The sequence below is a fragment of the Siniperca chuatsi genome, linkage group LG4 (genome assembly GCF_020085105.1).
Source record: "Siniperca chuatsi isolate FFG_IHB_CAS linkage group LG4, ASM2008510v1, whole genome shotgun sequence".
Lineage (NCBI taxonomy): Eukaryota > Metazoa > Chordata > Actinopteri > Centrarchiformes > Sinipercidae > Siniperca > Siniperca chuatsi.
Window position 1 is genome coordinate 24,834,824 of NC_058045.1, and position 104,561 is coordinate 24,939,384.

A 104,561-nucleotide genomic window follows, 5' to 3' on the forward strand; every position below is an offset into this window, starting at 1 on the left:
ATATAGATGTCCCAAATATAGGCAGGTTGAGATCAGTGATTGAAGCAAATAAAAGCCTGTGCTATTAATTGAAGTTTTAAGAGGAATAATTTTGTATATGCAAATTTAGAATTATATACAATTTTATTCAGTATATTAAGTACATACAGGCTGTTAACAAGATTATAAAGCATATTGTTGTGAGAACATTGTATCCACATCAATATTTAGTTTTCTCTGCAGGATTTAGTTTTAATTGCAGATTCTTTTTGAGGGCCATGGCGACGCACTCTTTTGAGAGCCTGCCTGTCACACTGCTCCACTTTTTTGCTTGAACACAATACGTTCACAATGTAACCTCAACAGTGTACACTGCAGTGAAAAAAGGTGGCAGATGGAGTGTGCCAGTGGAACATAGGGCTTCAGGTACACTGAGCCTCCTCTCCTTTTGTGTTTTTAAACGCTCCTTTTCATAGAAAGGGAGAGCAGACCAGCCTCCTTTTGAATTTTTGACATTTATTTGACGCATGCATAGAGAGAGCCATGCAGACATGAAAGATAGTGGTACACGACTGAGGTTTCAATTTCCATGATCGGCATTGATCACACTGCTCAGAGAGTGAGAAAGAATGAATGAACTAGTCAAAAGAGGTCACAAGCACCTTCAATGTTCTGCTGCCTCTCGGAGTAGGGAGTCCTGATCTGATACAGTTTTACCTTTTGTGTCATTATATGCATCACAAGTGATCAGGGACTACACTTGGAACAGGGATCAGACTGTCCTGCTCCCAAGTACTACAACTGCAGGACATACACTATGTTCCAGGAATGAACTACAGAGCACAAGACGTATGAGTGGCTTAAACATATTCAAAGTGATTTTGAACTTGGTGTGATCTCTGCTGACACATGAACCAGTTCTAGCATCTCATCCAAATGACCCCACTGACAAGATGTAATTCAATGAACAAACACATCCACGGCAGCCAAGACTTGAGTTGTTGAAGCTGACAAGGATTTAAGGGAATATATTTTTATTTTATTTTTTTTAAATATACTTACTCGCTTTTTTTCCAGGAAGTTAGATGAGAAGATTAGCTGAGGTAAGATTTCATCATATCATGGTTTCTGGAACCTGGGTAAGCCATTATCCTGGTTTTGAAAAATCTAACTATGCTAGCTGGAGTGGAGAGAAACCTGGGTACTGTGGTATGTAAACACCCTATCTAGGTTTTCACCTACGCTAGGGATGCCAATGTTGGTTTCTCTGTTGGACCAGACTGACATATCTCAACAACTATTGATGATGGATTGCCATGAAATTTTGTCAGACATTCATGGTCCCCAGAGGACAAATCCCACTGACTGTTCCTCTAGTGCCACCATGAGGTTGACATTTGTGGTTAACATTTGTGGTTTAGTATTGGATGTATTGCCATTAAATTTATTATAGACATTCATGTTCCCCACAGGATAAATTGTAATCTCTTAGGTGATCCCTTAATTTTTAATCCAGCACTATCATCAGCTCTAAATTTTAATCTGTCAATACCTTGGTTTCTGACCAAATTCCTGCAAAACTAATGACATTCCCTTCAGCCTCTGCTGTTTTGTGTTTAGTGCTGATTAGCAAATGATAGCATACTAACACTCTTAACTAAGATGGTTAACATATTAACTATTACCTGCTAAACATCAGCATGTCAGCATTGTCACTGTGAACATGCTAGCATGCTGACATGAGCATTTAGCTCAAAGCACTGCTGTGCCGAAGTACAGCCTCACAGAGCTGCTGGCATGGCTGTAGACTCTTAGCTTTATCCCTGTCTGCCACGCTCACAGGTGCAATTCAACTGAAGTTATGTAGTGGTCAGGAAGACAAAAAATGGAATTTTTAAAAGGATATAAATGATCTATACGCCGAGATGAAAGTGACAGTCTCACACTGATGATTTGGAGGATAAACTGTACTGTCAAATGGTGATCAGATGGACAAGCCAAATCTAGTGGTAAATGCAGACCAGACTAAACTGGGTTCGTCCTCAACTACTGAGGTAACTAAATGACAGAGAGTGACTGAGATGTGAGGCCTGCATGCAGACAATTACGAACCTGAACACTGTTCAGAATAGTGCAATAATGTTAGAATAATGTACATATGGGGTTGAATAACCAGGTTTCTGTATGTTCTATGTAAATGTCATTTCCTGAATATGATCAAATCCAGTACAAGACTCAAAAGCTGGATACTAGAGGTATTTCCATTTTCTGCTACTTTATACCTGTACTCCACTACAGTTCAGAGGCAAACATGTTACTTTTATTTCCACTACATTTATTTGAAAGCTTAAGTTACTCTTTACTTTGCAGATTCAGATTGTTAATAGAAAATATAAATCAACTAATCAATTGTGATATATTGCTATAGAATAAGCTACCCGGCAGAATATAAAGTAGCTGAAATTAGCCCCACCTTTACCAGGTGCAACATTAGTGATGCTTACACATTAATGTATCAATAATTATAATCCAGTAATATAATATATATTTTTCTGAAATGAGTGCAGTAATATTTGAATACTTCTTCCGCCACTGCTGTGTGTGAACTTCAGTTGGATCCTTCATATACATTTTTCATCTACAGTAACAAGCTTTTGTATCTATGGGCCCTTATCGTCACAATGAGCTGTGAGAGTACTTCACACTAGTAATAGGGAGAGCACATACACACATGGACACAAAGTGGGATATACTGCATGAGTCTCATCTGATAATACCTCCTCCCTGTCTCTGTTTCTGTTGCTCCCTCGGTCTCTTCTCAGAATGGCAAACAGATATTGTCAAACAGTTTCTGCTGAGATATTTATCCTAAACACTGCAGGAGAGCTTTGAAGAAATAACGGGAAAGGGAGACATGTCAGCGCATAAACATATAACATCAATACACTTATGACTGATGAAGCAATCCTGCTCTACTTTGTAACATTACCTAAGTGGAGTGCCAGCAAAACATTATTGGGCTATATGGCCGAGCCTTTTATCTAATGCCACGTAATATAATAATGTGATACTTTATTGATCCTCACAAGGAAAACAGTCTTTTCTCTTTTCTCCCTGGTTCATAAAGAGGTAAGAGGTCAGTGCCAGCTGCAGAGGAGCACTCCAGGACCTGCTGGAGGTTCTGTGTTGTGATAAAGTTAGCATTGTTGCCTCATGGGAGAATCACCCATCAAACTGCCAGACTGCCTTTCTTCTTTCTCAGACTTCAGCTAGCTGTAGTTGTTACTGCTAAAAGCTATATATTCTAGAAGCTATAAAGCCCTGATCCAGACTCAGATCAGATAAAGTCAGTCAATCAATCAGCTGTAGTAGTGGTTTTGCTGTGGACAAATTAAGCCTTAAGCTGTTAAAAGTGATTGAATTACCTTACTGGGGGAAGCGTGCTACTCCAATAGATCATGTTAGCGATTACAAATTTGGTTAATCTGTAAACTGTGATGTAAAGAATTGGGAAGACAACTCTGAAGATTTTATCTTGGCTAAATATTGATTGGCTAGATATTGATAAAACTACTATGCGTTTCTCCTTTTCTAATGTTTTACTTCATAAAGGAGTTGGACACAAAGTGGTTAAGGTACTTTCTGTAAAACACACTGCTGTCTGAACATTATGACAGAACAAGGAATGATGTAAAGTGAAACAGTCATTATTGCAAAACCTGGCTTTATAACAGTATTAATGGATGCTAAATTACCCATCCAACAGACACAGAGCAACATTAGCATTCATATGGAGTTGTTGTTTCTGTCCACCTGGTGAATTTAAGTAAATAAATCCACTGTACTTTTAGCTCTGTTTTTGTCCCCACCAACCCATGAGAGAAATATCTGGCATTTAGCAGCTAAATGCTCCACTATGTTCACCAGCTAGTCGCTAACTTTGTCTGCTGGGCAGGTAGTGTATAGTGGGTTTATCAGAGTTTTATTGCTGAAAACAGCTACCTGCAACTGATAGAAATTATGTTTATGAGAACAATGAGAGTGAACTAAACAAGAAAAGTTGCAGGCCATAAAACCAAAACAATGAGCTAAAAGACACTAAAATGCTGCGTAGAGCTGAGAGGAACTGCAGTCGGGTGATGACTGTCAGTTTGTCACTACGAGTGACCCCTTTCACATTGTCATTTGACACATTTGTCATATAACAGTATTTATTAGTGCAGCTTTAAAGGATTAGTTTGACATTTTGGGAAAACTCTTTCACTTTCTAGCCACGAGTTAGATGAGAATATCAATAAATCTTGCTAAAAGGAGCAATAAGCGCAGACAGCTTAGAAGCTAAGATTGGCCAATTAAGCTACTTCTGCTAAGAAATTACATAATAATAGGCTGTAGTTACATTTACTCTCCCGCTTTTTTGACCGATGAAACTGTTCAAACCAACATTCCCATCCGTTTCGCAGCACTCCATCTCTCCATTACTGTGGTGTCTTCAATCAGAGGAATGCGGCTCTGTGTCCCCATGTGACCCACGCACAGAGCGACAATGTAACAATAATGCAATAACAATAATGTAACAAGGTAATAACTAGAGCAGCTGAATTGTTCCCTGGGCGAGGGAGCAGAGAGGAAATGATCATAACATGGTTTCAGATCCCTCAGGATCTGTTGCAACTGACATGAGAGCATCTGAGAGGGCAATCATCACCGGATACTGCTACTCGTACCAAATATTACACTGCGCTCCAGGCATTTAGTTGACACACACATACTGTATATGTGCTTATAGGTCTTTTCACATACCAAAATGTGGAGGTTTCGAGTGCTTCTTGAAGGTGAAATGTATTGCTCCCTAAAGGAACGCTGCTGCTTAGGCCTACATCGGAGACACTTTCTTACAAACTCTTGGTTGAAGATTAAATTAAAACATTAACAATGTTCTGACCTTGAAATGTTACAGTCCAAAAGGATTACTCACTTTACAATGTACGGACCCATTCTTCATATGTTAGAGACTACACACACACACGTTTTCTGAGTTCACAAAATAGACTGACAACGAAATTAATGGAAAAGCAACTTGGAATCAAAAACATCTTGATCTGAGTGTCTTTTCAGTGTGCGTGGTTATCTGTAGAGAATACTGCAATACCACTGTAAAATTAATAATACATCAACACACACACATTCAGTATATACACACCCATTTCCCACCGCTTTCTTTTCAAAAGCTATTGTGGAATGTGTGAGGAAAAACGAACCTTTTCATCCATTCGGTAACTGTCCTATCTATTTTGGTCTGTGTTGGGGTCAGCTCCAATTCAGAAAGCTTTTACACAGCTATCTCTATTTAGCTAAAAGAAAATTGTTGTGGAGGTTCACTTGTCTTTCTGTGTTGGCAAAATTGGAACCAATCTGACCCCAACATTTGTTTTGTTGGAAAAGCATTCCGCTTTGCTTTCTTTGAGGGGCAAAAAAATGCACCCGCATTCAGGGACTGAACGATTTATTGAATGTAATGCATTAAAACATAAAGAGATACATGATAGCGAATGTGTTGGCAGCTTGAACCACAGACCGTTATTGCATTTGTTGTTTGAAGAAGTGAAATTGCCTTGAAAGTAAAACAATATACAATTTGTCGCCTAAAACATTTAATATATTCAGTCAAATTTGTCTTGCAGAAAGGAGTGAAATCGAATGTGTATTAAAAATATAATGTAGAAAACTGTATTAAACCACAAACAGAGTGATTATAAAATGTCGATGTACGCCAATAAAAAATAAGATACATGTTACAATATAAAATACAAGAAAGCGAGTGGCTGCAGAGTAAAGCCTTTATACGTTTTAAAGTGTGAATACAACAGAGCTTTGGTCAAATATTTAAAATGTTCCTCCGCACATGCAAAGGAAATGTGGAGTGTTAAGACAACTGAGGAGCACATGCATCCCAACATTAAGTATTGGGAGCTGACAGTGTTCACGTTTTAATAAAAGCACTTATGAATGACATTAACAAGAGCAGAGACATGTGTATCCAAAATGTACAATAAATACAGTTAAACATTTTCTTTTCTGCATTAAAAGATACAAGTGTTGTTCATCTAAAATCTCCCCTTCATGATATCAATGCAGGGTGACAAAGATCATTACAGAGTTAATTAATGACTTAACCAAGCATTAATAGTGGCTATCTTATTTAGTTCATAGTTTTCTGTAGGACTGTATAGTAATGCCCAATTTACAATTAAAAAGTCAAACATTTTGTGGCACATAAGCCAAAAGTCTGCAGGAATAAAAAAAACAAAAAAAAACAGAGTGTGTGGTACATTATCCAACAGGGACAACATGTGATGCATGCATTCAGATAAAAAGAGATTTTACAACAAATAGAAGGAAAACACACTGTTAAGCTGTAGCATGTGGTCCATGGAATAAAGTGTTTCCTCTTGCTACGCGTGGTGCTCAGTCGACGCTCCTGTATCTGGTGAAGAGGTTGTAGAGGACACGCAGTGTCGATTTGAGGTCGCAGTTCACTATATCTGGGGGGATAGAAGAGTTCAGATCATGTGTGTAGAATAAAGTCCACTACATAAGCTGCTGTACTATGGCTGCCACATCTTTGCAGCTTAATGGCCTGTATCCACCAGGCAAATCTTTCCTTTAGCAAACAAGGTTCAGTAGACGGCTGCGAGATGCTTTGGTTGTACTATGGATGTTGAAACGCGATTACTGGAAATCCATTTGAGACACAACACAACGCAAATATTTCAGAACCTTTTAGCTTATTCAACAAAACCATGTTGGATCTACATTTTGAGTTGTATTAGACTCTATTTCTATTCTTAAGTCTTTCTATTCTAAAGCCGTCTGAGGGGAAATCCATAAAAATCCCTGGAGCTTTAATACATTTTTAAAATAAGTTGGTGAATGTAAACTGTCAATCAAGAGCATCCTAGTGTCAAACACACAGTTGGGCTCAGCTTATTTAGAAAGGCTGTGAAATATGTTAATAATTTTCCTTCCATAATTATTGTCTTCATATTTATTAAATGTGTAGAGGCACATGGTTTCCATTGTTACATATTTCCCTCATCTAATTCTTAAAGCTGGATTAATTGACTTTTTTGGGCCACCTGGGAGCAGTGGAACAAGCTGTAAACACAGCATTGACATACTGTATTGTCAACAGTGTTGTGGCAAACGTGTTTGGTCTCCACCAACTCGTGAGCAATATATCTGGTTCTTCAGCAGCTAAATGCTCCACTATGTTCAACAGCTAGTTGCTAACATTGTCTGTCTGCAGTTTGATGCTGAACAGGCAGTGCACAGTGGGATTCATCAGAGCTTTTTCGAAATCAACTGCCTGCTGCAGCCGACCTCTACAGTGCGAGCATTCACTGCAAATGAGACTGAAAATTAGAGTGCGTGAATGTGAAAAATGATTTGGTTGCGCCGGCGATCGACTTTGTTCTGACACGGCTTAACATGGACGGTAACAAATCCCTTATCTCTCCTGTCTCCCTCTCATTTGCAAAGATCAGTGTACAAAATGTTCAGCAAGCAGCTTCTCATTTTTAGCCAGCGCCTGCTGTCACTTTCACTGGTTAAAATGAAACGTCGGCTGCGGCAGGTCTTTAGCTGTCGCTAATGAAAGTTAATTCTGTGAGTTAGTTGATGGCAGAACAAAATAAAACTTGGCTGCTGTTCGTGGTTTGTGCGCGCTCTGCAGGCCGGTGTCTGTACCAAAGATTGTTTATAAGGCCAAAGAAGCGTCACTCTGTAACAACGCTGTACAATCGCGAGTGGACTGAGTGTCCCAACTCCAACAGAATGATACGTCTTCCCTCTTAAAAAAACTTGATTAGGGCATCCCTAGTTAAAAGTGCTTCCTACCCTCTGGCCGGGGCTTTGGTCTCTCCAGACCTCCGTCCTGCATCAGTTCAAAGGAGAAGGACACGTTGTGGACCTGCAAAGAGAGTGAGGAGGCTGTTAGGACACAACAAAGCACTACAGGAAGCACGTTCACTACTGTGTGTACATGCAAACATCACACACACCCAACCTAAACTTTACACATACAGGCAGAGGTTGGCAAGTACAAATCATAAAACTCCACGCACAGCTCCTCGCTGATAAGGGAACATAGACACTGGTTGCTAAATCCCACAATACACTCTGGGTCGATTCAATCGTGCTACCACAGCTTCCTGTGTCGGCAAACACAACACAGCTCTGTTCTGTCAGACCATAAGCCTTCAGCAGCTGCACAAACACTCTGCTCCCTCATTTATCAATAGATACATATCAGCAATGTCACTCAAAAACCTCCCAACTCCAAGAAAGTGACACTGTCATTATAAGTGTACAAATAACAATGTGATCCCATGTGGAAAAAGAATGAATAGAACTGAGCAGAGAGCATTTATTACACTATTATATTTTATGCCGCTGGAATGGGGAGAAACACACATGCTGGAGATATTGGTTATAAGGTTTTTCCTGGAAATGGACAATTATGGTGGATGTGATGAATGATACCAAAATGCAGGGCTGATGTTTATTTAAAACACATAGCCCGAATCTTTTTCAGGCGGACCATTTAAAGATGGAATTATTTAGATTTTCAATCCTACTGCATTTGGATGAGCATAGCTACAGTCCTGTGGAGGAAACCAGGAAAGACATCAATGCCGATCATACTTGTGAGTAATTAAAAAAAAAAAAAAAAAATATTGTGAGAGAGGAGGAAAATCAATGAGAGAAGAGACAGTAAGAGTTGAAAGATGTTTTCTATACTCTGCCCATTGCATCTCTGTGCGTGTGTGTGTGTGTGCGCTCGCCCTGCTGTGATGTATTAAAAGCTTTGCCCAACAAGGGCTTATTGTGTGAAAAGCGTGACCTTAGCCATCTAATACACTCAAAAAGAAAGGAAGAGAATGAGTCTTAAGTAGAGATCTACTGAGCAGAAGCAGGAGTGCTTTCTTGATGAGTCGTGCTACTTTTCACAGCCCACCCTTGGTGTACCGTCGATAGGCCTCTAGGCCCTCACACACACACACAGTAATAGAGCTGAGCCCCTAAGCCACTCCAATGTTTCCCTGTGCAAAAAGAGATTACAGATGCTGTAGGGCTGATGCCTGTTCTTCCGGGCCAGGAGTGGCTGTGTGTGTGTGTGTGTGTGTGTGTGTGTGTGTGTGCGCGCACAGTTGTGTACATTGTAGCACTGATGCCCATTCTGCTTCGCAGCTTGGCAGGGACCGCTGGCCAAGACCCAAACAAAAGGCTACTGTGGTGTCTCCACAGATTGCCTGTTCAGAATACCGTAGTACCACAGAGGCCAATGGAGAGGAGAGATGGCTCTGCACTGAATGGGCTCTGGGGAAAACGGATGGCATTTATCAAGCTATTGAGAGGAGAGCCCTGGCTCCGAGTGCATGAGGCTCCTCAGAAATGGAGTATTGATTTAAGAGTGTTTCTTAAACGGTAGGTCAGGACGAAATATGGGTCACGACCCTGTTTCTCATGGATCTCGAAGAGAAAAGATTGGAGACATCAATATGGTGGAGCATACCACTACAAGTCTAGATGCCTGCTCGTCCAAATACAGCAGAAAAATTGGTGCATTTGTACATTTTGTAAAATTCTTGCTGTGAACCAGGGCCACTTCACAGAAGTCATAGTTACTTTCTTTATTTGTTGGAATAATAATAGATGTAACTCAATCAATCAGCAATGAAGAGAAGGATATACAGTGCATTCAGATACTTGTTTTGGCTCTGTACTTAAGCACACAGGTTAGAAATGAAGCAATGAAAATGAGGTTAAAGTGCTGACTTTCAGCTTTAATTTGAAGGCACATATTGTGGCCTTTATATACATACCTACCAAGGATAAAAATGGCTATGATTCCTACACTGTTCACCCAATGGATACGAACACCACCAAAGACTATTAACCTGAAAATCACCACCTAAATCTGATTGTCATTGTTTAATTTTAAATCCAGTGAGCTGAATTAGACTCATATTTCTTCAGTTTCTCGCTAGCATGATTAGCTGTTTACGTTTGTCATTCCCCACCAAAGTAAGCAAAAGCAGTTTCTGTGGACATTTTGATACCCTTTTTTCCATCATGAAACAAGGTCGCTGGTTGAATCCTATGTAACACAAATTCAAGACTGCAGCTGCTGTCCTCCATGACGGCGCAAGCTACAAACTTGTCAGAATCTTTCAAGCCAACAGCCAGTGATTGTTCAATACTCAAAATATAGGTTTTTGGCATTCCTGTAATAGTCCAGCACACTGATAGATATAGGGAAAAAATTACACTTTACCTTTTGATCAAAATTCTCTGGTGTGAGGAAAAAGTTGTAGAGTGGCACAAAGTATCCCTCCAACAGCCCCATCAGCAATACCAGATAAACACCGTCTGCAAACTGAGACAGCAGCACAGTCAGGTAAACAGACTGACTGTATGCTGGTGAGTCCTCTATAACTGAATAGTGGTGACTTAAGAGAATTGTTCAAACAAGTTAAACTGATTTGGAAACAAGTGACATTACCTTGGGTATGTAGATTTTTTAACAACTGTTTCCTAAAAAGACTAAAATCTCAATGGCATGTTGTTCATTAACAAATACCTATTAATATGAATATTTAGGCCTACAAACATCAGTGAACAGTGGTGAAAGTATCTGCAAGATTAGATTCCACTGGAGGTAAATGTAATACACACACACACACATATATATATATGTAGTGAGTATGGTGAACTGCCTCTTCATAGGTTTGACTAGAAAAAGAATGCACAGTAAAAAGTAGTAACAAATCATATGTTAAAGGGCATATATTTTACAGTATTGTAAAATATTTTCACTTAAGCATCACTATATAGTATATACAGTACAGTATTGTGTAGGACCTTTGAACATTTGAAATGTATGTAGGTGTGTGAAGTACCTGTGTGTCCAATTCAGACACCTCTAGGTTGAGCTTATTCAGGTGTTTGTTCACAAATGTGATCAATGTCTGAGAAAACACAAAGGAAAAAGTCTGTCACACAAGCTGGCAACATCTCAAACGAGACAGGCAACGTACACTGAAAGATCTGCACACACACATCTAGTGGACATAGACAGATATATTCAAAAACAAACGTGTAAACAAAACAGGCCAGTTAGGTGACACAAAGCATTGTGGCCCCTGGCAGCCATATTGGAGGTCCTCACCACTGCGGCACAAATGGTTAAAAACAACATATGCTGTTAAACTCCAAACTGAACAGCGTCTGAACAGAAGTGAAAATGCATGCATGGTTTAATTTAATGTTAATGAGCGGCACAACTTCTGACAGAAAATAATTTAATTCAATTGCATTTAGCTTGTTAGCAAATGAACCTCAATATCTGGTTGGCTATCACTATTTTACATTATTTGTTCAATATCACTTATTGGCTTTTTTTGGGGGCTTTCAATCACATATCACCTTCTTCATCATCAGCGGAGTTGTCGAGCATTGCTCAGTTGTCGAACCAACTCCATGACAACTAAGCAAACGCCATCCACTGACCATTAGATGGGATTGAAAGGCCCGGGGGGAAAAGCTAGTAAGAGGACTTTGAGTTAAGATTGTTTTTTGTTGTTTGTTTTTTTTTAACGTCAAACTACTCCAAGGTCAAGCATGAACTTTCGCACTCAAGATCTTAATGTTAGTGTCTAGTAATTGCATATTGCTTTACTAGATAAGAAGGCAGGCTACTTGGCTGTTAACAAAGCCAAAAAATACTCTTCTCACGCTAAAATGCAGTCACTTTCCTTGACAACAATTACATCAAGTCCTAGACTTGTTCTGGAGTAGAGATTAAAGAGCAGAGATTTCTGAAGGCAAGACTGTTTACAAAATCACAGTAACCCAAATAAGGGAACAAATCTTATCGGATTATTTGCACTTAAAACAATGGTGTACTGATCTATACCCACACCACAACAATCTTTTCAGCTACTGTCTGTATTTTCTTGTCAAGGACCTGCCTCATTAATCAGGATCAATGAAGTCAGCTAGATAACTGTGCAGAGTAAAACCTGGACCATGGCCTGGACTAAAAAGCACTGTTTGGGGTTTTAAATGCACAAAGACTAGTACTACTAGATTTGTATTATTTAGATGTCATTTGCTATTTCTCTGTCAGATCTCCATGATGGTGACGATGGCTAATAAATTTGAGATTGCCACTGCAAAGCCTCAGTACCTTTTTGACAACATTCAGTTTATCCGGAGCGTGGTCAAACAGGGTGTCGAAAGCGTCGCGCTCTGTAAAGAGTAAACAAAATAAATTATTAACCAAAAAGGGGACAGTATGTCAACATTCCTGAAAAAAAATACTGTTCAGTACACTCTTCTTAATGAGAACATACCATGTCTGCCAGAGAAAGCCCTGAGAGAAAGAGCAAAGAAATTGGAAAAAGGAAGAAAAAAGAGAGATAAAATATGTCAGACACACAAATCAGAGGCAGTTTCTGCTTATTAACAATTTCACACTTGAATATTCATAGAAAACAAGAGAAAATGAAAGACAAGTACTTCCAGTTCAATCACAGAGGAATGTAGAGAATGGAGGGATTATGTCACAGAAATGACAATAATGTAGCTAGGGTAACATAATTTGATTAACAATAAACACAGGTACATCTCGGGTATTCAAATAACCTGGGTATCATCATTGGGACGTTCACATACTATAGCACAATGCAATAATCTCAACAGCAGAACAATACTGTTGGGTATTGATAGAAATGAATGAAGACGTGCCTTTCTGTACATGCAGGTTATCTATGGGAATGGAGGGCCTCTTGTCTATTATTACAATGTTAGCACTTTGGAGGATGTTGTTGTTGGACAGGGTCAGGTGGTTTTGGAGGCTAGGGAACATTGCAGTGTGAGTGTCCCAGAGGAAGAGATATCGCAGCGGGCAGGCCAGCAAGAAATGGCAGGATCTCTCTCACACACACACACACACACACACACACACACACACACACACACACACACACACACACACTCTCACATGGTCACAGTGGAAATACGGTTATTACCACACCACCAGGACCATTGCCCAGACCTGCCTGCCTTTGCCATCACAGATTACACCATGAACACATGTGAGAGTGCTTCTTTGTGTGTGTGTGTGTGTGTGTTATTAACAGTGTATCCATCTACCATGACAAAATGTGTGTGCTTGTGTGTGTTGGCCTGCTGTTATCTCCCTCGTTGCTGCCGTCAGGCTGCAGGACAGCCTCACAGGGAGAAAAAAAGTGTGTGTGAGAGTGCGTGTGTTTTAAATGATCTAATTCTTCAGCTAAGGGTGCCATCACATATCTTGTTGAAATACAATGGCTGTCTATTCACCATTGCACAATATTTCTTCCAAAAGTCCAAATAAATAAATAGTTTCTGATTTAAACTGTAATGTTGTTGTTTTTTAGACTATACTACATGGTTATATTTTTCAAAGTAAGGTATTGAAAAAAGTAGTTTTGGTATTAGTAGAGTATTGTGACTCGCATTACAAAAATGATACCCAGCCTTTGATGTGTCATTTGTCACAACGGGTCATAAAGGTTGTCCAGATCCAAAGGCTCCATTGAATGCAGCCGAGAAATAAAGTTTATTTTGCCAAACTAACACATCAGTTTTTCAGAATCAACTGAATTCTAGTCACTTGTTCAGTTTTGGTTTCTTTGAGGCTGTTGGTGGAAACTCGCAATAATGCTGAGGTAAATCCTCTGTAGAAGTCCCATTGGGGAGAACATGCATGTTCAGCTAGCTAGCTTTGTATCTGACATTCAGATGTTTTTATCCAAGTCATATTTAGACATTTGTGGTAAAGTGGAATTTAAACTCTATGATCGTCCTCTGGTTTTAACCATTAGAGTCCTTCCTTTTAGTTAAAAGAGTACTCCACAGATTCAGCATTGCACTCTTAAAACACTGAAGTTCCCCTGGAAATGCTGAAATGTAGGCATACACGTTTATTTTGGTGCTGCAGTTAGTGTGCATGACTATGAATGTCAAAATAAATGCCAATAATAAGAAAAGTGTTAGCAAAGCAATAAACACATCATCAGGTCATCACCATGAAACCCTTCTAACCATCTAATGGATGTAAGTGGCATCTTTTCACCTTGTTGGTTCCAACTGACAGAAAAAAAAGAAAATACATTCTTGTAGAAACTATTATAAATTTGAACTCTGATACCCAGATGTTTACATATTTAAGACAAGTAAAAAGATTTCTCCACTGTTCTTCAGTCTTAACTCTCAATGTGTCACTTCCTGTAGTTTATAGTGTCCATTCCCGATAGTTAGGCAAGTGAAGTAAATCTAGACCACCACATTTGTGGGAGTAGTACAGTAAATTCTTCTTAGAAAAATTCTCCAAAGATCTTTAATGTAAAAAATCTAAATCCAATGAGACGTTTTGTCAATGTAATAGAGAGCTATTAGCAGTAGTGTTATTTTGCACAAGCACTAATGTCTGTCAACACTGCATCTAAATGCTACACATCTGTTGTGAGGTGTAAAATGAGTCTGATAGCAGAGCGTACTTACTCTGTGTTGCCAGTGATTTCTTCTTGAATTTGTCTGGACTGAAGGATGCCCTCTCTTTTCTGAAAGGCATGAATGGAGGACAGTATGTAAATGTGCTATTCTTTTTATTCCACTGAATATGGCTGAGAAAAATGAACTGGCTGGTGAAAAATTAGGTGGGAAAAGCCAAAGATGAATTCACAGCAGTGGAGAGTGGTGTTATAAAACCAACATTCTCAATAAGGATGACGACTGTTATGCAGGTAAGTAGACACAAACTGTATATTCTAGAAAGCCTTCAAAAACAATGTTACACCCACCTGGACGACCACTACTTGAATTGAAACGTGGTCTGGCAATCTGATTGGTGCTCTGAAGTGTTGCGACAGCGCCACCAGCAGGTGCAGGATGGCAACTATACTCTTAGCATGAACCGCTAATGTGAGGAAAAGAAGAACAAATAACATGAATGACGCAAGTAGTTGACATACTGTACATGTGACATACATTAACATGTGACTCAGCATTAGTACAATCAACATTATTAACCTTTTCACTTACATTTACAACCATCAGTACACCAGCTTACTTATTTATTTATTACCTTTCTAAATTTGCTCATGCTGGTTCCATGCCTGTCAAGTGTTGTATATACATTATTTATATTCAGTATTGTATTATTGTAACAGCCTGTCTTGTCTTATTAAAAAAACTTTGACACGACTGCAGACTGTACAAAACTCAGCTGCTCGGCTGTTAACCAGGACCAAGAGGTACGACCACATCACACCTGTTTTAGCCTCTTTACATTGGCTCCCTGTTTGTTTTAGGATTGATTTTAAAATCTTATTGATTACTTTTAAGGCTCTTTATGGCCTGGCTCCACACTATATTTTAGACCTTGTAATCCCTTATGAACCTTCATGTAGTTTGAGATCTTCGGGCAGGGGTCTTCTGTCTGTTCCTGAGTCCGGGATGAAAACTAAGGGGGGCAGAGCTTTTGCTATCTGGGCCCCGAGGCTCTGGAACAACTTGCCCGAAGAAATTAGGTTCTCTGAGTCAGAGTCTTCGTTTAACTCTCTTCTCAAAACACATTTTTATCGGAAAGCATATCCTGATTTTACCTGAGCTGGCTGTTTATTTTATTGTGTTTGTGTATTTTATTTCTTTAGATTTCATCATTCACTGTGGTATTTTATTTATCTTGTTGTGAAGCACTTTGTACTTTGTTTTGATAAGTGCTCTATAAATAAAGTTTGATTATTATTATTAGTATTATTATTATTACTACTGATTCAGCCAAAAATATAATCTTAAATGTCCCAAGATGCCATCATCTGCAATTAAGAGGTAGAAAAACTAAAATTTTTTATAATCTTTAGTATTCTTTTAATGAAGTGTCTGTGTGAATAGCTCGCTGTAGGCATTAGTCCGCCAAATAACAAGCCACATATTTTCTATTATTTTTCATCCTTGCAGGAATTTAGAATTAAAAGTTTCATGCAGCGAGGTCGTGTACCTTCAACGGTAAATATAAACACAAGATGCCAACATTGCCTTGAAGTTCTTTTTTAAAAAGTTAAAAAATACAAAATTTTGTAAAGAAAAAAAAAGACAAAATAACTCTGTCTGCACCATAAAATCAACCATAAAGAGCCTGTTCAGTCAGACATACTGAGCGACATGTCTTTAGTCATCTGAACAAATAGGATTTACCTTTGAATACACAAAACAATCAGGATCAATTAAGTGTCTAAAGCAAGCCTTTGATTGTACCCCATGGCAATGGCAAATCACAGAGAGCAAGCTAAAAGCCTTCATAAAACCCATTAGATCCTCACTGCATAGGAGGATCCAAATAAGTTATTCAATGGCTTCAGAATGGGGGATGAAAGTAGGAACAAACAAAAGTGAATTGATTAAAAGAGAGCTCCTCAAATAAAAGGACTGCAAAATCAATTACATGCCATGTTATTCACTGTGCTATTTAACATTTTTGAAGACATTTCGCAAAAACAGCTTTCAAGGACAAACTTCTACCAGAGATGCATTTAAGAATCTCATTTTATTTGGTTTAAGATAAATTAATTTTATACGGCCTTTCACTAGTGCCCTAGAGAAGGATGTGGTCCTGGATGTGGTCCTAGATGTGGCCCTGCCTCCAAGGTTTAAAAACCTGGCTACACTGAGGAAGGCGGTTGTATATTTATAATTGATAATCAGTTGAATGCACAGGCTGCAAAGTGTTGCTATAGAAAAGGAATTTATTGTTGGTTTGGACATAAGGGCTTGGTGGTGCATTCACTCAGACTTTCACACCAGCGGGATGTTGTTCCACTAGCCTGTACACACGCTGACATGTTAATGCACTTAGCCTAAAGGTGTTCTTTAAGAGTCTTATCATATTATCATCATCCTATAGCCTACACCCACTCCTTTTACAATTGCAACGTTAACTCAGATTACATTTTAATTTACCTACATTTTACTTTTATTCGAGTACATTTTTACACAAGTAATTATACTTTTACTTGAGTAAAATTCATTTTAAGTAACAGTACTTGAGTAAAATATTCTAGTGCTCTTTCCATCCCTGGGTTTTATATTCCATTCTTTTACGTGCTTTTATGTTTCCCCCCTATATTGCATTTTTATCTTATCATGTGTTACTCAACAGCATATTGTGTTCCACAACAGTCTGTCAAAGTCTTTTGACTGGGGGCCCCCAGATGCTTCACCGACTTAGAAAGAGACCCACATTTCAATTTCATCAAATTTAAATAATGGATAGATTACGTTGTGTAGCAGTATATTGTTTCATTGACTTCAAACAATAAGTACTTCTATAAGTGCACAATGCAATGCACCTCGCTGTACTTTGTGCACTGTAATCACAAAGCCATTCAACTTTTCAGCACATAGACAGTACACAGTGGCTGGTGACAGTACCCTGCAACAGTACAAGACCAAAACTGAATGCTCCCTGTGGAGAGAATGGCTCATTGCAGCAGAAAACAGCAGCAGTATAAAGTTAACTAAAACAGGATTATATATACAGGCTATGTAAACATATAAAGCTGCTACCTTGAATTGAAAAATGCGTTAGGGAAAAACATGTGAATGTGAAATAATAAAAACAAGTATAAATTACAGCATTACAGTTGTATACAAAGTAATAACAAATATATTAGAAAATATCCTTACAGTCAACATTCCAGCGAATGTTCCTGGTGGAGAGTTTGAGAGAGTCATTGATGCGTTCTAAAACAGTCTGCAGCTTCTGTTTCTGGGCGATCTCCGACTGGGTCACCTCTGCCACGTTCAGTTTCTCACCTTCCAGCTTTTCTGAAGCACAAGACACAGGCAGAGACAAAGACAAATGAGTATTGATAAGCTTAATACTTACAAACATATATAATCTTTCAACCAGTACTGAAACATTTAATTCCACATGGATTAATGTCAAGACAGTTAAGGCAAAAGGCATCTTTGGATTATGATTACTCTTTGAGTAACTATAATGCTATAATGATACAACAACAGCACAAAATGCCAAGTTTCCTGTCTCAGTGGCATTTACTCCACACATATAGTTCAACTCCTTACCGAATAGTTTCTGCAGGACCTGTCCATCATACAAATCTTCAGCCAGATCCTTCACAATGATCCTCTCCCCCACCAGAACATCATTTATCCAGTCAATCAACACCTACATGGGGAGAATAAAAGACTAATTACTTTTAATTAGAATTTGCTAAATTATTTTTAAAGTTATCTTTGAATTTAACGAGGTTGTGACAAGAATTTCTTATAAAGTAATTCATCTGATGTCCCGAGTAAATACTGAAACCTAATACATTTTAGCAATTGTAGCAATAGATTTACTTATATGGTCTGTACTGTTCACCCGGTCCTTTCACAGATTTTCAATGGAATTTGAGTCTGAGCTTTAGCTTTTTTCAGACCAGTGTTGATTGGGCGATATGCTGAGGATACCTGTGGGACATAAATCGTTGCCCCAATCTGAGGCCTCTGGTAGCCTAACAAAAGTTCTCCTTAACAATGTGCCTGTTTGACTCTAGTGATTGCTCGCCAATCCTTACGTGTGCTGGTTTCTGCAGCTGATACTTGCTCCACGGCCCCATGCTGCCATCTCAAGTTTTAAAGTAGGGATGGTGTTACATGTGTGACGAGCTTTGCTTGAATACTCACAAACCTAACTCATACCTTTACACTTTTCACACTAATAATTAGCTTTTTATCTTTACTCACTTATGTCCTTTGCTGCAAGTCATTAAGAGATGCATCACTATCACTCTAAATGATCTATCCTAGATAAATGGAAGATTAAATCATTTAAACCTTACCTTCATGAGCTCCTGCAGTTTGCGGTCATTCTTGGAGTTGGGGTCCACCATAGTGCGCACTTCATTCTCCTCTAATGGATGAGCAGAAACAGGATGTGGCAGAGTGGCATAATGAGATTACTCAATGCCAAAAAAGGGTAACAAGCTCACCACATAATCTGTGCATTATAGGGAGACATTTTCTACACAGTAAGCAACATAAATAGACTTACAGTTTATTGAAAGGGGCATACTAGGTAAGGTAACCATTTGTACAGGACGTTCAGCCTGTACTTGTTTCTGTTTGTTAACCCTTTCCAGTTTTAATGGTTCAACACAGTCTAGCACCAGTCTGTGTCCTGACCCATGTGGAACACGAAAACAAAAATGTGTGTTCCCCACAGAAACCTTTGGCAGTGTGTCAGTTTGTTGACTGTTGGCTAAAAGGTGGTTGTCAGATTAGCCAAGCTCATATAGTGGTACAGCAGACACCATACTGCCAGAAGCTGTCAACCATTGTTGAGTACACAATGCTGTAGTCTCAACCTTGTGAGAGTTGCCATTGCACTCCAACACTGTAGTTGGCGCTGTGGACAAATCTGCAGCAAGCACACATTGCTTACATACATGTAAAAAGATCCTTTAGCCAACAATCAATGGCCAGTGTCTTTTGCTGAATAAGCACAGAATTGTTAAATAATATTTGAGTATCAAACACAAGAATGTGTTTTTGGACATTAACCATTAAGTTACTAAGCTCTCTAGGTTAAGGTCATTAATATATTTTATTGTCTTTTAATTTACTAAATGTTTGTCCCTGTATTTCCGAAGAGGGTATTTTTAATTATGGCCTCATAATAAATAAATTATTTATGGCCTAAACTTTGGGCATTTATAGTCTATAGAGAATAAATAAATGTTTCAAAATGTCAATGAAAAACTGAAAATGAAAACTTTCCCATTGTAAATAAAATCTAAACTATACCCCACATGGCCTTTAAGCAAACACCTTAAAGCAAATGTATCTGAATGTGTAACAGCGAATGCGAGTGTAGTCGTTTACCTAGCATGGTGTCCTCAGGGTCCAGCTCATAGTGGGAAGGGCTGAGAGGAAGGTTGATGGCATTGATCCCCTCTTCCTGAAGCTCAGACACTACGAGAAAGAGGCACAAACATTATATCAGATTAATTTAGATCAGACAAACGGGCACATCATGCGGACACACATCTTTTTATTTTATATCAATTTAATTAAATAACCAACATTTTAAAAAGGACAAGACTGGAATTATTCTAGTATACTTTTCTTATTGTCAAAATTTCCCATTAAAAGATCAAAACCAACAATGCATTAGCCCATCTCTCACTTCCCTACCCTGTCTGTGGCACTCAGCCCCAAACCCATTCTAATCTAATCTAATCTTTAAAAAAAACGGTCACTAATATATATTTCATTTTTTAATGACTAGGAAATTTACTAAAACAGCTGAGCACTGTAGTTTTTAGTAAATAAACAGGTGTACGTCGTGCATTTTGTTTGGGACTATTTTCAGCTGCGGATTACACATTTGGTGCTCTAGTGAGTATTTACTGCAACAGGACCATGTATGTGGGATTGACTCAAAATGAAATAATGCAGTGCCTGTTCGCCGTAATTAAGTAATTAATTAACTTACAATTATTTTCATCATCAATTTCATGTCAATTATATTTTTGATTACTCAAGTAATCATCGTCTATAAAAGCCCATCACGATTTCCCAGAGCCCAAAAGTATGTTATCAAATTGCTTATTTTACTTAAAAGGGTAATTCTGGTATTTTTAAATCTGGGCCCTATTTTTCCATATGTTGGGGTCTGACTGACTAATGACCATTGCAGCCTGTTTTAGCCGCGAAACAGGCTGCAATGGCTGCAACGTAATCCTTCTGGGCAATTGCGCCTGTCAAAGCCACCAAAGTTAACAAAGCAAACCTTGAGCTAAACTTGTAGCCAAACATAGCCAGAACAAGGCTGAATGACGTCTTTCTAAGCAAGCCACTTAAAACGACAACCAATCAGACAACTGCTACATAAAGAGCAGATCAGCTAAGACAAAGACTAAACACCTCCCTGAATAATAATCACTTGCAGTGTTCAGCAGTAGTTTGGACGGCTCCCTAAATGTTCCCTTGATTCCACAAACAACCATTTGACGTCAGACAAACACAGACCGGCAGTGTTGCTTCCTGCTTCACAGCAGGCTTTATAGAAACCCAGCATGTCATTCTTCTCAGTATGTCAGATACCTGAGGAGGCTTGATCACTGCTGATCTCTGTGTATCTGACTGTGTGTGTGTGTGTGCGTGCTGAAAGCATGGAGTGAACATCCTGTGCATTTCTCTGCCTTCACTGGAACAGCATCCTCTTAATCAACACCATCCATAAGTGATTGCAGTATGTCTGCATGAACACACACATATATCACATCACACAGGGATGTATGAGAATATTTCTACAGAGTGACACATCCCTCACTCTTTTCATTCTGTAAATTATCACCCAATCACCTGACATAACCACCACTACTACACCAACACAGTCAACTAGATACAATATTAGTTCTACTCAAGTACATGACAACTGTCTTTTTCCTGACACTAAAAAACATGCACCCTCAGTTCTTGAACTGCATGACACATAAAACTGAATGAAATCATTATGTGTGTTAGGCACTCTTGTTGTTTGTGTGGCAGAACTTTTTCACCCCACAAAAAAAAAAATCACAAAATGAAAGTATCAAGAAAGTATCAAATATCAATAAGAACAGTGGGTACAGTCAATCTGCAAGTGTCATTACTCTCCACTTATTTTACTATAGAAATCAATGAAAACCTGAGTAGGCAGAAAAGTCCACTAAACAGTGACCCCACAGTAGCTTAAATACAAATGCCATAGAGGAAAGTGAAATAGGTATTGCAGCAAAACATACTATGAACCCTTAAATCCCATTAAGATGTCTTGAGAGGATCTTGCACAAAAAGTATAAATAAGAACAATACTGAAAAGAGTTAATCCAAAGGTTTTAGTTAGCTGTTTTGAATTCATTAAGTGTGCATGAATGTTGTACTTATTTCAGTCTATCCCAATGAGGATCCCAGAGACACAGTTTTCAGAATGTTAAAAATGTTCATTTGGGCTTGCAAAAACCAAGGATCAGATTTAAAGTGAGACTGTGAGCTTTTTTATAGCTTTTGAGAGAAGAAATAACACATTCTTCCTATTATAAATGAAAATTTGAATTCATAAGCAATAAAACACCATTGCTCAATTCAATACAATCAGGGGTTTTTCTGCTACAGCAATAGCTTCTGGTGGCTAATGTTAGCTAGTGTTAGCAAACTTTAAATAGATATTGTTGTGAAACTGATTTTTCATTTGCTGGCTCCTGTTTGCTTGTGCTACTGTTACACTACGTTTTAGCATGTCATAGATAAATATTTCAATAAACACTTACTTCTTCATTACTTTTGTGATAAAACTATTTCAATGTTAAACTGTGAAATGTAAAGTGTGGCAGCAGACACACACAAAACACATTAAACAGCTGTAGCCTTCTAGATTTGACACGCCTTATTTTTCACGAGCTACCTAATCCAAATACTGAAGGTCCTGGCTCAAAACTATTAAGCTAATTATCTAAATTATTGATATGATATCAAGGAAAGTTTAACTAGAAGAACGTGACTTGTTGTTGGAACAAATGAAACACTTAGTCCACCCATTGTTGTACACACACTCAGATTTTGATCTAATTTTTAGCTGATACGATCCATTAAAATATGCCCAGATTGGCCAATGCCAATACTTAGGATCGGCTTGGGACATCTCTGTTTGTAAGAGGAAGATTATTCTCAAAGCTACATAGTCTAACTTAAAAACACTTCGTAGCTAAATAAATATAAAAGAGGAGAATGCCAACATTCTCTAATTTGAGAGACCATTTCTATGCAGCCCAGTTGAGATTTATTGCTTGTTGGTGGTGCCCAAGTTACCAGACAAGATAGAAAGATGTAGGCCTAGAAGTCATTTGGGTGATTGAACTTTCTCCTGGAATCCTGCTCGCCAGCAGACACCCACGTGAACTCTTTCCTCCTGGCTTTGCCGTGTAATCTGCTTGGAGCAGAAACATGCAGCAGAACCGAAGTCTCCTGATCTACCAAAGCGTTGCGAAAGGCCTCTTAGATCTCTGCAACAAAGTTTAGCGCAGGACTCCGTACTTAATGATCTACATGTACTGATGTGTTTTTCTGAGGTTTGTTGTTGTGACATGTTTATCTGTTAGGTTAATTTGGTAGCCACATGCTAAGTTGATGTTAGTTTATGTTATGCTCCACATAGTCATTACAACTAACTCCTTTTTAACTTGGCACCATTATCCTAAACAGATCATACACATACACCTCTAGTTTGGCCCTTAAAGACATCTATACCCAGCGGAGAGAAACTTTAAAGCTCCCGCTTCACATGTTCCTTTGTTTCTGACCACGTGGGTTCGTGCTTGTGCACGCGTGACATAACAACGGAGGCAGAAGAAAGAAACATACACACATTCGTTTTGGCACGCACCCAGACCTGTACACGCGCGCACACACATACACACCCTGTGTTCTGTAGTTTAGTATTTAGAGTTAGTCTTCACATTGTGTGTTTTTGCTTTGTTTATCTTTTAAATAAATGCTTGTGTATAATTATGCTGGTTTCTTTAATGTTGCACAAGAGTGAGTAATTTGCCAACCTCTTCTATGTAGAATTCCAAATCGTTCAACCTACTAGCTATCAATGGTAATTATGGTTATAGTTACTCATTTAATTATTAATCTGAGTTCCAAATTAATAGTTTAGTGTATTTTATGAGAATCAATTAACTGGCTATCATTTCTCTTCTTTAAGAAGAGTGGTGCCCCAGAGGACTTTATTAATTAAAGTTATTTATGATTATCTTTGATAATTCTGATAGCCACAATTAATTGATCGCACCTACACAAGTTGGTGCCCCCTCCCTTGAAACATTGTAAATCCGAACAAGTAAATTTCATTTAAAATTCAAGCTGTATTGGGCAACCAAGGAAATACATTTCCTCTAGAAGGGGGAAAAACAATAATTAAACACTCAAAATATGGTATGTAATTGTAAAAGGCTTTACAGATCCATAAAGACTATACTGTAGTTCTCTATATGTCAAAGTGAAATCAGAACTAAATGTAGAAATGTAGGATTGGCATTCTATGTATGCAACACAACATAAATCTACAAAATCCAGGAAATTGATGGAATTTGGCTAGAAGAATTTAATGTGTTTTTCCTCACACCTCACATTATAAAAATAAACAACCTAATACTGAATCACCAATGTTGCACATTGCGGGGGCACATAAACGCCAATCATTCCAACATATTCTGGTCATATGAAAACATTAACATATTTTGGGAGAATATACTGTATGTTTAACCTTAAGCGCCATTTTAGGTTATGAGATACCTAAGGACAGCAGGATATTGTTTGATGGACTGATAACAGAGTGTTGAACATTGGATCGCTGTTTCAGTAGAATATGTGCATTGAGGGGGGTTCAAAAACTTTTATAGCTACTGTCAGTGGCTGGCAATTTACAGACTCATATGGGGGTATAGCTGCTATACAAAAACACCATACCAATTAGCACAATCGATGTTACTGTAATTATCACTTGTGCTATTTAAGGCTGAGCAAGTATGCAGAAACCTGGGTTGCTTGTTAATAGAGGAAGTATGGTGGGTAGATTACTATGAAATATGAAGGTGAGATGACCAAGGTATACTTCAGCCATCTTACTTACCAGCTGTGCTTCCATACTGGTTAGCAAGTCAAGCAAGTCTATGATTTTTTTTTTTGCATCAGTTCCAGTGTTTAAAAAACATTTGCTCATCTCTATTAACACATTGTATATGTTCAGCGCAGATTTGATTTGTTGTCAGTATAAGCAGAGGCGTCCTCAGTGTCCTCACCGCACATCACTCCTCCCCCTCTGGGCCAGTGTCATAAAATCGGAATACAAATCTGTCCACTTGGTTAAATAAGGATAACAGTAAAAATAAAAAAAGCCATGTCAACTGATGCATCATTCAGGAACTGCTGTGGTGCCTACATGTAAGGAAAGAATTCATGCTGATGTTGTGTCCTACCTGGAGGGCAGAGCGCTCCACAGCCCATGTCTGTCTCCGTCCCCCAGTCTCAAGCATCCTCTCCTGGCTAGCAGGACCAGCTCTCTCCCCTGCAGCTTATCCTCCACAGGCTGAGCTCACAAGTCTCTAATATAACACCAGACCCCGATATAAATTCAATATTTGCTCTACTTTCACAGAGGATTAGAATTATATTACCTCTCCTGTTTTATGTGCTGTATTTTCTGTTTGCACTATATCCACACTGCACACAGTTGGTGTCTGTCTGTATGCCATGCGCAGCCCTCACTAATGCTCTCATACCTTCTGACCTTCTCCTCTCTTTTCATACCATCTCGTCCCCATCTTATAGCTCTCTTTCTCGTCCTTTACACCCTTCTCCTTTTTTCTTTTTCATTGTGTCGTTACTCCTGTTCAAGCCGGTGCCCCCTCTCTCCCCGGCATACGCAGTGACTGCCATAAACGTCACAAGGACTTAAATTTAATCAATGATCAACACAAGAGCGACCAGCCCGTGTTTTCCATCAAATCATCCTACACACAGCACTCAGTGTATTTCGCGCGCGCGTGTGTGTGTGTGTGTGTAGTGAACATGAGACAGCATGAATATAATGTGATTGCATGCATGTCTTGTAGACAAAGGCAACATAAAATGGGGCACAGCTGTGCAACAGTATCCTGAATGACACAAAGTAATCATCCAATTGAAAGAGACCTTTCTCATTCGATGATAAAACCTGGCCTTTAACAATGAATGTCAGGCTCTCTGAAAGCTACTGTATTTCCAAAGCGACACTGCATGGCTGTAAACTGAACTGGGCATTTAAAAAGAAGCTTTTGGAGTATTCTTATTTATAGCCCCTTTCTTGGTAGTTAAAGTCCAACATAGCAAGGTTTATAATTATTATTCGGGAAGGTGAGGCAAACTAAAGTGTCCATGAACAAGACAATGAATCCCTATGCTCCAGGGCTGCAGTTCTGTATCTGACCCTGACCTCTGACCGTGCTCTGGGAATCAACCTTGCAACCTGTCCCCAATGAGGAACAACATTACTACTTACTGTATGTCCCCACAGTATCTGTGAAAGCAGGGAGGGTGTTGGTGGAGCCTCCTGCCTCAGTCTGTGACGGGCCTGTGTTTACTCGTGCCTCATTCCTCACTTATTACAGTAGTAGCAGATTCAATACCTTACATGGATACAGACACAGCCCGCGGCCATGAAAACTCACACAAGCAACCACACGTTGTGTTTTATGGCGTCTTTGTGGTAAATGTATGTTCAACATTGAATTAAAAGTATAACTCAGTGTTAAACCTGTTAGCTCCCTGAGTGCGTATTAGTGTTGAATTTGTGGGAATTATTCCTTCACTGTAAAACTATCTACTGCTGTCGGTTATAACTCAATAATTGAATCTTCACTTCAGAAAACAATACAGTGCCGACAACGGTTCTGCTACTTCCTGGCTCGTTATTTTGCTAGCTTTTTTTTTTTTTTACCTTCTTTAGCCTTTTTCCTTCTCGCCAAAGTTCCACCAAGTTTTCCCAGGAAAGAGTCATCTTTCTTTCGGGAAGACGGTGATTTTGGCGTCGGAGATTTCGGAGAGGACGGGGACTTCTGAGGCGAAGAAGCCATCGTCGTAAAGATAATTTATTCCGGGACAGTTAACACAAAACTGTCCAAGTTGACGTGGAAATGAAAGTTTGTTGGGAAGTCAATAAAAAAAAAAAAATCACCGTCCACTCCCTAAAGCGGAAACGGAATTCCAGACATTTTCCCCCGAAGTTGGCTGGAGTGAGTGGCCCCTCCTCTCCGGAGGAGGAGGGCTGGGAGAGCAGGCAGGAGAGGCTGCTGGCCGCGGGAAGCGGGAGCTCCACGGTGCTCGGGTTCAAAAGGCACAGCTGCTGGCCGGGGGGTAGCAGGAGGAGCGGAGGGGTCCCAAGAAGTGAAAATAAAGATATATACCACGAGAGGGCGTGCTTCGCAACGGTTATGGATAGCTAAACGTTACATTGGTGACACCATTATGAAATTAAGCACTTATTTCTTTCTCTGTGGGACATTATTTTACTGCTCTTCAGGGTTTGTTTTTAAAAAAGTCAGAGATGCAAGCCCAATTTTATAAATTGTCCATCCTGACTGACCGATACTATATATATACACCGATATTTATGTTATAACACTTACAACATACAAGACATATGCTAAGGAGGCGCTCATGTTTCAATAGGTAGGAGTTACAACCCCAACCACTCTCACCAGAAAAAGATGTAACCATTATAGGTACTCAAAATTTTAAATACATTTTATTGAAGATTTTTTCAATTTAAAAGACTTAAATCAGCATATAAGCAAAACGTATAGAAACAACACAGTTTACAGTTTTTAAATCATGAAAACATAACTTATTCTGAATTTAGTGTTTGTTAATTTACAACATAAACAAACTTAACATTTAAAGCCCACGGACCAAATGAGAAGTGTGGTTCCTTAACCTGGGATTTTACACTCATGTAAACACATTAATCATCTTCTCATGAGGGAGGTAAGCCTGTTATTTTGACTCACAGCCCATACACACTAGGTTAACCAGCAAAATGAAACAATCACAGTTAAACTGACAGTAGTTAGTTATAGGGTAAATCCTCTCTGAATTAGAGAGGAGCAGAAAACTTTGAGGCATGTCACTTTACTGGCAATGAACCAATCTGTGATGTCAAAGCAGGTGGTTTGCTTTGACAGCTAATGGAAGACAAGGGCTGTGACATCACTGACTGGGGTCTGGCCAGATGTGCAACATGCATGAATGTTTCAATCTGTGCAGATGCAGTTTTCTGCACTGTGATTCAGTCTTGAATTAAAGAGTAAAAAGGTGAATTTTTCAGCCACCTGGCAGAGCTACATCTTACCAGCTGACTACAAATGTGAGGCAGTTAGGACTATTTCTCCTGTGCCCATTGGTGTCTGGGTGTAAATACAATCGAATTTTATTTGACAGTGTTCCAGCTCAAAGTGAAAAAATAACAACATTAAAATACACACAAGAGAGCTTACACTCACACACATAGCTACAAAGTGACAGTGAATTACATAAAGCACATCTCTGACATTTAATGACACAAATTTAAAACAAATCACGCTGTGCAAAACACTAAAATTTCAGGGAAGGTGTTGAGTCGTTCCGGGTGCTATCCAGTGAGGCTATACAGTGTTACAATAAGAACAAACTGTTACAACAATTCCACTCTTAAGGCAAGCAACCACATAAAGGAGTTGATTAGGTAGTCAGTATAGTTTATAAGGTGTGCCCAATTTTACAACGCAGTCAGTCACATAATTAGAAGTGGTTAAGCGTATAGTACATCCAGTTTTAGGTCAGTGTTAGCCTGGGCCATGACAGATTACACTTCTGAGCACAGAGGTCAAATAACCTTAATGGCAGAGACGTTATTACCCCTCATGGCTGTGAAAGGAGTAATTAGCTCTGGCTCCATTTCCATTCTTCCTCAGTTTCTGAGCTCAGCATACCAGCACAAAGTGAGACTAGATGAATCCTCACTGTCTTATTTAGGGTGAATAAACACCTAGACTTTCATGACATCTCCATCCGCCACATTTTCTAGATTTGTAGCTTCATGAGAATAAGCCAGACACAAATTATTATGATAAAATTTGACCCTGTTTTTCAACAGTGTCACATAGAGCCTTACAGTGCTTTTCTACCCTTTACTATTCATCCTGCCTCACCTTCACCACTGAGGTGCTCAACATTCAACCTTCACTCCAGCTTCTCCTGCCCCCAGCTGTCATCCGCCTGGGTCCAGTGAAACTCGTAGCCCTTGGACAGCACAAGGCTCTCCAGGTCCCTGTCCTCAGCCCTCTCCTTCAGCCTCTGCTCCTCCAGTATAGAGACCAACATGTCTCGTTTTTCCACCGTCCTCATGATCTCGAAAAGGAGTTCCTGCTCCTCCTGCAGCTCTGAGGCGCTCTTCTTTGTATCTGGAGTGAGGTGGAAGAGAGTAGAGGAAGGTGAGAAGAAGTTTATGTACTATTATGTCTGACTATCAGATTGTGTTTTTGTGCGTGTGTTCAACTCTTACCCTCTACTGCCATTCTGCATCGCAGATCTTGCTGCAGTCGGCTCTGTGTGTCTTCCAGTTCAAGCTCCTGAGCACTAAGAGAGAGGAGAAAATTGGGTGACCTCCACTAGTGAGAAATATGAATAGCAACAATATTAACATAGTTTATGTTTTCCCATACAAGTCTTTAATCCATGTGTGATCTGATGCAGTCACTTACAAGATCATGAGTTCAGACTCATAACGCGCCAGTCTGTTCTTCTCCAGAACGAGTTTAAACCAGGACTGATAGAGCTGGGCCTCGTCAATGTCATCTGTCTGAGATGATTCTGGGAGGGGAAGAGTGAGGAAGCAGAGAGGGAACAAAGGAAGGAAGGTGGGAGAGGAGAATGAAGGAAGGTAGGAAAGAGGGACAAGGGTTTGTAAGGATTTAAAGGAAGAAGACAAGGGGATAGATGGGGATGAATGTAGCAGGGTTGGGAGGGAAGGAAGGAGGCAGGATGGAGAAGAAAGAAAAACATTTCAGAATTTTACATCAATTATGTAAATCCATTACCAGGGGGAAATAATCATACTGGAATCAAACCTCAACCACACACACACACACACACACACAGGCCATGTGCTTTGCTTCAACCTCACAAGACCTCACTATTCACTGAAACACAGACAAAGCCCTATACTGTAAAAAGATGAAGAAACAATTAAGTCTCACTGTCTAGTGAGTGAATGAGTACAGCCATTAACTGTATGTAGAGGCTTTTAACCAGGCAATGTTTTTTTCTAAATGGCCTGAGAAGTATGGACACAGCAATTAAACGTAGTCACAGTCAATGTAGTCTTACATTGAACCAAGGTGTTATGGTTCAGAATTCTGTCATTAAAAGTAGCTTTGTAATGTCTTCTTCAGGCTAAAGGACCTTTGTAAGACACTGGTCTGTGTATGTGTGTGTGTGCATATTGTTCAGTACCTGTTTCTCCTCTTATCATCTTTTCTATAGCCACTCCTCTCTCCTCTTGGTCTCTCTGTTTCTCTGCGACCTCCTCCAGTTGTCTTTGGATGGCCTGGGCGATGCAAAAATGGGACATTATATGACACACGTGATCAAAGGAGATGATTTCCAGGTTTTGAGGTATCTTTCTCTGAGGTTTCTGCCTCCACCTCTACACCATGTAGGTGAAAGGAAATTAGTTTGTGGTGCTCACAAAAATTCTGCTGCAACATCTCTCTCCAGAAAGTGTCCCTGTTATTCTGGACAGTCCAGAGAACACATTCTCAACAGTTTTTGTAGGCACTATTACATTGGTAGAAAGTAGTTACAATGAATGAATTACACACAATATCCCATTCACCTTCACTATATTGGGGTCATGGCAGAAATCTCAGGTAAATGTTGAAAATGTAAAATGTATCATGATCACTGGTAGAAGGAAGCACTTCAGTCAGACATATAATGGGGATTTCATGTTTTTTGTCAGGTCAAACTAAGAGACGCAGTGTACTGAGGCCATGGACAGCTCTCTGAACCATTCAATTAAAAATTAGTGACTAGTACCTGAGCTCTGTGAAGCCTCTTCAGCTGTTCTCTTTTAGCCTGCTGGGCCACCGTCTTCTCCTGCCTCCTCCTCTGTTTCTCTGTACACAGCTGGGACAGGAAGTACGGAACATTTCAGAAAACGTACACACGCAGCATTTGTAACACTTCCCTGTATTGTGCTGCTGTCTTTCAGTACATAGATATGGTCTGTGCAAACCTGATTGGATGTCAAGTTATCATTTTCATCGTCACTAGAGGAAGGCTCTTCCAGATTCTGTTGACTAGAGGCTGGAAAAAGAAATTAAAAAAATGAGAATAGCCAAGACATTTGAAGTTTGCATGAAAGTACAAAACAACTGTTTTCACGTATAACTTGCAAAACTGATAATATTTCATGGTGTGAATCTATCCATGACACTTGTGGTGTAAATGCTTAATTAAAAAGCATGACAGACGCCATTGTCCTGTTTCACTCTTGCTTTTATATATCAGCTTCTAAGTAAATGTCATATAAGAGGACAATAAAAACAAACAAACAGCTGTTTTTTAGATTTGACCTCTATGACTTCTCACTTGAACCCACTAAACCACTGGTTCCCAGGAGGTTGAGACTCCCCAAGCAGTCGCAAGATATATCTGATAAACATTTCTGTTGCACAAATTATGTTTTGCAGACTTTTTTCTCTTTGGTTTTAGGGCCCACAACTTTACTGTTTTGATTGATTCTCACCGCTCTCATCAGTGTCGTTTTCGGATGCAGCAGGCAGCGGTTTTCAGCAAAAAAAAAGCTCTCATAAACCCACTGTGTATTACCTGCCCAGCACCAAACAGCAGACAGACACAGTTAGCGACTAGCTGGCGAACATAGCGGAGTATTTAGCTGCTGAAGAGTCAGATACTTCCCTCAGGAGTTGGTGGAGCCCAAGATAGAGCTAGAGTGAATATTGGACTTGCATTCATCAGGTGGACAGAAACACGACTAATGCTAATTTTGCTCTGTCTCTGCTGGATGTGTCAATAAGCAACTGTTTGCTATCATGTTATCCATAGCAACTTAATAAGATGAAATTATGTCATATTGTGCTTTGAGCTTGTTGCACTGCCCCCATGTGGCAAAAAAATAAAGTAATGCGAATATAAGGATGCAATTTAATTTAGCTTTGGCTTTAACAACACAAAGGCGGGAAGGGACAGGAAAAAGCAAGCAACCTTACAGTGGTTCATTCGGAAGGGGGTCTTTGAATGCTGGCAGCTGTTTTCAGCACAAAAGCTCAGGAAACCTTCTGTAAACTACCTGCTCAGACAGACAGTTAGCGACAAGCTGGTGAACATAGCTAAGCCTCTAACAGTTAAAGAGGCAGACATTTCCCTCAGTGCTTAGATTTATGTTCATCAGATTGCCTGAAACATGACTCCAAATAAATGCTTATGTTACTCGATGTCTGCTGGATGTGTTTATGTTGACTGCTAACACGTTCACCATAACTTTATAAGGTGTAATTGTGTCAGTGTTGTGTTTACAGTTTGTTGCACTGCCCCCAAGTGGCCCAAAAATCTATTCTTGCAGGTTTAAAGGATCATGTGCCAAAAAGGTTGTGACTAACCTTTGTTTCTGAGGTTGGTGAGTATCGTTCTGATTTCCTTTTGCATCTCCTGCTCCTCACTCTCTGAATCCTCCCTCTTCCTCAGCCTCAGGGATGAGAACAAGTTGACCCTCCTGCGGGGCAACGAGGCCATGTCATCAGAGAACACCCCTCCAGAGTCTCTACGGCCCTTTAGAGACACCTGCTGCAACAGAGAGGGCAGGTCCTGCCCGGCCCCCCATGGATCGGCCCCTACAGACGCCCACCGAGCTTCACACTTGCCGGCGTTCTTGTCATCTCTGGATGGCTCTGGACCCACGGTGCTGAAAAGGGAGCTAAAGCTGAACGCTCCTTCTGACATCGGCCTATGTTTGCGAGATCTGTCACGTTTTGTCCTCCTGGTAAAGCGAAAGACAAATCATGATATAAAACTAAATGTAGGTACATATTTGAATTCTATCCAGAAATTAAAAACAAAATAGGCAGTTTAGACTGATAAGATTCTTACAGAAAAATCTTGCCTACAGCAGCTTTAATGTGGTGCTTAAAATAAACTACGAACAGTAAGTATTTTATACAAACATTGTGACTGCAGTGTTGGAGCTACTGGAGGGATTGGTCACACTAAATGTCCTCCTAAAGGCGTTGGCTATAAGCTGTAAGGCTGAGGGGGAAGAGGCAGAGGTTTGGCTCTGGGATGGTTCCCCATCCTGGCCCAAATCTGTCTGAGGTTTATCTGCTTCTGTCTCTGCTTGTACCTGATAAAACATCAGAGGACAGGAAAAATGCGGTCAACATAATGTGGAATTAACCCCTCTTATCTTGCCCACATCTCAGTCTCTGGACCACTGCATTATACTGTAGAAGGAAGGAGTAGTGAGAGATAAAGAGCAGAAATAACTGTCATGTGCAGGCTTATTCTTCTCTAGAACAACTGATATTGCTGCCTTAATAAATAACTAACTCCACCTGGTCTTTATGTTGATGTGCGTTTTTAGTGTTTATGTTAATCAGAGTGTCCTCTGGTGCGACCAGCACGTCCCAGTTCAGAAGCTTCTCTTTCTCAGAAAGAGATAACATCAAGCGTTTCTTTGGGGTTGACGAGTTGCAGACTGTCTTTGTTGTAGCTGAGCGCTCTTCACTCTCCTCACTTTCTGGGGGACTCTGGGTACCTGCTGATGTCTTGGAACTGCTGTCGGAGTTCTGAGAGAACAGGAATCTTGTCAGTGCACAAAAAGTCTATTTTCTTACACAGGGTTATTAAAAATATCTATGCAATGTCAATGAATTACACAGAAGACATTACTCTTACTCTAGTTATATAATTCCCAATAACAAGACTGTTCTCAAAGTACATGTAGAGGTCATAAGGTGTGTCACTGTCTCCAATAAATCCAGAATACATTCCATGTAACATACAGTTTGTTTTTCTGCTGAAGTGATCTCCTCAAAGTCAGAGTCAGCTTCAGGGACGGTCTCTGGGCCCTCTTTGTCCACCGGCCAGCTTCTCTGGAAGTGCTTGATGAAGATCAGAGGGAAGGCTGTATGAGGGCAGAAAGCACACTTAGTTAGCTTAGTTGTTTGTTTGAGAGGGATGGCATCGAGCTCTCGTCCCTACCGAAGTTGAATGTACTTAGTGTAAGTGGCTTTCAACAAATACGACTGCCAAATTAATGTAATCTAATGTTATATAATGGATGTTACAACAAAATATTACACATTTTCATTTTGGAGATTTTGTGTCATTCAGCCTCTCAAACTCAGACATTAATATAATTATCAAAACTTCTTAGTTGTCTCTAAACACTTGTAAAATACCAATGGAGAGAGTGATTCATCACTACTGATTAACTTTCTTTAAGATATATGAGCACCCACGAAACATAGACCTTTTTCACAGCAGACATTCTGAAATAATAAGATAAATGATGGCTGAATTCCATTTAGATGCTTCAGTTTCAGGGTCCTGGTATCATATGCTGACTCACTGCCACACTGTCATACTGCAACTGCTATGTGACAAACCTACACTGTGTACACAAATGCCTTGTTAATAGACCAATCCAACCAGATCTGATACACCTGCAACATTTGAAAAAACAAAGAAGACTGCAGAGCAAAGCTGATAAAAAAGATTTGGATGAAAACCTAAAAAAGAAAGCAGTGGCTGCACAGTGTTTCAACTCTGCGGAAACCAGTCAACATCTCCAAGACCTCAAGAAAGTGCACCACACGCTTTCCATGTGTTTAAAAGAGAACAATACTGACCTCTAGTGTTATATATGCTGCATTACAACATTGTTCATATCTGTACTGACCTACCTCAGACAGTTAGACACCTCCCCACTTGATTTCCAACACCACATGCTTTATATGTGTACAAGTCACAGAAACAAACCCAAATCTGATTGGTGTTACAGCCCTCTGCTTAGCACTGTAACATTTCGATCAACTGTAGCTGTATGACAAATAAATCAATCAATCAAACTTGACTTTAGACAAAGCACAGCATGCAAAAGAAGTCTCAAGGATTATACTGCACAAAACCACAGGCTTCAGTTCTCACTCAAACCGAGATGAAGAAACAGTTAAAAACCAGGAAAATTTAGTTGAAGATGGAAGAAGCAATGACAAAATAAAAATCTGAGGTACTCACTCGCTCTGATCTTCCGTTTCCATCGATGATTCTGTTTGGTGTTACAGCGATCTACACAGATGGGAGACAGAGACCAAAACAAACTGAGACAGGCAGCCTTCATTTTTTTTGAAGACTGGTCAAATGACCTGTTACATGATAACAGCACAGAGACCAAATCCTCTACAGTGTGTTTACAGGAAAGCACACTGACTCTGGCTCTCCACACTTAAGCATACAACAGCATGTCACACATCAAGTGATTACAGGTGATCTCATCTCAAAGAATCTGACAAAATAAGAGTTATCATCTCTCTAAAACAAAACGTGACAAAATAATAATTTATAGCAGTTGTAAAGGTTAATAGTGAGTAAGGTGAAAGTATATAAAGCAAAGTCAGGTATATTTATATCAAGTTTTCAGTGAAAAAGAATTGTGGTCAAGTGTACAAAAACGAGACTAAGAGTCCACAGCCAAGCTACTGGCTCTGTGAGGCTGTACTTAGAGGTACAGGGGAGCTTGAAGCTAAATGCTAACGTCAGCATGCTAACATGCTCACAATGAAAATGTTAATATGCGAATACAGTGTCTGCATAAACACATGGAAGATGTCTATTGTCTCACAAGCTGAGGAACAAGCCAATCTATCAAAAAAAAGTGTATTAAAAATCTATCAAGCTTTTCTTCTTTATAAGCTCTATAAGAGACTCTGTTACAACTAAGTACACTAGTGAGAACATGGCAATGCAGCAGCTCTAAAAGCTAAGACTGTTGAGTTAGCATTGTTCCTGCATGTGCAGAAATGTGTGTGGATTGACTGTTCAGCCCAGAAAAACTCTGCTGCTGAGATGAAATAAACATTCAGCTAAGTGTGGGAGAAAACCTACAGTATGGGAGTTGCACCCTGATCTCCCTGATATCACCAGGGGGAGGGATTCCAACACAAACACTTACACAGTAGGGTCACTAGTTAAAGTTCGGCCAGTTTAAGATTCTCCCTCAGGGAATATCATGTTTTCAAGTAATAACAACCCATTTGTGCAGCACAGTATCTTTTTAATAGCTTTGAGAGACAGAGAATAACTTCCTTTAGGCCACTCCACCAGAAACAGTATTTACCCAGTGCTGCATATTTTGGGAGCCTGGAAATTAGTCTACATATAGTACTGTAAGAACCACACTTACCTTTGGTACTGTCCTGGCTTTGGCCCTTGGCCCCTGTAGTATCTTGTGCTGTAGGTTTGACTATACAGGAAGCATCCAGAGCTTCAACAGCCATCTCTGTGTCTTCAGGAACTCTTTTCTGACCTTTATCAAGCTGCTCTGAATGCAAGCTGGACGTCTCAACTGCAAATAAAAACAGTATGTGGGCATTAAATTTTAACTAGCTTTGAATTAATGCTAACCTAAGTGCCAGTAAAAAATTTACTAGCATGTAGCGCATTTCATGCATACTGTCTGACTGGGGGTCTACTTCAGAACAACAGGCTAGCAGTCACTGCACTGCTTGTGTACTAAGATATCTAAAACAATCAGTGTAGCATGTGAAAGAATGGTTGCCAGGTACCAAACTAATATATTCCCATTAGGCAGCATATATCCTAATATCCTTTTCATACAGTAAAAGCACTTACAGTAAAAATAATGAATATATTGTCTGCTTATGAAAGTGACACATGCTGTTTAAAAGTTCCCTCCACAGTAAAATATTCATTTCTATTTGCAACACAAGCATAAATGACATGTTCATAACAGTACTCACAGAGTAATGAAGTCAACATTGTACAGAGGTGATTCCACTTGGTCACAGCAAAGAAATGAAAATATCTTGATACAACCTTTGTATGCAGTGTGCTTATCAGCCATTAGAAAACCAGACCTTTTATTAATGTGACTGTGATTGATGTTCTCACTTGGGTTTGGCTTAATGTTTGTCAGAGGAGACCTAGAATAGCCACAGGAGAATACAACTTGACCAAATGATACATGGATACCAAACCCAGAGGAAAGGATAGAGCAGACCCAATAGTAGAACCCATGAGGAAGCTGACAGGAGGAACAAGTGATTCACTTCAATTCTGTTCAGGTCGACTGGAGTGTAGTTCAGTTAGGTTCAATTTAACTTCCAAAAGTATTTGATTATAGCTAAGCTTTTGCATATAGCCTATTTTTCATGTTACATTAAAATGATGATTGTCTTTTATTGCAGCAGAAGTTTTTCAAGCCATTTGATTAAGGGCAAGCTGTGTGCCTTCCTTTGAATCCGCTGCAAACCTAAAGGTTGTTCAGCTTTTCATCAGATGTTACAAAGCACATGTTATTTGTTGAGTTAACAAAAGCTGTGATTGTGAACATGATTTGTGTGGGTGATGTTACGTCAACTTAGCACAGAGGTGGGAAAAGGATTTGCTTTGATAGAGGCCTTTTGATGAAGTTGTTTTGTGGTTAAAAGACAGAAATATTTTCAAAATTGACCATTACAGATCTCCAACTGTTCATTCATGTCTAAGCTTTCTTAGTTTTTCTTAGGTTTCTTAATTATTCGAATAACGCAATTCAACTAATTGGCAACAAACCACGAAGCAAATTATTTATGTAACCAAATTGATTTATTTTTGAATATATTTACAGCTTATAAATATCATAAATTAAGCAATTTTACAGTAATTATTAATGTGGAAAACAAATAAGGCTTGCAGGCTGCCTCAAGATTTATTATAAACACAATTATGAAACATACAGAATACAGCCAACAAAATGTATCTGGCACTGTGCAAAAAGCTGCTATGGGGCTGCTGAGCTCCTGAGCAAAGTCTAGGAGGTGCATGAGAGAGATCTGGAGAGGGGCTCTGAGCAGGGGGGGGCTCCTTCTGAAACAGAGGGAACCACAGACAGACCACAGACATGTGGACACATTCGTTACTGTCAAATGGGCCTGACAAGAAAGCTGCTGCTGATGATACATCAGAGAGGAAAAATTAATTCAGGGGTATTCAGATGGATGTTTGGTGTTAGGGAGGAACACGGCACAACATGAGTGTTAGTGGAGTTAGCTCGGATGATATGACACCTCACTAACAGAATGACTAAGGTGATATGTGCGCATCAATGAACCATTACCACAAGCTTCCAACAACCTCTACACTAAATTTTTTGCTGTGTGCGATCAGGTCTGATTCAGAAATCTGCTTGCTATGATCTGTTTTATGGCACTGAGGGTGCTGATCTTTCATTGCAAGCTAAAACTTTTACACTTTGTCACAATATAGGCCTTAAAGCATAAGGCTAGCTATATTATATACCTACCTTACTGTCAACAAATCCTGTGAAAAGACCAAAAAGCCAACAATGAATCGATCCTACTAACAAGTATTGTTAGTAGCCAAAGCCTGAGCTTATAGCTTATTCCTCTGTGTCATAGAGCTCCACTGCACTTCTATACTTGCCGCAACTTCGCATCACAGCCAGGACCAGGAAGGACACTCGGCCAGAATTATTTTAAAAAACAAGATTATGAGACTACAGTCATGCTAGCGGCTCTGTGGGGCTGTACTGTTAACGTCAACATGCTAACATGCTCACAATGACAATGCTAAGATGCTGACGTTTTGAAGATATAATATTTACTAAGTTCACCATGTTAGTTTAGTGTGTTAGCATGCTAACATTTGCTAATTAGCACTAAACACAAACTACAGCTGAGGTTAATGGGAATGTCATTACTTTTGGAGGTATTTGGTGATAAACCAAAGTATTGGACAAACTGAAATTTTGAGCTGATGATGGAGCAAAAGAAAAAGAAAATCCTACTGACTTGAGAGATCATTTCACTCAAGTCATTAGGATTCATTATTTGAGGAGCATGAATGTTATGGCGTGGTTTCATGACAATCCATCCAACAGTTGTCGAGACATTTCACTCAAAACCTCAAATGTGAACCTCATGGTGGCGCTACAGGAAAAGTCAGGGGATCACATAAGTCATTAGGATTCATGCTCTGAGAACCAGGAATATCTGAACAAAAATTTGTGCCAATCCATCTAGTAGATGTTGAGATATTTCACTGAATAAGTGAAAAGTCTGACCTGCTGGTAGCGCTAGACAAAAAGTCAGGGGACAAACAAAGTCTGCAGGCTTAATCCTCGGGGGACCTTGAATGTCTGTACAACATTTCACGGCAATCCATCCAATAGTTGTTGAGATATTTCAGTGTGGACCAAAGTGGTGGACCAACTGACTGACATCATCCAGAGAGCCACACCGCTAGCGTAGCTTTAAATGAAACTAGATTTATATCTTCAGTAGGACCGAATAGTCAGTATTGGCTTTGGTCTTTTCATGGAATTTGTTCACGATAGCCAAGTTATAGAATAACACCAGCTACATCCTTTAAAGGGCATATGGTCCTATTTTTGAGAAACACTAGAACTAAACGTATAAGTGGCAGTAAGTAGAGGTAAACATGATGCAATTTGTTTATTTTAATTAAACCAAGGGATAATATTTAATTTGGAATTCCATTTGATATATCTCGATGCTACACATAACACCTTTACCGACTTCTGCATGCTGTACTTGGAATTTATGCTGGTTAGTGATTGGTTAATCTAGGTTAGGTGGAAGGGGGGCGGAGCAACAGAGGCAGCCAATGCAAAAGCAACACGACAAGATCTTATGACCAAAGCCGGCCAATCATCACCTTCCCCGCTGGCAGGAATCAGCCAATCAGAGGGTGCAGCATTGGAAACTTGAAACAGACTGAACAAAATGAAGTGAACAAAACAGAAAAAATTATAATTTGGGAAAAAAAAGAAAATTAATGAGATGTGGGGGAAAAAGGAAAATGGAAGATGGAAAGAAAACAGAGTGCTGAGAATTACAAGGAAACTTACTGTTCAAAATAAAGTTATTACAATAAGACATTACATTGAAATGTGAGAACTGCCAAAAAACAGGTCAGTGTTTCAACAGTGCATTTTAAGAATTGACCTCTAATTCTGCACAACTAAACCAAACAATCAGAACTAAATTCACCTTAGGCATCATTTACAACATAGAATATGCAACAAACAAAAATGATCAAAAATTACAAAAGAAAAGAATTGCAAAACTTTGAATTAAAAACAAAGTGAAATATTTTCACTGAGTCACAAATATATAGTCTTTTGTGGATTCTGCGTTTTTAAGCAAATATGTCCACCACTGAGGGAAAAAAAAAAACAGCCTGCAAGGATTATAGATAAGGCTCATTGTTTTTGGTTTGTACTGATTTTCCACAAGAAATATCCAGATTTTATTAAAAGGACTCGGATCGGTCTAAACTGAATTTCAAATTGATTTTACAACCCAATGCAAACAAAAGTTCTTGACTTTTCTGTCAACATATCCAGATTTCTTAAGAAAATACTGGTCCTCTTATGATGAGCAGAACTCAAAAAATCTTCACAAAGTGAGGACAAAAATGAGGAAAAACTCAAATGATGATTTTGCTGAGGCCAAGTCCCAAAGCGGACAAAACAAAGACTATAAATGGTTAAACATTTACTTTTGTAATCCATTTTTTAAATCGCTATTTTCAACCAAAGTTTTGTTTTGGTGTAATTTTTATAATTTTTGAATATTCAAAATAAATTGCCAGATATTGATTTTTTTTTTGGGAGGGGGGGGGACCATGAATAATGAGCCCTAAATATATCAAGTGAAATAAATCTTGAAATCTTTATCAAAATACATAACAAAGTGAAATGCTAACACCTACTACAAAAAATGGAATTTCAATGACAAAAGCATTTCCTGAAATAATATCGAAAAATAATACTGTTTTGGCATTTCCATTGCACATCTCTGTGGTGCAGAGTTAAGGTGCAACAGGCAATATGCAGAGTCAGTGTAACGTCAAAAACCATGTGGGTTACTTTGACATAATTCTAGTTCACTGAAACGAAACCACACTGTCCAGATGGCTTTCAAGGTTAGAGTCAGAGGGCATGTTCCAGGTTACTCTACTGCAATTAAATGTCTTTGGTTCATTATCAAAATGTACTATTTCAGCTACTTCAAAGCCTGTCTGGAGTGCAGGATGGGAAGGGTTTGACATTTTGTGACAATCCAATTGGTTGTTCTGACCCAGACAACATCACTGCATCACAGGGTCAAATGACTGTGGTGTGGTGAAAAAGGAACTTCACAAACACCAAGATATCAACCTCAAACTGACTGTTACATAACATCTGGAGACAGCTGTGTGATGTAAATGTAATTATTAGCACCTTTAGGTGATGCCTACAGTTTCAGCAGCCTGGAACAAGCCCATGTGAGTCAGAGATGCATTCAGCACGGTACAACACCAGGAGACCCTGGCAGTCAACAAACACACCAGGGGGTCTGAGCTAATTACCAACACAGCCATGTATGCACAAGGGCTGCAGCATTTTATTCATGCATCACCCCTGAAGTCAGCTCAGCATGGACCATTTAATACGGCAATACACAATATAGTCAGAGTACCTATATGACAATTTACTTAAGATGGCTTTTTGTTGTGCTGTTCACTGTAACTGCAGGCAAAATACACAACACACACTGAATACAAGCAGCAGAAGCTAATCAAGTGAAGCACTTTTATAGCAACTGTGTGCTGTTCAAAAGTTGCTTAATAAAACACTTTTGACTCCAAAAACACAAAACTAAAATGACCATGGACCAATGTAGGAAATACAGATATTATTTGGTTTCAAAATTATTACATTTATGAACCCCATATTCATTCATTTTGGGCAGTACAAGAGCACAAATTCAAATCCATCTGGGTTCCTATCAGGTCAACTGGCCCACACAAGCCCCTTGTTACTCCCCTTCCTATGTGAGCTGGTGGCCGATGAGCTGCTGCTGGGCCAGCTGGGGCTCCTGGTAGATCTGTCCCAGCACCTCGTGCATCATGCAGAGCAGAGGACAGCCCAGGCTCAGCAGCTCATACAGGAACACATAGTCATGCGAGTAGCTCCTGACGTGGGACCCCGCAGCTGTGAAAGACTCACACACACTTCCCAACAGCCGTCGAGGCAACACACACACAGCCCGGCTAGCACGCCTAGGCCAGCTCAGGCCTCGCCTAAGCAAGGAAACCAGGGTACCTGCGGGTTGGATCTGGACGCTGTCCGTCGCTGAGTAGCTCCCACTGTCCAGTGATGAGGGTGTGACAGAGCGTTGGTCTTCCTACACGAATCAAGAGACACAGAAGGTTATGTTGTATTTCATCATTTCCCTCCTATTACACATCAAATGACCAAGTGAATGAATTGATCCATAAGGATCATACAAAATGTGGACACCTTTCACGTCTAACATCTCAAATACTATACATGCTAAAGATATGTTACTTGGTACACAGGTTCCCTATAATTTTGCCCTCCACATATTCATAGGAGATACCAATAGCACCAACATATGGTTAGTTATTGGCTTAAAACTCAAAATGCTTTATTCCTAACTAAAAAATCTTTTATTTATGTTTGGATCAAAAGCTTCTCCCTTTTCCAGCATTTTTTAAAAACACTTTTTTCACTTCTTATACTTTCATCCAATCTTCATCCAATCTTTACATGCCATATTTGAAGAAATCCAAAAAACAACTTGGATATCTCATTTTTCTATAACTGGCTACCAAAGTCTTAGAGGTGTGGCCTATTGACCTAAAATGCCTTAACTCTGCAATGCAACATTGAATTGCAAACAATTTTACTAGACATGTTCAGATATGACATTAAACAATTATGTATGTTATTGTATTTCACCTATAGGTGGTGCTACAGTAAAAAAATGAAATGAAATGGTCATAAAAGACATCATACTTGGTACAGAGGTGCCCGTTGAGCATCTTCTCAACATATTCAAACAATAGCACCACCATGTGGCCAATGCGACCTGACTAGGCTCCGGCCATTTACACTCAAAACATGAATTTAAATAACTATAATTCTGTGGTCATTAAAGAAATCATACACGTGTACTCAGCACCACCATGTGGTGAGTTATACAGCATTTTCCATCTAACTTGTGAACCGTGGGGCACAGGAGAAATATTATTTTTCTGTTATGATTATGATAATGACAAATCCACAACTGAACAGCAGCACACCAGCTAATCATGTAGCAGGTAAACGACAGCAAGCGAGTAAAGGAGTGACGGCATGTTGTTTGGATGCAAAATGATTGGCGGGCTGCAAACACACTTAAAATGTCTTGAAATTTTAGGTGTGTTTTCTAGTTAGTTTTGCTGCTTTTTGTAACCACTGCAGTGTTCCTTACCATTCTCCTTCTGATCCTCCCCATGTGAGTGCTGGACTGGCGCTGGGCATAATGCATCTTGCAGTAGAACTTCGCTGTAAGAGAAATCGCAAACCCACTCAGCTTAGAGTCCAGTACAATAAAAGATCTCCTTAAAATGATACACTGACACAAAACAACATTTCCAAAATTGGAATTATTCATCAAACCTCTGAAAACTAAAAAGAGACAACATCCATAAAATATTTCTGAGTAACACCAGGGCTAACACAAGGCTGAAAAGGACAATAAGTCAGGTTTCTAGTGTTTCATTGGACAAACTGATCTAACTACATCTGCAGAACAAACACATCCATAGTACAGGGAATCAAACGTACCCTCCTGCGAGTCGAAGGTGTGCCCTCCCAGACGAAGGGTGCAGTTACAGACGTGACAGCGGAAACACTCGCGGTGGAAGAAGTAGCCCTCAGTGCTCAGTCTCTCCATCACGTACACCCGCTTGGTGCAGAAGTGGCAGGTGTCACTGCCGCCGAGCCCGGGAGGGAAGTCCTTACGCACTACACACTGAGAGGAAGAAGACCAGGACCAGTTTACATAGATGTTACATGCTGCCTTCAAGACAAGTTATTTAAGAGTTGTTGACTACTTCTGAGAGATGCCTGCAAAAAAGTACGCAAAACACACTAGTCACATGGTCCAGCAGTGAGATGGTAACTTTTAAAAGCACTTGCACCTATCATAGAAAATGTTGGCCATAATTGCCATAAAATCAGTGAGGAATGACAAGAAATTCTTTGTGAGTCGCAGTTTGTTCTATGAATAGGTGCAATGTGAAAAAAAGTGGTGTTGCCAAGTTGAATTACTGCAACAGGCTAGCAGCTACCATAAAACAATATGTGAATGTTTTTTTGAGACTGCAAGGGCTCAGTTTACCAAAAGCAAATGTCAATAACATTTATGTCCCAGTTACTCCTGATAATCCACAGACCTCACTGTGGAAACATTTTATTGTACCAGGATATCAAAACAGTAAATGCCAGTCTAGGGATTGCTCGAGGCCCAGGTCAGTCTCAAGTCTTAAAGCAATAGTCTGACATTTTGGGAATTACACTGTCTTGTCATCACCATCAGAGACTCCAGGAAGTCAATGCGCCCGGCCAAGAAATGAATCCAGCACATAAACCCCTGTTCAACCACAACCTGTCATTTTTACACTTCCATTTTTGTACGGATTAAACAATTACAGTAATTCAATGTGGGAGGCTGGTAGGTAGATTTTTTTCTTTGGTACAGAGCTAAGCTAGCCATTTCCCCCTGTTTCCAGTCTTTATGCTAAGCTAAGCAGTTGCAGGCTGCAGCTTCATATTTACCATACAGACATGCAAGTGGTATCAATCTTCTCATCTAACTCTGCAAGAAAGAAAATGAGCATAATTCTCAGAATGTCGAACTATTCCTTTAAGACATAAGTTTTGAGTCAACTCCCAAGTTCTAAATTAACAAGTACCAATCTCAAGTCAACTCTCAAGTAAAATGTAGAAAATCAAGCGATGCCAAGTCAGAAAATATAGTAACAATTTAGTAAGTGAAATAAAGCTCAATATCTCAAACATGGAACTTAATACCACTGAAGCTGCTGCCAGTTTACTTTTACTTAAATTAAGTCCAATGTCAAGTCTCATGTCACTAGAACCCAACACAAGTGTTAATTAATTCTCTTCATGTATCAAGGCAAATAAGTAGAACTGTGATTTGAGTTAGACTTGAGTTCAAATCATGTGACTTCAATCATCATCTCTTCTAGCTACACTGTAGCTACCAAGCTCTTTCAAACCAGTAGGCACTTTTAGGCCAAGCAGTGGTTAATAATGACTTAAAGTTACCGATAATTGCATGCAGATGTATATAAGCTGTTATATATATGTACATATATATGCAAATACAGCCAGTCCTCTGAAGCTTCATTTAATTTCTCTGTTGTGCAAAACCATCTAACACTGTTGCAAATACACTAGCTGCTCTGTTGCTTTGCCCTCATGAAGACAAAGCAGAACCCATTTACCCCTTCAGCCTTAGGAGCCCTCCGTGGCCAGGGAACTAGAGCCTAAAAAAAAAAAAGGCAGATTATCTGCTTTAAATCCAACCATCTAAATCTATAGGTTACAAAATAGACAAAAAACTTGAAATCACACTCAGCAATGACACCTCTTCCTAATGATGCTGCTGCTAATTCAACGTGGAAGCTGTATTGCACCTTCATTGAAAAATAAAAATAAATAAAATAAAGCCCATGAACTCTGGGTTAGATTTGTTTCTGAAACATCCACATGCATCTTACCGGTGTGGCATTGGGCCTGTGGTCTGTCTCATAGAGGACGGCCAGTATCTGAGCTTTAGCATCAATGGCTGATGATACTTTTCCGACTGTACGCTAACGTTAACACCAGGGAAACACAGGTGCAGAGGGTTGGAGGGAAAAAAAGGAAGGAAATGGAAACCACAGACAGGAGTTAGAAAGAAGACAGATGAAAAAGCAGAAAAGGCATGATTTACTTTGAATTTAGAGAACTGCATTTAGACGGAGGTATCGACTAGTACCTCTTTAATGTAACTAGGAGCTCCAGTAGGACAACTCTCAGAGCGAACAATTGACTTTTGAGTGATTCTTCTAGGGGTCTCAAGAGCGCAGCTCCCGTTGCACTAAACAAACACCAGAATGAACATCATTTGTGCAATAAGATGCAGTTCATATGTCATATGAAATCTGAGAGCCAAGAATTTCTAAGAATCCTGGTGTTCTTCCTACACCTCTATGAATTGACTGTGTTTGATCTAACACCACCCTTTCCTCAGGCGGGAAATCAGAAATACATGAATACAATAAAAAAAAATTAAATATGTAAGCTTGCTCCATGGATAATGAATGCTGTGTTGAAATTAATGAGCTATCAAGACATCAACTTGAGTTGTCACAGCCAAATGAAGCTTATATGCTAGAAACCCCACATACCAGATCTTTAACATGATTTTATATCCCAGTGATATCAGATATGCAGTTATTTCACCTGCTTGTAGCTTTGGGAGAGAGCAGTTCCAGTGTCTTAGGCTTTAAGAATAATACATTTAAATTGTAAAGATAAGTTCAAGGTTGGCTCTACAAAACTCTACAAAAATATTCTGGACCTGGTTTCACAAAGATATAGACTTTGACTCTCGTCAGACTTCAGATAGACGTCTTAATCCATCCACTGCACAAAGCTGTCTAGTTCTTGATTATGTTAAATAGGACCAATTTTAAATGAATTCTGGGTAAATTAAGACTTTTTTCAAACTAAAAAACATAGCTGACGGAGTAACCACGTCAAAACCGCTCAGCTCCTTTCACTCTGGCAGAAAATGTTTGGCTTCTGGAAGAATGCAACAGTTACAAGGACATTTTACAGGATAAATTCAGTGAAGAGAGTAACAACATTGTTAGCAAACCACACATTATGGGTTCAAAAGAGGTCCCTTTTAGTCATTTGGTGTCACTGGAATGATTATTTTGATGTCTTAAAGTTAGCTAACTATGTCTCAAAAGCTCGGGAAAAGAAGGGAAGATGGATTTTTAATTAGTCTTTATTTTAATTTCTCTTTTAGATTACAATTATATATGCTGCATAAGTAATTTATGAATCTTGCTGTAGACATGAAGGAAAGTTATTTGAATCCGAATACTTAGTAATTTTGTAGTTTTTGAAGTATCATTTGAAAATGCATGTGCTGCGATCTGGATTTGGTTTGTACTGTATTCATTTGCAGTGCCAGCCCATGTTGGGCCCCATTAAGATAGCTGATCTGGGAAACTAGTAGGATACTTAAGATACTGGAGATCTGCAGGTTATTAAGGACTAGCAGGCTGTCTTCAGGCAGGCTATTGATATGCATGAGGAAACGGTTACCTTCATGTGATCATTTTCAGCTAATTTCTTATCGCCAAATGTCTCCTGAGCAGTTTTGTGGACCTTCCCCTGCTCACTTTCCAGATTATTCAGAGAACTGTCATGCATCCTCTCATAGTTTTCCTTGTGCAGTAAAGAATCTGGATGGGAAGATGAGCTGCTGTGTCCATGTTCACAGTTAGTATCAGAGAGGGCAGATGAGATTTCCTGGCTCTCATCAAAGCAAGTCGGAGAGAGGGCAGTAGATGTTTTGTCGTTGCATGTGGCAGAATCGACAAGAAGAGAAGAGATTTGGTCTGTTTTTTCAGAGTTAGTGAAAGACGAGGGAGCAGAGGAGTCTTTCTGTGTTTTGTGTCCAGCAGTATACAGGGGGACAGAGGAGAAGCCGGCCTGGGCAGTGGGGTCAGGGACAGGGTGGACTACAGAATAGATGGTGGAGCTCTTACACACAGAGGCAGAAGGAGGAGGAGGTGGAGACAAGGAAGGAGAGGAAGAGGTAGATAGTTCCACCTACAGAAGAAGAGTCAAACAGAAATGAAAGACTGAGTAGAATAGAAGGATCAAACTGGAGAGAAAATAACTTGATCACATCAAATGAAAAGCTCAAACAAATCAGCACGCTTTTGTTTCAGAAGGGAACTTTTCTACAACGTAAATCAAAAAAAGAATGTCAAGTGTGTTAGTTAAAGCTGACCGATTACAAAATGGACAGAAACACAGTTAAAGGCCCTGAGAACCTTTTTTCTCAATCAGCTTCTTATTATGTCCACTGGAGTCCTGGAACAGTTTTGGTTATTTCAAATGAGAGATTTCTGTCTTTGCTGTTTGGTGTGTGCTCTTCTCACTGCTTTGACATGGGTGTGGCTCACTTGGAAAAAAGTGATGTCACGTATTTCTAAGTACCAATCGAGAAGTAGCCATATTTGAAACAAAATGTGATGAAAGTTGTGGGGTTAATTGCTTACGTTGCCCGGCCACTGTCAATCAAATGTCATCAAACCACACACACAAAGTCCTGGTAAAGCAGATTAAGTTACGTATTAATTACTAAGAGTTTAACACTTAAGAACTAAGGGTGTATTTTTCTCCAACATTTAACTGTTGCTTATTCAGCGATGAATAGTTACTGTGATAAGTCTTCTGGGGCTTTAATACACCACCATCACGTACAAGTGTCTATTAACAGATTATTCATTTGACAAACAACACTGTTAGTGTTAACTAGAGTTCTTAAACACACTTCAGCAATGTCAGCAAATGATACTGTAATAAGCTATACGAAGAGATTCTATAATGTGGAAGCAAATAATTGCCATAATGATCTGAATCTTAGCAGCAGCTAAATACCTCATTTTGAAATGTAATTACTACTTAATACTCAATAATGAAATTTAAATATTACTGAATTTGTAGCACTGAAAAGCATCTGAATTTATGAAGTCTGAATTCCACTCTTTGAAATTTTAATAGTCAGTTTCAAGTTGTGCAATTTCAAAAACTTTATTTCAGGTATACATTTTTTTTTTTTTTTAGGTTTCACAAATTCTGATTCAAAACCTATATTCAAATTGCTCAAATTCAATAAGCTAATAACAAAAATTCAAGATGTGAAGTTCAGATCTGAACATCCAGGATACCCAGGAGAGCTGCCAAGTGTAATACAAAGTATTTAATAAAACAATATAAATCTGTTCATTTTTAGAAGAAAACTTCTAAGGTCTCAGAGCCACCAAAGCAGCTCAGCAGCTGCCACATGCTTGAACATAGACTGAATGTAAATGGATCAATGTGCTGCACCTTTTACATATGGAACCATGATGCACGCTGTTATCATGAACATGCAGTAGTCGCAACTACGACATTAGTCAAGCATGAAAAAGTGGTTGATGCAATACACAACCTGTGATTCAGAAAGAGGAGAAAGAGGAGCAGCAGGAGGTCTGTTGGACCCAGGAAACATGGAGGAGAGGAGGACGGCTCTGTCCTTTATACTCCTCCTAGAAAATTCCCTAGTAGACAGGCTCTGGGCTTTTCTCTGCACGGACAGCACGTGGTGGTGAAAATCGGAAGAGAACACGTCAAAATGAGTTAGAACCAAATTTTTTGCGGTTGTGATAAAAAATATTGTACAGAACTGGCATGAAATTCACCTGCTGCATCGACTCCTCTGACCTCTCAGAGGAATGATCAATATCAGAAGCAGAGAAATGACTGGTCATCAGGGCAGGAGAGGTGCGTTCTGGGTAGTAATGTTCAGTAAAATTAGGGCTCTGTGAGCGGGGAGAACTTAATTGAATCTTAGAGCTTGAGGGTGAAGGAGAGCGACTGTAGCTGCTCTGAGGGTGAGAAGATTTGGAGGAATAGAGGACACTGGTTTGCTGAGCCACAGCAGTGGGATTCTCCAGTAAGCGAAGGTAAATGGAAGGCTGGAAACAGGAAGAAGAGACGAGGAGAAAGAGGAGTATGGGTTTATAGAAGCTATACAAATGTTACACATTTATGTACCTATTTGTAATGCTTAAATGAAACTCACAGCTCATTTAATAATGTGGAAGAAAAGAACATGTGAGGACACATATGATTCATCTTAAGCTTGTTAAATAAGAGAGCCACAAATGGCTGTTAATCAATAACAGAGCCCATCCAACCACATTCACAACAGAAGGAGCTGAGAAGAGTTCAGAGGGAAGCATACCTGCCACCTGGGGCGAGGGGGAGGCAGAGGAGGAGGAGGGGGGACGTCCTTAGGCTTTGCAAAACGGGGGTTTTCTCTCTCCTCTTCCGCCTCCTCCTCCTCCTCGTCCTCATCCTCGTCCTCCTCCTCTGAGAGAGGAAGTGGGGTGTTGGAAGGAGACAGAGGAGGAGAAAAGGATGGATCGGATGGGTCCTCATCAGACTGATGCAAGGAGGAAAGGAAAGGAAAAAGGAAAGGAAATTCAAAGGAAAGTGTCTTAAGAGAACCCAGATACAATAAAACACAGGTATTGAACAGGAGAAGTTGGCAACAGAATAGTAGATGACAGAGTGGCACATTATGGTTGAGGTGCCTCACCAATCTCAACGTACCAAGACTAGATTAAGATAAGAGACATTTTTTTTGTGCCAAATGTGCTCAGTGTAAATAGTAGAATAAAGTTAGTGTTGGATAAGCAGTCAAGCCTGAATAGAATCAATCAGACCTCTGTCCTATCAGCTTATGTTCTGTCAGTCATGTGATGCAAGCCCCTAATATCCCAAAAATACATGAGTGAGCAGTATTGTCAGTAGCCCGTATGTTCTAAATAAATCAATACTTATGTCCTCCAGGAAACCTAAAGAGGGGAACTCAAACATTGTACATTAGACAGATAAATAAAGTGGTTTTAAATGTAAACATTAGGTATTCAGTAATGATACATTTCACAATTTGGTATTCAGTTGCTTATTCAGATTAGATTCAAATTATTATGCCTTTCTTTGCTTCCATACTGAAGCCAGTTAGTCAGCTGCAATGACAGAGAATTCTTTCTCTGGTTGAAACAAATCAGTAAGGCCAAAAACAGAGAGCACAGTCAAAATTAAAACTGTTAACGTGTTATCAAGTAAAAAAATGAATCCAATTCGACTCTCTTGTGGATCTGAAAGTGAAATGGGTGTCACAGTCCCTTCTGATATGGGACAGTATTCAAACTGTCCGTCTCTCACCTTGCTGTGTGTCTTTGCGGTCGAGGAGTTCTCCTCAAACTTGGCCAGCAGCTGAGTTGCCATGGAGCGGACCTTGTTCTCCCGCAGCTCCCCATCCTCACCAGCAGGGGGCGCACTGTGACAAGACAACTGATGCCATGCCAGGGACACAGAGGGGATGATAGAGGTGGGAGAGGAGGTAAAAGTAGCAGGGATAGGGATCAATATGTACCAAATACTGTATCACACAGAGCGCAGGTTACTTGTGTTGTTCTGGACTGATAACAGAAAGATACTGTGGTCCTATTCTCACAAAACAAAGAAGGTACAAACTATGGTCGACTACTATCTTAACACAGGTTTTCAACATTGGAGCAGCCAATCAGAAAGTCTATTTAACATAAAATATAACTGAGCAGTTATACTTCTGAAGTTGTTTTACTATTTAGAAACTAACTAGAACATTTTAGATCTCCTGTTGAACTTACCTCTGTGAGGTAGTGGTTGCCCTTTCGCCGTCTCTTGTTAACAGAATCGTCTTCCTGTTTCTTGTCATCCTGTGACAGCAGACACCACAATAAAGATTAATTCAGAGAGACATTGAATCGTATACATCTGGATCATCCTCCTTGTTCAAATGAACAAAGAGCCACTAAGATTGTAATTAGTGTAAAAGTTGATACTGGAAGCTAATCATGTGATAGACTGCTCACGTGGGCAGACATCAAGAATCCCTCTAATCATCGTGCAGGTTGACAGCTAGTGTTCATGATTACATTACATGTTTATTACAAACGATGCCTCGATCTCTATGTTAGCTTTAGCTTATCTAATCAAGATTTCAATGACTGAATAGTGTACTGGTGATTGATGAAAAATAAATCAACTCTTAATCCTAAATGAAAGCATCAAATGTTTGTCAGTAGACAGTATTTGGCTTTACCCTGGGTATCCTCTTCCTGGGCTGGGGCTGGTTCAGCAGTTTGTGGTTGGTTTTAGGTGGATATTCTTTACTATTCTCATCTGGTTCTTTTGAACCTGGAATATAAAACACAGTCATATTAGGTTTACATTAAGCTTATTCATTCATTTTCAGAACAAACAAACAATTTAATCTCAGATGAAGATACTGAACACTTTAAAAGTTGTTCAGTAGGATCCATTTGAAATGAAAGTCCCTCTAGACAGGTTTCCCATTTCCAAACAATCGAGGACGTGCTTGCAGCAGGGAGGATGAAAACACGCTGCCACAATGTTATGATAGCTTAATTATGGACATTATCAGTATTAATAAGTGAAGCAACTTGCTGGAAACCAGTAACATTTTTAGAAGGTGAATCTTTATGTGGCACTTGTCCTCACATTTCCCAAACTTTCTATGGTGCTCACCTCACGTTGATAGAGATCTGTCGGTTCTGGCTAGCTAACATGACACGATAGTCCAGTCAGAAATGGTAGCTAGTAGCAGTGACAATGCTAACCACGACTACAATAAGTTTGCTCTTGCAGGTAGTGAGAAATGAACAGTGTGTATCCCAGACCATCACAAGTTCAGAGCACAGAAGCTCCCCTCACACGAGTAACATTAGCATAAAAAAGTTAGCATATATGAAATTCCTGCTGTTTACAATCAAAATATACCAGACAGAAGTGGATATATGCCTGGGTGACCTATTTATCAGTCTCACAGGATCATGACAAGATACTTGGCACTTTTTTTTTCTTTCTGGAATATTACAAGCGTAACCTGCATTTTCCATCCACAGCTATCGGTTTGCCACCTCTATCAGCTGTCACCAAGTCCCACGTTAAAACGCACGTCAAACTGATCACCAAAGCATTGATCATAGATCCTGACAAACATTTGCACAATTCATTAAATATTCATACATACACAGTAACAGTGTGAGCTGCTTTACCTTAAAACAGGCATTTCCTCCTCACCAGTTTCTATGCAAAATTATTCACCACTTTATTAAAACCTACGGGTCTCTGTCCAGATTGCTCGATGCTAATAGCTAATTATGCTCTCTGAGCAGAAAGGGAGGTTTCCTTTTCGAATGCTGAACATTTTCCACCCATTACTTTTGTTATTTTGGGTAGTTTAAAGCACAAAAACAACTTCTAATGTTGATCTACTCATAAGCTTTTATTGCAATTTTGCATAACAATTACCCAAGGCTATTATAGTTCAAGGGCGCACAGTGTAGACATCATTACTGGCTAAATATAACCAAACCATACACTTAAGCTCCTAAAATGTCCGCAAATTCCCCCCAAATGGACTGTGAAAATGGTTAGCTGAAAGTAACTTATTTTTCCAGCCTTTCAGAGGTGTGGATTGCTGCGTGGTGACAGCAGTGTGGGTGACACAGACGTCCGCAGGGCATACACATTAAAGCACTAGAAGTGAAACGTGGCGAAGCTGGAGCTTACAGTGGTGGTGTGACCAGAGCTGAGGGCCTCCAAAGTTACGCAGAGTGATTGGATATGGCTTGCACTGACATAGCACACATACCAGTCATGTCTCTAGCAGGGACTAACCTGACCACGGTTGTGTAACGTACAACTCTAGCTCAGGCAGTGGATAAAATAGTCCCTGAGCCTCAGTTATTTAAAAAAACAACTCGGTCTATTCTTTAGCAGAATGTACTGTATACTGACTTTAACAGACTTTGAAAATGTGTCCAAAGCAACACTACGTAGCACCAGAGATTTTTGAAGACCAGCCTGACTCTGACCTCTGTTAGCTTCTCTAAACTTAATGATTTATTTGGATATTTTGTAGTACTATTCCCTAACAGAAAGGGCAAAAGTACTATTTCCCTGTTAGGAATAAAAAAGGAATGAGATCCTATTTTCACAGCTTTTTGGTTAGGTATAGTATTACACATTTTTTGGCAGTCAGGGTGAAACTCTGCGTCCAACCGTGCACTGCATAGCTGGCCCAGGCACTTCCCCATCTGTTGGTTCTGTATGGCTGGATCCCTTTTTCATACGCTGGAGTGAATATGTAAACTAATCATTTCCTTTCGTCAAACTGGGGTTGGGAAGTCAGAGAGGCATCGACACTCTGACTATGGTAATGTTGGACGCAATAGTTGATAGTGGTGTTGTGTTAAGATTTTTTGTTTCCAGTCCTGTACAGTTAGATTCAAGGACTTTATGAAGACTGACCTGACATTTCAGAGTAAGGAGAACAAAAACTCCTAAATCAATCAACAAGTCTCTAGAGGTATTTTGCTTTTGTCCTTAGCATTCACAATGTTTAGTGACAGTAGGAGATTAGCATTACTTAGACTGACCTTTTAACAATAAAATATCATTCATGCCTTCTACTACTGAAAAATAATGAACTCAATCAACTATATAGCCACATCTAATTTTGGAATTATTTCATGTGAGAGACCACATGGTCATTCATGATTATTACTTCTCCCTATCAGGATTCACTGTCACTTCAACCAGAAAACATCAGTACTTTATGATTACTTGCCATTTAGCTTTAGAATTTAATCCCCCTTATTTTTCACGTTATAGCACTCACAAATATATGCTTAAGAGCTTCGCAGCAGTTAATGAAACAAGTTCATAGCCCCTGTTTTGATTCTCTGACAGAAGCAGGAATTAGCCTGACCATAGTTGTTTCCTGGGGAGTTCCTGAAGGCCTCGTAGAATTTGGAGAGGTAAAGAACCATCAGCAGCTTGTCTGGTTCAGCCTCCGCAGCCATCTCCTTTCCTCTCGTCACCGGCTGGATGCCAAACTCTCGCTCTGCCAAGTCAAAAGCCAACTGGTTGTTCCCCGCCACATCCTCCTCGTTAAGAGAGTCATAGTCACTGAGGAAGAACAAAAGTGAGGGGAGGTTAGTGTATGAGTGTATAATGTTTCTTGAAACATCCCCCATATTCCCAACGATGGCAGAAGAGAACGATGAGGTGAGATGACAAGAGGAAAAGAGAAGGTGGAAAGGGGATGCTGCTTTAGATGATTTTTGGGATCTAGCTGTTTCTGTTTGTCATTCACTAAGTGATGAAGAAGAGTTAAAGATAAAATAATGCCATGCTGAATTAAAGAATTATTTCTGTCTGTATGCACTGCACTGACATATCTGCTTCCTGATGTGATGATAACAAGACTAAAAATCTCTAGCCATGCCAGTGCACATATTCAATTTTTATTTATTTATTTTCAGTATATTGTGCCAATTCATAACAGAAGTTATCTCATTGCACTTTTCCTATAGAGCAGGTCTAGACCATACTCTTTATAATATTTACAGAGACCCAACAATTCCCACCATGAGCAAGCACTTGGCGACAGTGGCAAGAAAAAACCTTCCTTTAAGAGGCAGAAACCTTGGACAGAACCAGACTTAATAGTGGGATAAAAATGCATACAGATGGAGAGGGAGAGAAGGAGAGAGGAAAGAGGTGCATCATGGGAAGTCACCCAGCAGTCTAGGCCTATAGCAGCATAACTAAGGGATGGTTCAGGGCTCACCCAATCCAGCCCTAACTAAGTTTTATCAAAGAGGAAAGTCTTAAGCCTACTCTTAAATGTGGAGATGGTGTCTGCCTCCTGAACCCAAATATAATATAATATAATATAATATATAAGGCTGCTTAGAGTCTTATCACTATTGAGGCAGAAATGTAGAGTTTGGCCTGAGCATGGAACAACAGGAAAGATAATGTTAATATTAGCTCGGCTTTACAGCAAGTTTCAGCTCATTGTTTAGCTCTCCAGCTGTAATTTTACTGTTTTGGCTCACTCTCACTGCTCTCATAGGGTCGTTTTCGGCTGCAGCAGGCAGCTGTTTACAGAGAAAAAGCTCTAAAAACCCACTGTACACTACCTGTTCAGCACCAAACAGCAGGCAGACACAGTTGGCGACTAGCTACTGCGACTGCTCTATTTGACAGGTAAATGTTGGGACCATGGAAAAAAACACCAACCATTCAAAAATCATCTCTATATGAGTACAGATCATACAGTATGTGTGAAATCACAGCTACTTGCTATGACAAGGATTAAGATGTTTGAGATGTACAAAATGAGCACCCCTCAGAGAAATTATGTCACTCCAACCGATCTCTCTGACACTTTCATTTGCTTTCTCAGATGTGTGTGAGCAGACTGGATCAAGTAGGTCAGTGTGGACTATATGACAGCCTGTTTTGAATTAGATTAATCAGCGGTTAAGTTCACCATAATCACTTGGATGGAGTGTCAGCAAAATCACATGCAACTTAAAAGTGGAGCATTAAACAAGGAAATAAACTATTCTCTTACATTTGTCAAATAATGTGACAGAGGACAAGAGTCAATGTGAAAATAGAAACAGGTCTTACAATTCACAGAGGATTGCAATGCCTATTAGTAGTCAGCTGATTCAACTTTCAAGGTTCAATTAATCTTTCATGTTTAAGAATTACTTAGTAAAAGTGCAAAAATCAACTACAACTTTATGATAACTACAACATTATGAGCCTATTCAATGCTTGTACAAATGTTCCGTATACAACACTGTGCCACACTCTTTGTAGATCTGTCCAGGGATTTTGATACTGTTGATCACAACATTTTGTTAAACAAGCTGCTTTCTATGGGTTTCGATGATTTTGCTTACAGCTGGTTCAAGTTATACCTCTCTGGTAGAGTCCAAACTGTTGTTGCAGATGGTTTCAAATCAAGTCTCTAAATGGGTGATAAAGGTGTCCCTCAAGGATCAATATTAAGCCCACTGCTATATGCTCTGTACATAAATAATATTTATGTTCCAACTCTGTACTGTAATGCCCACTTCTATGCTGATGATGCCATCTTGTATGGCATCGGCCCCACCACAAACCAGGCCTTCTCCATATTACAGTGCGATTTTGATGCCTTCGACGCCTCCAGACCTCCCTGCTTAATTTAAAGCTTGTAAAAAAACAAAATGTGTGCATTTCACAAGAGCATGAACCAGTGATGTTCCCAATCCTATCTATGCACTAAATGGAGATCTGACACAGTACAGCATTATAAATACTTAAGAATTTGACTAAACAACAGATTGTCCTGCAAAACTCATGTTGAACATCTTGCTCTTAAATTAAAAATTCTAATTTGATTCTTATACTGAAACAGAGCTTGTTTCTCCTTTGAAAACAAGAAAAACATTATACAATCTACCATAATGTTTACATTGGATTATGGAGATATCCTGTATGCTCATGCTGCTGCCACTAAACTTAAACCACTGGATGCTGTCTACCACAGTACCATTCGATTCATTAGACAAGATAGCTCTTGCACTCACCACTGTGAGTTATGTGAAAAGGTTGGATGCTCATCACTAGCATTTAGAATGCATCAGCATACCTGTGTCTTCATTTATAAGGCCTTGCTATTTAAGCTGCCGAGATATTTAACATCCTTAGTTGAGTTCAGAGCTATAGCCATGACACCAGATCACAGGATAGGTACTATGCACCTTACTACTGGAATGAACTGCAACAAGGCTTGAAGTTAGAGACATTCATTCCTCTGAGAGACTTTAAAACTTCACTAGATTATATTTCTAATATTGTGTATCAAAGCCAAAGCGTTTATTGTCATATGCACAGTTATAAACAAGTTTCCCCGTACAATGAAATTCTTCCTTTGCCTTCCACTCTGAATGCCGTTTACAAGGAAACACGAGGTATAAAGAAATAAATCCAAGAAAATAAATAAAGAACACTATGTACAATATACAGAGTAGTATATGTAGTTTGTCCTGAATAAATAAATAAAGTTTAACTAACTACCTAACTAACTAGGTAATATTTCTGAGCTGAGAGCTGACTATTTGCACACTACTTCAATACAAAGATGAATTTCATCCCGCTGAGCTCAAAGAGAGCCAGTCTGGATAGGTGACGCTTCACAAGCCAACAGAAAACCGCCCAGGCCTGATAACTGTTAACATTTCCACATGTGTTTCCTGAAAGGACTGTGTGTGCTTTTGTGTGTGTTCTTACATGAGCTCAGGCCTCTGGCGGTGTATGAGAGCACAGAGGGCCAGGCCGTTCCTCCATGAAGATGTGAGGTTGGTGATGTCAACACCTCTGTAGCCCTGAGTCTGCTTCTGACACCAGGTCAGCAGTCGGCCAGGACGCACCTCAGACTCTGCAGGAGAGAAATAGTGTCAGAAAGGTACTGTCAAGCTGGTGAACCAGTGACTTGGGGGTTCACTTGAGCCTTGTGACTTGACAAACTTGAATGTCCTCCCAAGCCTAAAGCACTTTGGCAGCAAATACAGAGACAGAGCAGACATTCAGGCCAGTGCACAAATCGGCCAACTTTGAAGATATGCAGCACTCGCTTTGATGCGCTTTAAAATGCATATGACTGTAACTTCATGGCACTTCTTCTATTATTCAGGGTTGATCTGTCTACGAAAGTAATGGGGAAAAAGAGGTAGGTGGGTTACTGAAAGCTTGCATTGATACCTTTTATATTAAAAGACATTTTGTTTCATGGGAAATAAGGTGTTGATTTAACTTTATGGTCATTTAGGAGGCTGTGGTTTGCTGTGCTGTTTTGTGTTATACTGAGGGCTGTTTCTCATATTTAGTGGACAAAATATTAGAAACACCTCTCAGTGTACTGCAATAAAAGTCAACAGCACCACAAAGGCCTTGAATCCAAACATTGGATTTGATTTAGATCTTGAGTGTCAAGACTTAAAGCTCCAATAATCAATATTCTTATCTACAATGGGTGAGAGGTCAATCATAGTGATAAACCCACAGAGAATTATCACCAACTCTGCATTTCCCCTCAGCTCTACGAAGTCTTTTAGCTCAATGCTTTGTTTTTACAGCCTGCAACTTTAATGTTTTGGTTCTGTCTCACCATTCTTTATCAACCTAATTTCTAGCAGCAGGAGGCAGCTTTTTATAAAAACTCTGATAAACCCATTGTACACTACCTGCGCCCAGCACAAGGAGACAGACAAAGTTATCGACTAGCTGGAGCACTCACAGTAGCAGCTTAAGAGCCAAATACATTTTTCAGGAGTTGATAGAGACCAAAACAGCGCTAAAAGGATAGTGAATATTGGACTTTCATTCAACGAGTTGCCAGATACAGAACTCCAAATAAATGCTAATGTTGCTTTGGATGTGTAAATAAGCCACTGTTTGCTAACACGTTATAACATAAGGTGATAATATGTAAAGGTTGCTCTGCTGCCCCCAAGTGGACAAAAATATATATTAATACTGCTGTAACGTGACTAAACAAGGACTTTTTCCTCTCTGGGAGCAACCTCCATCATAGAGAAGACAACTCTATTGGCCCCATACAGTTAATTGGGCAACGTGCTGATTGGCCGGTCAGCTCAGGTGTAAAACAGGGTCAAAATTCGTGCTTGTAACTCGTTGCTTGTAACTTCAGTGTCGTATACACATAATAGGAAATTTGTGTGATCATGTCACATGCACAAATTTTAATTACACATACACCAAATATTTCTACAGCTACAAAAGTTTTTCCACATGTGCAAATTATATGTGTGCACAAACCTTTTTCACACATGCACTAAATATTTCTACAGCTGCAAAACATTATTACACCTTCACAAATTTGAATTAATTATTATTATTTTACATATTCACATTCAGATACGTGCATGCAATTTTTTTTCACATGCACACAAAAGGTTATATACAACTGCAGGCTGTGAAATTATTTGTGAACATCATTTCACAAGCTCAAAATATTAATGACCCTTATTTGCTTCCATACTAACCCTGCTGATGAGTCGAGGATGTTGGCACATTTCTGTAAAAGGCATCATGTTTGACCCTCATGTGGTTGTAATGTTATCCAGCTGTATTGTCTGTGACGAGGTGTGTCAGCCTGTGACTGAGATATGGCTAGTTTTCTCTGAGAAGGGGCTGGGGAAGCATTCATGATGTCAACCTTATCTCTCCAGTGAACTATATTGAGTTCACTCTGATTAGTTAAAATGTGTTCAAACAGCACGGCATTCATTAAAACTGTTTTGGTCATGCTATGTTGCTGAATCAGAGTTAAGACAAGTTTATGAACAGAGTGTCTAAATTTAACTTATAAAGGTATCAAGGAAAGATTTCATGCAGTGTTAATGGGGCTGTGGATGCATCTAATCTCAGTGGTGACTCATAGGATGATCAGATTACCATTATAACATGACAGGGAGCTTTGAAAGTAGAATACAGTCCCATCTGAGTAGTTGGCAGCAATCCTCACTGTCACTACATCATCTAAAGATATTTGATGCATCTACAGTCTGTCTTAATTAACACTCTATATACTCACTAATATATAAATATATATATAAATATATAAATAAATGAAAATATAACAATTTCCTCACGATATGCAAACATCAAACATACTCAGTGAGCATTGTTAAATCTAGGAACGGTTGAGGAAACCTTCAGTGCTATGTCATCACATCAGATCTTTTTTTTCCCATCACATCAATATTTTCATGCACAATGACATCAGGACATCATCAGGACTTAATCAGCAGTTTGTGTTTGGGGATTGGGAAAAGAGATTCTGCATCTCACCTCTTCTGGACAAGTTCACTGATCTACGTGTGGGTCCTCCTCTTTCCCGGTGACACGAGTCCTGTTGGCCATCAATGAACAGGTGACGTACCTGAAAAAAAGAAAAGAGGAGAAAGAGAGAAAGGCAGGAGAAGAGATGTAAGGAAATATTCTATTCAGTAAAATTGTATTAAAACTAGATCAGATTAGTTTTAACACAATCACATGGACACCAAGTCATTGCAAAGGCAAACAGTAGGATTTAAAGGATTTGCAGTTGACACAAATCTCCTGGGAGCCACAACAGACAACTGAAGGTGGACAAATAATGGCTTGAAAAGAGCAATCATGGCTATATACTTGATCAAAGTAGCTAGTGTAGTATTAGCTGCTAAAGGCTGCTAATTAGCAGAGCTAAAGGAATATACTCATTGTTGACTACTCTCAAATGTACAAAAGCAATCATAGTTCAGTAGTTTGCAGTATGTAGTATGTTTGTTTGCATGTTTGACACAAGCATTAACACTTGCCCCAGTCCAAACATTTCTAACACAATGGTTTGCATACTAGAAATATTAGCTATGCATAGCTACAATTGTTGTTCTATATGGGAGGTGTGGTTGGGTGGCATCACAGCATGGAAGGGGGGGGGTCGGATCTCACGATGCAGCATTTGTAGCAGAAAGAGTTCAACTTCCAAACAAGTTATTTGAGAAATATTTGGTCATTAAAAACATATAATATCCTGGATTCAACATGCACAATAATGGAAAAAAAGATTGAAACACTTTAAATCCAATGTCACTTAGAGCAGAAGCCCCATGATTAAAATGTCTCTTAATTCCTTTACTTCCTTTGATATCAGGCTTCATTCAAATGCATACTGTAACTACTAATTAATTTGCTTTTCTTCTTCTTTTTTTCTCTTTTCCTTAGAAAGCACTTTGTAACTTAATTAAGAAAACTGCTATACAGATAAAGTTTATTATCATTATGTAAGTGTTGGACTGACCTGGTGTGGGCGTACACAGCTGGAGTTGAGGTTGGGGTAGCGGGTGGCAGGATCAATGGCATACTGTTCAAAGTTTTTACTGATGTTCTCTGTAGTGGTCTGAGGCAGCAGCCGGTAGATACTCTCCCTGAGGAACAACAGGGCAGATATAACTGGCAGATTCAAGATACTGCAGCTTCAAAGATCTGAGAACACTGCAACCACTTGATCTCTCTAAAGACAGCAAACACTGAGGCAGGCTGAAAGCACAAAACATTGCTTTCAAAGCTATAAATAAAAGACCTTTAACATTAAATCTACATAATTTAAAGTGCATTTACGCTAGACATATCCAGACTGGTTTATTTGAACTCAAGCTATTCAGATTCATGCGACATGAAATACCCACAGAGAATTCATGGTCTCCTTCAAAGCTGGTATAGTTCATTAGAAGTAAGATCATAAACAGGACACCAACCCGTAAGCACAGTAAAATAAGTATAAAAAGTGTAAAGCTCCAATGGCTACCTGTAGAGGCACCTGTACAGAGTAAAAAGTGTAGTTTCAGCAACTTTATTGGTAGTTTTAGTGTTTAGGTAGCTTCTTTATATACAGTCACAAGGTATCCCCTGCAAGATATGAATGTGCTTAGCAAATTTGATACTAATCTGCACATTAGATTATGAGATATCCTGTGTGAAAAGTTTCCATTTTAGCCTGAGAGTGGTGCTAGGAAAATAGAAAGGGTCTATCCTCTGGGGAGCATGAATGTGGTCGGTTTATGGTAAGTCAATTTGCCTTTCACATGTTTATATTTCTTGTCTACAAGTGCAAAGTTTGGGCTGACAGTGGAGCCAGAGGAAAGATCATAGGGTCATTATAAACCTTAGCATTCATCCTGAGGAGCATGAACTACCACAAGACATTTCACAGCAAGCTGGTCATTATATTAAATTTCTTGTGAACAAAGTTGACAATTACAAGTGACGAACGAGATAGGGGAAACCGTGTGTATGGTTCATCCTTTGTGGAGCATGAATCTGCTCAGCACATTTCATAGTTATCTGCCCATTTGATAACTGATAATTGGATAATTATCTCCTACCTCTTATCTCTCTCATCCTCTGGGGAACATGTATACACATACTAATAAGTGGCTGGCCAATAGTTGCCAAGTTATCTTGTTTTGGACCAAAGTGCTGTACAGACAAACCAACTAACTGTCCTTGACTGTCTGGACTGATGCTTGTTTTCATCTGTATGAAATCCAGAGAAAATAAATTCGAGAGCACAGACAAGTCTATCTTGCTTAGCTTAAGTTACAAGAAGTGGAACACAAACCCACAAACCTCTCAGCCAGTATCTCTAGAGGGCTCCTGCCCTGTGCCCAGCCCCTAACCATCCAAGCACTGTCGAAGGCTGCCAGAAAACCCCGAGCACAACCTGTACCCATTGGCCAGAAGGGCTGCAAGCAGAGAACATGTCAGCGTGAGCACACACAATCTGAGGCCAGAATGTCAAGCAACTCTGACGACTCAAACGCAACACCCGCTGTCACTGCTACCTCGTACCTCAAGCAGACTATCTCCCACCAGTGCGACCAGTAGCTGATGTCCGTGTTTCTCCCTGATCAAGGCGGCATTCTCTGAGGCGTACATGCTGGTGAAGTCAAACATGGCTACATCCGGCTGCCCATAGTGGTTGATGGCGTAGTCCAGGGACGGCAGCTGGTAGTTTGTGCCGAAGTCAGCTGCCTCACGGGCGTAGGAGAGCAATGCTTCCTGGTTGACGTTGTCAGGGCTCAGCAGTCGCTCTGTTTCAACGTAGTCCTGCATTGAGATGAGGGAAGGAAGGTTTATGGCAGAGATCACGGAAAACATAAACTAAATGCTGCTGCACTAATCAATATTTTTATATAAACAATGGATCAAATGACTAAGTGTAACATTAAAGGGGTTGGATGTAGTGACAACCCCACAGAGAATTATCACCTGACTCTGCTGTTCCCTACTAAGGGATTCTCTAATGAGCTTTTTAGCCTCTTTTAGCTCATTATGTTGGTTTTCTAGCCCACAAACTCCACTCTTATCAACCTTGTTTCCAGCAGCAGCAGGCAGCTATTTTCAGTTAGAAGGCAGACAAGACAAAGTTAGCAACTAGCACATGGACATAGTGTACTATTTAGCTGCTAAGTAGCCAGATGTTTTTTCTCATGAGTTGGTAGAGACCAAAACAGAGCTAAAAGGAAAATATTGGACTTACAGTTGTCAGGTGGAAAAAAACATGACTCTAAATGAATGATAATGCTCCGTGTCTGCTAGATGTGTAAATAGGCAAATGTTTGCTAAAAAAAATTGCCTTAACAATGTTATTAGGTGATAATATGCCAGTGGTGTGTTCTGAGCTTATTTTGTGGTAACATTTTTTTATAAATTCAATGCAGCTTTAAGTCGACTTAATCAGGGGTTCAAGCCCCGAAGGGGCTGTAATTAAGGACCAAAAATGCAATTTTGAACAGGCCACGCCCCTCACAGCGTGAGTGTAAATGTGCTCTACAAAAAAGCCTCTTGGAGCACTAAAGTCCGCCTAACTAGATTTTCCGCCATTTTGAACTTTTTGAAAAACACATTTCTGACATCTCTTCCTAAACCGTAGGTCCAATCGTTACCAAATTTTTGGTGGATCATCACTGGATGAAGCTTATCAAAAAATGTATAAAACTCGTTGATATCTTATTTATTTTGCAAGATATTGACCAATGAACTTCAAAAGGGTGTGGATCAGCACATAAATAGACCAAAGTCAACAACCGTTGGACCAATCATCACAAAGCTTACAGGCGCTACAAATGCAAAAAACGGGGGCGTGGCATAACGCAAATCAGACTATAAATCAGGCATTGTTTGTCCAATAATCACAAAACTGCCAGGCTATGTCTACATAAGAACCTGAAACATGCCCTGAAAGTTTCCTTCAAATCGACCGCTAGGGGGCACTACAAATGTGCGTGGAATAACATGAATCAGACTATGAATCAAAAATTGTTTTCTTCATTCTATTTGTAAAAATGCAAAAAGGGGAGATTTCACTGCTTTTGGAGTGACTCTGGAGCCTCAAAATCTATTTAATTAATTTAAAAAATAATGGTTCTTTTCGCTGTTAGAAGTAACAGTTTTCTATCTCTATTATTTTGTTGAATCATTCTTTTTCCCCACAAATTTTTTTTAAATGTGTTAGCTTTGACATTTCAAGGTACATTTACAGTAAGTATTTTTGCTATTTGCTAAGTATTTTTCGCTAAAGATTAAACAGAAAATGAACTTTCTTGTTATATCTGTTCCTTTGGAGTCTATAAAAGTATCTAATTTAAGCTGGGCTTTGGGCATTTGAGCTCCCTGATTGGTTTTCTTTCATTTCAAGGAACTTAGGTAAAAAATAATTTGCCTTCAGCCAAACAACAATATTTAATGGTCAAGCTTGGAATCTTTAAAATCACCAGAGCAATCAGAGTCCAGTTTGCTGCTGCAGCTGATTATCATGTCAGCTTGTGGCTCATCGCAGGCCTGAGTGCGAACTCGACATTAGTGAGTGATCAGTCTAAACATGTTGCCCCCCATCAATGATGCCATCTCCCTTTGAGTCACTCAGGAATGTCATGTTGTTTTGACTCGTTACTCATTATCCCATGTTTTTATCAAAATAACATTTCCTGAGAACCAGCATGACGTGTTGGACAAAGAAACAAGATTGGGACTGATTCAGAAACAAGATTCACATTTCTCAAGAAATTAAATGAAAAATAAATTTAGACTGGCATGTTTCTCTGCAACAGGATCATGATGACATAACCAAGTTAGTCAGTTTGTTGAATCAGTGAGTTATTATGTGTGATGAGGCTGTCACACAGCTGACACAGTGAGATATCACTCTGCACTAATGGGCAATGTAAGATGAGATGGAGACCACTGAGGGCACAGCAAGGCAGGGCTTCAACACCTGTGTGCGTGCGTGTGTGTGTGTGCGCGTGTGTGTGTGTGTGTGTGTGTGTGTGTGTGTGTGTGTGTGTGTGTGTGTGTGTGTGTGTGTGTGTGTGTGTGTGAGAGAGAGAGAGAGAGAGAAAAAAAAAGACATTCTGCATTTGTGTGTCTGTATTTTCAGATAATTGTTAATTGGGAGGGTTAACAACACTTGTCCTAATATGATCCAGTCTGCACCCCAATGCCATAATAATATCCTCATTTATACTGCCTAATCTCTGTAGAGGACAACGACCCTCACAGAGAGAACACCTCTGTCCGTGTGTGGGTGTTTGTGAGTCTGTAGGGGAGATAGAAGAAAGGTGAGAGAGTGCGAGAATCTAATTAGAGCCCTATTTCATTATCATCCCCTATAGAGGCCCATCACTCACTGCCAAAGCTGGATGCTCACTGCTTGGTGAACACACATTCCTGTCTGCCCAAAAAAAACACTTGCAAATAAATATTGCAACCCGTATGTGTGTGTTTGTTTCTTGCCTATAAGTGTGTTTATCTCGTCAACGAAAACAATGAGGAAAAATATTAGTTGACAACTATGACAAGAAGTATTCCAATTTTCATCAACAAATAAAAATTAAACGATAATTTGTCCATTTGGTTGTCACATTAGGTATTAACTGTTTTAATGCAAAGTAAAGTCTTATTCACGACCTATATGCATCTGCAGTTACATACTATATAGTGTATGCTCCTGATTGACAAAACAGTATCCTCCGCCACCCAAATATACCTCTTGTTCAGATGTTGTTTAGCTGCTTAACCCCCATTTGTCTGGGGAACTCCCTCTCATTTGTTGTTTATTCTAAATAATTTAACTTGACTGTTATTTATTCTTAACATACATAGAGTTTATGAGTGAGTTTATTCTATGACACTTCATACTCTATTCAATAGCCTACATAAAAAGTTTTTGAAATTAGAGGTAGATTTAGATTCATAGTGATGAGACGATAGCAGCTTGAAAAATAATGATAGCTAATGATAGCTAATGATAAAGCTAGTTAGAGCCCGTTAAGTTTAGCTTAACTTTTTATTAACCTTCATTTTTTAAATCTTGTATGTATGTAAATAGTGGCGTAATGACATCATGTATATGCAAATTAGTATGTGACATCATCTAGCAACTTTTTGAGCAGGATTTAGATACTTTCCATTGAAAATAGTTGGCAACACTGGCTGCATGTTGTATTTGACTAATGTTATGTTACATAACATTATCAATGGCTAACGTTACCATTACTTTCAACTTGCCATCTTTCGCATTAATGTAGGCTGTTAACCATCTAAATCGTTCTCTATTTGTTAAAGGAAAATTACTGCATTAAAGGGGAACTCCATCCATTTTACACATCAGAGTCTTCTTACAGGACATGGGGAGTACTACTGCATATATGCAAAAGTTGTATAAAGCCTTTTGTGGCTCCAGAGGGAGCTACGCAAAGTCTGATAAATTGCCTCAAGTGATGTCACTTGAGTCAGCGTCGGCTGAAGACTAAAAGTCTGAAAATGAAAAAATCTGGGGGTGTAAGTGAGCTTACAAGACCTCTGTAGCCCGCTCCTCATTTCTGCTTGAGGCTATATTAGCATAACACACCCGAATCTCTGACCGAACATCGATTTTGATCCTTTTGTTTTTTAACTGTTCATTGTGAGTCCAACAATGTTAAAGGAATGCTATGCTAAAGCACCTTTAACCATGCTAACTGTACACGACAACGATGGTGTCAGCTGTAGCCTCAGAATCCTAAGACGACATAAGAATTGAAAATGCAGAAATTAGACTAAAACAAACAATAATAAAATGACTAAAATTTGACAAAAACAATATTTTTGTCTAAGACTAAATCAAAATCAGGTGTCAAAATGAATACGGCTGTGTGTACACATGCGTATGTGCGTGCCTGAGTAAACTCACATTTATGATGACCCCTTTGTCCAGCAGACTTGGCTTCTTGGCCGTCATGACAAAGTAGTGTGTGTTGTCTTTGTAATAAACTATGTTCTCCAAGTCAATTCCTGAAAACACGAGCAGAATTACTTTACAAAGGGTACTTAAAGTACTGTAAGAAGGAGCAATTAGAGTGTGAGAAGCAAACAGACAGCACATGGTATACAACTCAAACAGAGAAGTGTTTTTTCTTAAGAAAAGGAGGCTTTATAGTATGGGTTGCTGGTGCCACATTTTTTTCTAACTCACCTGTCTCCTCCTTGAGTTCCAGAAAGAACTTCTGGTTAAAGATGAAGGCCACCCCACTGATCTCCTCCACTTTGGCCTCTGCTGTGGTGTTCCTGTTGACAAAGTTTGCCGTGATGGCGATGGCCAACTTCCCTCGAAACTCTTTGCGACCAAAACCTGCCAAGAGAGGAATAAAAACCTTAGCAATGAACCATGCAGAGGGAAACCTATGGTGAAAAATATTTAATTAAAAGGCGCATTTTTAGGACTACTACGTCCCAGCAGTCACAGAGACACAAATGCTTCTGGAGTCGACCATTTACAGAGAAGAATGTTTACTACTTCATTAATCAGTTACTTTACGTGTCAGCAAACATATGCACAACGCATATACCACACAGACACTTACACAGATGAACACAAAACACACATACCATTAATTACACCCGGACAGAAAGCTAACATAGCTGTCAAACAGTTCATAAACGAGCACACACACACAGCTGACCCCACACTATTAAGCTTCCAGTTAAAACTGTGTCAACAGAAAATGCTTTATCCAGTGACTGAAAGCAGCTTTGCGACACCTCACCTCTTTTCCAGTAAAAATAACTGGGGCTTTGACTGCAGCGTATATTTGTCCTACAAATGTGGGTCAGGAACAAACTTTTTGAACCATATCAACCGCCATAGTTCACACCACAGCACCATTCCCGTTTGCGAGTCCTTCTTTCTCACCGTCTAATGTGTTTTTGCGTCCGTCAGCTCCAATCACCACATCAAAATCAAAGTCTGAGACAGGATGGCTGGAGGGCCGGACCTCTGCTCGCCACCCAGGACCTGTGGAAGAACACAACAAATCAGCTGGACCCACTTCGATTTGATTATTTTTATACCATAACATACATGTAATCTAAGGACAGTGTGAGTGAATAGTGAAAGGAAAGTCAGGTGACAGGAAGTTAGAGGTGATGCGTAGCGAAGGTCTTCGAAAACTGGAGGACAGTAATAACACATGCTAGGGACTTTACAGTGTTTCTTGTGGCCCCTGATTCACATATCATGTTAAAGTGTTGATTTGATTGGGAGACTGTTTCTTTTTTCTGACCACATCAGGTTCATGTGGTTATTTCTCAGCTGTCACACAGCAGCTACAGTATGTTGCTCAGTCCTCTAAGTCGACGACTGGTTGTATCGTGCTCCCTGGAGTGTTAAAGTGAGAAAGTCCCTGGGATCACGGCAGACAGATCTCTGCCTGATCCTCCTCACTCATCCACATTTAAAGGCCAACTTCACAGTCCCCATACATCATATTTAGGACAGTTGGCATATTTTGGGACCCTTAGAAAAGCAAACTCAAAGCAGAACTAAAATGTAACTGTCAGCAGACTATCAATAGAGTGCTATAAATGCTGCCACTGCAAATGCCTCCTGTCTAGGAAACTTTCTGATCACTTGTAATTTGTGAGCAGGGAGCGTTCCATATATAGCTGAGATATGCAGAGAGTCTCTCTGTGTGTCACTGCCACTCATGATCCTTTAACATATAGATAACAGCACACACACGCAGACTTACTGTCATCAGTCTGCTCCGCTGGTGGCTCCACAAGTTTGGCGAACTCCACGTTGACATGAATCTCCACTCCCAGAATCAGACTCACTTTCAGCAGCATCAGCTGGAGCTGGCGGATACCTGTAGTGGATTCACACATAACACACACATGCAGATGTTGTATATCCAAAAAGCACACAAAGCAAGGCTAGAGCTTCCTGTACAGGAATAAAAGCAAATGTGCATTTTAAGCTAGGGCTGACTTGAGGTGAGTTTACTAAGCATTCAGTTATGCAGTTATCTCTGCACCTGCCACCAGGAAATGTCAGTGTTCTGAATGGGCAGAAGCAGCGCACAACTGTGCTGCCGTGGCTGCCGGCTAGGTTGGGGGGAAGCTAAAGAAGCCATAGATTTGTTAGGTTATGGCCGATACCCAATCTACTTATAAAGAACAGTATTACTGCCAGTACTGATCCAGTGTATAAGGTCAATGCATCCCTACCCAACAGACTATAAAATGTCCTTGATCAACTACATTCTGGCAGTAGAGTAATGTACCATTACACTATTTAATAAAAAATAAAACACAAAATAAGCAATGTATTTTAGAGTGTGGCACACATTGGATTTCAGTTGAGTAAATATAGTTTATATATACTGCAATATAGTAATATAATACAGGTGCTTTCTCAGCAGCAGTTATGGGAGGAAGACCTGGTTGCACTTATGAGAGCAAGTTAGGGTTATGAGACGTACGCTCATCTTTGAGGGGAGATATTAATATATGACACCGTTACTAAAGCTGGAGAGGAAGAAGTGCCAATGGAAACATCCCACTAGGGAGAAAGAGACTGAAGAGGCAAACTGCAGCAAACATGGCTGCTGGAAAATCTCCTCTCACAGGTTACAGAGTCACACAGCCAGCAAATACAGCCCTCGTTGTGCCATACTGTTAAATATAGAGAGCCAAAATGAATGGCGCTTTGGTTTTGTGGCCACACAATGTCACATTTATCTGCATCATAGTGATTTGACACACACGATAGGCTTTTTTTTTTTTTACATGTATGGCTCCAAGGTGTTTTGCATGTTATCTCTTTTAAAACAGGAAGTTAAATAGCACAGAGAGAGAACTGCAAAATTGTAATATAGGGTTTCTCAATCTTTTGGTTGACAGGTCCTAAAATTTTAGTTTTAAGAAGAAATTATCAAATCAAGTTGTCACATGAATAACATATAAAAGTATCTGTTATTCAAGTGATTCTGATTATGTTTTCAAGATGATTGGATTATACGGAATTGATATACATTTCCATGCTCTTTATTTCCAATTACATAAGTAACAGTCATTTAAATCTCCCATGATCCTGTTGGCATGTCAAGTAACTTTAAAAAGGGGTCCTGACCCCAAAGTGGAGGAAGTTGTTTCTCTGAAACTATTTGACATAACCAAAAAAACTATTTCCCTTCCTTCCCAGAGCATTATAAGGAAACAATGTGGTAAAAAGAGGAAGAATGAAAGGTTTAGCTTCAGGCAACTTCCCCACTTTGTTCTCTCACTTCATGATAGACTTATAATAAATAATAAATAATAATAATAATAATAAAGCACCAAAATGAGAGGAGTTGAGAAATAAATGACACAGCTTTACACTCACTGATGTGGTCAATGGATCCGGCGCAGAACTTGCCGTAGAACTTCTTGGCTCCGAGGCCCCTGAGGTCGTGGATGGTGAAGGGCCAGAGGTGGAGCACGTTGTTCCTGGAGAAGGTGTCTCTCTTCTCGATCACCACCACCTTACAGCCCAACAGGGCCAGCTCAATAGCTGTCCGCAGACCACAAGGACCCCCGCCGATGATCAGACACTGAATGTAGTTAAAGAGGTAGAAGAAGGCAAAAGGACAAGGTGGTAGGGATGTTTAAAGAAGTTTTAAGTATTATTATTCTAGTACTCTTTCCATCACTGCATACTACACACTAATTCTAACTGGGGTTTGATTATGTCGTGTGCTCAGAGGAAAAGTGACAAAATGAAGTACTGCACACTAAAGATGTCAGTATACACATGATGATCCCATTGTCCCCAAATGCAACACACAAAGAAAATGAAGGAGCTATTTTCAGCTTTAATTTGTTTTGTTTTTTTAATGTAGACAGTGGAAGTATTAAAACTATTTTTCTTTGTTTCTTTGTTTACAACTTGTTGGCAGTTGTTCTCCAAAGATGCAGTTTGATTGACATTTGTGCATCTTGCAATATTTCCTGTTAATAATAACAGTAAAGAGCATGATTTTAGAGAGTGTATAGTTTATAGTATTATAATATGGTGTGGCATAGGGTGACAGCTTACAGTAGGCGGGACAGCAAATCCCAGCCTTATTTAAAATAACTGGCACTGATGTTTTATCTGCTTTCGGACTGAGAAGAAAAGATGAGACGAGAGAAAAGCAGCACACAGCATCATCATGTGGAAATGGGAACAGGAGAAGAAAAAGCTTGGAAAGTTTCAAAGGTCCTCTGTGATTACAGTCAACGTCTCATTTCCAGGTCAGCATGCGGTTTGCCGTTTTATAGTTATAGGGACAATTAAATGACAAAACAATTATCACAGCCATCTGGGGAAGGTTAGTTTAATCACTTTTGGGAGTATGATTTGTGGAATCTTCCATGTAACAGAACAAAATATGCAGAAAACTAAGTTTTTGATTTTGAGTTCCAAAAAAAAAAAAAAAAAAAAAAAAAGAGAGAGAGCGCCCACCCAGCTACAGGGCCACCATCTTTCTCCAAATAGCAGTTTCTCCTGAAAAAATGTCTGGGATAACAATTTAGCTGTTATTTTTGGCCAACCCTCAGCCCAACCCATCTCTGTTAATCGGCCCACTGCGAGTCTCTGGCCTCCTTTCCCTCCGGATGTCTTATCTTTTCCTTCAGATATGAAGTCATTCCAACACTATGCAAAATGTACTGCTCATAGTACTTAGACATATACGGTCAGTCAATAAGACAGATCAGCACATCACATCAAACCAAAGTTTGAGGGAGGAGACAGTCTCGCGCTTAACTGATTATTCATTACATGTGAATTTAACAATGCTAATGACAATAGAGTCATTTCTTCTTTTTTTTTTAGTAGTCTCTCTGTATTCAGCTCTCAGTACTTGTGTAGTTTGTAACTGAATCTCTGTGGTTTGGAGCTCACTTTTACTCCTACATTCCTGTTGGCACTGTCAGATATCAGCCTTATTTCACTGATATCTTTCCTACCGATCGGAGCTGCATTAAGTTACTGCTAATCCTGCTGGTTCACATTAAAAGCTTCTTCCACCAGCAAACTAGTGGAAGTCTTTTATTTTGAAGCACCTACAGGAAAACAATGTATTCGTTACAGAACTAGCAAAACTTTGTTAGCGGTGCTATTCTTCAGTAAAAATTAGTATACACAACAAGATATGGACATATTTCACACTCTTTAGTCAGTGGATAATCTTTAAATATTGAAGGAGGAATAGTACAAAAGGAAACAGCCACAGCGGGCTGTTAGATAAGGCCCAGTGACCCCAGCATTTACAACAGCATAATTTTGCTGCAAAATCATTTAACTCCAATGGAATTGCCGTGATTAGTGGATTCACTTCAGGGGGTGAAGTAAATCCATACAAATCTTTCGTGTCAAGTTGAAATTTGGTGAACTTTGACATGCAAATTTGCGCCGTTGACCAATATCAAACCATCTTGCTGACCTATTGTGGAACGGAGAACCAGAGAGTACAAAATGGAGGAAGCTATCGTAGCTTATTAGCTGTGTTGCACCATCCACTTTTATTTAACCTCCTCTAAAAAGGTAAAATAAACGGCAGTGACAAGACAGGAGTCAATGGTACAAAAATGACTTTGAATAAACTGTGTGAACTTACCGAGTTAACTAGCTTACTGACTAATAGTTAGCAAGCTTGCTAGCTCTGAGATTTTCAAGTTACTAAAGGGGGATAACTTCATTGAATGAAATTATGTACAATCCTGAGAACAAAATAACAGGTGGGAGTGGGGGTTTACAGCATAGTACAGAGAAAACAGAAAGAAGCTTGGAAAGCTATTGTGACTGACTAGCATGTTAGCAGTTAGCTTCCCAGCTACTAGCCCTGTGAGTAGTCACTACAGTATGTCACCATACCTCTAGAACCACATATTTCCTAAAGAATTTCATTGTGCCACTTTCTTGTGTGATCACGCCTTTACTGCTGTTTGTACGAACCAGCACACCTCCAACACTATCAAAACAAACAACGCCTCTTACCTGGCCATGCTACCTTGCGGAAAACCATTCATGCTGTGCCAGCACAGCTTAAATGGTTGTGGTTGCTCATGGCTCAGACTAGCATGAATACCCTCCCATTATTGGAAAACAGCATTAGACTGCTAAGATGTGGAACCAAACTAGTTTCATATTGCCTATTAGTAGCCTCAAACTCCCGTACAGGTCTCTCTTACCCTGGTGCCCTGGCAGGCTTTACTTTGGTTGTAGACCTTGTGCTGCGCCCTTTTGTCCAGTTTGGTCCACAGGGCCTTGACCTTCCAGGTGCTAACTGCAGCCTTCAGTGAGCTGTAGAAGTTGCTGTAGTCCAGAGGATCCAGCTCTAGCTGCCTGCAGAGGATGCTGAAGGCCTGCAGAGTCCCTTTACAGGTGGATGCCTGGACAAAGTTCTCAAAGAGCACGCTGGCCTGCGCCGTACGCTCATCCTCCGTCTCACCCATCTGCTCTGATGGCAAAAAGTGTCCAATCTCCTTTAACACTCTCTCTCTTCTTCCTTTTGTGCTTCCTTTTCCTATTCACTCCTTCCACACTGTCAGCACCGGGCTCCTATGATGTGATATGTGCCGCCATGCTCAGCTAGTTCTGAAAGAAACAAATAAAAGATTTTTAGAAAGAGAAACAAGAGACTAGAAATAAAATCAATCAAGAGCCAGGTCCTATACAAGTCCTATATCCTGTGCATATAATAGCAAGTTGTTGAGATGGTGATTACTAATAACTAAGACCTGCTTCTTGCACATTTTCCTCCTTATAACACTGCTGTTTCACATAGCTTATTTCTGTGTACATTCATGTCACTTACAGGAGATGTGCATGAACACCAGTAAACTATAATGCAGTCCAATGCAAAGCTCTGTAATAAATACTGCATTCATGAAGCTTATTATGTTCAAGGTTTGTTGAGACCATTTTGTTCACCTGGTGGCCAAAATAACATATTACAACCGTACATTAGATTGCACTACATTTTCAGGTGTGTCTGTAGTTTCTAAGTATGGTATCTCAAACTTGGTGTTGAGACACCACTTGGAATTGATGGATAAGTAGACATTTCTAATAGAAAGAATACATACATTTTTTTTGAAAATATATCAACATTTTCATCATAATCCATAATCCATTTGAAGAACCTTCCAAGCTCTTGAAAATAGCGCCACATGACAGCTGTAATTGTACTAATAATACGGGGAAAAGGTTCAGAGCTCTATGAACAGAACTGTAACCATAGAACATCTGGACAAATACTGTTAAGTTTCTGGAAAGATACTTAATATACTTTTGGATACTTTATGAATAAATTAACCAGACAGGACCGGTCTGTTTTCTTGCTAATTCTGCAAATTAAATACCTAACAAATTAGGGCATTTCATTCCATTGATGCAAAACTAAAATAAAAATCTAATATTGCCATGAAACAGTTCTGTTCATTGGCTTGCAAGCCCAATACTTACAAAACTGCTTTGATTTAGTCTCATTACTCTCATCAACGTCATTTCCAACCACAGAAGGCAGCTGTTCTTAGTGAAAAAGCTCTGATAAACTCACTGTACGCTACCAGCTCGGCACCAAACAGCAGACAGACAAAGTTAGCAACTAGCTGGTGAATACATTTTTACTTTTACATCAGATTGAATCACCTTCATCTGGCCTGCAATAATGAGGACAATCACACTGTGGTGGAAAATTCTAAAATCATATAAAGAAGAGGTCAGAGTGTAATATCCTGCATTCTCCCCTGTACACACACTGCTTTGACCATAGATCCCTGTACAGTACTACACCTCGAGCCAGCAAGCCAGTCATTAATTAAGCTGCACATATTTTTTTCTCTACAACAAAGATATTTTCCTCCTCCAGCTCCACTGAATGCCTGATAGGATAATGACCAAGAGTGCGCTTGGAGGGGTTCAGCTGATCAGTCATGGGAGAAGCTCAATCACTGCAGCTGCAAGAATAAAGACAAAACAGTCACACAGTCACATCACACTCAAGCAGCAACTTGGTGAAGCACAAGATGCTGAAGAAATAACCCTGAAATACAGCAGATTTACACAGCAGACTACATCCTTTGTCCCCCGACTGTACAAACTGTTCCAGGCTCACAGCCCACAACACATGAAGAAGTTTACCCACCATCAGGAGAACATCACTTCCCTGTTCCATCACCCATTCTCCTGGGGTATGAGAAATTTCCTTTGGTGATCTTATCTTACTACTGGCTTCTGGTGTTAAAGCCAAAGCAGGTTGTATCCTGCAATAACTGATTTTTTGGCTGTTTGGGGGCAGCGGAAAGTTGTGAAAACAACACTGACCTTTTAAGTTGATATGGCAAACTGTTAGCAAACAGTTGCTTATTTACTGCCAGCAGTTACAGAGGAACATTATCATTCATTTGGAGTTGTGTTTCTGTCCACCTGAGTCCAAGTTAAGTCCAATATTCACTCTCTTTTAGCTCTGTTTTTGTTCTCTACCAACTGTCTGCTGTTTGGTGCTGAGCAGGTAGGGTACAGTGGGTTTTTAAGAGCTTTTTTGCTGAAAACAGCTGTCTGAAAACAACGGTATGAGAGCGGTGAGAGCGAACCAACAGTTGTGGGCTGGACACTAAACAATGAGCTGAAACTCACTATAAAGCTCTGTAAAGCCAAGGGGAGCTGCGGATTCAGGTGATAATTCTCCGCAGGTTCGAGTGACGCCTTTCACATATGTCACATTGCTTTCACATTGTCATTTGATATATTGTTATAAAAAAAAAATCAGTTATAGCCCCTTTAAAGTATTCATGTCAACTTACTAGACAGTTAAGTAGTTAGTATTGACAACTGAATAATGAAACTGAATGGAAGCATTTAAACCAAGACATTCATCCACTCTGTGAAAAGATGGTGACCAGCTTTGTTGGTTGAACTTCTTTGTGCAGCTGAACAGTTAAACACCAGAAAATTACCCTCAGCAATGTGTGCGTGCGCACAACGTCACCCGCCTGCTCACGGTCAATGGAAAAGCACCAGAATTTCCTTCTTGATGACACTGGAAAGAAAGTGCTGGCTATCTGGGTTTCTAATTTTAGGTGAGGGGTGTTTAAATGCGCACAAATGTAAACTGAGTCTTTCAAGATCACAGGAACAGCTTCTCGGTCATGAATGGATTGACTGACTAACTGGCTGGTGGATGTCTTGGCTTGGTGACCCTGGTATGCTGTCAAAACTGTGAAAACATTACCAGAGAATACAATATTTTTACTGAGGCTTTATTGGTGTGCTCACTTTCAGTGATGCACACTCGTACACTCATTTTATCTTCAACTGAAATTGAATTGCTTTTATTAATCAGAAGTCAACAACATTACATCGCTTGCACTTCAACTGACAATTCAACTGCTGTCACTGCCTACATACCAACTGACACTTCAACTATGTACATGGCATGCACTTCAACTGCTTTCATCGCTTACTCTTTAAATAACAATTCAACTGCTTTTATCCCTTAAACTTCAACTGACAGTTCAGCTGCTTTTAGTGCTTACTCATCAACTGACATTTCCACTGTTTTCATGGCTTAAACATTAACTGACATTTTAGCTGCTTAAGCTGACAGTTCACTTGCTTTCAGCTCTTAGTCTTCAACAGTTTAACTACTTTCAGTGTTTACAAACTGACAATTCAACTGCCTTTAGGACTTAAACTTGAAACTAAAATGCTTTCAGTAATTACACTTCAACTGATTTCAACCACTTTCTGCAATTACACTTTAAGAGGCCCTTTAAACTATTTCAGTACATTAAATACAACTGACATTTGTGACAAGTGTTTCAACTTAAACTGCAACTGCATACAACATTTCACTTGCACATTAACATTTTAAAGACATTTTACTTGTTTACACCTGCAATTTTCAGTGTACGTGAGCACAAATTTTCTTGAAAATGTAGCCTTTTACAGTCTGAATATAATGCTTACCTAATATCAACCAATGGATTCATTCTATATACCAAACAACAAAAGACTCAAGTGAAGCTGATGCCAAGCATTTCCTGGATAACATCTCTGTCAAAGTTAAGTATCAGATCCCGATCGCTGGAAGCCTCTAAGCATTATTCTCACTATTACAGCCATGGAATCTGCTGTCCTGAAGGAGCTGGGAGAAGGATATTGTTTCTCACACATACACACACAGATAAGGGTCTGCACGTAGACCAACTTAAAACACACACACACACACACACACACACGTTTGTTTCACTATCCCCGTGGGGGACAGTCATTGACATAATGTTTCCCCTAGCCCCTTACCCGAACCTTAATTATCACAACTAAATACCTAACCTTAAGCCTTAACCTAACTCTAACCTAATTGTAACCTGTACCCTAAAACCAAGTCTCTACCCATGGAGACCTCAATTTTTGTCCCCACAGTGACACAAGTCCCAATGGATTAGTGTGCATTCAGGTTAAAGTCCCCACTGGGATATAAGAACATGACTGACACACACACACACACACAGTCCAACAGGCCTGAAAACCTGTGGATGTACTCTGTATGCAAGCAAGTATGCATGTGCGTCATGGCAAGGGACAGTGCAGGTTGCACAAGGACGACACCTGTCTGGCCCTTTTTTTATTTTGTCACATATCCCACTGCACACACACACACCCCATTCCCCAAGAAGCACACACTTTCCCTTTAAGTCCTTGAGTGGCCCAGAGGGGTTCACTAACAGTTTGGCAGCAGACAGTAGCCTCTCAATTACTATTACCCCCTTCTACACACACACACACACACACACACACACACACACACACACACACACACACACACACACACACACACACAAACTTGTAACCCTTAGACTTTTCATGCTATTTCATGCCCTGCCCAGATAAAAAGTTTCCAAAGCTTTGTTCCTTGTTTTCTGGACAACCAATTAAAAACGGGACTTCACTTCAGTCATGAAGCTGAAACATTTAAAGTATGATCATATCTGCTTCAGTAAAAATATTAGAAAATGAATGTGTTTTCGCTAGTGGCAAAAGACTCAAGCCTGCCTCAGCAAAACAAGCCCCGAAAACCTATCCCAGATTATTCATCCTTTTGGATCTCATCCATAATCCTAAAGCACAAAGAACTATGGGACACAATGAGCTGTAAACCAGAAAAATCAAGGATTTGTTTGGAAATAAAATCCTTATATCATCTCAGAAACCGACTGCCCTGCTTGTGTCTGGCTCTGATGACCAGATATGATATACTGCAAATACCACTGACCCATCGGGTCAAGAGAAAAATACAGTAAAGTGTGCGCTGATATACAGAGAGCTAGAAAGCTATGGGAAAGACCATGACCTTTGGAAGCTGTACTGTATATATACACATCCGGCAGGGTGCATTCTGGGAGTCTTAATATAGAAAGAAGTTAACTTGGTATCTCTTTCCAAATGTGTGTATTTGTCTCTCTCTCTGTGTGTGTGTGTGTGTGTGTGTGTGTGTGTGTGTGTGTGTGTGTGTGTTTGAGATCTTCAGATCAGTTTGCATTTCTAGGCATGTTTTCAGCTGAGTGGGAGATTAGCACAACACATGAAGATGTTTCTATTCCAATCTGATTTCAAGTGAATGTTTTTTTCTGTCATACTGTAATATCTTAAATGCTTGCAAATCTAACCTGAGTCTTTCAAGACCACAGAAACAGGACAGATGGATTGAGTAACTAGATGACTGGTGGATTCATCGACTTGGTGACCCTGGTATTGTTGTCAAACCTGTGAAAACATTACCAGAGAATACAATATATTTACTGGCAGTATTTACAGTATGTCCTCACTATTTATGTACAGTGTATCTTAAACTGATATGCAATTGCTTGTGTTGTTTATAAATCAACAACATTTCAATTGCTCTCAGTGCTTACTCAACTAATGTTTACCCATCAAATAAAAGTTTCAATATTTAAAATGATATTTCACTGCTTATATGCCAACTGACACTTCAACTATTTACAGTGCACACACTTCAGCTACCTCAGGCGTTTCAACTTTCAACTGGGTGGTGAGAATTGTAGGTGAGGAGCTGTTGTCGGGGAGCTTAGCTTATCATAAAAGATTGGAGGCAGTGAAAAACTGCTAGGCTGCCTCTGTCAAAATACACCAACAAACAACTCTTAAGCTGATTAATTAACAAGTTGTACCTCGTTTGTTTATCTTTACACAAGGTTAACTGTTTCCTCCTGCTTCCAGTCTTCACACTAAGCTAGGCTGACTACGTCCAAACGCCTGATATCAAACTTCTCATCTCACACTTAATAAAGAAAATAAGAATATCTGCGTTCAGTCTTTCGAGTATCTCAAAATATACCCAATCGCAAAAAGACTATAATGGCACTTCCTGATCAAGCACTAGCTTGCTAATATTCTTTTTTACTTATTCCTTTACTTTATTCCTTCTTTTTCTTTCAGCTGTATCTTTTTTTGGCGCCTCTTTGTTCTGTATCACACATACATATTTATTACAGTCAAAACACTAATTTTTCATGCTGGTGGCTTTAATTTGGTAAGGAGAGGTGACAGTTAGAAAAATGTGAATTCCAATGCATATTGGCACAATAGCAGTGAAGATAAAAAACATAAAATTCTAAACCAAGTCAACAGTGCTGGGACTGATCTAGTGACACAAAAGGATAATTCAGGCTTTAAGCTGATGATATGGCTGTGTCTTTACACGAAAGCTGGGCCTAACTGAACTCTGCATGAAGAGAGAACCTCTATTCACAAGAGATAGTTTCCTGTTGGAGATCCAAGCCTCTAACTCATCTTTCAAAAAAACCTGGTACAGCATCAATCTTAACAGCGAGCCACATCAGCTGTGGTCAAAGAGAGAGAACCTAGTCAACATTCCAAAGAAAAGAGCCCTCTACAGCCTAGAATTAGAGAGATCGCAATCCTGTATTTTACAGAGAGAACACAGTACAGTATCTGATGCCAAGTGTCCAAGAACTCAAGCCAAATGTTTCCATAAGCTCCAAGTCACTCAGACCGTCAGAAGTCACACAAGTCATGTTGGGAAGGTGAGGGTAATGTTTATAACATTACACAGTATGGAATCAGATTACCAGTCAGTCACCTGACGTACAAGGAACTGGAGCGTACTGGAGGTGACAAGTAGAGTAGGGGAAATGTGTCACTGGGCTACAGACAAAGAGATGCTTCATTCACAATGAAAACACAAAATGACCTTGTTTTACTACACATGCAACCTGTCAGTATTTTCTTTACATAAAACTGAAAAAGGTGTTCTCTGTAACACTTTCCAGAGAGCAGTGTCAACAAGACAATACAGGGTATATATTACATTCACCTTTGAGTTAGATACAGTGATCTACCTTAAGAACAATCTAAAATGACTCATATACTCCGTCTTTTGACTTTAGGGAACTGGGTTATGCCATAACCTGTGAATGAACCATAATCTGTTTCATCACACAAAATTAAACAGGAATGAAACACTGCAAGAGTCTGGCTTATAACTAGAAATATTTCAAACAATAAAATAAACTTCATCACATTCCTACACTTTGTGTTTGTGTTTGTTCTCTTTGCTACTGAGAGGTTGGATCCAAAATAAGTATGAACTGATGCAGTGTGCCTGTGTGAGCACTTCCCCTGTTTAGGGATAAGCTCATAACACTTAACAATCATGTACATGTGGCAGAATACTGCAGTGTCACCTTGCTGTAAGAAGTACTGATTATGGAGAGCAATCCTTTAACTTTATGCAGAAACCAAATTCATTCAACTGGGTGGACATTGTACTCATTAAGCACAATTTGAACTCCAAATTGGTAACTCCAACAAATTTTAGAATTGGGCCGAATTTTCACAAGATCGGCTGTCATTTGACGATCAGTTTGAGGTGGGTCAAGACGCCTGATTTATTGTCCCAACAATCAACAGTTAATGATCTGCTTGTTGGACAATCGGTTGGATTTCTTGCATGTCAGAAATTCTGCAGTCTCACACATTCCACATTTCTGACATGTTGACAGTTGTCAAAAGTTCAGTTTGAAACTGTAATGAGCTTGTTTTAATATCATTGGAGTAGTATTTTTTTAATGTTGTGGCATCTTGATAACCAAAGCCCAAAAACCTTATTTTCTCCCCAAATCATAGTGCTAACTAACTGCGAAAAGGAGGCAATATCTACAGTTTAAGATGAAGATTTGGAGCGATGGTTGTGTTTTTGGTACGAGGGTAAAACAGAAGAAAAAATTTTATGTATTGAAAAATGTCTTCAAACGGTTGCTCAAGGGACAAAATTATTTCTTAAGTAACTCATACATTTGCGAATGATCACCTAAGCTTAACAGTTCCTGGCTTTTCCCAAACGGAGTCTAGCAATATTAGAGGAGACAATGCAGGTTTTCGCGGAGCAGGACCCAAACAGAAACTGAAATTCCATTATGAGTTTTTTCCCCAACTGCATTTTTTTGAAACTGACCTCAAAATAAAAAGCAGGCACGTAATGAAGAGCCCTTTTGGGTTGGGTTAGTAATATGAAACTGGATGTATACTAAACTCTAAAACAACAAACAGATGACCGTTGGGTTCTCCATTGTACTGTCTATGGAGTTTTACAACCCTAAGAGACAGATAAGGTGTTCAAAGTATTTTTAATCACAGCCATAAAAAGCCATAACACAAAAAAGCATTTTCTTCTTTTATTCTGATATAAACAAAGCACAATGCAGAACGATTTTAAGACCCTCTGTTACAGGTCACAAGATTTTGTTTAATATGTTAATCACTTACAACATAGCGGAACTTGTAAAGTTGTGTAAAGTCACTGGCCTGTGGATGAGTGTGTGCGTGAATGTCTGAGAGAGGGATCAAAGCTGAGTCAACAAGTTCCTGCCCAGACAGAATAGATGCCAAGAGAGAGAGGAAAAACACAGAGTGAGAAAGAGAGAGAAGCACAGTGTGTAGAGAGGACTCTTCAGACAGACAGGGAGTGTTAGGTGCAGAGAACACTGTTGCAAATTCTTTAGTTTTGAAATGTATGGAATTTAAATCTGACCGCAGAGAGTGCAGACTTGGCCAGGAGATGTGGTGCTCCTGAATGTGATTAGCGCGAGCAGCAGTGATTTCTTATGAAAACAGGAAATATTAACAGCTGGAATGTCAGCTCAAGTGTGGCCCTGCTGACTCCTTCTCAGAAACACACCACAGAAAGGTCTGCTGCATCAGAGACCAACAGACTGATCCCACTGCAGTGGCAGGATCTGGACAAAATGACCATGAAATCCTGTGAAATCTGGTTTGGAAATTAATGAGGAACAATATCTGCTAATGAATAAGCTACAAAGAAAATCGTTTTCAATAAGTAACACAAAATGCGTCCAAATTATCTAACAATTAATATGTTTTTTTTCTAAAGCAAATTTCATACAAACATCATCTCATATTTAGTAATATTTCATCAGAACAGCTGTCAAAGTCCAGCTGTCAAAGTCGAGCAACTGTTTCCATAATGACAGCTCTAATCTTGACTTGTCAGTTTGGAGAAAAACTCTAAACATGTAACTGTCATAGTCAGATACAAAATAAACATCTATATGAAAGAAAATGCTGCATGTGTGGATGCAAGGTGCGTACAGTACTGTAGGTTTGGTTTCAGAAGTCAGGGGAACACAATGAAGTCAGTGGTTTTTCAAACATTTGAAATATTTACATAAATTAATTTCAATCTAGCAAATAAATTATGATGGATCACAAATTGCGTAACATAACAGGAAGTACAGTAAGTTCTATAATCTTCAGTTTTTGTTGAAACTGCTGTAGAGATTCAGCCTACCCTCACTGATGGTGTGGACAACCTATTAGAAACACCTATTGTTATGCAATACTGTACAAGAGCACCACAAAGTACACTCTCCAAAACCATGAAGTTGAATCAGCACCTCTGTAAAACTGTTTCAACAAAAGCCAAACTTTATAACCTTTGTGAAAATAAGATTTATTGAAAGGCTATTGTATTAACCTGCATTGGAACTAGCTTGGTGTGTGTAATAAACTGGCATCTAAGTGTAGAGGAAGGTTTAGAAACTTTGAAAGTTCAACTTTAAGACAGACCTCTCCTGATTAAATGACCCTGAACTCACCACTCACCAAACAGGTTTGCAGTATAATTTCACCAGAAAAGCAATGTTCCTACTTCCTCCCATGAATTCCTCTCAACATCCTATATTTGCACTCCATCCTTAGTTTTGATTACTGCTATAAACGGTTCTAGTTCATTTTAACAATAAGAATAATTTTAGTGTAAAAGGGATCCATTAAACACGGACCCATGACATTGGTTACTGACCCAGAAATAACGGAAAGCTGATATTGTTAAATCTTACACTTTATCACTGCTGTCAGTGCGTTCACGCGAACTGGCATTTAAACTGTTTACCATGCACAAACTTGAACCTCTTCAACTCTTCTACTTTAACTGACATTTCAACAACAACTGTTTCAGTATTTCAAACATTTCAAATGTTTAACTGAAAAAGTTCAGCAGCCAACACATTTAAATGTTTAAAAAAAGTTGCCATTTTCTTATTACAATAAATAAGTTTAAAATATTTTGTGCCCAATGTTGCTGAAACCTTCTGCCATAATGTGACCAATTTACATGACGTGTTTCCTTTTCCCCCAGTTTATTTATTTTTCTTTCTGAATAAAACCTTTCTAAATAATTAAGAAAGATTAAAAAAAAAACATACAAACAAAATTACTGACTGCTCACATTGCTAACAGCCTTTCCGGAGGGGAAACTTCTGCGTGAATAATCTATAAGCCACATCAGACTGGTCCACGGCTGAGAGAGACACACCCATACTTAACCTACAGATAAGGGGCTCTAAGAGCGAGCAAACTACTATTTGTTATTCCCTGGGTGGGAGACCACTGCAGTGTGTGTGTTCATAGCAAGCTTGTAAGTTTGATTTGATATACAAATGCAAAAAAAGTTAAGTGCATCAGCGAAACAGCATGATGTTCAGAGTGTTCCGATTCCTTAAAGATGCCCTGTGGTGTTTTCTTGGGGACAAAGAAAAAGTTGTTTATATTCAGTGTTTCTCACCAAAACGCACAGTGTGCAGCCTTGTGGTCTAATAAACGTGTCAAGTGCAATTTATTCCTTACTTTATTATTTATTCCTTGAATCGCGCCACCCATGTGCACATGCACAATACAAAAAAAAACAAAACGTTGTAATAACATTGCTCCTTTAGCGCTACTAGTGGTCTAAAACGCCATAGGGTGTCTTTGAATTTGCATATTTCCTGTTTTTCCTTTTCGTGTTTTCCTGAAAGGAAAATACTTTTTTGCCATTTCTGCGAAAATGAATGTTCACAGCTCACAGGTTCCACTGTGGTTTAGGGTATATGTGATTCTTCAGGGCCATGACTGTTCGGGGCAACACCTGACACAAGGCTGCCATGTTTGAGTTCCAGCTAGACTAGACTATCATGTAAGAAGTCTTATTACGCCTGCAGTCTTAAGGGGACAGCTGAGTTTTATGACTTTGGTCACTGACTCACACCCAAACCAACACATATGAGCTCTCACTGTTTGCTGTCTTACTGGTAATTGTTTAATATACAAGTACTTCACTTAAAGGCATGTACAGTAACAATTTCCATGACCTTCAAGTCAAAAATTGTGCATCTGTGACTGATATATTTTGTGCTTGCTAGATTTCAAATGCCCTCTTTTAGCTCAGAAATGGTAAAAGTGACCCATTTGAAAAAGCTGCTAATGCTAGGGTACTTTTCCAGAAATGTCTCAAAACTCATGACTACCAAAAAAAAAAAAAAAAAAAGGTTCTTTGGTAAAACTGCACAAGTGCTCTGCACAACTGAAAAATCAAAGCCCTGCAGTTATCCACAATGAAAACAACATTGAACACGAAGGCAGCATAAAACAAAGCCATAAGGGAACAGCTGAGTTTTATGACAAAACTTCCCTGGAGGTAAAGTATAGTCATATCCCATTTCCAGTTTCACAGAGTTCATGCTTGAAGAGAGAGCCCTGTATCAAAATACCGAGAGCCTGATCTTTCTGATCTTTTTACGCCTTAAAAGATGGACACACCACTCACTGGGTGACACGTCCAATTTTTGCCACTGCGCAAAGGGCTGAAAGCATCCAAAAAGGAAAGGGGAAGCAAGATTTGCATTTCTTGTCTTGTCATTCATCAAATGTAAATATCAGGGAGTAATTGAAACCTTCAAAACAGCCAAAATTCAAATGCATGGAAATCACTCTGGATTCACACACAGAGGAAAAGCAAAGTCTTGGCAAATCTGGTACTGACAACACCTGCTCTCATACTCAGTTCAGAACTGAAACGACAATGCTAACATCACATTACCCAAACTACTGTTACACAATTATGCAAAGACAATGTCTTAAGGAATAGTTTGACATTTTGGGAAATACACTTATTCACTTTTGCCAAGAGTTAAATGAGAAGATTGATACCGCTCACATGTCTGTGCATTATTGAACAAAGCTGTAGCCAGGAGATGATTAGCTAGTTTAGTTTAACATATTGCATCTAGTTTGTTTACTCCGTACATAAACACAAATGTAAAAATGACAATAAATGGTTTTAACTATTGTAACTACTGTTACTATTTCTTGAAGAACATGTGCTTTAACTGTCTTAGTAGGCGGATTTTTTAAAACAGATCCAGGCTAGCTGTTTGTCCCTGCTTCAAGTCTTCTAATCTAAGCCAACAGCTTTCTGACTCTCGCTTCATAACTGTCTAGTCATGAACAGGGTATTGATCTTGTCAACTCTTGGCAAGAAGGAAATAAGAGCATTTCCCAAAATGTCAAATTAAACTTTTAATGTAGAAAATTAAAATAGTTAGTACAATGAAACACATCCCAGTGTCTAGGCATGGCTAAGCATATGATACTCAAGACATGTGAACATCCCTTTTTATTTACCATGGCCAGAGGCAGTGGCAAAATCTTACAAAGACAGACCTGGGCCCTGTACTATGAAGCAGGATTTGGGGTTAGTGGGGTGAATTAAGGTTTAACCCTGGGTTTTCAGTCCTACGACGGTGGTTCAACTTCTTACTGGTGTAGATCACCATGGTAACATAACTTATGTTCAAGATAAGAGATCAACACGTATAAAAGATCCCGTGGAGCTTGGTGCTTGGAATAAAAAAAGAATAAAAGAGAAAAAGCTTGCTGTGTGTATCATTAGAGAGTCTCTTAGGAGCTCAAGAGTGTTCAGAAACCGACAAAACCCTTGTGCTTTACCGGTAACATCCTACAACAGAGACTGGCAATACAGCCTTGTACTTGTTGTACTTATAAGATATGAAAGTAAGCCTACTTACAGCTTTGAATTCTGTTTTTGTATTTATCTTTTATTTGCTCCCTAGTCTGTTGCACACCGCTCAGGTTAAGGAAGAATAAGGCTAAAATTATCATATACGCCATAAGAATACATCTAAGCAATCCATTAATTTAATGGAATATACAAATCTTCATATCTTCATATCATTTTTCATATCTTTTTTATTATAAGAAATCATAATTGAAATTACTCTTTATTTTCATTCTTAACTATTGAGTTACATTATACACTTAACTCTTGCACGGCTCTAGTTTGAATTCACCCATTGTCTTTACACTTTATCCTTGGTGTTATTTATGGTTTTTAATCATCCATTGTTTTTAAGTTTTATTCCTCTTTTATTTCCTATGCCTGCCTGTTTGTTCACACATTAGCTACTGTGTATTTTATTGTTGTGTTTTATGTGTAAAGCATTTTGTAACGCTGGTTTTGATAAGTTTTATACAAACCAAATTTATTATTATTATAAATGTAATTATAGTCCGCTCTCGTGCCCTAATGATGGGGCAGTGATATTATAAGCCTATTCATTTACGCATTCACACAGTCTGTAATTTTTTGCCAGCTGTCCTTCCTGCATTTGGCAGCTGCAACTGTATTGACGGGATTATGTGTTTTTAACTTCTTCGTATTTGTCTAATATTATAGTTTGCTATTCATTTGTAAAATATGCCGCTCTGCTGCCAGTAGACTTGTCCATGTTTGCGATTGGTGATATGCTGCAAACACCGCCCTTTTTATGTAAACGTGCATGTGGCTAGATTGGGGAAACCCTGGGTTGATTTAAAGAGTTGATAACCAGTGTCGTGTGACCGCTTATCCTGACTGCGGTTGTCAAGGTAAGTGAAGCCAGATAATGGAAAGATATCCTGGGTATGTTGAACTTGCTTCATAGTACAGGACCCTGTTCTTGTGTGAACAAGAAAAACAAATACACATGACAGTTACCATAACACAATAAACTAGCAGGGAAGTGATATACAGTTCTTTAAAAAGTGTTGACTTAGTGCAGACAACATTATCCTTAGGAATTCACACTTGACTCAAACATCAAACAGTCAAAATTGGTTACGTTTGCTGTTGGGTCAAAATTTCTTATTTTGAGTTAAAGTCAAACATCAAAAAAAGAAATAAAAACTGCCTTTTTTAAAACCTTCATCACCATGTATTTGAGTTTATTATGGGTTTCTGAAAGTGTTCTAGATAATGAGGTGTTAAACAAGTGTGTAAAACTGCTATTACTACAACCTCTGACAAGCAACACCCACACACCGACACTTAAAAAGCAATATGCCACAGCAAACAACCTTTAAATCTGAAAGAAAAAAATCAAGCTAAAAAAAAATAAAAAATAAAATAAAACTCACTACTACATACAGTACAACATAACTAAGCACCATGATTAATCCATTTAGTTCACAGGTTCTTGACATTTGTGCCCAGGTGCCAAGAAAAAAGCGAGCGGCTTGAAATACACTCAATGTAGAGACACTGTTTGTACATATCATGAGGTGAAGAATGATACTGTCTTCAAGAACTCTTGATGCACTTTTAAAAGCAGTTCGTAAACTGACTTAACAAATATATAGGGAGCGAGATAACAATGTCAATGTGTTCAACAGCTAGTCAAATCTCTGAGTTAAAGATTCCTTTTAAGGTTTTACCCTATCAATTTTGGTCCGTTTCTTTGAATATATTTTATTAAGGGCATAGTGTTGATTCTTACCTTTGGTACAAAGGTTGTACAAAAGCATGGGGGAGTGTCCAAACATCTGGTAGACAACAATAAAACCAATGTGACTGTAAAAGGAAAGCTTTAGTAACAAGGCCTAAATTGGCATTGCTGACATCAGTAGTGTCACTATGTTTTGTAATGATATCAGTTGTTTGTATATTGATAGGGAACTACAGAAATGTTGCTAAAAGTTGCTGAAAACTGAATAATTAGCTGCATTTGCTTGCTGGCCTCAGACCAAATCAGCACCTATTGAAGATTTGAGCCACATTTATACAGTATGTGGTACAACGTGTGCTCGGCCATTTCTTTTTTAACACTGCTACATTGTATGTTTGGATTGACATTGACTGAAACATATCAGTTGAAAACCAGAATATAATCTAACCCAGGACCTACCATCTGAAATAAGGAAAGATAGAAGCACATATAATGTTTCTAATAGCACAATATCTCAAATGTATGTGAAATTACATATAAAGAGTCAAAGTGATGTTCAGTGCAATGAAATGTGTTTCACTGTTTTTCATTGCGTCAGACAAAAATCTTGATACATGTAAAACAAAAGCTTCAATAACTTATTTTTCAAGTAGAATTTACTTGTACAATTCAACTTAGTCAGTAAATCATAATATTGCTTTATTCCCCCAGTCCCACCTTAATCTATAGTACAGTACATCCAAGTCTAGAACTTTGATTTGAGGGACTAAATATGAGTTTAGGAGTGCGAATATGAGTCAGGCCTCACACGGCCCCTCTTACAACACAGATTACAGTAGCTTGGCTTGAATAATACACGCCATATGTTTGCATGTAAGATAGCCTTTAATTGGGGCATGTGAGCCCTGAAATCAAACCCATAATCCTCACAGTATTAACACCACACACAGTAGAGGGGTTTGGGGCTGGATTAGGCCTACAATTTGCAAGCAGTTGTGACATTAGCCTATACAGTATGTCCACATTGCGCAGCAATTGGATGACACAATTACAGTAAGTTTTATGGGTGTCTTCGTATTTAGCAGCCAACCACTTTTTTGCATAAGCCTAACATCAGCGTCTGCAGATACAACAGCTCTGCAGTAAATCCTAATTTATAATGTTCAGATTTTATTGATACTGTAATGGACAATTGAACAAAAACTTAACTGGATGTACATGTGTCTTAATTAGGGGTGTAATGGTACGTGTATTCGTCCTGAACCATTCGATACAGGACATTCAGTATGCGATTTCCTCGGTTCGGTGCGCCCTGTGACCCAAACAATTACTATCAAAATAGTATATTTATGTCCACTACTCTCACGCGTGGAACAGAAATTCTAGCGTGCAAGTTTTACCCGGAAAGTTTTGACAGAGCACCAGTTGTTGTCTATCAGCTGTAGTATGCTAGTCAGCTTAGCCCGGTTAGCCAGGTTAGTCAAGCTCATGTAGTGTCACAGCCTCCGAATGGCAAACACAAATGAGAGACCAGAGCTGAAGGATCCTCCCTGACATTTAGATCCAGTGTATTGAGCATTACGGTTTCCTGCTTAGTTACAGCGAAAATGGGCAGCGATTAGTTTCAGACTGTATGTTAATTTGATCAACTGAGGTCAGATGTGGAAACACTTCAAACATGTATAAGACGATGGCATCACCTGAATGTGTCGATTACAAAAACAGACTGGAAGGCGAGTCCTTCTCCCCACAGTGTTCAGGCAGCCTCTCACTGCAGATTCGAACCGTGCCAAATCAATAACTAATGCTATAGGAGTGTTTATCACTGCGGATATGCGACCGAACTCTGTCATAGAGAATACAGAATTTAAGCATATGGGCAAAGTGCTTGAACCCCGCTACAATGTGCCTTCACGTGTGCATTTTAGTCAGTCCGTTGTGCAGCTCTGTATAAACGAGCGCAAGCTGCAGTTGTTCAGGAATTATCAGCAGGTCAGCGTCTTACAAAGTAGCATTACTGACATTTGTGTTGATTATTTTTTCTAATTGTCAATATGCCAGTATTTGAGTGCCTTAACTGTCACTGTAAGAATTATGGCCAATGAGCCACTGTTAAATGTTTGCATTTTTCAAAATAAATGACAAAATGGTATTTTCTGCATTTTTTTCTTTTCCCTGCTGTACCGAACACATACCATGTACCGTGACCCTAAAACCAAGGTACATATTGAACTGTGAAGTTTGTGTACCGTTACACCCCTAATCTTAATTGTCCAGCCCAAATTTAAGACGCCACCTTGTGGGGTGGGATTTGGACCCATGCGTCCTTGAGAAGTATAGGATTTTGTAGGCTAATCAGCATTAGACCCCTGGACTGCTGGTGTACAGTATGTTAGCCTGGCCAAACAAACCCAGCAGACGGCTGGCCAGTTCATGCAAGAGCCAGAGATACCAATATAACCTGTAGCTCATGGCAATGGTCATAGTCATACTTCAACATTAATAGTTTAAAATAGTAACCAAGATAAAATTGTGTAGTTTTAAATGTTCACATATCCAACTTGGAAAGCAACAATCTACTCAAGATCTACAAAAAGTAAGGGGCATTAAAGTGAGAGAAATAAGACAAATCCGACATGCAAGGGCTTTTTCTCAGTCAAACACTATTTCACTAAATTCCAAGGCCATATCACAGTGGTTTTCAAACCTGAAATCAGTACTCACTATCATGTTCCAGTAGTAATTTACTGTTCATGTTCTGAAACTCAATACAGTTCACTTTCAGAACATCAAGGCTGACCTAGAATTTGCGGATTTGGGTGCACTCTTGTCTTGGGATGCAAAAGTATCCCAAGAGTGCAAGAGTGTGTCTTTAAAGCAGCATTAATCAATTAATCAAGCTGACAAATACACAGGCACCATGATATCACCAGATAATGAAGTTGTTACAGCTAACATGTTAGCAAACAGTTGCTTACTTACACATCTAGCAGGCAGAGGACATCCTAAGCATTCATTTGGAGTCATGGTCATGGTCACCTGATGAACATCAGTCCTAATCACTCACACTTTTAGTTCTGTTTTGGTCTCCACCAACTCCTGAGAAGAGTATCAGGCTCTTTAGCTGCTAAATGTCAGCTAGTCGCTAACTGTGACTGCTGTTTAGTGCTGGCTGTAAAACCAAACTAGAACCAAAAGAGGCTAAAAAACTCCATAGAGCTGCAGAGTAAGGTGATGATTGTGACACTTTCATATTACACATTCATTTGATGCAATGTTAATATCAAAAATGCAAGTTTGCAAGGCATATTGTTTTACTTACATATGGTATGTATCATAGATAACATAATAAATGGCTTTAAATAGTTTAAGAATTGTACATTCCCAAATCTTTGACTTAGACTTTACCTAAAGTTTCCTTCCAGGATCCATTTCGATCATTGTACAACTCAAATTTTGGTTCTCAATCCAACCTTTGGAAAATCCTGACATACTGGAGCTCAACTTGGCCTTTCTCATCTGACAGCAGCCCATCTGGTCAGCCAGTGACAGTGACACTCAGCTCCCTGGTGTATTTTTGTCTTGCTGCTTCTCCCCCTGTGCTGATAATATGTGCAGTGACACCCCCTTATAAGTCAACCCCTCATTCCAGGAAGTGACAGCTTGTGCAACGGCTGTTTTTTTCCCCCACAGGCATCATAGGAAAGTAGGAAATAGCTACATGAAATGGCCTGCGATTACCATCTCAAGGGTTGGCTGCATAGCAGTAGGAAGTGAAGATCAAAGCATAAATAAAAAAAAAAAAAAAAACACAAAAGAAATTCCATATACAATTGTTATAATACTCAGTTCAGTTATGATTCACAAACACAGATTGTGGTGTCACTCAAACACCGACTAGGGGACAAAGTTGATAAACAGTCATTGCCATAGTTTGGCTAGAATATAGGTCCCAGTACTTTTAATTTAATTAAAAAAAACTTTAGCAGTGCAGTGAATTAAAGATCATTTGCATGTGAAGAAGAGCCAATCAAGCACTCTAATGAACTTACTATCCAATGCTTTCAACCATTGCAGGTTGGCCTTCAGGCTTAGGGTTACCATTAGCCTCATCTGACATAGCATTCCCTGTAAACTACAGGGGATACGTCAAACGTCGGCTATTTTTTACCTGTGATCCAGCAGCAGGTTGTGTTTTCAAAAGGTACTTTTTTAATCTCACAGATTTCTGCTTTCTGACAGGAATGATTCTACAGTACATATGCCCAGAGGCCAAACCAGTGCTTAAATCCAACATCTCTGCATGCTGTGCCGCTCCGTTCTGCTCTTCTTCTCCACTGGAATGTACGTTAAAGGAATCCTGTGGAGGGTTTGACCACCAGTAGCACTATGGAGCAATGTTTGGGTGGATCCTTGTTTTGTGTGTGGCATGAAACACAACCTGCCATCGGTTTAACACTATTCCGCTGATCGACAGTTGGCGGTGGTGACGGACCAAGAAATGTAGCAATGCACCGACAAAGGCAGCGAAGTAGAAGACTGCCAGCTAGTAAACCTGGGCTGTGTCTGAAATCACTCCATATTTACTATAATATTGCACTACATTTACAGACCATATTATTTGAGTGTCTGAATTCTGAGTGTATAGATTTATCCTTTATATAGTGCCCTAAAAAATTCCACAATGAAACGAAAAAAGTAGACTCTGCTAATAATCCCACAATGCAATGCGCCGCATTTTATGGATGCGAAAATTACCGTTGTGAGTCTCTACAGCTGTCAGTGAAAATGCTAAATGATGATGATGATGATTAAGTGTTTGAAAAGTCAATTTATTGCTCACTGTAGAGTAAACTTTTGAGTGTCCATTATATAGGGAGCAGTGAATGAGTGAACGAGGGGGTGATTTCGAACACAGCCAAGGATGTAGGGATGGGACAATATACGATTTTATCACGGATCGGGATAAAAAATATTCAAGATAAGCTGATCGTGGTGAATTTCCATTATCAGGATAATCGTGAATATCCTTCACGAGTGACTTGAAAAGCCCAATGCCAATCCCAGTTGGACTTTATTTTGTTAAAGGGTAATTCCTGTATTTCTTAAGTCAGGGGTAAATTATATATACTGATGCAATTGATGAAATTGTTGTCTGTAGCAGTTGACATCATGGTAGAGAAGTGAAAAATAGAGCTTAAAAAAGATTTAAAAAATACAGTGCCATTTTAAGAGTTTTAAGCATATTGTGATGATTATAGGGATAATAACATGAATCGCAATTATTTTGGCCAGGATAATCATGACATGAAATTTTCATATTGTCACATGCCTACATGGATGTAAACAACGCAGGATATTGAATATTTTTACATTGGTTTTGCAAATGTTTTATGAAAAAGGAAATGCATTCAACACGTTTGTTAGACTTCAAGGATACAGACAATGTGTTTTGTGAGTCACAATAAATGTAAACATAACTTGAGTTTGTTTACAAGAAAGCCCCCACAGGGCACTTTTAAGTCAGCAGCTGTGGCTGGCACAGTCTGTGGAAACATTGCATTTAAAATTTGGTTTTGCCTCGGGAAAACATTTTATCTCTCCGGGCAGACAGCAGATATCTGTGGGATCATGAAAATACCTTTGAAGATACAACCCGCTACTGGAAAACAGGTAAAGGTTTGCGGTGGGAACGCTATGTGACCAAATCATGGAGTAACGTACGGAGTGCTGAGGTTACAAATGGGGCAAGGGTTACTATTGATGACACCAATCTGACAATCGTAGAGTCATTGAAAATTCTTCAAACTGTTTTGGTATAGCTTTTCATTGCACCGCCCATAATCAGTTTTCTGATGTTTTGCAGTGTCTGGATAAATCACATGCAAAAAGCACAATATGGCAGAGATCTTACATAAAAACGTACTTTACCTCTGAAGTGCTCAGTGGCAAGAACGTTTTAAAAGTGCACATGGTTTAGTCAGCAGTAACTGTGAAGAAACAGCAGCAACAAGGTAACACAAGCCTTTTTCCCTGCAATTAGCCCTGTTTAAAACCACCATTTAGCAGGGATTTGTCCAAGTCCTGTACCTCTGACCTGTTAGCCCTTTATGCTGACCAAGCTGCTTCTGACCAACACTCACATTTAGCAACTATAAACTACTTGCAACAATTGCTCTTCTTAATGCTTATGTATCTCAAATCCATAATCCATGTATATGAATGGGGCCATAAAAACACCAGTGGATTCCCAGTTCTCTCTCCTCAAGACAAACAGCAGTCTCATATTCTGACCTCTGCACTGCTTGGCAGGCTTAAAAAAAAAAAAAAAAAAAAAAAAAAACTCATTAAGTTTGGATGCAGATCCAGTTTTAATAAAGACTAATCCATTATATTACTCAAGTGCAAATTTAGTGAAAGTTTATCCTACTGCTGAAACATCAGTCCACAAAAACTGAGGGTTCGGAGATGAGACGAGCCTTCTCGCCTGACTGGATTTCAGGTTTCGGAGGACGTGGAGCCACAGGACTCAACTGGAGGATGAGAGGAGGGACACACTTACTGTACATCAAGTTCACATGCACCACCCTGAAGCTTCTGAGGGAAGAGTGCACTGCTAAAGTCGGTGGGCTAATTTGCGTGCTCACTATCATCACTTCATCTCATGATGTCCCTCTTTGTGCCTTTGCAGCTTGTTTGAAGGGGAAAGTCTACTCAGGCAACTAGTGTCCATTGTGGGATGAAATTATTAGCGACCCCCTCTCCTTTTATACCCTTCCAGGGGTAGGCTAAATATGATGCAGGTAAAAATCAAGCTAACCTTATTTTACGCTTCCTTTTAATCTGTGGATTAGAGTATGAATCATATCTGATAGTCAAGCAGTTATAGCTTCAGTCCATCGTACACCTAGTAACTATTCATTACATTGATGGCAGTAAATTGCAGCAAGTTCATATCTGTGGTTTGCCTAATTTTCATCACAGACTAACACTGCTTCTGTAAACCAGTCGACCACTAACCCTTTGTTTGGGGCCTGCCCACGTCACCTGTTGCACCTCTACCATCTATAAAGTTACAGCCAAGGATGAATAATTCAACAGCAGCAAGGTACCCATAACAGTTAGCTTCAAGCGAGCATTACACACAGACAAACCAATTATAATTTCCCTGGCAGTGTGAGCAGGATGTCAGACATTAAGCATTTCAAAGTAACATTCCTGATACGCGCTCTGCCGCTGCACTTAACGCTCAGAGAGGAAAGTGCGGCTGTCAGCTACTCACACCGGAGAGTCCATGAAGAACAAACAGCAGTCCCGCTAGAGTCGTCCGGGTTTTATCCACAGTATGTCGGCAGTGAAAGTCCCAAACTATCCTCACATGTCGGTTAACACGTTAATGTCGGCGCTGTGGTTCTCCCGAGCGACCTGTTCCTCACATGACAGCCGCCGTGTGTCTGCCGACCCCGGTGTTGTAGACTAGCGTCTAGTCCGACTACATGACAAAGCGTGAACTTCCGGTTAGTATTTTTCTAGAATAAAACTCATTAACTACCAGTGAAGTGGTAAAGTAGAAGAAATAATTGAGGTTTTAAATTCTAGTCGCAGCCTATGGCCCATGTCTTTGACCCATGCCTGTCGCTGTATTAGGGCTGCAAGAATTCAGCATTCTTGGCAGCTAGCTAATTAGCTTTTTCTCCTCTGTATCTTGTCAAGAATTTATACATTATGCAGCCAGGTCTGATATTTATATAATATAATAAGACAGTTTTTACTTTTCGCTTTATTGTTGTTGAAGTTTACAATGGTTTTTAAGTTTGCAAGCTTAAATTCGCACACAGAAAAAGTATACCATCAAAAATAATTTATGTCAACACAATCCCTGTCTAAACTCAATTTTGGTGCGTTAGTCCCTTAAAGGATGTATTAACTAATTACTCATTTATTTTTATTTACGTAAATAAAGTCCTTCCAAATAGCGTACTACAACTATAATCTAATAAAATATTCAGTTTGATTGCAGAAGTCACACCTGTACACTAAGACCTACTTTTATTTTGAAAGTACATTTGCCCCATGTCCGGTACTGCTTTGTCTGTCTGTAGCTACCTTGACACCGCTAGTGCGGAATTTGAAAAAGCTGCGCTTCCCATCGCCCCTAAAAAGACATACAAACACATGCTTGCTTGATTTTGTTACTGGATCTATCAACTACATGTGGTGGACTTTTTTTCTCTTTTAGTAATTCAATAATTCATTCAACATTTTCAAAAGCATCCTATTGAGATCATCTACAGACAGTTCTGTACTTTTATTGTTACAGATTTTATTCATTTGAATCTCTCCAGATTAGCAGTTGAAAGATGTTGGTGATGTGAGTCCAAAGTCCATCACCTGAAGGGCTCGAGGTCACATCTCAGTATCAGCGTTGACCAATGCATCAAGTGCCTACCAGCTCAGAGGATGCTCTTCCTTGGCTGACCTCTGACCTCCCTGTGGAGGGGAACATGAGAAAGACAGCTTTCCAACACACACTAGTATTGTGTCACATTATGATTAATGAAGTATTTAACTGATGTAGTTTCCTGTTTGTTGATTCTCAGGTAATGTTTCAAATAATTGTGAAATAATGTTGTCCTTACTGAGTGCTTTAATGACTTTATCATCCTTTATGGTAGGCTGTACTTTCTATGATTTCAGCCCCAATAGGACTTACAGAAAGTGTGTGTGGTGCTTTTAAAGGAACCCCATCATACTTAATGTTACAATACTATCATTTGATGATGATTTTTTGAAGAAGTATATTAAACTATATGTTGTTTTGTTCAGTTTTCTAAGACACACACACTTACCACACCAGCTTTTATTGCTCTGTGACAGCTGTCTTCTGAAGTCATAAGAAAACTGCACTTATGTTGAACATGCTCTCTGTATCTCACCTATACAGACAGAGAGGAGAGAAAGAGACACTGCAACAGCCACTGCACACCTGACACTGTATGTACAGTATGAGAGCAATGCGTCAGTGGTCACTCATTTCTTTTGGCCTATTTACAGGGAGTGAATGATGCTTCAGAGCCACATGCCTGCTGCACTATAGCAGGGGAGGCACCTACAATCCTTAGTATTTCAATTCGAAATGGCAGCTGCGTGAGGCCATTGTGCTTCTGGAAAGACAGTGTGTATTAGCAGATGTCTCAAAACTTGGCCAAATGAAACCAAAACCAGCTGCATGGCTAGTAACCGCTACATGAGTGATAAAATACAGGTTTTGTAATTTGAGTAAAACAGCCCTTTAACATTTACACCTGCATGAGCCTCCATGAGCCTTTATAAAATTACATTGCCAACTGCAGTATATTTTATAGTTTGCACTAAAAAGTGTACTTTTCGGTACAAAATGTACTACTGAACCTCTATGTTTGAATGTTCAGAATGGGATCCACTCAGTTAATGAGAAACATCCTGGTAGCACACACGTGTGCATGTATGTATGCACATACTTTTTTACTATGCTTTTGCTTATTCCATCCTCATTTTCAACTTTCCAGTTCTGACTTTTACCCTGAGATGTTTTGTCCTGCCCTGCCCTCAGGTGGTGGAGGACTGCTACGACATCACAAAGTAGTACAACGTCTTCTTTATTCAAAGAGAGGACATACTGTATTTGTCAAGCGACAGTAAGGTCTGACCCCAAAGCCCCAGGTTCTGTTTTCTCGTAACATGATTTTTAGTACAATATCTACTGATATAATAAGGTCCTAAAGGTGAGTCCTGCTGCTTTATTATCTGATAGGCCTTTTTGACAGCAGACATTTTGACTTGTCATAAGTAGGAACGGCACAGGTGTTACTAATAACATTAACAATGGCTCTGTTCTATTCAAGTGCCCCAGTAAGTCATGACAGTGTGACAGTGAGCCAACATGCACAATATAGGAGCAGATAAATGGAATTTGTCCATCATTCATTTTATTATTTACGCCTGTGTTTTTCCGACTGTGACGTGTCAAAATGTCTTGAAAACAGGCTTAATTTTAGGCCCTGTATTATAGTCCTGTGTCCTGTGTCCCTGTGTCAAAATCTTCATTGGTTCATCTGATATTGTGCTCACATAGTGATACATACTGTAATAGGAGTACTACCGTATGCACAGGTTCATGGAGGCCCAGCAGCTAATTTCTGCCCCAGAGCCCCCAAGCAGTTTAATGCGACCATGTTCGCAGTAAGTGGATAAAAAACAATAATGTAATATGTTGGTTTCCTCAATCCAAAACTGGATTCTCAACTAGGCAAAGTGGGCAACTACCCCAGGGCCCCAAAAGCCTCTTGTCTACTGCATGTCAGTTGGTTTTGTTAAGTAGATTAATTGCTAATTTGTTAGGGAATCTGCATCACTAAAGTACGATATCAACCAAGATGGGTCCTACATTAAATGGGTCAGACATTAATTAATAAAGTTTATATTGTGGTCACAGGGTGCATATTCCTAAATAAAATTGTGTTTAATCAAATCACCGTGAAATTATTGAAGGGGGGTCAATGGGGTCCAATAGGCCCCTCTAACAGGTTAATCCAGCCATGCTTAGCTGTAAACCAAAATTACTAACAATGAAACAAGATTCCCTTAAAATATCATGAATTACATTAAAAAGCCTTACATCTTAGATTTACTTAATAACATTACATGTTCATTTGTACCTTAGAAGGACCTCCATTTTTTAATTAAGGTACACATTCATGGGTTCAACCCAAACATGGAGACAATTCATGGATAAATTAAAGGATTGTAACAAAATAATATAGTATTTTTTAATGAATTAAGGGGGTCTTAAGTGGTAAAAAAGCTTAAGACTAAAACCATGAAAACCACTTGTTAGCTTAATTGAGAAATGAAAGCCCTTTTAAAGTATAAATTCAGAGATGGTTTTTTGTGTTTTTTTGGTCATTTCAAGGGGGGTTTACCCCTTAAAACTCCTTAAAAGGTGAAAATAATCCAGATTTTCAAATGACTTTTACAAGACTGTAGATAAATTCTCAAATTGACCAACATACCGTTATATTGGAAAATATGTACAACTAAATAGTGTAAAAATATATTCACATTTAGATGGGCTAAATTATGTCCAACAACAAAAATCTACTCAGATGGGGGATCTGTATTCTGATATCAATGTAGTATGCCCAGCCCAAACGGGCTTACAAGACTATTAATTTCCATGTACATAGTTGTGAGACCAAATATACAAATTATAGGAAAACATGAATAGTATATATTTATACTTGACATGCATCAAATAAACGTTTGTTCTGCATTCTTACAAAGGTGCATGCAGGTTATCATATAGAGTAGCGTTATGGGGCACATGCTATGCAAATTCATAGTAGTAACCTACATTATTTGTACAAAACTAACGTAACTCACCCTCCATTGTGGAAAACTCATGAACGTGTACTCAGAGCACGAGCTGAGGCAGTTACGGAGCTCGCCGAGGCGTGCACTGCTACGTCCTGCAAAACCACACCCTATAGTTTTTAGGGAGCCAGTGAGAGCTGCTCAACCCCACCCACATTGAGGGACGCCCCAAATTGCACACTGCAGGGAGGGGCTTCTCACCAGTGGCCCCCATTCTAAAAACAAAGTGTTCTGTGGGCGGGGCTAAATGAGTGCATTTCCTGTCAGGTGACTCAGCACTCAAATATCACAGCGGAATGTAATGATGCAATAAAGGCAAAAGACTGTTGTCATCACATAATGCGATGATGTCACCAAGCATGTAATTTGAAATGTAGAATCTTCACAGTACCAAGGTTTCAGCACACAGGTCAGACCTAAACAACCAAACACTCTCATTGAAAAACTACAATAATTTCTTTGAAAGCATAAAGATGGAGGCAAAGAACAAGGAAATAAATAATTTCACTGCAGCTACAATTTCGGCTCTGAGTGAAAATAAACACCAGCTGATACATATGGTTAAAAATCTCACAGAAAAACTGGAGAAGATGAAAGGCATTTCAGAGGAAAATATCACACTGAAAAAGCAAAATGATATTTACAAATCCACTAACGAAAACAATAAGTTATTAAAGGGGGAAATCCAGGAACTGAAGAAGCAGCTGCAGATAAGGAAGGAATGTTGTAAAAGCTGGAAGGAAGAGCAGGAACATTGCTTGAAATGGAAGGAGCAACTGAACCAGGTGACCAAAGAGAGAGACCTCCTTAGTAAGCAGTTGCCGCACTACAAACGGGAATGCTTTGGGTTTAGAAAGAAGAGCAGGGACCTGGAAATGGCTGTGAGCCGGCTGGAGAAAGAGCTAGTGGAGAAAAAACATGGCCATGCGCTGGAGGTGGAGAAACTTCAGAAGGAGAAAAGCAATCTGGAAAGCAAGCTATTAATTGCAAAAAAATACAGATGGGAAATTGCCCAAAAAGAAAAAGCCCTCCTCGAAGAAAAGAAAAGGTGTTCTGACCTTGAGGAACAACTGGCAAACAAAAAGCTACACACCAACCAAACAAAGACAGCTATCAGTGTGCCCTTGGACATACCACATGATGTATTCAAGCTGTACAAGAATAATCAGGGGCTACAGGACAGGCTGGTCACCAAGACCCAAGAACTGACCACCAAGTGTAGACAACTTGAGAGGAAGGATCACATAATAGATGAAAAGGAGAAGGAGTGTGAGGAGCTGAAGCACAGTATGTCACGGCTGCTGCCTCCAGAGAAATTAGAGTTGATCTCAAAGTGCCAGTGGAAAATCAGAGAGCAAAGTAAAAAGATCAAGGCATTAATGGGACAGGTTAACATGTTGCAAATAAAAGCTGAAGAGTACAAGAGTGAGAATGAGAGACTGGTTGACAAGGTAGCAGCCATCAAAAAGTTATACCTGAAAGAGAGAATGCTGAACACAGATTTGAGGGAGGCCTTGACGAAGAGTGGAGCCGAGCAGGTGCCTGAGGACAAATCAGGTGCCACCCAGGTCCCACCCAGCTCCAATGTGTTGCACAAGCAGTCAGGAGAAAAACTGGTCCATACCAAGGTGCAAACCCTCGAATTTGGTCCCGCCCACCTTCCACCCATCTGCAATGCGTTCCAGCCGGAGCCTGACGTTAAATCAGTTCACACCCAGACACCCACCGTCACCAAAAAGATCAAGTTTCCTTCTGAAGAGAAATCAGACCTACCCCCCATAACCAAAAAGATCCATTATAACTCTAAAGGCAAATCGAGTTATACCCTTCTCCCACCCATCTCCGGCAACTCTCTCCAGCCTCAGTCAGCAGCATGTCAGACAAAAATCTTCATAACTGAAACAAATGGTGGCCAATGCTAAATTTCTTAAAACGTGGGTGGGAGGAATTTTCCCTGTGATGTACCAAAATGTCCTCAATGAGAAACTGCAAAACAGCAATATATGGGCAGCCTTGAAAATCAATATAATCAGGCTGCCTCGCCCTGGAAGGGGGCCCCTCTTGTGTGATTCTTCCCAAGGTTTTTTCCATTTCCACCATTATTGGTTGTTTTGGGAGTTTTTCCTTGCCCGCTTGAGGGTCGGTGTCCTGAACACTAGGTAATGAGGTCATTCAGGAATGACAAAACTGCTAATAATAATAATTATTATAATAATAATTGATAATAATGAATATAATAAGTGTTAAAGAAAAGAAAACTGAACTAAATAAATAAAAATGTCAGAAAAAAATAAAATTTTAATAATGAAAAAAATGAATTTAATTGTTCTGTTATATATTCATTTGTCAATCTGTCATATATGTTTTTTTTTAAAACTCATTGTTTCATATTTATAAAATCATAATCTCTTTTCTCTTTCTGTAAACTATTTTTGATGACTTATTTCTTTCACCAAAGACCAAGAGTCCATCATCTCCAAAGAAGGTTTTTGAAACAGTGGACCAGAATCTGAAAGACTTGATAAAGGAGAAAAAGTCTAAGATTCTGTTAATAGTTGAGATTGGACCAATGACACAACAGCTGCCTGTGGCTCTTGATGCTCTAAAAGGAACTGAAGTGATTCACACAGAAATGAAGCCTGACAATATCATGCTGTGTAGTACCACACTGAAGAGTATTTTATTGAACATTTTATCCACCAAAACACATGTGTCTGGTTTTGGAGATGCTAATCCAGAATCTGGAAAAAAAGAGAAATTAAATAAAGAATCCATAAACTGACATTATCAGGCTTGTAAATCACATGTTTATTCAGCACTTCACTACAATCTATCCTGACCTGTTTCCTGCTGCTTGCCTATTAAAATTCCTCTTAATTATAGAACACTCTGTTTAATTAACTTGATGGATGCACCCAGTCTGATCCCACAGGGAAGGAGAGAGTAGAACAGAGAGAAAATGAGAGTCAGAGTTCCTTGGGTGGGTGCTAAAGATTTTCTTCTCCACTTGGGTATTACAATATGTGTTAATGATATATTGGCTATACAATAGATGCTTATATAATTAGTTGTTGGTTGCATTTTCTGTGTACTTGTGTTACTCTGCTACCTCATAGAGATCGTGAGGCTTTCAATTGTCTCATTCTCATTGTTAGAGGATTTTTCCTGTTTCAGTTATTCTGTTTATGCAGCTTTACTTTCATTGTGGGGTAAATAAATATTTAACTTCAGGGATGTTTTATTGTCCTTTTGCCCTCATAGAGAGACAGAGATGTTGGAGGCAAAGGAGGAGCAGAAAAATCCAGAAAATGAGACTGAAGAAGGGTGGAGTTCCTCTAGAACGGCTTCTCCTGCCTGTTCAGTTGCTCTCAGCCCCAGGGCTGGTGCATATGAACAGAGCAGCACACAGAGCCTTGCTCGTGTAGAAGAGGTAGGCAAATGCTCACATGTAAACAAATCAGGGTTTCCCTGAGATTTCCAGTTCGTCAGGGGTCATTCCCTGTCTCTATGCTGCAATGCTCTGACTGTGGAGGTAGACACACATGCACATGCCACACCCATGCACATACACACATTTCTGAATCATGAACCTCAGTGAGGAGAATCCCCTCTTTGTTGCCAGCATGCAGAATATCGTTCTACTTGCATTGATGTAATAAAATGCTGAGAATCTTTTACAACTCAGAGGAGTCTTCATGATAGTTCCCTGATTAATAACTTATAGTATTTATAATGTTTTATAATTAGGAGTTAGATACCACTGTCATATCTGTCCATTATATATGAAGCTGGATCCAGGAGACAGTTGGTTTAATTAAGCATAAAGACAGGAAGCAGGGGGAAACACATGAAGTAGTAAAAAGCAGTAAAACAATTTGAATTAATCTTAATTAAGTTCTACAGGTTCTCTTTTTGTGTTGGTAGGTGTTTGATGTCTTGCTGCTGTGTGGTCATCTGCAACCTGGTGAGAAGCTGCTGGTCACAGTCTCCTTCTACGGCCAACAAAAATGTCAGCAGAGAGGTGGTAGCTGTAGAGAAGAAATATACAGTGGTGTGCAAAAGTGTTTGCCCCCTTCCTTATTTCTTATTTTTTTTGCATGTTTGTCACACTTAAATGTTTCAGATCATCAAACAAATTTAAATATTAGTCAAAGATGACACAAGTAAACACAAAATGCAGTTTTTAAATGAAGGTTGTTATTATTAAGGGAAAACTAAATCCAAACCTACATGGCCCTGTGTGAAATAGTGATTGTCCCCTAAACCTAATAACTGGTTGGGCCACCCTTAGCAGCAACAACTGCAATCAAGCATTTGCAATAACTTGCAATGAGTCTTTTACAGCACTGGGGAGGAATTTTGGCCCACTCATCTTTGCAGAATTGTTGTAATTCAGCCACATTGGAGGGTTTTCGAGCATGAACTGCCTTTTTAAGGTCATGCCACAGCATCTCAATAGGATTCAGGTCAGGACTTTGACTAGGCCATGTAGGGCCATGTAGGTTTGGATTTTGTTTTCCCTACTACCCCTATGTTTCTGCTCGACAACCGCTACTACAATTATTATTATTAGTCT

General features: G+C 39.4%; 2 protein-coding genes across 15 annotated transcripts; both read right to left on the reverse strand.

Moving 5' to 3' along the window:
• Positions 1–5,468: 5,468 nt before the first annotated feature.
• Positions 5,469–26,771, reverse strand: parvaa (parvin, alpha a). Of its 2 annotated transcripts, none has more exons than XM_044192575.1 (13): positions 26,621–26,771; positions 19,981–20,070; positions 18,939–19,009; positions 18,178–18,280; positions 17,776–17,916; positions 14,892–15,007; positions 14,593–14,651; positions 12,399–12,418; positions 12,233–12,294; positions 10,944–11,012; positions 10,319–10,420; positions 7,879–7,951; positions 5,469–6,524 (listed from the first exon to the last, which is right to left on the reverse strand). In XM_044192575.1, the coding sequence occupies exons 1-13, from the start codon at positions 26,754–26,756 to the stop codon at positions 6,448–6,450; spliced, it is 1,119 nt and encodes a 372-aa protein (XP_044048510.1). In that variant the 5' UTR covers positions 26,757–26,771; the 3' UTR covers positions 5,469–6,447. The 2 variants fall into 2 exon arrangements, with proteins under 2 accessions (XP_044048510.1, XP_044048511.1); XM_044192576.1 differs by lacking the exon at positions 26,621–26,771 and adding an exon at positions 25,122–25,548.
• Positions 26,772–27,408: 637 nt separating this feature from the next.
• mical2b (microtubule associated monooxygenase, calponin and LIM domain containing 2b) lies at positions 27,409–96,060 on the reverse strand. 13 transcript variants are annotated; one of them, XM_044192564.1, is made up of 38 exons: positions 95,856–96,060; positions 73,661–74,066; positions 70,830–71,037; positions 69,196–69,312; positions 68,358–68,459; positions 67,641–67,796; positions 67,359–67,459; positions 62,978–63,235; positions 62,756–62,871; positions 61,428–61,554; positions 60,437–60,527; positions 57,854–58,001; positions 54,486–54,685; positions 51,792–51,886; positions 51,337–51,405; positions 50,870–50,998; positions 49,881–50,081; positions 49,336–49,611; positions 49,086–49,220; positions 47,186–47,695; positions 45,843–45,944; positions 45,583–45,675; positions 45,307–45,348; positions 43,622–43,808; positions 43,266–43,339; positions 42,092–42,173; positions 36,143–36,304; positions 34,978–35,028; positions 33,741–33,862; positions 33,291–33,524; positions 32,904–33,079; positions 32,343–32,719; positions 30,956–31,026; positions 30,757–30,849; positions 30,172–30,265; positions 29,421–29,529; positions 29,222–29,295; positions 27,409–29,120 (listed from the first exon to the last, which is right to left on the reverse strand). In XM_044192564.1, the coding sequence occupies exons 2-38, from the start codon at positions 73,922–73,924 to the stop codon at positions 28,900–28,902; spliced, it is 5,667 nt and encodes a 1,888-aa protein (XP_044048499.1). In that variant the 5' UTR covers positions 73,925–74,066; positions 95,856–96,060; the 3' UTR covers positions 27,409–28,899. The 13 variants fall into 13 exon arrangements, 10 of the variants coding, with proteins under 10 accessions (XP_044048499.1, XP_044048500.1, XP_044048501.1 ...); XM_044192565.1 differs by lacking the exon at positions 45,843–45,944; XM_044192566.1 differs by lacking the exons at positions 45,307–45,348; positions 45,843–45,944.
• Between the last annotated feature and the right edge of the window lie 8,501 nt (positions 96,061–104,561).

What these genes read in the sequence shown, in the direction of transcription:
- parvaa (XM_044192575.1), bottom strand. Translation starts at nt 26,756, where the DNA reads ATGGCTTCTTCGCCTCAGAAGTCCCCGTCCTCTCCGAAATCTCCGACG. An exon ending in CCCTGAGGACACCATGCTAG is followed by an intron (nt 19,010 to 19,980) that starts GTAAACGACTAC and finishes CTCATCCATTAG; the next exon opens with AGGAGAATGAAGTGCGCACT. An exon ending in GAAATCACTGGCAACACAGA is followed by an intron (nt 12,419 to 14,592) that starts GTAAGTACGCTC and finishes TCTTTCTCTCAG; the next exon opens with GGCTTTCTCTGGCAGACATG.
- mical2b (XM_044192564.1), bottom strand. Translation starts at nt 73,924, where the DNA reads ATGGGTGAGACGGAGGATGAGCGTACGGCGCAGGCCAGCGTGCTCTTT. An exon ending in AGTGAACTTGTCCAGAAGAG is followed by an intron (nt 58,002 to 60,436) that starts GTGAGATGCAGA and finishes TCTCTCCTGCAG; the next exon opens with AGTCTGAGGTGCGTCCTGGC. An exon ending in CTTCAGCAGAAAAACAAACT is followed by an intron (nt 33,525 to 33,740) that starts GTATGTTACATG and finishes CTGTTCTCTCAG; the next exon opens with AACTCCGACAGCAGTTCCAA.